Genomic DNA, 144,179 nt, shown 5'->3' with positions numbered 1-144,179 from the left:
GGGAAGGAGTTGAAACGGGGAGAAGATTGTGAAATATTATAATGGAGATGGTTGAAAATATTCCTCTTAAACCTAGGTGGGAGACACACTCATGAGGAAGCTATTATCTCATCATTAAGATCTCCTAAGACTACGTATACCCTGCCAGTTTCTGTGTTATTTATATTACCCATTACTTCAGGGCTTTTATAGGGGCTATTTATAGGGGGTTTCTGATTCTGGAAGAAAATATAAATTGACAGGGGAACGTCGTCACCATATATTTAATTTTAAAAGGAGATTATAAAAAGCCATAAAGATAATAATCTCATTTACTTGGGGAAAAAATCTGCATTTTCTATAATCTGGCTACCTAAAGATGCATGTGCCAAGAAAATATAATGGAAGGATACATACCAAGGTTCTAACAGTGAGTATCTCTGTATGTTAAGCCTGAATTTTTATTTCTTTTTCTTTTACTTACCTGTATCTATAATCTCTAATTTTCTACAATGACTATATTGTGCTTTTACAATCAGAAATAAATTGTAAACATGATTGTGGAGTTCGTAGGCCAGCTGAAGATATGGGTAGATTATAAACAATGGTCATGGAGTCTTGATGTTGGAAATGACATTTAGGTTATCAGGCCAACCTCTGTAATATCTTTGCCAACTGGTTTTCAACTTGTACACCTCTGATGGCAGACAGCCTTCTGAATCAGCACATACCATATGCCTGCTTACGACTTCCACACAATGGAGGTTTTACCCTTTGGAGTCATGAATTCTGAATTTTTGCAATAGCCTCCTACTCAGGCTACTTTCTACTCTTGCCTTGTTATAATCTATCTATTCTCCACAAAGTGATCCTCCAAAAACCTTAGTTTTATCATGTCATTCTTCTGTTCAAATTTCGCTTTCCATCTCCTTTAGAGAAAAGTCAAGGACTTTCCATGTCTTAAAAGTTCCTATGTCCTTGAATCTATCTCCTACATGAAAACCGGCTCCCTTGATAACTGCTTATGTTTTTGAGACCCATCACCTTCCTGGGCATTTCACTTTGGACATTATTCTCCTTTTAATTTTCTTTTGCCATGTTTGTCTTTTGAACTGAATGCAGTATTCCTAGGATTACTGGGCATTCCATAGCAGAGCATGATGTTTCCTTCCTTGTTCTGGATACTTTATTCAATTCAGCCGAAGTTTGAAGTATTCTGTTTAGATGACTTATCAAGAGTACAAAGAAAGATCATGTTCTAGTTTCTGATTTCTACATTGTTTATGGTTATGGGAATTTTCCAGTTCTGACACATGCACACACACACACACACACACACACCTATATATAGTTTCAGTCTACTGTAAGGGGAAAAGAAGGGGAGAAAGAAGGCATAAAGAGGATTTGATACTAGGGAGTGAAACTTAGGAAAAAAATTCAAGGCTCTCTTGGTGTTAGGAGAAGTATCATCAAGACATATGTGTTCTGAATTTTTAAAAGCTGCAATCTATTTATAATTTAATGAGATTAAATTAGATTTAATTAAATTAAATTGTCTTCTGTAGAACGAACACAATGGTAGGCACTGCTGGTGAAGATGGAAACAGAAGACATAGGAGGAACTGCAAGATATGGATTTCTTTCTCATAGGACAGACTATCTAGTTAGGGGTAGCATCCATGCCTGAAATAGAGAAAATAAAGCAGCCTGAGAGCAGACACAATATACCATAAAATAAATGATAGACCCAGCAGGAAGAGGATGGTAAATTAAGGGCTGATGAGAATGTACTGGTGTTCATGTTCTACTCAGTAAATATTTTTTGAATACCTACTATCTGTAAATGACTGTGCCGAGTTCTATGGAAATGTACAAAAAGAATACAACATTGACCTTACCCTCTATGTCCACTAGAATGTGAGCTTAAGCAGTTATAGGAGTTAGTAAAGACTGGGCAGATGAATGAAAATGTTAAATTTTTAAAAATGACATATAAAATTACGTATTCGGTGTGATCTCAACTATGTAAAAAGTTCCCAAAGGATTAGAAGAAAGTATACAAAAATGTTGAAAAACGTTAATCATGTCAGGGTGGAATTATGTGATTTCCCCCACCCCTACCTCCCACCCTCTGCCCTGCCTAGGCCCAATTTCTTTATCCTTTTACGTGCTTCCCAATTTTCTATCATAAAATGCAACATTATGTTTTATGATCATTAAAAAAATAAATTCCACCCTTTTACTGACCTTCTTGTCTTGCAGGATAATAAAGACTCAGTCCCTGATCCTGAGATCATTTCTTAGCCTTTATTCTTATTGTCCTGACTTCCTTTTTAACACATACTTGACTTCTGTGGATTTGTACTTTTCTAGTTCTTTCACATCTTGCATTTCTCTCTCTGCCTCCCTAGCCTCCCAGTTTGCATTTCTAAAGCTCTATCCTTTGCCCCTACTCCTGTCTGGGACTATTCAGTGCACAGGCTGAGGGATCTCAGGGGTATCACCTGGGACCTCATGACTTGAATTCTAAGGAGTGCTCATCTCTAACACACCAGGGTGCTCCTCTATAACACACATGTGCTCTGGCCCTCCCACATTAGATTGTTTTCAAAGACAATGTAAGATAGTGGGGTAAAGAGATAGGACTGGGCCCTATCTGAGCCTCTGTTTCCTCATTTGTAAAATTGCACCTAGGGTTATTACGAAGCTTCAAAGAGTTAAAATATGTAAAGTGCCCAGCATGGTGCCCACATGCAACAGCTGTTCCAGGAATGTTCTTTCCCTTCTTTCCCCCTTCCTCCACTTCTACCATCTGCCTGAATACAAGAATGACAATCTTCAGGGCATATTGTCTGCAGTTCTTATTATATACATCTATTAAAGATCCAGTTAATCTATTTTGGTTGCCATCAAAGCAAAGGATTGCCATCAAAATGTCTATTTATGCAAACAGAATGGAGTACTTTATTGATCCACCAATTAGTAGTGTTCTACTATTTTGGTCTAGTCTCAGCTTTTGGGAGTTTCTTCTTCAGTTAGCAGAATGTCAGTGAATAAACAAATAAAATAAATGTATTGTGTGGGATTAAAACAGTAGCAAAAGAGATTATTGAAATTACTTAGTCTCATTTTTATGGTTTTCCTAATGCTTGTTTTAGTTGTTTTTCTACCACTTATGAAGTTTGAGGACAGTAGAGTCCTAGGAATCTGCCCCAACAACCTATACTTGAGTACTGAAAATAATTATGATTTATCTTGTCAGAGGATATTTTTCTCTTCCCATCCAAATGTCCCTTAGCATTAAAGTGAGAGGCAGTGTGGCATAATGGGGAGTGTTTTGAACTTGGAATCAAACTAGCTGGATTTGCATTCAGGTTCCAAAGAGTGGGAAATAATTCCTACTTTACAGAGCTAGTGTGACAATTAAATGAATTAGCATCCATGAAATAAGTTTTTAGAAAATGCTAGGAATGTAAATCATTATTATTTCTTATGCTGATACACAAATCATCAAGAAATGTCTGTCTCTAGCCTTCTTGATGTAGCTAAATATTTATTTTTTTTGTCCACTATGCTTGCCTTTTAAGCAATAGCAGCAAAAGAAAAAGAAATAATTACCTTTTAAAAATCAGTAGCCAAAGAGCCTCAGTTACTATATCTTTTGTCACTTAGCAAGTTCATGGCTTAGAGTGGATGCTCAATAAATGTTTATTGAATGAGTAGTGAATAAAAGAGATTTATTCCATTCCTGTGATAGGAATAAAGTCATGGTGACTTTTTAACACAGAGACAGCCACATTTTACTCACTGACCATTCTTGAAAAGGAACCATAAAGCTGTGGTCAACTAGGCTTGGAGTTCTGTGAACACTGTGTACAATATACGCTATTAGGTTTCAGGTTGCCTTTCAACTAGTAGTTTCAACTAAACTGCATTTTTAAAATTAATGAACTCTAATATTTGTTGAGTACTTTGTAGTTAATGAAACATTTTCATTTCGATATCTCCGTTAACATTATAGCATTGTACTAATTCTTCATTATAGACGAGGAAATAAAATTTGAAGACGGTAAGTGACTTGTTTGAGGTAGCAAGGAAGGTAAGAAGCAGAATGTGGCTATGAACACAGGTCCTTTGGGTCCAAGCCCAGGGCACCATGACCTAAGCCTCCTTCTGCTAGGGCTGCTGTTAATGTGGTACGTGAGTGTTTTGCCTCTGAGTTTCCCCAGGGCCTAGGATGAGACACCGGGAGGCAATTTGGTTTTGGAGGTGCGGAGGGGGAAGCTGGCTGTTCTACAATTGCTTGCTGAGCCATCTGCTCTCTCTTCCTCTTCAGAAATGATGCATTTGTTACTGTGGGCTGCTTTTGCCGAATACTTGGATTATGTCATTTTCCCTGTATGTCACATGTGGGGCATTTGGTGACATGCAACTCAGCCTACATTAGTTTCCCTATGTAATGTGATAGGTATACGCACATTTGCTTTCATTTCAATGTCTGAACAGTTGTAATGCCATTTAGACAAGAGTCACATGTCTGCACAACAATAGGAGCCTTCACATTTCCAACTTCCCTTTTTATATAGTGCTAATAGCAATTGTAGAAAAAAATCACACACACACACACACACACACACACACACAGCAAAAACAAACCAAAGGGACCTATTGATTAGATGGGACACTGGTCAACCATGTCACTTAGTTTTGTATCAGTAGCAACAATTGTGTGTATATTGGTGGGGGGGTGATTGTCTGTTATTTTACAACTTAGTATCCAAACTTATTCATATTAGTAATTATTATTAACAATGATCCTGGAACAATTTATAAGTGAACCGGTGGCTGAAAGGCTTCTATGTGGGTAGGAGAATTAATTTTTATTACTGTAGTAACATCGGTAAGACAATTGATTATTAGGAACCAAGAGACTTGGGTTAGCATTGCTGCTTATCTGCTTTATGATCTTGGGGAAATAATTTTACCTCTTTAGGCCTTCATTGTCCCATCTATAAAATGATGAATGCCGAAAATTTTTGGAAGTTCTAACTCTGTGGATCTATGAGCATGTGATTTTGTGATATGTAGAAATTAGAGACGACATGCATGTGATGCCTTTTCAGGGAAAGGGGAAAAGGCTCCAAACATTCTGTTTTTCTCTCTGTGAGTAGAGGGAAAGATTCTAGGAGGGTTGTCAGGCTGTGAAGATCTCTCCAAGTGTAGATGGAGTGTGGAGTTTATTGTTTAGATATAAAGCCTGTATGAGGCAACATTTTGGCAACAAAAGACTGGAAAAATCCCATTTCTGAGAATGTGTTTATCCCTCTATGGTTTATTAGGATATTCAGAATCTCTGAGAACTTGATGGGTGGTAGCTTATCTCAGACTGGATTTATGAATTGATTATTTCTTCTTCAAATAGATGAATACTTACTGTGTGGCAACTATTATGCTTGATCCTGAGGACTCAAGGGTAAATTTCATTCATTACCTGACCTCAAGGGAGAAACTGTGTGGAGAGCAGTATATGGGAACTCTTTGTTCTTTCTGCTCCACTTTTCTATAAATCTAAAACTGATCTTTAAAAAAGTCTATTTTAAAAATAATGGGACTTATCAAAAGAATGTAGGTACCAGCTTGAAGGGGCTCCTATTCTGGGACAATATGAATACCAAAATAATGATTTTGATTGGTTATAATCCCTTGAATAAAATAGAAATCCGTGAGCCCACACTGATTAAATAAATAAATGAATAAAAAATGAACAGGTGGAGATTGAAAAGCTTTCCCTTATATGCCAAGTAATAAATGTAGAAAGAATTATGTAATTAAAAGATCACCATTTGGCAATTATCAAAAAGAAGGGAAATGGAAACTCTTGTGCACTATTGGGTGGAATTTACTCTTGTCAGCTATCTGGAAAGCAATATAACCATATTTAATGTACATACATCCTATGGTTTATGGTCCAGCATCCCATTCCAGGAGATAAATTCCTACGAAGGTACAAAGGGTTGCTGTATATGTATGTAACAGGAAATTGAAGGTATATTTGACTTTCTTCCTACAGAGAATGGATAAATGAGATATACTGGATGGATATTATAAAATATTACATGATAAAAAATCAAAATTTAATATACACAGCATAGATAAAGATTTTACACACACACACACACACACACACACACACACACACACACACACAATGGATAATGTTGAATGAGAAACTACCAAACTGTTTACCCAGGTGGTTATACAATTTCACATTCGGATCAACAGGATATATGAGAATTCTAGTTCCTCCACATCCTTACAAATACTGATGTGGTCAGTTTATTTAATATTAGCCATTCTACTAGATAATAAGTGGTATCATTGTGGTTTTGATCAACATTTTTATAATGACTAATGTTGAGCATCCTTTTATGTGCTTATTTTCCCTTGGTATATCTGTTTTAATTTTTCAAATCTTTTGCCCACTCTTAAATTGAGTTCTTTATTTTCTTATTCTTGAATCTTGAGTCTTTCTAAAAATTTTATTTATTTGAGAGAGAGCACGAGCAGGAGAGAGGGACAGAAGGAGAGGGAGTCTTAAGCAGACTCTGTTCTGAGCAAAGAACTGACATGGGGCTTAATCTCAAAACCCTGAGATTACGACTTTAGCCAAAAACCATTAGACAGGTGCTTAACTAACTGCACCACCCAGGTACCCCTTGAATTTTGAGTTTTTAAATATATTCTAGGTTCAAGTCCTTTCTCACATATTGTATTTGTATAGATATTTGCATTTCTATATCTTATATATATTTGTATTTATGTGATTATATTTCTGTAGACTTGTATTTATGCTCTAAATACAAGTACTTCGCAAGGATATTTTTCTAGTCTGTGATTTGTCTTTTCATTCTCTTAACAATGTTTCTTAAAGAAGTTTTGAAGTTTGATGAAGTCCAAGTTAGCATTTTTCCCTTTTGTTTTCCTATATAAGAAATGTTTGTCTATCCTAAGGTCACAGAGATTTTCTCATCTTTTCTAAGTTTTATAGATTTAGGTTTCACACTTATGTTTATGATCCATTTTCAATTAATGTTTGAATACAGTGCAAAATATAGATCGAAGATCATCTTAAAAATATTTCATTGTTATAGCATGATTGGTTGAAAAGTGATCCTTTCCCCAGTGAATTGCCTTTGAATCTAATTTGTTAAAAATTAGTTGCCTAGATATGTATGGGTGTCCATTTCTGGACCCTCTTCTATTCCACTGGCCTAGTTCTCTATCATTTCACCAATAATACACTGTTATGATTGCTGTAGCTTTATAATGAGTCTTTAAATCAGGCAACATTAATCCTCAAACTTTGTTCTTTTTCAAACTTATTTTGGCTGTTCTAGGTTCTTTGCATTTTTATAGGAATTTTAGAATTGAGTTGTCAATATCTAGAAAAAAAGCATAGTAGAATTTTTATTGGGATTTCATGAAACCTATAGATCAGTGTAGGAAGAGCTGACCCCTTACCAATATTTAGTCTTATAACCTATGAATAAGGTATACTTCTCCATTTATTTCAGTTTCTCTTCATTTTTCTCAGCAATGTTTTGTATTAAGTTTTGCTCATATTTTTTCAGATTTACCCCTAAGTAAGAAATTCTTTATTTTGATATAGTAAAATCCAGCAATATATGCATACATATTTTTACATTATGGTTTGTGCATAATAAAATTTTTCATGTTCCTAGGTCACAAAGATATTCTCATATTTTATTCTGTTAGCTTTGTGGTTTTGCCTTATACAGAAAGGTCTTTAATCCATTCTGAGTTCACCTTCATAAATGATGTCAGGTAGGGGGGTCCAACTTTATCTCTATCCATATAATGAGCCAATCTTTCCAATACCATCTAGATAAGTTATTTTCTCCTTATTTTAAAATATTTCTTTATCATATACCAAGTATCCATACATATGTAGGCTTATTTCTGAGTTCTCCATTTAGTCTCATTGACCTATTTTAACTTCACCAGTACCAAACTGTTTTAATTACAGTAGCTTTTTTAGTATGTAATATCTGGTTAGAGGAAATCACTCCCTCCTTTCTCTTCTTTTTCAAAGTTTTACAAGCTATTTGGGGACTTTTATAACTTCATATAAAGTTAGGGTGGTTTGCTTAAATGTTTTAAAAAAACTGAAATTTTTTTTTTGTGATTTCACGGACTTCAGAGATGAAATAGGAAGAATTGATGAGGTTAATCATCTCTCTGTGAACCTGGCATAGCACTCCATTTGCTTAAATCTTTGATGTCTCTTATTTGGGGTTTTCCTTTGTTCTTTGCCTTAAGTGCTTTGCCAATAATATTTCAAGGCTTCACTAATAGACTCTGTTTGTGTTGATCATTCCTCTAGCACTCAGGCAGTTAGTTTACAACTCTGCCTTAGCCTTCATCTCCTGCTTGCACAGGCATGTTCATTGCTGTGTATGTGGAGGTGGCTTTCTGGATTACAGGAATATGTTGGAGCTTTTAAAAATCCCATATAGATCAGATTTTGAAAAAATGTTTTTAAGATCAGCTTCTTTTTGGCCCCAACTCTTATCAATTCTATAGGCAGCCACATGTTAAAAAGGTTGCTGCTGATTGTTTTAGACAAATATCTCAGAGAAAAGGCTCTTCTCATTGAGCAAGCTTAGAATCAGGTTGTATAAAGATAAACTCTGCAAGTGGGGGTTACTAGGGAAACTGCCAGACAAGTTTAATAGCAACAATTCTCTGGAGCTAGGGCTTCCAGGCAGCTCCAAACTTGTCAGCCTCCTCTAGTAGCTGCAATGTTGTTGGTTTTCATAGCTATCATGATTTCGAGGCTGTTTTCAAGACTACCATGGAAATGAGAAAAGAGGATGTGAGTAGGGTAAGATACCACAAAGCTCAGTTTATAATAAGATACAGTCATTTTTCTTGAATAACTCATCCTTAGATTGTTGCAAGTCTTTTAGTTAATCTCCAGAGTTCTGAAAAAATTGATTCCTCCCCCACCCCCATTTATTCCCCAGTTTTCTTGTTGCTTTGATGGAGGAAGAGATTTTTGGAGGTTCTTAATTTATCAATTCTGGAAGTCAGTCTCTGCTAGATGCTTTTAGAAAAATCCATTGAAATACTCATGATTGTTTTTTAAGTTATTTAGTGTTTTGAGTTACAGTGATAGATTTCTTTTGCATTCCTAGGGAAAAATCCTTATAATCATGATATACAATTTTTAAATGTAATTTTGAATTCAGTTAATATTTCACTTAGAATTTCTGCATCTATATTTGTAGAGGTACCAGGCCAACAATTTTATTTGTTTCTTTTAATTTTATCCAGTGTTAAAATTTTGATTATATTAGTCTCAGACACTGAGTTAGACTGTCATTTTTGGAAAAACTCATATAAGATGAGATGATCTGTTTTTTAAGTTTGGCAAAATGCACCTATAAAATCAGGGTGCCTGAGTAGCTCAGTCAGTTGAGCATCTGACTCTTGATCTCAGCTTGGATCTTTTTTTTTTTTTTTTTTTGTATTTATTTATTTATTTAGTATATTTTTTTTTTATTGGAGTTCGATTTGCCAACATACAGTATAACACCCAGTTCTCATCCCGTCAAGTGCTGCCCTCAATGCCTGTTACCCAGTCACCTCATCCCCCCCTCCAACCTCCCCTTCCACTACCCCTTGTTCATTTCCCAGTGTTAGGAGTCTCTTATGTTCTGTCACCCTCACTGATATTTCCCACTCATTTTCCCTCCTTTCTCCTTTAATCCCTTTCACTATTTTTTATATTCCCCATATGAGTGAAACCATATAATGTTTGTCCTTCTTCGATTGACTTACTTCACTCAGCATAATAGCCTCCAGTTCCATCCACGTTGAAGCAAATGGTGGGTATTTGTCGCTTCTAATGGCTGAGTAATATTCCATTGTATACATAGACCACATCTTCTTTATCCATTCATCTTTTGATGGACACCGAGGCTCCTTCCACAGTTTGGCTATTGTGGACATTGCTGCTAGAAACATCGGGGTGCAGGTGTCCCGGCATTTCACTGCATCTGTATCTTTGGGGTAAATCCCCAGCAGTGCAGTTGCTGGGTCATAGGGCAGTTCAATTTTTAACTCTTTGAGGAACCTCCACACAGTTTTCCAGAGTGGCTGCACCAGTTCACATTCCCACCAACAGTGCAGGAGGGTTCCCCTTTCTCCACATCATCTCCAACATTTGTTGTTTCCTGTCTTGTTAATTTTCCCCATTCTCACTGGTGTGAGGTGGTATCTCATTATGGTTTTGATTTGTATTTCCCTGATGGCAAGTGATGAGCATTTTCTCATGTCCTTGTTGGCCATGTCTATGTCTTCTTTAGTGAGATTTCTGTTCATGTCTTTTGCCCATTTCATGATTGGGTTGTCTGTTTCTTTGCTGTTGAGTTTCATAAGTTCTTTATTGATCTTGGATACTAGGCCTTTATCTGACAGGTCATTTGCAATTATCTTTTCCCATTCTGTAGATTGCCTTTTAGTTTTGTTGACTATTTCGTTTGCTGTGCAGAAGCTTTTTTATCTTGATTAAGTCCTAATAGTTCATTTTTGCTTTTGTTTCCCTTGCCTTTATAGATATATCTTTCAAGATGTTGCTGTGGCCAAGTTAAAAAATGTTGTTGCCTGTGTTCTCCTCTAGGATTTTGATGGATTCTTGTCTCACAGTTAGATCTTTCATCCATTTTGAGTTTATCTTTGTGTATGGTATAAGAGAATGGTCTAGTTTCATTCTTCTGCACGTGGCTCTCCAATTTTCCCAGCACCATTTATTGAAGAGACTGTCCTTTTTCCAGTGGATAGTTTTTCCTGCTTTGTCAAATATTAGTTGACCATAATAGAGTTGAGGGCCCATTTCTGGGTTCTCTGTTCTGTTCCATTGATCTATTTGTCTGTTTCTGTGCCAGTACCACACTGGTTTGATGATCACAGCTTTGTAGTACAGCTTGAAATCAGGCATTGTGATGCCCCAGGCTCTGGTTTTCTTTTTCAATATTCCTCTGGCTATTCAGGGTCTTTTCTGATTCCACACAAATCTTATGATTATTTGTTCCAACTCTCTGAAGAAAGTCCATGGTATTTTGATAGGGATTGCATTGAATGTGTAAATTGCCCTGGGTAGCATAGACATTTTCACAATATTAATTCTGCCAATGCATGAGCATGGACTATTTTTCCATCTCTTTGTGTCTTCCTCAATTTCTTTCAGAAGTGTTCTGTAGTTTTTAGGGTATAGATCCTTTACCCACCTCTTTGGTTAGGTTTATTCCTAGGTATCTTATGCTTTTGAGTGCAATTGTAAATGGATTGATTCCTTAATTTCTCTTTCTTCAGTCTCATTGTTAGTGTATAGAAATGCCACTGATTTCTGGGCATTGATTTTGTATCCTGCCATATTGCAGAATTGCTGTATGAGTTCTAGCAATCTTGGGAGTCTTTTGGGTTTTCTATGTACAGTATCGTGTCATCTGCAAAGAGGGAGAGTTTGACTTCTTCTTTGCCAATTTGAATGCCTTTTATTTCTTTTTGTTTGATTGCTGAGGCTAGGACTTCCAGTACTATGTTGAATAGCAGTGGTGAGAGTGGACATCCCTGTTGTGTTCCTGATCTTAGGGGAAAGGCTCCCAGTGTTTCCCCATTGAGAATGATATTAGCTCTGGGCTTTTCGTAAATGGCTTTCAAGATGCTCACCTTTGATCTTAATCTCACAATCATGAGTTCAAGCCCCATACTGGGGTCCAAACTGGGCGTGAAACCTACTTTAAAAAATGCACCTATAAAATCAACTGGGCCAGGAATATTTGGAAGGGTATGTTAATTTCCTAAGTGAATGGTTGTGGTGAGATTTAAGTTTATTTCTTATTCTTTTGTCATGCTTTCCACTTTTTCTTTTTGTATTGCTCTCTGACTCTTTCATGGAAACCTAGTTTTTGCATCTGAGCAAAATATCACACAAAAATTTCTAATGAGGACTTCTGCTTCTTGCAGAAGATTATTTTTGGAGCTTTTTTTCTTTTAATTTTTAGGATTATGGACTTATCTCTTTCTGCATTCTTTTTTATAGACCTCATGTTGTCTGTTGTATGATATTTACTCATTTTCAAATGAGAAAGTTATCAGAGGTTTTTACAAAAGAGAAATTGCACAGCTTCTACTTCTGTTTTCTATGCCAAATCCCCACTTAGATCTATAGTTGTTTGCATGTAATTTTGAGCACAATTCTAGGTATTTGTCTGGTATTCATGTGGTATGGTTCTGCCCACTAGTGTGCTATCTTCTGTTTTCTCTTTCTGGTTTGTTGGTGCTTTTGAAACAATGGAATAAAAGACAAGCTACAGTCTACCACATGAACTGTAGTGTGTCAGGGCTCTTTCTTACACCTGCCTACTGTTCTTGGGAGAATTTCCATTCCAGTACAATCACTGTTAGCTTTGCTTTTTTAGTGAAACATCATTTCCCCCTTTTAACAATCTTTTCCTAGAAGTACCCTCTTTGAATGAATGTAGAAAGTAGAGAGAAGGTTGAAAGAAAAGTCATAAAAAAGGAATACCATAATATCAGAGGAATAGATGCTCAACAATTTGATTGGCCCAGATCCTAGTTTTCTGAGCCAGGGAAGAGATTGTGAATGAGAGACAAGTGCCTTCATGTTTTATTTCATGTTGTTTGGACTTTTTATTTATTATTATTGGTGTTGTGAAGCAGAAGGAAGCCACCGGTTGTCTTTCTCAATCCAGCTCCATAGGTCTTGTAGATACTGAAAATTCCTCTGGCAAGCAGCTTGCTGCATGTCTCAGTTTTCAGACTTGTTTTTCATTTTGGACTTCTCCTCTCTTGGTAATTTTACTGGGCTGCTGGAAGTAACTGCATCAGGGATTGCTGATTTGCTTCCATTTTAAAAAGGAATTCCACTGCAAATGAATTTAAAAATAATTTTTCAAGTTATATTAGGAATGGTTGAGGTTCACTTTCAGGTTGCTTTAATTTACAGACTAACCTTTGGAGGATTTTCTTTCTTCTTTTTTTTTTTTTTTTAAGAGATTTATTTATTTATTTTAGAGAGAAAGTGAGACCAATCAGGAGGAAGGGGGCAGAAGATGAGAGAGGGAGCAAATCCTGAAGCAGACTCCCACTGAGCGCAGAGCCTCAAGTTGGGCTTGATCCCAGGACCCTGAGATTATAACCTGAGCTGAAATCAACAATTGGCCAGTTAACCCACCAAGCCACCCAGGTGCCCCAGGTTTCCACTCTAATAATATTTTTTTTCTTTCTAGAATTTTAATTCACAATTTGACATAAATTGTTCTTTAAAAAAACTATTTTACATTTTTGTTGTTGATATGAATAAATTGAAATGAATATGAATATGTTGTTGATATGAATAAATTGTTTTTATTTTCATTTCTGACTACTTTTGATGATATGGAAATGATATAGAGAAATACTGTAGGTGTGTGCATTTATTTTATCGCTGAGTACTTTGCTGAACTCCTTTAAAAGCTTTGATAATTTTACGGTTGATTAAAAATTTTTGTATACAATAATATTGTTGGAAATTAGCATTTTCTTGTTTGTCTATAAAATCTCAGATTATTTCTTTTTAAGTGTCATTGCAATTGTAAGAAACTGAAATGCAGTGTTAATTAGTAAACAGTGACAATGGCATTTAAGTTTAGGTTCTGATGTTAGTGAGAACACCTCTAATGTTTTCCCTTAGTTACACAGAATGCTAGCTTATGGTTTTAAGTAGGTACTCCTTTGCATTGAATATCTTTCCACATCATAAGGATTTAATAACAACACTTTGTGAAGTCAAAGGGAAATATCTTTCTATTTCTATATTTTGTGTTTAAAACTTATAAATAAGTTCTAATGTTTTTTTGAAAACCCTTTGGGGATATATTTAAATCTGGTCCTTATTATTTATGCTATTAATGTGATCTATTGTTTTGGTAATTTTTCTTATTTCTTATGTGGAGTATTCCTTAAATTCCTGTGACAATCCCACTTGCTCATTGTGTGTTTTTTAGTGAATAGCTGAATTCTGTTGCTAACGTTTTGTTTACCATTTTTACTTGTATATTAATAAATGAAATTGGCCTGTAGCTTTTTTTATTATCTTTATCAGGTTGTAGAGCCAGGATCATAGTTTACTTATAGTTTTATCATTTTTGCTATGTTCAAAAATGGTTTATAACACATTGATGCTATTCCCTGATCATTTTAGATAATTTATCTATAAAGCCATATAATCCCTCTGCTTTCTTTGATCTTATCTCCCGTTTGTTTTTCAGTTTTTGTTTGTCATATTTTATAAAAAGAAATTATTCATTACATGAAATTCATTTTCATACAACTGTGTATTCACTCATTTTATTTTGTGTTTTGATTATGTATTCTTTCTCACTTCTATTTAATTTATTTGCATTTTACTTTTGATTAAATTTTTGCTGTTGATCTATCTGTTTTTAGCAAGTCAGATCATGATTTTATTTTTCAATTACACTTCTGTTCAATTTTCCAATATGCTTGTTTAATTTTATTTTTCCATTTTCTTGTTTTTGTTTGGGTTGCCTTTTTATCCTTTAAAATATTCAGCTGATTTTCTTTAATTTTTTAAAACTGAGATGAATAACATCTTGACTTTTTTTTTTTTTTCTAAGAGTTACTTTGGCTGCATTCAGTAGATGTGTTGAGTTTTCAAGGACATCATTTTCCGTATTATCTGCTGTTATATTCTTAATTATCATTCTGTAAGTGCATTGTGTTTATAGGATTTCTTTTACATATTCAGAGGTCTTGTTCATACTCTTGTTATTAATTTCATAATGGCAATTTTTGTGGCTTGTTCTGTATACAACTTTATCAGAGTACCTAAAGTTTGTATTACTTGGGGGATGGTGAGCTCTGTACAAAAACTCTGGAGAGGAATGATGGATGAAGAGCATATTTAGGTCTCTCCTTTAGTGTATTAAGGTCAAGGTTATCATAACATTATTAAAGCTAATGTATGAAGAACAGAATTGCCAGCGTATCTCTGTGGGTTACACATATGATAAAGAAACTGGTGAACAGCTATATTATGCTATCAGAACTTTTTATATAAAGCTCATTTTCTTAATTATTTATTTGTCTATACCATTTCATCATTTACAGAATCATTTTCATAGATACTTTTCCTTTGATCCCTGGAAGAACTCTATGAGAAACAGACAGGTTGGCATGTGCTGTTAATCCACTTTACACAAGAGGAGATTAAGGCTCATGGAAGTCAATACTTAACTCAAGTCCCCAGCTTAATTAGTGGAGTATCAGGAAGTAGAACCCAAGCCCCTCGCCTCCTAGTCCTATGCTTACTGCACAATGTCACGGTCCTCCAGGTCCTAAACTTAAGCACAGCAGTGTGGATTCTTTTCTAGTAGTTGGCTACAAATGATATATAATTTTAATAACATATGCTTATTTCCAGAGAAAGGATTTTACTCCCATTCTATGCCAGTGTTATTTTAATGTGTGATATTACATAGCAGGCTGCATACTCTTACATGAAAAAATTTTAGGAAAAAATGTTTGCATGTATCTATTTTTGCAGATCCATTCTAATTTAAGGAGTCATGATGATTGAAAACTGTATTTCAGAACAAATTAGAATAAAAATTTCTGTTACATCTTGACTTTTACCTCCTTTGAAGCCAATGTAATTCTAATGGAATCTGGGAAACATTTTAAATTTCTACCCTGAATTTCATGAATGAAGTCACAGGACAGGTGTGTGTTGGAATGGTATACTTTCCTGCCTGACTCACTGTATCAAAGAACTGAGCATTGGTTTCAATGCTTCTTATGCCTGAGACATAGTTTAACAAATAAACCTATTTGTCCCTCTACTTAGTACTTCAAAGTTTATAAAACTGATTCCAAGAGACTCCCATGAGAAAGATGGGTCAAGGATTCATAGTCCTATTTTATTTTATTTTTTAAAAAATATTTATTTATTTATTTATTTATTTATTTATTTATTTATTTATTTATTTATGAGAGAGAGGGAGAGAGAGTAGACATGGCGAGCAGGAGGGAGAGGGAGAAGCAGGGCTCTCTACAGAGCACGGAGCCTCACTTGGGTCTTGATCCCAGGACCCCAGGATTATGACCTGGGCCAGTGCTTAACTGACTGAACCAACCAGGCGCCCCTATAGTCTTATTTTATAAGTGAGGAAATAGACTAAGGGGTGTGATGACTCCTCCCTAGATTCACAATGGATGGAGTCTTAGCTTAAATCCATTACTTTGGCTTACTGTTTAGGACTCTTTTTACCACTCATTCTGCCTTCCATGTGGTCAGCAGGGAGATCCCTAGAGAACCAGAAAGCTAAAAATTTAAATTGTTTCAGACTGCAGTAGCAAAGTCATTGAGCATTTTGTTAAGACTGAAAAATAAGAAGGAAGCAGATTTTTAAAAAAGATTTATTTTTATTTATTTGAAAGAGAGGGCCAGGGGAGGGGAGGGTCAGTGGGAGAGGGAAAGAGAATCCTCAAGCAGACTCTCCACTGAGCACAGAGCCCAACGTGGGGCTCCATTACAGGACCCTGAGATCATGACCTGAGCTGAAACTAAGAGTCAGCTGCTTAATGGACTGAGCCACTTAGGCACTCCCAGAAGGAATCAGTTTTTTATAAGAAGTTATGAAATGTAAGATGTTATGCAGATCAATGTAGGAACTTAAAAAAAATTAAAACAAAATGAAACATATGCCTGTCCAACTTCATTGACATTATTTTCATAGTGACTAGTCTGTTTTGTCTTGTGTGTCCATGTTTTAGGTATCTATAGCATTACATCAACTAAAATGCTCACATGCATAAATACATGAGCACACACATGAAACAGAGGCACATGTATATATACTCATACGCATATGCTCCTATGTATTGAAACATTTTCCATTGAGTTTCCCCAGCAGCCCAAGAGAATTAGAGCTACTTCTAGGACAGAATCAGATGCTTTCTCCCAGGTCATGTTCATAGGCAATACAAAAACAGAGATTGCCTTCCAGAGTTTTATTTTACTTTATTTATTTATTTTTATTTATTTTTTAAAGATTTTTTTTTTTTTTATTCATAGAGAGAGAGAGAGAGAGGCAGAGACACAGGCAGAGGGAGAAGCAGACTCCATGCTGGGAGCCCAATGCGGGACTCGATCCCAGGACTCCAGGATCACGCCCTGGGCTAAAGGCAGGCGCCAAACTGCTAAGCCACCCAGGGATCCCTGCCTTCAAGAGTTTTAGAAAAAAATCTGGCCAGTTCCCTGGATGGGCAAATAAATCAGGGCATACTCCACTTTGTTTGCATAAAGGTGAGGCAATTTGAGGGCATAACTCTCATTTCTGAATGTAGTCTCAGTGCTACAAATTTATCTCTTTTCTTCTTAACCTTATTGTGATCCCTCGCCATCCAACAGGGTGCTTTTTGAAAGTGTAGTCTTGGTTAACACTCTACTTCAGACTAAGAAATAATAGGCAGGAAGCCCTCTATTCTTCAAGTCTTAGTTGCATCAGTAGAGGAAGGCTGGGTCAGGGATTTGCAATTGCTTTTGTTATCACTGTTTTGTTCTTCTTCAGGTCTTTTTGCCCACGACATCATTGACATGGCAATTGTGACAACTGCTCAGCTGTCCACTCAAGCAGTTGATATGATCATTGTCTTGAAGGTCAGTGATGATTCCCTAACCACCAGATCCAATGCCTTATTGTTGATCATCTTTCCAGAAATCTCTGCTTCTCCAGAGGAAGCCAACAGTCACCAGAGGGAGGAAACATGGATTTGGGAATGAGGGGAAGTAAGAAGAGCCTTAAACATTTTAAGGCAAAAATCAGGGAAACCAGACCATGTCTCAAGGTGGAGAAAGAAGATTGTGACAGGGACTCTATTTTAAATTAGACACCCCCATAATAGGAATGTGAGTCCCAAAACATTGGGTTCAGGGATGGGGTGGTTTAAACTTTCTATCTCATGCCAGGACTGATCTAAGACTAGAGCTTTGCTGTCCAAAAAACAAAATATAATGTAGGCCTCAGATGTGAGCTACACATATAGTTTTCAGTAATTTTCTAGTAGCCACATTTTTAAAAAGTATACAGAAATAAGTGAAGTGAATTTCAATCATGTATTTTATTTAACCCATATATATTTAATATTATTGTTTTAACATGTGATCAGTAAAATATTATTAATCAGATTTTTACATTCTTTTTCTCATACTAAGTCTGTGAAATTTGGGTTTATTTTACATTTATAGCACATCTCAATTTGGGCTAGCCACATTTAAGTGCTCCATAGCTGCATGTGGCTAGTGGCTACCCTATTGGACAGTGCAGGTCTAGAGCGCAAGGGCAAGACTCAAGTTTGTGGGAAGGAATCCAGTGGCCTTTGCTAGGGGAGGAATGACTCGGACTTCTGGGGACTGGCCGCCTGCTAGTTGCCTGATTAATCTCATAAAAGGCAGATCTTAGCATGTCCTTTGATATGCTCAACAACATTTACTATCAAATAACAAAAACAACAGGCCTGTTGCAGTATCCAGATTTCTCAGTGTGACATGGAGGTCCTTCTTCGTGTCTACTCGGCCTCTTCTGATGGTGTTTTCTCCTTCCCACTCTCCCTTCATCTGCGATTGTGCCATCTCTGTTTTTCAAATGCACCAGAAGTCCTCTTTTGTAACATGTCTAGTTAACTAGTTTATTGAGAAAAGTCACTGAAAGAAGGACATTATAAAAAAGTATAAACCGAGGGGCGCCTGGTAGCTCCATGGGTTAAGCATGTGGCTCTTGATCTTGGCCCTGATCTTGATCTCAGGGTGGTGAGATTGGCCCCCTGTCAGACTCCAAGCTGAGAATGAAGCCTGCTTGGGATTCTTTCTCTCCCTTTCCCTCTGCCCTCCCCTCCCCCACTACACACTCTCTCTCTAAAAAAAAAAAAGTATAAAACTTACATAAATCTTAAACATTTTTATATTTAGAAGATACATTGTACATTCATATGAGGAAGGGATATGACATTTCTTTTCTTTCTTTCTTTTTTTTTTTTTTTTTGAGAGAGCGAGCGAGCTAGGTGTGGAGCCAATGGAGCCAAACTGGGGCTCAGTCTTACAACCCTAAGATCATGACCTGAGCTGAAATCAAAAGTCAGACACTTAACCCACTGAGCCACCCCAATGCCTCAAGATAGGGCATTTCTTTAAGTGTGAGTCATTTGACTGAAGTTCTTTATAATATTTCTTGTATAAACTAACTCATAATGCATAGTATAGTAAACCTAGTTAAGGACAATCTGGTTATGGACCTTTTTTAAATTTTTACTCTTTTCTCCATAATCTTTGTGGTTCTCTTGGTCATATCTAAATTGTTAGCAAAAGTTTTTAGCATCTTACCTATAAGGGGTCCTTCCAAAACATTCAACTTAATTTGCATGGAATCAACAACTCTCTTTTCACATCATATTGGTTTATGTACTATTTAATTAAATTATATGTTACAATGATAAATACATCTGGCCTAAATAGGTTTGGCAAGAAATACAGCTGGCTCTTGGTAGGCATACAACTCATCTGGCGGAAGTAGGTGTGAACAGATGTTTCAGGATAGCCTACTGCCCTGAGCATTCAGCGGGTGTTACAATAGAGATTATAGAAGGAAGGGAGGATGCTGGTTAATCAAGTGAACTGGTTCACAGATTCTAGGGATTATATTGTCAATTTTTGTTGGTCTGCCTTGTTCTTGCCCTGCATCTCCTCCTAGAATCCCTTTGTTTTCATCTCTAAACTCTTGCTGTAGAAAATCTTTGGTAGGCAGGGTACTGGCCCTCAAAATATATGCATAATCTAATCTCTGGAACCGGTAAATATGACAAATGGGATTTTGCAGATGTGGTTAAGTCAACAATCTTGAGATGGGGAGATTATCCTAGATTATCTGGGTGGACCTAATGTAATAACGGGGGTCCTCTAAAACTGAGAACCTTTTGTGATTATGGTCAGAAGGGATATTTCTTCTATGGAAGAAAGGCAGGAAGAGCTGAAACATTGTGGCCTCGAAGCATGAATGAAGGCCCCAGAGCCAAGGAATGTTTGTGGTCTCTAGCAATGAAAAAGCAAGGGAATGGATTTGCCCCTACAGCCTCCAGAAAGGAATGTAGTCCTGCTGATACTCTGATTTTAGCCAAGGGAGACCTATGTTGGACCTCTAATTTACAGAACGGTAAGATAATAAATTTGTGTTGTATTAAAGCCACTAAGTTAGTGGTAGTTTATTAGTAGAAATAGAAAGCTAACTCTCTCTCTCTCTGTCTCTCATGAATAAATAAATAAAATCTTAAAAAAAAAAAAAAGAAATAGAAAGCTGATACAATCTATTCAGTTGTCCAAACTCATCACAAAATCCTCTGTGAAGATTTTCTTGATACCTGTGATTTGGTATGAACTTTTCCTCTTTTAGATTTTATATCCTTTTGATGATACTGACTTTAATTTTCCTCATATTGTAGTCATCATTACCAACTATAGGCTTTTGATCAGCAGGGATGGTACTTAATTTTGTACCTTATATTTGGATAGTCTCTAGGTTTTGTCCTTGAGTTCATACAAACCTGTGCTCTGCAATAGTGTAGCCACATGTGGCTATCTAAATGTAAATTAATTAAAGTGAAATAAACTTTAAAATTCAGTTTTTTAGTTTCATTAGCCACATTTCAGAAGTTCTATAGCCACAGAGTTAATGGCTATTGTATTGAGCAGCACTGATATAAAACATTCCCATTACATCAGAAAGTTTTATTGAATAGTGCTGTTCTAGACTGTTAGTTTTGGTATACGTGAACAATAATTTCTTGACTCTTATAGAGATGTTATGACTAAGATGTATTTGAGGGCAATTGTTATGCTCTGACCTTTCTTTTGAGAAGGAGGCTTTTGAAATACACATTTCATCTGTATCAATCAGGGTTCTGGTAGGAAAGCCATGACCATTGCTTCAAAGGAAGAGTCTTCAAGGACAGCAAGGTGTGGATAAGAATTTAGAGAACTAACAAAAAATGTTGAGGCAGCCAGAGTTTAACACAGTGGGAAGCTCTTACCATTATGAGCTGATGGGTTATTGGAGTCATCAGGACAATTACCTGAAAGAGCTGCAGTCCTGAAGACAGGCAGTCTCTAACAGAAATGTGATCAAAGCAGATAGAAGCAGGGAAGGGATTCTTCAACCTTTATCCTCTTCTGACTGCCAGTCTACAGCTGAACGCAACCTGGAGCCAACCAGGAAGAAGACTGGGAGAGACAGTCTGTGGGGTGAGTCTCCTGTGCACAGAGCAGAGAGAAAGGCAGAGAGCGAGTTGGGGGCAGAGACAAATAGAAAATAATTAGCACCATGGTTAAGGGCATTACACCACATTCCTCAATTTAGAGATAATTATTTTAGGGGTAAGTGATTAAAAAAAGTTTCCTTCTCTAGATGGATAGCTACATTTCAGCATACAAATAAGAATAATGCTCTTTTGCCATGACGTTCTAGAAGTTTGGAGTAAACTCTGTAGTCTGTGTGAGGTCATTTGGCTTACCTATCTGAGCTTCTCTTTCCCTGGCCTATACCTCTTTTTTTTTTTTTTTAACTTTGTCTTCTTTTATTTTTAACTTATATTTTCCCAATTTGACTGCAAGCATCTCTTTGTGTTTACATTGTGAAATGAGGCAAGAATAAAGCAAATAGATAAATGCTCTTTTTAAAAAAACCCTTAGAATCTCCTAGCATTGTGTCTTGCCCACAGTTGGCTTGTTTAGTTAAGTGCAGACAAATTCAACCAGGCAGGTAAATAATTTATATGGTAATTTCTATTTCTACCCATAGCTAATACGGATTATTCTGTTCAATATCTATTTCTTCTACCTAAAATGTCTAGATAACGTCTAAATTACTACATCCTCAGGGGGCATAATAAAGGGAACTTAAAACCGAAACTCTGATAATGCAAGTGAAGTTTTAACTGTATGAGTCACAAACTCAAAAAAAAGAGTTCTTCCATCATGTCCTGACTGTTTTGGTGAGAGCTGGGGACTTTTATGAGTAAATTTTACAGAACTAGGCAAGATGAAATAATACCTGCCTAAAATGAATACATGGCTGGAGATTAACTGTCATAATTTTGCTTCTCTTCACATTCATTCTTTTCCCCCACAATGAACTGTTCTGCTAAAGTCCCAGATTCTTAGATACAAAGATGAGAAAGGAAAGTTGAAGAGAATTCAGGCCTGTAGAAATCCTCATTGGTTTCTGTGTTCAAATTTTTAGCATCCCATGCCTCGAAAATATTTTGCTATTTTAAAAACTGACCATAGGACATTCTAGGAATAAAATAGATATCCACTCACTATCTCCCATCTCTTCATCCCAATTTTTCTACAGGTTCATTAAATTGTGCTTTCATAGTTTTTCAATGTCCAGAAACAATGAAAATTATCAAATTAAGAAACGTAACAAAAATTATCAAAATCTCCCTTTAGTCATATTTCTTTTTGGCAACATGTTCTCAGTTCCCTTTTCCCATCTTTCTAATTGGTCATATATTATAAATAGGTTAGCATTTTGGATATTTACGTTTTATTCCATCTGGCCATAATTCTTTTTCTTTTTAATTGGGGGCAAATTATATTTGATATATTTCATGGAAGGCACATTCTATAATAACACAGGTATGTCTTTTGGGAGCTCATTGATAGAGTGTCAGGAATTAAAATTCAGACTTGTGAGATAGAATATAACAACTATAATCTAGACTTAAGATAAATAAATATTTTTTAAAGTTTATAAAAATACTTCTCTTTGGAGGAAAGCAGGGTTATATTTTCTAAAATCAACTAAATTAATAAAATACTTTTCTAGATTGCAAAGTTACTTTTGTTCACAAATATGAAATATTTTATGCATAACCTCATTTATAATACTATTTGATACATTTCATGTAATATTTCTTTATTAATAATCTCAAATGAAATGATTAAATTAACTTTTACTCGTTTTCACTTTTGCTCTAAATGGAATTTCCAGCTATTAAATTCTAAGGAAGAGAGTATTTATAGGAAGCCTTTAAAAACTGAGGACAGAGAAAAATCATCAACATTATACTACTACATGTTAAGTCCTCAAGTTTACTGGGAAATAATGGCCTCTACTCTATCAAGCAGAAAGAGAAAACCTTCATCTTCAGGAATACAGATTGTAAATAGAAGGAGGAAAATGTGTTTGAAGCTCATTGACCTCTGTCCAATTAGTGTTGTTATTTTTTCTGAGCTCACATTAGTGGTGACATCTACTTCAAATGCTATCCTCTATTATCTTCACAGACTTATATAGACTAAAGTTTCTCCCCCCAGATTGTGATGATTTCCAATGAATTACTAGCAGAAGACACTGGATTTGGTTTCCTATGTAGAACTATGTGAAATCACTGATATTTGACTATTTCTTTTGACTTTATAAAAGTGGTTCAGGCTACTATTACAGAATATATTTTATAAAGACTAGGACAGAATAGCTGTTTTTGTTTTGTGTTTTGTTTTTGTAGGAGACTTACCTATCAAGAGGGATTTTAACTAAATATTGGAGAGGAGAGTAAAAATGCTAAATATAAGAGCAACATGGATTGCAGTAGGTAGGACCTCAAAGAAGCCAGTGGGAAATAGTGCTCAGAAATTCTCAGGGGAAAATAACAGGTCAGGTAGCATTTCTATACCAATGCACATAAAATGTATTATTGATATAGTAACCATGAAAGATAATACACTGCAATTCTAATAAGGGCTCTGTCCCTCCAGATTGATGCCACATTTGTAGGGTCTGAGAGAGCTGTTAGAAGTTGAGGCTAGTTAAACAGTCTTTAGCACCAATGGAGATATCCTTCCTGGTTGATCTTGGTGCATTAACCAAGACTTATATGATCAACCAATCTGTATTTCTCCTTCTGACACATAAGTGTATTTTGAAATACTTGATCAGATATAATATTAAGAGGGATATAAAACTTTATATCTGTGGTCTTCTGTGTGAGAAAAGCAGATGAGATTTGTTCTGTCTTGTTCTTTTAAAGATTTTTTTAAATTTATTTATTCAAGAGAATGAGAGAGAGAGAAAGAGAGGCAGAGACACAGGCAGAGAGAGAAGCAGGCTCTATGCAGGGAGCCTGATGTGGGACTCGATCCCAGGTCTCCAGGATCACACCCTAGGCTGAAGGCGGCACTAAACTGCTGAGAACAGGCTGCCCTGTTCTGTCTTGTTCTTGGTGAACTTATGCATGCCCTTGTTCTACTCCATTCCAAGTATGATTGTCATCTTCTTCTTTTTAAAAGATGTTATTTATTTATTTCAGAGAGGAGGAAGGAGCAGATGAAGAGGGAGAGAGAATCTCAAGTAGACTCTGTGCTGAGTGCAGAGCCTGATGCAGGGCTCCATCTCATGACCCTGAGATCATGACCTGAGCTGAAACCAAGAGCCAGATGCTTAATGGACTGAGCTACCCAAGTGCCGCCCCCCTCCCCCCCACCGATTGCCATCTTCTAATGCCTTCCTGGCTGTTAAGGAATTAAGTCTCAGCCCTTATATTTGACCACTTTATTCTCTCCCAAGACCACTGAGGCTGACTTTTGTGCTTTTGGGGTTTGCAAAATCAAAAAACTTTCCAAAATAATTACATAAGCTGAGAAGATGAAGTACTTTTAATCAAAAGGGCACTTGCTACAGACTTAAAGAATCTATATAAGGTAAACCAGCAATGTCAGTAGATGCTCAGGGCCTCTTGAGAACTCCATCTTCCTTTCCTATTGTACCAGAAGAGCAAGACTGGCATCCAGCATGCAGTCAAGAGAAGGACACCAGGGAAGGCTCTGTGCTTTGTTGATGAAGTGTTTGTGGATCTATACTCCTTGGAGCTAGAAAAGCCAGCAAATTTATGTGAGTCAGTTTTAGAGTTTCTTCACAACTGGAGGGTTGTCATTTCAAGTGGCTTGAAATACAATGGCTCTTCTAATTATTCAAAATGAGGAGAAGGGAGTAAATGCAGCTCTAGGCTGGCCTCAGACAGGGAAAGTGGACACTACCTACCCATGCCAACATAACATTCATTGAAGTCATAATTTGGTGCAAAGTAAGAGTTAAGATTCCTTAAAAGGTTTAAGAAATCAAGACATCCTTTTTCTTTATTATTTTTTTCCTGATACTTCTTCTCTACCCGATTACATTTTTGGATTGAGATCTATGTTTTTCCTGGTTACATGAACTCATTTATTAGGGAAAAGAGTAGGGAAGACACATATGCATTCAAAATGCCAAATTGCTGTGTGCATGTGTGTATGTGTGTGTGTGATAGGTATGTATGTACTAGTATTTTATTTATTTTTTTAAGATTTTATTTATTTATTTATTTATTTATTTATTTATTTATTTATTTATTTATGAGAGACACAGAGAGAGACAGAGAGAGAAGCAGGCTCCATGCAGGGAACCTGATGTGGGACTTGATTCTGGGACTCCAGAATCACACCCTGGGCTGAAGGGAGGCGCTCAACCGCTGAGCCACCCAGGCATCCCCAAGTACTATCATTTTAAACATGCCTTCTGAACTCCTATGGAATTCATACTGGTTGCTGATGATCACACCTTTATTTTCTAGTACTTTCAAACAAAAATACACGTTGTCATCCTTTGTAGGAGCTGGTTACTTTTACTGTTTTTCTTCCCTATTTTCATTTTATCCAGTTCATATAATGAAAAGGCCTTATTTTCTGTTTCCATTTCCTTACAGAAAGGCAAATGCCAATGTTTATAAACTTATATGGTCTTGTATAGCCTTGTTGAATACCTTTCTCCCAACAAGATACCTGTTGCCCTGACTATCCTTCATTAGAGAAGTTGAATTAGTGCTTTGCTGCCCTGCTGCCATGGGGGAAATGTAATTTGAACCACCCTTATTTAGCTGCGTTGAGTTCAATGGGGATCACCAGTATTTCCCAGATAGGATTGTTTTGTCAGAAATGGTGTGTTGGCTGAATGAAAATGCAACTCTGTTTTCAAAGCAGCCAAGGTTAGTTTTCTGAAAGTGATTTACTTTTAAAAGAATCCTTGGTTCATATTTCCTAATAAGTTATGCTGTGTTTTAAAATATTTGCCATCAAATTTACCCAAGTTCAAGACAATTTTTTATTTTTAATCCTATCTGCAAATAAATGTGTTTTCCCCCCTTTTGTATGTACAGAGTTGCATGAGGTGGAGAAAATACCCGTATCTTGACAAAAAGAAGCCCCTTCTACAAATAGAAGACACACAAAAGAGACATTTTAACCAACCAAACGAAAAATGCCATTGCACAACTGTGATTCTCCCAGGGAAACTTGTATTTGTTAGGTGCACTCTTTTAAAAAAATGACATTAAGGGAGGTTCACACATCTCTAGTAGTTCAAGTGGGGCTTAGCTCTTGGCATGATTAGCAAAATGGGTTTTCCAACACATTTATTTTGGGGACTTTTTTTCACCCATGAGTCTTTAATCTGATTGCCAGACCCTTCCCTAATTTCATTGTTCTGTGTTTTTTTTTTTTCTCTTTCGAAGATGCTCTTGTGTAAAATTTACGGGCACATTACTCAGCCTGGCAAGAGTGGGGGAAAATGACCATTTCCTGACATTCACTTTTTAAGGAGATTTGCTTGCTACCCTGTTTGACTGTGCTGGCATTCTCCCTATATGTTGTTACGTGGTGTGACATCTAAGAAACACTTCATTCTAAAAGATATTTTATCCAAACACCTTCTTGGTGTCGCTGTGTAAATAAAACTTTAGGGTCTATGCCATGATGCAGTTTTGATATAAGAACAAATCTGTGGGTGCCTGGGTGGCTCAGGGGTTAAGCGTCTGCCTTCGGCTCAGGGTATGATCTTAGGATCCTGGGGTCAAGTCCCGCATCCCACTCCCAGAGGGAGCCTGCTTCTCTCTCTATGTCTCTGCCTCTCTTTCTGTGTCTCTTATGAGTAAATAAATAAAATCTTTTAAAAAAAAAAAGTGAATCTGTTATTCTCGTCCTCCTTTATAATAAACCCTTTTTATTCCTCCCTGGTAGTGACTTCCTCTTCTGAGACTAAAATGAAAGCTTTAATGTATCTTCCTTCTGAATCCAGGTTCACTTGGCTGAATATAAACAAAAGAAGATTCATGGGTTCACACAGACCCTGTGCTGTGTGTGGCTAAAACCAGCTTTCTCTCCCTAGCGTAGATCCTTGAATATATCACCGGTTAGTGGCTCCACCTTTCCCTTAAAGTCCGTCAGCCAATCTAGTCTGGTGTCTTGTCTTTTGACTTAAGGGATTGGCCATTTCTAATCTTCTCCACATCCACGTGTCCACCTCCTTATCTTTCCATACCCAACTAGTTGCTATTTCATCACAAAGCCTCTCATGAGCCCCCTTGTCCCCCAAATGAAGGTAATCTCTTCCTTCTCAAATTCTTTTTTTTTTTTTTAAAGATTTTATTTATTTATTCATGAGAGACACCGAGAGAGAGAGGCAGAGACACAGGCAGAGGGAGAAGCAGGCTCCATGCAGGGAGCCCAACGTGGGACTCGATCTTGGGACTCCAGGATCAGGCTCTGGGCCCAAGGCAGGTGCTAAACAGCGAACCACCCAGATGTCCCTTCCTTCTCAAATTCTTGAGCACTTTGTCTATGCTTCTCTCTTATGCCTCTGAGCATTTTCTCTTTGTTCCTGGAGTTATTTTACTGCATGGTTTCCATATTAGAAGATAAGATATTCAAACAGGAACCATGTCTGATTTTTTTTGTATCTGCTTTGGTCTCTGGCAGCACAGATCTGACATATAGGAAGTGCTCAGAAATACTGAATGCTGATGAAGAAATGAATAAAAGGAGCAAGTTAGATCTTCCTTGGAGCATAGTATTAGGCTTGATTAATCATCAAGAGATGGATTAAGGGATGCCTGGGTGGCTCAGCAGTTTAGCCCCTGCCTTTGGCTCAGATCGTCACCCTGGAGACCCGGGATCGAGTCCCATGTTGGGTTCCCTGCATGGAGCCTGCCTGCTTCTCCCTCTGTCTGTGTCTCTGCCTCTCTCTCTGTGTGTCTCTCATGAATAAATAAATAAAATCTTTAAAAAAAAGATGGACTAAGATCAGCTATCTTTATTGAAGTCTTGTGAAGCAGGAATGAGCTTAAACCATGGGGGAGGGATCCTGGCTCAACCAAATTTAAGGTGTGGCAGCCCATCAGGCAAGATCCAGAATCCTTTACCAGAGAGGCTTGGAATTTCCTTCCTTAAAGTTTTCAGGGTAAGCTTTTGAGCTATATATGTGGGTAGGTCGGAAAGGAGTGGGGGATTTAGAAGAACTCTCTTCTGGATATATTGTTGTTTCTAGGAAACCAGTCCAAAGCAAGAATTTCCACAAATCAAAAATCATGGCCCAAGAGGTCCTAGAGGGCTTCCAAGAATGAATGGGAAGCTTGATTCTACTTTGGAGAGACAGCATGTGTACTCTCTTAAACATTTAATAAAATGAATAATAAAAATTATTGATGACAGCAGAATAGCAGCCTGGTTTTAGTATAATGCTTTTAGCCCCAACCCCTGAAATTTCTCAGAACATGCCTTGAAAAACCACCTATCCAAGAAAATATACTTTGCTGGGAGGATGGTCAGCTTTGGATTAGCTATGTAAAATCTCTTTCCATCATCGGTTATTTAATTCCAGGAGTCTCTACCATAGTCACATCTCCCATTAGGCACATTGATTTTTTTTTCTCAAATCTCTCATGTTGCTAGAATTGTTATTTTCCCCAAGAAACCCAAATCATGGTCTTCTTTGCGTCCTCCTCGCACCTGTCTCCCAATCAAACATTTATAGGTCCAGGTCCTCTTCTTTACCACTTTCCTTGAGAATAGAAACTGGCTTTGACTTATCTTTGTATTCTGAAAGTCACTAAGGCTATGCATGGCACAGAGAAAGTCTTGGACTTTGGCTTCGTGAGAATATGGACTATGTCTCATTCAGTTTTGTGATCCCAGTACTCAGTGTTGAGCTCTGATAAACATGTTGAATTATGAATGAATGAAAAATAATACATTTCCAGGAAGGAAGGTATAGTCCATCCTGCTCCCAGTTCCTTTTCTTTTTTTAATTGTAGTTGTGTAACACACAACGTTACATTAGTTTCAGATGTACAACATAGCGATTCAATAACTCTATACCTTATGCTCTGCTCACCACAAGCGTAGCTGCCCTTTGTCACTATACAACACTATTACAATAGCATTGATTCTATTCTTATGCGCTCCTTCTGTCCCTGTGATTTATTCTAAAACTTGCTTCCAGTTCCCTTTCAAAAAGAGACAGTATGGAGTCAAATGGATGGTTAAAATGTTGACTCTTCTATGGTATGGTTAGACCTTGGGCTTATCACTATTCCCTGGATTTCAGTTTTTTGCTTTCATAAGAAGGGGAAGTTAAGTCTTAGATCTAATTGTGTGTGTGTGTATGTAAGACAGGAGGTAAGAGCGGGGAGAGAGAGAGGGAGAGAAAGACAGAAAGATAGACACACAGAGAATTTCCTTGAGGAAAGAGAAATAATCTTTCTCACAATTAGTCTTCGTTTATATAAATTACCACAGGGTGATACCAAGGCCAAGAAAAGTTGAAGTTTAGAGTTCAAAGGGGTCCTTTTATCTCCTGAAGCTTGAAGAAGGATTGATTTATGTTTGCAGCCTTGACTTGGCTCTACAATCTTGGGATCTAAGAATGATAAATCACATCAGCAACTAAACTCATCCTTTATAGTTTACAAAGTACCTTTGTTTGCCAGCTTTTCTTTCTTTCTCCTTTCTTTCTTTCTTTCTTTCTTTCTTTCTTTCTTTCTTTCTTTCTTTCTTTTCTTTTCTTTTCTTTTCTTTTCTTTCTTTCTTTCTTTCTTTCTTTCTTTCTTTCTTTCTTTCTTTCTTTCTTTCTTTCTTTCTTTCTTTCTTCTTTCTTTCCTCTCTCTCTCTCTCTCTCCTACTGATATTTTCCAAGTACTTTCAAGTCTTTAATCTTCATGGAACCTTGTAAATACTATACAAGGTAGCTTGGGTAGATAAGGTTATAGTTTCTTTTTTCTTTTTCTTTTTGTTTTTTTTTTTTTGTTTTTTAGGGTTTTTTTAGGTTTTTTTTTTTTAGGTTATAGTTTCTAATTGCATTTTGGCTTTAGAATTATATAGTCTTTTAATTAAAAAATATTTTTATGCAGACATATAACCAGCCTTGGTTTAGAATATTAGTTTGCCTCTTACTAGCTGAATGACCTTCAGCAGGTCACTTGATCTCTCTGAAACTTGGTCCCTCATCTGGGTTAAGAGCAGTGGTTACTACACAGGTTTGTTGTGAGCATTAAATAAGATAATGCTTAGAGAGCACATGTTTCACCTGAATCAGTAAATGCTAAAATAAAATAACTACTATTATTTGATGATTTCTTGACAAGGGGCAATTCTTTCCTAAAGTCTTTTAGGTTGCAGGCAACCTTAGCATCATTGTTTTTTGATAATACTGGAAGTAAAAGCTCTCAGTTCTATGAATTTGGGTTTGATGTTGGTGTTGGGTTTGGAGGTTTTAACTCAGGATCCTTGACTACCATTCTTCTTGGAAATTTTTTTGTTCTTGTTTTACATTTTTTCTTGGAGTTGCTATTGAGCAGAAACTTGGAGCCAACCCACTTTATTTATTTATTTATTTTGAGCCAACCCACTTTAAAGAGTGGGATCTCTCATGCCATTTCCAAGATTCATGCAGGCTTTGTCTTTGGTCATTTTTATATCACTGTCTGTACCCTGGGCCACTTCTGAAACAGGAAGAAGTTCAGAAAGTTCCTTTTGCTTTTCTGTTTTTCATAAATCATGATCTCCTCGGTGACATGGTATTTCTTGGCTGGCAGAGATCCTGATACTTGTCCAAGTACAGGCTTGGCCCATTTACCTATGTATGATTCCTAAAGAGCACTGGTTAAAAAGCTTTAAAAAATGCTATTAGAGTTATGTAGAGCAAAGACAGAAGCAGCAAAAGGTTTGTTGCTACTGAGTCATCATTGGCTTTGTCATTATTGCCCTTGCTACTCAGAATGTGGCCATAAGAGCAGCAGCACCAACAGCACCTGGGAGCTTGTAAGAAATGCAGAGTCTCCTCCTGACAACAGACCTACTGAATCAGAACGATCAGATTCTACATTTTAACAAGTTTCTCGGGTAAATCTATGCCCAGTACAGTTTGGAAAAATACTGCTCTAAAAGACGTGTCCTCAGTCCAACCCAGTGACAAGCCATGCCCAAAAGATACAATGGCAGACTGGCTGTGCGTCCTCACCAGATTAATTCCCATACTGACTATTATTAACTCACTTGGTTCTTGAGCTTGTTTCATTTTATTCTGTTTTGACACCTGTTCCCTGCACTATCTTTCCATTTATACCATTTTGGCAACTCACTGAAATTTAACTTTGGGGATGCTTGACTCCTCTGCTTTGCTTACCACTTCACAATAAGCAGGGTTTTCCTGCATATTGCTGGTCCTGAACCCCCCCCCCCCATGTCTATCTGTTTTCAGGCGAAGCTCTCATTAGGCAGTCCCTCACTACTTCCCATGCGCAAGCTATAGTCAACAGGACCTTTCAAAAGGTATGATCAAGAATTGTGTGTGTATGTGTGTGTGTGCAGTGCATATGTGGCCAGATATACTGAGCCACAAAGGAAAAGTATAGATATTAGTGAGATGATTTATGAATATGGTGATAACTATTTTAAGAGATGGTAGCTCTTCTGTGCTGACTAGACCTTCTTCTTAAATGTGGGCGCTATACTTGCCATACGTAATTTTTATTAAATAAGACTTGTATGACTGATGCCCTTAGAATGAATTTTTAAATATTCGATTCTGTTTTTCTTAAAACAAATCAAGGCACTGGGGAAAGATATGATTTTTAAAGATTTTATGTTTTTGGTGAGAGAGGAGCTTTTGAATTTCTTCTACATTGAAATTTTTTTGTGTGCACAGCAAAATACCAGAAGGAAATAAATTCAGTACAAAGGAATGAGGAGCATAATGACCTTGGATGTTTTCATCATATTTTTTGAAATATTCTTCCTCCCTTTTGTAAGGTTTCATTGTGAAATAACACCCTTGTCAAAATGTCTAAGCACTCCCATAATAGGTGATGGAGAAATGGTGACAGAAAGAAAACAGGGGCTTCTAGCTCACGAATATAGCATCCAGACAAAGCTTTCCACTCTTACCTGCTTCATAAGACTAAATTCTTTAGAACCACAGTCTTGATGAAAGTAAAAATGACTGTCAATAATGTCCACTTTCTCTGAGAGAGACTTCCAACTTTAATGTTATTAAAAATGAGGTTTCACCTATTTTTAACTTTCTCTTTGGTTACCACGGTTGTTGTTTAGACATTAGCAGGAAAAAAACTAGTAACACCTATTTTATGTTAACATATGCTAATGAGCTAAGAAATATTTTTCTTCCCTCTAGTTTGGAAATCTTGATATATGTGGGGGAAAAAAACTTGCATTAATGATGGTTCATATGTCTGTCATTTAATTAGAACTAGGGGATATCTCATGATCTGGTACTCCCAACAAGACTTACTGCTTTCTTGTCCTTTTCTCCCAGTGCAAGGATGCATGATTATATTAGGATTAAATAAGATAATGACAGAAAAATACTTGCAAACTGCACATTACCATGTACTATTATTCTGTCCTATAAAATTAAATGTATAATCTGATGAAGAAATTGAAACAAATGCCCTATTAGCTGATGATGACTTAATATATAGAGTGTCTAGGTAAAAGTTGCTTTGTGACTGACATTTGCAATGTATTATGCTAAAGAAGTGAGTAATGTGGAGTTTTTTTGCACCAAGGCACTGTATTTAGGGTTGCTTTTGTCAGAGTGACTTGTCTTCTCACCCCTAAAATCAAAACTTGGCCAGTTACTTGGGCTCCACCACAGCAGTAGAGTATCCTGGCATGGTACAATCCAGTGGCACTGCCTGAAATCACATGGTTTATCAGAGGACTTTCTTTGTCTTGATGAGAGGGGCTGCATTTTCCTATGAGCCAGATCTTCAGTATACTGCTTTGAAGAAGCCATTTCAAACTTTTGTTTAAAAATCTTAATACATTCGACTTCTAAAATTTTCTAGTACATAAAAGTAAGTTACAGTGTATTAGCTGTGCTGTCCAGTATAGCAACCTCTAGCCACAGATGGCTATTGAGGATTTGAAGTATGGACAGTATGAATTGAGACATGCATTTAGTGAAAAATGCACACTGGATTTCAAAAGCTTAGTAAAGAGGGGGGAGGGGAGAGAATGCAATAGTGAAATATTTCATTAACAGTTTTTTGTTGATTAATGTTGAAATACTTTGGATATATCTATTTCCTTAGTCCACTCAGGCTGTTATAATAAAATATGACAAACTGAGTAATTTATAAACAGCAAACATTTATTTATCACAGTTCTGGAGGTTTGGAAGTCCAAGATCAAAGTACCAGCAGATCTGATGTCTGGTGAGGGCCCATTTCCTGGTTTATAGATGATAGTCTCTTCACTGTAATCTCACATAGCAGAAGGGTCAAGGGAGCTCTTGGTGTCTGTTTTATAAAGGGACTAATCCCATTCATGACGGGCTCTGCCTTTGTACCTAAGTACCTCCCAAATGCTCCCTTTCAAATACCAACACAATGAGGATTAGGCTTTGATATGTGAATTTTTGAGGAGGCATGTTTAGTCCATAGAATTGGGTTAGATGAAAAATGTTATTAAAGTTCATTTTGTTTCTTTTTTTTTTCTTTACTTCTAAAAATATGGCTACTAGAAAACTTTTAAATTATATATATATCAAAGAAGCAGAGAGGATAAAAGTTGTGAGGAAGTGAAGGAATCTATTGGTCAGGGTCACCTTGCAGTTCTGACTTGGGCCAGTAGGGTTAGACCACGGTATGATTCTTTTCCATGCCGTAAGAGGATATAAGTCGTAACAACCATGGCCCTTGAAAAGGACGTAAGTTGTTGTTCCTTCCATAAATGTAGAGTTGAAAATCCCTTCAGCCAGAGAAGACACAGGCAACAAATGGAAGGAACCTAGAAGGGTTTGTGATGCTAAGTTGCTCTGAAAGCTTTAAACATACCCAACTCAGCAGTAAATCTTAGGAGATTCGGTCTCTCAGTAAGAGACTCAGAGTGAGCTTGTGGACTTACACAGGAGTGAGTGCTTGCGTGAGTTTCCTTTGCTTGCCTTCTCCCTGAGCTCACTAGGACAGCCTCTTTCTTTTCTCACACTCAGAGCTTTTCACTTTTTGTTCTGCAGTTTCCAGACTCCACATTTCCTCCACTTTTAGAGATGTGTACATTTTCCTCCCTCCCTTCTTATATTCTCTGTGTTTTTCAGGATTAGTGACTACTTCTGCAGTCATACCTGTGTCTTCTTTTAGTCCCTTAGCATATTTACCTCAGCTGGACAACACGAATACTGCCTCTCAAGAGAAACTTTTCTTGACTACCTCTACTGCCACCCCGATCTAAAGTGAGTCCTCAATATAATCTCATCCAAACTTTTCCTTTTATCATAGCTTTTATTATAACTTGTAATGATACATTTTGTGATTAATTGTGATGTCACCTTTCCCACTGCATTGTAACAGTAAGATGAGATCTGGCTTTCTGGTTCTATATGGTGGTCCCAGTGCCTGGTACATATGAGGCACCAAATAAATATTTGTTGAATGGATGGATGGATGGATGGATAGATGGATGGATGGATAGATGGATGGATGGATGGATGAGTGGATGGGTGAATAGATGGACAGATGGATGGGTGGACTTATCACAAGAAACTCTCTTAATGTCATTTTTCTCATCATGACACTAATTCCATTTTGGCAATCTTTTTTCTTCTCTTTTTGGGGATCCTTTTGTGAAAAAAGAAAGGCATGGCACAGGCTGAGTGATTTTGCCATTGTCAGTTAGTTGACATCCATGGACCCTCTGTGTCTTCTTCTCTGCCTTCATCTTATAAGGACAGTTGTGAATACATTTAGAGCCCATCTGGATAAACCAAGATGATCTCACCATTTTAAGATCTTTAACTTAATCATACCAGCAAAGTCCCTTTTGATGTATAAGGTAACATTTCATAGGTTCCAGGGATTAGGACCTAGCTTATCTTTGGGGACCATTATTCAACCTACCACAATGAGAAAAACAAAAGACTAAATTTTAACTTTATATGATAAAAGTTTATATAGGCAAGAGATTAATTATACAACATGGGTAAATAAACCAGAATAAGTGGTGTATGTATTTCAGAGTATGGTGGTTTTCTGTGGTTTATGGGTAATTTTTACTTCTTTTTTTTTTTTTTAATTTTTTTTTTAATTTATTTATGATAGGCACACAGTGAGAGAGAGAGAGAGGCAGAGACACAGGCAGAGGGAGAAGCAGGCTCCATGCACCGGGAGCCCGATGTGGGATTCGATCCCGGGTCTCCAGGATCGCGCCCTGGGCCAAAGGCAGGCGCCAAACTGCTGCGCCACCCAGGGATCCCTAATTTTTACTTCTTAATTTTTGTTTATCTGTATTTAAAATTTTTAAAATGCATATGTATTTGATTTATGAAAAGAAAAATGCAAATAATATTTAATTAATTTTTTAAGACTTTATTTTTATTATTTGAGAGAGAGAAGAGATAGAATGAGCAGGAGGTGGAGAGGGAAAGCAGGCTCCCTGTTGAGCCAGGAGCCTGACATGGGGCTCCATCCCAGAACCCTGGGATCATGATCTGAGCTGAAGGCAGATGCTTAACTGACTGAGCCACCCAGGCACCCCAATGATATTTACTTTTCAAAATGGAGTCAGAATCAAAAAATTAATCTCTCCTTAATTAAAATACGATCTGGCACTCAGAATAAATTTGTGTTGGGGAGGAGAGAAAGGGTATTTATGGGGTACATCTTGATTTTAAATATAATTATATTGCTTATCAGAAACAGTTGGTTTCTTCTGTCTTTAACTAGAGGAACACTTTGGAGGAGAGAATTATCTCTAGTCATTTTTACTTTTATTTTTTCATATTTCTAAGAGGATAATTTCAAAATCAGCAAATATGATTTTTTTCTTTCCAGTATCCATAACTCTTTTTCCTTTTTCTTTATTTATTGAATTGGCAAGGAATTCTAAAATAATTTTGAATGTTAGTGGTAAAACCAGGAAGACTTACTCTTCTATTTAATGAGATGTTTCTATTATTTCCTCATAATACCTGAAGCTGTATATATTAGTGAGATAAATGTTATTTGTGTTAAGAATGAATTTTTAAAAATTTATGAATAATCTTTTATCAAGAATAGATATGAAATTTTCTTAAGACATTTTACCGTCTATGAAGTTGACATTATGGTTTTCTTATTACTTTTCTTTCTTGACCTATTGATAGAATAAATTACCTTAGTAGATTTAGGTTAAATCTTACTTGAATAAGAATTATTGTTCTTTTAATATGATAATGTATTTGGTTTGTAAATAAGGTATTTAGAATTTGTATCTCTGTTCATAAATAATTGTGTTTCATAGGCTTTTTGGGTGTATGATTACTTTATTAAGGTTTATTTATTTTATTTTCAAACCTTGAAATAAAGAGAATTAATCTGTTTTTTAAAGGTCTGAAAGAATTTGTCCATCACAGCATATGTGCCCATCATTTTTAGGAAGGGTAATTTTTGGATAATATTTTTTATTTATGTCATGATTTTCTATCTATTCGAATCTTTTATATCTCCTTGGATCAATTCAAATAATTTCTCTTTCCTTAAAATTGTTCCATTTCTTTCACATTTTCAATCTTGTAGTATCAAGAGAAAATTTTTCATTGCAAATGTCTCTCTCCCATTTCTCCCATTTCAGAGGGGTAGGACTGCTTCATCCCTTTTAGGCTCCTTTGTACTTATCTGATCTTGGAGTGAGTAAAATCCCTGCCACTTTTAGCCACTGCTCTTAATTTGGCCCATTGCATTTTTTAGTGAAAACTTGCTGGCCCCTATAGGGTGCTTCTATTCTCAGATCCATCTGCATATGCTACTATTTTTTCTTGCACAGATGCCATTGATAAGCAGGTCTTGATTTTTATTGATATGTCCCACCCACTTGTATTTAGGGAATCATAAAGACACCTATCACCTAGTTTTGTTGTAAATGTTGTCTATAGACTTTGGTTTTGCAGTCTAGTTACTCTGTTTTTATGTGGATATTTAGGAATATCCAAAAATGATCCTGCCACTGTCGTCTCCATCTTCCTTCTCTTAATTATATATTAGAAGTATGGGGAATATAAAACATAGTGCAAGGGACCATAAAGGAAGGAGGGGAAACTGAATGGGGAAAAATTAGAGAGAAAAGACAAATCATGAGAGACTCTTAACTCTGAGAAACAAACCAAGGGTTGCTGGAGGGGAGGAGGGTGGGGGTTGAGGTAATTAGGTGACAGGCATTAAGGAGGGCATGTGATGTGATGAGTGCTGGGTGTTATACACAACTAATGAATTATTGAAAACTACATCTGAACTAATGATGTACTATATGTTGGCAAATTGAATTTAAATAAAAAAAATTATATGTTAGAAGCTTTTTTGTGTAATTGCTGTGTTTGAAAGACCAGCTTTCAGGTTTATTTACCAGTTCTAAGTACTGGCTATTTACCTTTGTTATGCTTTGATGTTTATTCATTTCTTTTTTTATTTTTATAAGTTGTACTACTGTTCTTCTTCTAGATTTTAAGTAAGAGTAGTTCATTTTTTTCCCATCTTTCCTGTTACATATTAAATATTTGAAGCTATGCTTTCTTTTTTTGGAAATTATTTGGGAATTTCATATACATTTCTATTTATAGGTTTCTCATCTTTATCTGCAATTATGATTCATATTTCTTCTTTATTTTTTTATTTTATTTTTTAAAAATATTTTATTTATTTATTCATGAGAGACACACAGAGAGAGGCATAGGCAGAGGAAGAAGCAGAATCCATGCAAGGAGCCCCATGCAGAACTTGATCCCGGGACTGCAGGATCACACCCTGAGCCGAAGGCAGATGCTTAACTGCTGAGCCACCCAGGCATCCCCATATTTCTTCTTTAACAATTACTTAATGAAGTGATTTTTAACCTTCTAAGGGGTTGGGCTTTTCTTTAAACTTTTGTTATTAATTTAGAATTTTGATAAATTAAATTTAAAGGTACAGCTTGTGAGACTTTGGCTTTAGAACTTTGAAAATTTCCCTCTATACTAATATATCATAAATTATTGTAAATGGTCTATAGGTCTTAGAAAATAAAGTGTATTTTCTGTTTGTACAATATTGTATAATTTATAAAATTGTATATTAAATCAATTTTAATAGATTAATCAGTATCTTTATTTCCTTGCTTACTTTTTTTTTAAAGATTTTATTTATTTATTCATGAGAGACACAGAGAGAGAGAGAGAGAGAGAGAGAGAGAGGCAGAGACACAAGCAGAGGGAGAAGCAGGCTCCATGCAGGGAGCCCGACATGGGACGCAATCCCGGGTCTCCAGGATCAGGCCCCGGGCTGAAGGCAGTGCCAAACCGCCAAGCCACCCGGGCTGCCCTCCTTGCTTACTCTTTATTTCTTTTATCTGTCAAAAACAGATGTTTTAACATTTCTGAATATAATCATATTTCTGTCATTTTTCTCTGTATTTCTAATTTTTGCTTTAAATGTGTCAGTGCAATATGATCTGACATGTACATGTACATGTTTATGACAATTATATTTTCATGATAAGTTAAACCCTTTACCAATATAAAACTATGGTCTTTCTTGCATTTGCCTGATAGTCTATGTTATCTAATATTAATATTGTAGTCATGCTTTATGTTTTATGCATTTACATAATATTCCTTGCATTTTTGGTTGATTTATTTTAAGATATATTTGGTAAATAGCAAATACTAGGTTTTGACCCAATCTAAGAATCTTTGAATAGGGGTTATAACCCATTTACATGTTTTTGTTAAAACAGATATATTTTACATATATTTTTTGTCATTTTGTTTCATTTTGTTTCTACTTTCTTTTTACATTTTAGAGGGTCACTATATATGGTATATAGGTTTTTTTTTTTAACTTCTCCATTATTTTGGGAAGTATATATATTATTTGAAATTCTACAAATAATTACTTTCAATTTCTTCTGGCTTCTTTGTTTTCGAGTAAATCTACAGATATGAAAGAAGAACTCAGGACCTTTTATAAGGTACTGCAATTTCATTAGCATTGTTGCCAAATGCTTTATTTAAGGCATGAATATGTCTTAAAGTCCCTAACAACCCTGTGCAAGAGGTACTTTTTGCCAATTTCACAGATGAAATAACTGAGGCTCAGAAAAGTTAGATGATTTGTTTCTGTTGAACAGAAACAAGGGGTTCTGAAAGTGAACCCCTCCAACTCTGGTTGGCTTCAGAACCCTTGATCTTTGGGCTGTTAGGATGGTGACACTGAGACTTGAGTCTTGAGAGATTTCTGGTTTTGGAAGATACCACCTCCTAGTTTGCTGTATTAGTTATGGTATAGGAGGAATTTTCTGTTCTCCTGGGAGGGGTGTGTGTATGTGTGTGTGGAGGAGGGATGGTAACAAGATTCTTCCTACTTCCCTGGTGTCTGAGTCTCACTGAATTTATTACAAGGAATCTAAGTTGTTGCCACTTTTAGAAAACTAGGACTTTCCCATCATGGTGAGAACTGGAAGGAGAGCTTCATTCCTGTCTCTGCCACTTTTTAGATGACTGACGTTGGTTTTCAGTCCTTGCCTCTTGGGAATAATTTTATTTGTCTCATACTCAGATGTATTCTTGACTATTGTTCCCCTCACAAGCCAAATATGTGGAAGGATATTTCTTCGAGAGCCTTTACTGTGACTTCTCCTGGGGAGTGGGTGGGGGAAGGCCATTTGTATTATGCACCATTGTTCTCTACCTCTAGTTGGAAGGGAAACAGGACCACAACAGAAACCTTCTTTTCTGGCTACACAGTGAGCTGGCTGACTTCTGTGGACCTCCCCCCGCCTCCCGCCCCCAGAAATTTCCCTGCATGTTGCCACAGAAAACTGCCTGTCATACAGTTCCTCCTCTAGATGACAAACTGATTTTAACCCTCCCTGGCAACTCCCCTTTCTTTGCTGTTATTTCTGTTAACCTGATGGTTTGCTAGTAAGTAATTCTAATGAGTTGAACAGGGAGCTCGTGACCCTTTGGTGAACATGACCTTGAGTGCGAGCATTACACCAGTCTCTCTTTTTCTACTACAGATCAATACCATTACAATGGGCTGATAGGCAGGTGTGCTTCTCTTAGAAGAATATAGGCATCCTACTCCCTCAGTTCCTCCTCAGAAAGACCTTCTGGAACTGACCTTTGAGTTCAGATCAGATCTGAAGAATGAACTGAGGCAAAATGGCTGGGGTTTGGGGTGGGCAGCACAGAGAGGCAGATGGGAACAGGGAAGGGTGTATTGGATCAGGGTAACTCCTGTGCCTCAGGATCATAGGAATTCAAGAGGAGTATGAGACCCTCTTGACAGTGGGTAGGGCTCCACCTAGGTATTTACTTCAACTCATGCTCTTGTGTATTTGTATATCCCGAGAAAATTATGACTGGTGTGAAATTTTATCTTTATAATTTTTGAAATGATAAGGCCCTCTTTTTGAAGGGATCCTTCCTTCATTGATTCATTCACTCATTTATTCATTCATCAAAAACCTTCGTGAAGTGCCTGTCTTGTATTCTGCAGAGTCAGGCTTAGCCCTGGTGGGAGGCTGGGCTCCCCTCTGTTTCCCGCTCCATGCTTGTGTGTTTGGCTCACCAGCTTAGACTCTTGAGTCCAGAGGTGTCATAGCAGAGGGAGGGCAAAGTCTCAGGGGCAGGTCTGGCTTCCAGTTCAAGGGCATGAGACTTCACTGGGTAATAATTTGCTCCACAGATATGTCTTTACTCCCATAGCAGGGGAGGCTTATTGATTAGAAGCAAGAATTTTCCATTCCTCTTACCAATGATTTTGTGATGAAAAGAGTCACTAGATCAGTCCCAAAGGAATAGTCTCCCAGGTTGGTTATGCCTTGGCATAGTGAGGGTGGATTTCCATTGCCAGCCCTGGAGGAGGGTGAGTCTGAAGGGCTGCTACTTTAGAGGGTATACTCTCAGTCTAGCTGGGAGAACCAGTAGATGCCAAGTGCAATGAGGTGTCACAGGTGCTATGACAGAAGGCTGTGGAAAGTGAATGGGAGCACAAAGAAAGGAGGGTCAGTTCTGTCTGGGGTGGCTGGAAAGGGAAGAACTCTTAAGCTCAACAAATTTTAACACCAATCTGAAATGGCACTACAGTGCCTCTCCAGGCACCACACTTGGCTGTGATGACACAGCCAGACTTCAGGCCTGTAGCCAAGGCCTGATAGGGGTTGACAGATTCATAAACAACTGTACTACACAGAGGGTTCCATGTCATGAGAAAACTGTGCAAACTGCTGGAGGGATGGTGCCATCCATGCAGGTCAGGGCAGTAGAGGGCGGGTGGCAGCCAGATGATAAGCAGGGCTGAGCTGGCTTGCAACAACACTCAGGCTGAGCCCTTCCCCTCAGCCTCTAGTTACTGGGTGGAAGCACGGTTCTTTCTGGGGACTGGGTCTACCCATCAACTTCAGCCCTCCCTCAAATCCACACTTCCACTGACAGCTGGGAAGAGGCTGTGGATTTTGCACAGTCACTCCGAGCTCACGAGCAGCAGCCTGCTCAGGTCCCCTGTCTGTGCTTTTTCTGGCTCTCTCCTGGTGAAATATGCTGTTTGTTAAAAGAGTGTCCAGAACTTCAGGATCTGGCCTTGGGCAAAGTACTTAACTGCTCCAGGCCTCCGCTCCCTTGTTGTTAAGGAGAGAAAGATTGGTACTACTTCATGGGTCTTAAATGAGATAAGAAACATAAAAGGCTTAGCTTGGAGGCTGGCATACTCCTCATACTCCTCAAACAGAAGACATTAATGAGTGGGGATAATCGCCTGAGGGAGCATATTAAAAAATGCAGGTCCCCAGGCCCACTCTTAACGACACTAATGGTTAGTGATGATCAGGGTCACCCCGTGTCCCAGGAAGGCATGACTCTAAGTTCTTTTCACGAGTTACCTCATTTCCTCTCCACAGCAACCCTACCAGGTAGGTCGAGGTTCTATGATGATGTTCATTATTACATGCCAGGAAGCTGAGGCCAAAAGAGAGGAGGCCAAGTGCCAGAGTTCACATCATAAGTGTGTAGAATCAGGATTTGAAACCAGTTAGTCTGACTTCAGGGCCTGGGTGCTGACGGCTGGGCTCCATGCTACATACAAGGGCTGTATGCTTCTGGGGCTGGGGACTCTACATTTGTCACCACACCCTATTTGATTAGGAAACATCATACAGTGTGTAGATCATGCTTTGAGAAACACTCTGAAGGCTGTTATTTCTATCTTTGTGCCTCTGCCTCAAGTGTCCCCCCAGGCTCATGGAGCTGGCTTCCTGTGACGCACCTCTGCTGTTGCCTCTCTTGGGATAAGCAGTTGCCCCCACAAATGCTTGACAACAATTCATATAAAGGCTTCTGGGAGTGTGAGTTGAGAACTCTGCCCATGGCCAGAGCCTACAGATGTCTTTTCTATCTATATATTTTTTTCTGTTTGCACTCCTTTATATGCTCTCACCTTCAAGGTTCCCAGCTTATCACTTCTAGTCTTGCTATTTCCCTTTGGAGTAGGGTCCTTCCTGTTTACCTAGCCTATTTGCTTGGTATGACTGAGGGAGGAAAACAGGAGGGAGGGGGCAAGGATACCTAAGGCTCCTGTTGAAATTCTTCCTATTGTGAAGATTGTCACTGAAATGTTAGTTGTGGATTCATTTTCCTCGGAACACTTGGGACATTCCCTTACCTTTGAACACTGAGATTCCCATTTCTTTTGGGGCTTGGTATATGTATATGGCCCTGGGAGAGAATGGAAGAGGACTTCAGGTCCTGCCAAGTCAAGTCCCTTAGGAAATTGAATTTAGATACAACAGTTGAGAAAGATTGATACAACCTCTCTGTCTAATCACATTTCCTTCTCATTTAAAATCTATTAAAATCTATTGATCTCGGGGTCTTGAGTTCAAGCCCCACGTTGGCTGTTGAGCTTACTTTAAAAAAGACAAAATCTACTGATGGCTTCTGGTTACCTTGGTGCCTTGGGGCAGAGTCCAAAAGTCCTTACAGGGGCTCCAGAGTCTCACATAAATCAGCCCTACCTACTTCTCCAGTGTGTATTTGTTCATTCTCTGCTTATTCAAAGTCCTCTTGTCACACTGACTTTCTGGTCAGTTGTTGGATGTGCATGGCCTCGAGTACTGTTTCTTCAGCTTTATGATCCTCCCCCCATGACTAGCCTTCCTTTACTTTAGGTTTGAGTGCAAGTGTCATTTTCTTAACCCTCCTGTCATGGCAGCCCATATTTTGGCCACTTAGGGCTTATGACATGGTCACTGGGAGAATTATTTGTTCCACTTCTGACTTCCCCATTCGAAAACTTCCATTTGCCTCAGAATTCTGTGTTCCTAGTGTTTAGCATGGTGCCACCACACACACAGGTGTTCAAAGAGTATTTGCCAAATGAATGAATCACAAGGAAATCAGGGGGCCTGAAGCCTCTTCAGAGAGGTCTCATAAAGACCAAGGAAACAGCTTGGGAGGCATGTGGTTTTGGGGTGCTGCTCGGGGGCTTGCTTCCAGGGATCTTCCATGAGTTCCTCTAAAATTGCCGAGCAAAACCATAGCAGCCAGGGTAGGGGAAAACCTGGGAGCTAGGAAGCCAGGCCCTTTCCAAGAATATGTTTTTGTAAGTTGGTTTCAGAACAACAAAAGTTATCCCAAGAAAGAGAAACTTGTTTCTCAGTAGAAGCACTAGGTACTTCTTAGACAACAATGGTCAGAAGGGGAAGGAAAATCAGAGATGTCAAATTTCCACAGATAGTGAGCCTGAAAGTCAGAGAAGGAAAGCAGTTTACACCAGGGCATACAGCTACCTATGGACCACAACCAGATCTCCTGGCTTCCAGAGCAATTCTTATTTCATTACAATGTACTGCACTTTGAGTTGGGGCCACTGTTGGCGGTGAAAAGAAATCATTAGAAAATGAATGTTTCCTGAAATATCACCTGCAATTTATTGCACTCAGAATTTCACACTGATAAATAACCTCTCTCTCATTAACATGCAGGCTCCCTACAATTAGCACTCTCATTTGCACTATGTAAACAGCTTCTAACTGTGCCTTTTACCTCTTTGTTCAAACAAAGATTTCTGTTAGCAAAGAAACAAGAAGGAAATTAGTAGCAGGTGAGAGCTTATTTTTAATTATATTGAGATTGACTGTTGTTCTCCAAATCTTCTCTAATTCCCCCAAGATATTTATTTGCAGACCGGAGTTTTCAATCTATTAAAACAGCAGCCATTTCTGATCCTTATTTACTAAATGAAAACACAAATGGCAGCAGTGGATTTCTGGCTTGGTGCCAAGGTAGGCAGTGTAGGGGGATGGTGCTGCATCAAGCTTAGATCTGAGAAGCCTAGCAATCAAAGTGAAGTAGTAAATACAGAAGATGTTGAAGAACACCAGTTTTGGCATGAGATGGGCTGAGAGTCTCAAAGCCAAGCCTTTCTCGGTGATAACTCCCAGCTTCTACCACCTGAAGTCAGGCTGGGGTTCTTTAGCCAGAGGATTTTAGTTTGTTTCCAGGAATAAGAAATTTTATGTCTGCCAACAATGGAGAAAGGGATTGGCTTAGAGCATCTTATCGTCAGAACTTTTCAAAGATTATCTATTGCAACCTTTCTCCAAAGGCAAGAATCCCTTTTGAAACATCTAAAATTGACGTTGTAGGAGCTCCTCATTTTATTTGTTAATGTACTACATCCTGAAATTCGCTTTCCCCTGAATCAACATCTTGTCTCCGGTAACTTTCCTTTGGGAAATCCACTTTCCACAAATCCACTCTGGGGAGTCCGTACTGAAGAAACTCCTTCCTCTTTTTCATGACAATGAAATGTCACTTATGTCACTTTATACATCTGAAGACAGGGCCATGTCCCCTGAGTCTGTCCCAGTCTCCATGTGCTGAGTTCCTTTAACTCTTTTTAATGGAACATGGTTCCTCAGCTCCTTATACTCTGGTTGGTTTCCTTTGGACACTCAATAGATGGTGAAAGCCTCCAACTGTGTGCTGTTAGAGGATGGACACAATGCTCTGAGCTTTATCTGAATCTAGTGCAAACGTAAAGCTAAACACCCTGATACTCAAAGGCCATCCTCCCAGCTAAGGACCCTGCTCTGCCCACTGTGCTCTTAAGTTTCCATCTGTTTGAGGAGCACACTAGGATCCTCTAGATTTCTTTTTAAAACCTACAACCTTTTCCTAGGAACAAGAGTGCCCTCTTAGATGAAGGGCCAGTTATCACATCTGAGTATATTTTATTTAGCATTTCTGAGCTATTTCCATTAGTTGTTAAATAATTTGCATTGTACAAAACATTTCATTTTATACAGAACTTTCATAAGAACCCCAAGACAGGAAAAGTCAAGGTAGTCACCTCCATTTCACAGATGAGGGAACCAGAGGTAATGGCACACGGGATGCCACACAAAGTTGGGATTTGAAACTCAGTTCTCAGACTTGACTCATACCTTGTTTTCCCTACTCCACAGCTGGCTCTCCTTAGCAGATAATTGGGTTGAGAGGGAGTAACTGAGCTTCTGAGGCAACTGAACAAGGCCTGAATACCTCCAATCTGCCAAGTAGAGCAGTCCTTCTGGGCCCTTTGTCCTCTGTCATTTGTCCCAAGAGGCAGGTTGATGGGAGCCCTGTCATTGGTATAAAGCTGTAAAATCCAAGATTCACCCACATTTATAAGCTGAATAGAGAATATGACTTTCTGAAATCTGAGGTAAAGCTTGAATTAGAATTATTTTCATTGCAATAATTTGTAATTTATGCTCTGACTACTTCTAGGTGCCTGAATTCAAAGTTACATTTTAAAAGGATACTAAAAAGAACCCAATAATACAAAGGGAAACAGTTGTGCCTAGAAATCTAAGCCAGGAAGAGTTGCTATCACCTTTCAGTTTCCTGGTACCCAAGGCAAAAACAGAATCATAATGGGTTACCTAGCTCTTCTTTTCTTGTAAAAGGAAGCAAACAGAGAAGTGACACCTACACCAACTGGAATCTCTCACTTTCATTGTTATATAAACAATTCTGAACAGCATAATGATCCATCACTTCCATCATCATTTACAAACTGTTGGAGTTTCCATTCAGGAGGTCTGGGGTGTGCTTTGAGAATCCACACTTTGAAACTGCTCGAGATGCTTCTGGTGATCAAGCAAATTAGGAAAGGAATACCTGAAGATGCTTGTCAGAAATGCAGATTTCTGGCTCTGCCCCAGATCCTTACCTCTCTCTTTGGGCTTTTGATCATAGTGTAGTTTGTTAGCTAATAACTGGGGCTCTCTCATGAGGTCAGGAAGGCAGGCGGTTCTCTGTAGGGGTAAAGAAGTGGCGGCAATGGTGTTTTCTTCCAGTAGCTAAGGATTTGGACGCGTAATCTCACCAAGACAGAGGATCAGTCCTCCTTTTCATGAACCAGTCAGGATTACCGACAAGCATGGCCCAGACTTCTCATTTAGGTAGCAGTTCTGGTTCTGATCTGTTGCTCAAGGCATTTGCAGCCCAAGGGTTTGACACCACAAGGCCAAAGAGAAGCACTTTGATCCAGGAAGATTTTGGAGGAGGGTCTTGTCAATCATCTGGCTGTCAACAGAAGAAGCTTAACATGGCTCCTATGGAGTGTTTGATTCTGCACAAAACTGCTGTTATATGGTCCCTCTGTACGATTCAACATACCACTGCAGAACTTGATAAATTCACCTGTTAGAGTTATTTAATATTGTGCATCTGAATGCTGAAGAGTGTCTGCACATTAGAATTAATGTCAGTCTTGGACATGATAAATATGATTCTAGTGACTCCTTGAAGTTTCACTAGGGTACCGTTTTATTGTCTGCTGTCTCGAAGGCTTAAATCTTTTTTTCTGCCTTCAGTTCATAGGATAAAAACATGTGAAATCACTGGGATTTATATAGGCAGATTTGGCAGCTCTTTCATTTTTTTTTACTTGGACTGTCAGATATAAATCAATGTTACAGCACTCTTTCCAAGAATGTGTTAGAATGTGCATGTGTTTGGGGAGCAGACATGGTATTTCTATTATAATTTTGTTTGTTAGGTGTGATCTGAATTGTTTGGTTCTGTTTTATAACATTCACAATTTGTGGTTATTTAATTGGTTTTCCTCTGTTATCCCTACCCAGTGACTGTTTTTTTTTGTTTGTTTGTTTGTTTTTTGCCACTATGCCTTTATTCTCACCGAGAATGCCCACCCCCCTCCTGCCCATCCTTTAAGACTTAACTCTGGCACCACTTTCTTGATAAAGTCTTTTCTGATATCTCTACTCCATGTTGATCTTTCTTTAAACTTCTTCAAAATTTGTTGCCAACACCATATACTTAACATTTTATTGGACCTTTTCTAGTTATTAAGCACCAGTACCATTCCATCTAGCATTTTATTTTAAACTTTTCTTTTTTTTTTTATTTTAAACTTTTCTATTGGCCAACAGTTTCACATGGGTATTCTATTTTCCCAATTAGATTTTTTAGCGCATCATTGACAGAGCCCAGATTTTATAAATCTTTTTTTTTTTTTTTTTTTTTTTACTCCCTCCCAAGAGTGTGTGCCAATGGCTAGGCATATGTAGATAGGCCTTTTTCAGGCTGCTGTAACAAATACACCCATAGACTAGGTAACTTCAACAGGAGACTTTTTTTCTCACAGTTTTAGAGGCTGGAATTCTAAGACCAAGGTATTGGTCAATTTGGTTCCTCCTGAGGGCTTGCTTCTGGTTTGTAGATGGCTATCTTTTTGTTGTATCCTCACATGTTGGAGAGCAGAGAAAAGAAGCAAGTTTTTTTCTTGTCTCTTCTTATGAGGGCACTAATTCATCATGAGTACACCTACCTCATGGACCTAATTACCTCCCAAAGGCCTCCTCTCCTAATACCATCACATTGGGGGTTAGAATTTTAATATGTGAATTTTGGGAGAACACAAACATTCAGCCCATAGCAAGATGTTTAGGACATGATGATTGTTTTACTCTCTTGCCACTACAGTTTGTAAAGAATACTATTGGCAAAATCAACTGAAGGAACAGCAAAGATCATTTGATTAGAAACTCCATGAAGTCAAAAACCATGTGTACTGTATGTATCACTACTTCTCCAGGGTACATCTTCAACTACTTGAACAGATACTGAATTAATTTGTTGAATGACTTCTTTTGTCTAAACCTAATTTCATCTGAATATGTCTCACAAGTCTTTTTTTTTTTTTTTTAAGATTTATTTATTTTGGAGACCAAGCACAAGTGGAGATAAGGGCAGAGGGAAAGAGAAGGAGAGAAGCAGACCCCCTGCTGAGCATGGAGCCAAATGTGGGGCTTGATCTTAGGACCCCAAGATCATGACCTGAGCAAAAACCAAGAGTTGGACACTTAACAGACTGAGCTACACAGGCGCCCCATGTCTCACATGAATCTTTTGTGTCAAAATGGAAAGTAAGGTATTTATCTTTGGCAAGATAGAAGTTTCTGGAGTTTGAAACGAACTGGGCCTATTCTTTTCTTGCCATTTCTTTTTTTTCCCAGACATTTTATTTTTAAGTGATCTCTGTACCCAACTTGGGGCTCAAAATCACAACCCTGAGATCAAGAGTCACATGCTCTACCAACTGAGCCAGCCAGCTGCCTCTTCTTCCTACTTTCTAAGCTCATCCCTCCCTGTAACATCCCAAAATGAATAAAACAGGCAAAGGCAAATCTCTGATTCTATGGCATTATGGAGGGTGTATCTTCTTCATTGAAGAAACCCCAAATAAAGTCATTTTGTGTTTATACATCTCTAATTATTTGGACTTTTCTGCAACCCAAAGAATTCTATATACTTTTATATCCTCACAATATCTCGCATTTAATGTGAAAAACTGCAATCTACCTAAGTTTCATTTACCAGACAAGGTAAAATCAAAACCCTGTTAAAGATGTCCTAAACATGGAAAAAGGATTCTAAAGCAATGAGAACAAAGAAAAGTCATTATGTAAACATCTTGCCCTTCATCTTTGAGAGGGAAACAGCAGGAGCAAATAGACTTTAAAACCTACTTTGGAGTTTTCACATTGACCTGCGGATTGATTGCAAGGAAATATGGAAATATCCCTTCATCCACCACTTAGGCACCCAGGCTCCCATTTCTTCAGTGTACATTTTTCATCCAGTCCCAAGCAGTTAAAGAAAGCTGCCAAGGTCGGGTGGCCCTTTGCTGTTTATTTGGCTCATTCTCCTTTCTAACAAAGAGGATTTGGCTGGGTCAGCTTGCCAAGACTCCCTCAGTAAGGAGTACCTCCTGGTTAGTTAGTCTTTATGGGTCCTGCTCATGTAAAATCCTCAGCATGGGCACCAGTCCAATCCACTATAATGAGGATAGCAGTGTTGGTTTCACTTCTATAGTAATAATTTTGGGAGGGGAATAGCAAGAGAAAGTCAGAAAATTGGTTAGGGTAGTTTCCCTTGAAGAAGAAGTTTGGCAGATGCTTGAAGCGTCATGAATTGTCCTTCCATACATCCAAGTCCAAGACCCACTGGACGTTTGGGGGCAAAAGTGATAGAGCTGGGGATGGCAGATGGTAGGAAGAGTGATGACCAATATATAGGGAGGAGGCCTGCAAGACTTTAGGCAGAGCTTCTTGAAATAGGCCTAGGAGTTATTCAGGGAAGGAGTGAGTTTCAGATAAGACCCCTAGAATGGAGGTGCTACTCTTCTCTTTATTGGTAAGCAAGCCCATTCTACTTTTCCCATTCATTTAGGGGATATTTATATATAATTTCATTCCAGGACAAGGGATCAGTGTTCACTAATTAGAATGTTATAATTCTCTCTGTTGATGTGTCACTAACTTGTCTTTGTGAGGACTTAAAGCGATTGACAGTAATGACCAGGGTGAATAAGAGGTCAAAACTATGACATATGAGATAATGTTAAAAAGTCTTCTTTGTCTTCAGACATCTGAAGGCCACCGTACAAAGGCGGAGTTAGATAGATTCCTTCATACTTAAGAAGGCATGATGGGAACCATTGGGTAAAAGATGCAGGAGGGCAGATTTGGGTTCAATAAATGGAACTAACAATTGAATCTGTTCAAAGATGGTCTTACTACCTTAGGGAACAGCGAGTTCTCCATTCCTAGAAATATTTGAGCAAAGTCTAGGGGCTATTCACTAGGAATGTTGGGGAAAAAGCTCTCTTTCAAAAGTTATAATATGAAGATTGAAATGTTTAACTTTGGTTTCAAGGCAAAAGCTTAAGAAATAATGGTGGTAAGAGCAGGTGTAGATCTCTCTCCTTTGGGGGACTCAGTTTCCTTCCTTGCAAATTGAGAAGGCTGGGCCACATACCCTTGGAAATCAGGTGGGCTCTGACACTTTGTACTAATGGTTATAATCCAGGTAATTTACCAGTCCAGTTTTGAGGTCACATTGCTAAGGGCACATCCAGGTGGTTTTGTGTTGGCTTCTTCAAGTACCTTAATTCTTATCCTTAGGGAGAAGACGGGGGGAAAGTTTAACCTTGGTTCCTATGACTTCCTATACCATGTATCAAAGGCCTTAGAGATTTTCTTGGCTGCCTGCCAATTTTTCTGGTCCTTTCACATCCTAACCTTGTCCGTGTGCATCAGGGGCCTCAATGAAGCCCCATGAGACATCGTTACCCAGCAGGAAGGAGCTCAAGGCTTCCCTGAATCTGTTGAGGACTGGTTCTGTTCTAATAGTGCTGGGATTTCTACTCTGATCATTTGACATGTTCTTAAATTGGAATTTATGGGAACTTCTTTCCTGAGTCCTAGGATCAAGAAGTAGAAATGAATCCAAGAGAAGGTCTACTTTCTTATCTTAAAATCTCAGTGCTGGCTGATAACTAGGGCACACCTATGCTTATTAAACTTCCTTTTTAAAGGTCCTTAAAAAAAATCAACCATAGAAATGCAGGATGGGGGACACATACATTCCTTATTCACTCATTTATATCAATATTGGAGTGCTGACCATGTGCCAGCCATTGAGATAAGCACTGTATTAGTTTGCTATGGCTGCCGTAACAAAATACAACAGACTTAATGACTTAATAGCAGAATTTTTTTTCTCACAGTTTTAGAAGTACAAGATCAAGGTGCCAGCAAGGTTGGTTTCTTCTGCGCCCTATGTCCTTGGCTTGTGGATAGTCATCTTCTTGCTGTGTCCTCACGTGGTTGCCCTTCCATCTGTGTATTGTCTGTGTCTTAATCTCTTCTTATAACAACCCCAATCATGTTGGATCAGGACCCACTCATATGACCTCATTTTACCTTAATGACTTCTTTAAAGGCCCTATCTCCAAATAAATTCACATTCTGTGGTACTTGGGCATGAGTACTTGAACATGAATTTTGGGAGGACATAATTCAACCCATAACAAACACATGATTGTGATTTAGTGGCAGATATAATAATAATGAAAATTAGATTTGAACTGACAGGGAGGTCAATATGATTTAACTGGCTGCCTAACATTATGGCGGTCTCAAGCTGTGTGATAGGAAATGTGACACACTGTAGCTTCTCTCTCTTTTTTAAAAGATTTTATTTATTCATTCACAAGAAACAGAGACAGAGAGAGAGAGAGAAAGAGAGAGAGAGAGGGAGGGAGGGAGGGAGGAACAGACACAGGCAGAGGGAGAAGCAGGCTTCATGCAGGGAGCCCAATGTGGGACTTGATCCCGGGGCTCCAGGATCACACCCTGGGCTGAAGGCGGTGCCAAACCGCTGAGCCATCCAGGCTGCCCCTGTAGCTTCTCTTAATCAATTTGCATTTAGTTGACTTATTGGGTTGATATGTTCTCTTGATTACTTCTGCAAGTTATGCCAACCATTCATTGCCTATAGCGTGCTGAATGCACGTAGCCAATGGGCTGTTCTTTAAGTGTGTTCAGGCACTTGTGCCCCCTTCAGGTGGGTCCATATTCAACAAGGATCACTTGTGTTTATTCGAGTATATGGAAATACCAGTCATACTTATTGTAATTATAGAATCTAATTACATATTATGTAAATCAATGAAATATGAGTGCAAAAGAGAGTCATTTCTATGAGAACTTTGAACGTTTTAGAAACACTTATGCCACTAAACACATAAGCCACTAAAAGAATTGGTGTCCATGTTCAATGTGGTTCAAGTCCTGGCTCTGTCCCTTTCTAGCTGGTAATTTGGGGTACTGCACTTTACCCCTACCGAATAGTAAAATGATGACTGAGAACAAGGACTCAGTCAACTGTAAAAGGCTAGAAGGATTCTGTACTCAGACTGCTTCACAATTGTCTTTATGTTCTTAGCTTAGCTTAGTCCCCAAACTGTAAGCTACATGAGGACATTGAATAGGTCCATTTTTCTCACCATACCTAATGAATAGCACAATGCCTGGAATATTGCAGGTGCTCCATAAATATTTGCTTAATGAAGGACATCTACATTTTGGTGCATTTCCTTGTAGTGTTTTTTTCCTGTGTGTAATATACATGTATATGTTACGTTTTTTGGAATACATTATATGTAGTTTTTGTTCTCTGCTTTTCCCCCCACTTAACCTGATTACATCTGAAACATCTTCTCATGTTATTAGAAATACTTAAGAAAAAATCTTTGTGTTTTGAAATGACATCTGGTGCTCTGATAATTGTGTACAACATACTACCTATCTCACCTCGAAGGTTCTACAACATGGTGGGTGTGGCTAAGGGGATGCTGTGTTTGTGAATGGCATCCCTCACCCATGTTGTTGCAGAAAAGAGGTCACAATTGCTGCTTTATTGGATGGAATGACTTAAAAAGAGCAGATTGTATTATTCAATCCTGAAGGTTTCTTAAGAGGGTTTTTGCTACAGACCAAGAGACTAAATAATTATTTCCTGAAATGACTCTTTCACTTAGCTTTGAAGGATTTACAAGCACCAGAAAATCAACATGTCGAAACCTTTCTTATCCCGCCATGTTACTCAGATCATTCGAGAGTACCACCATCCTCTCAGCCATTCAAACTGCAAACTTTGGGTTCTTCTTTGACTTGTCCCCTTCTTCCACCTTGGGTAAGTCCTGGCAAAGCCATTTCTGAAAGCTTTCTTGAATATTCCCTCCTATGTTCTTTGTTAATCATGATCTGTCCTCTCTCAGACCTTCATCACTATGACTTGTACAGAATCCTCCTAACGGGGCTCCTTACTTTCTGCCTCACCCACTTCTGATTCATTGTTTACATTCTAGTGAGCTTTCTTTCCTCCTCAATGAGATGTAATCATATTGAGTTTTTAATTTTCTGCTCAAAACTTTTGAGGGTTTCCCTTGCCCATAGAATAGAGTTCTTACTTTTTGCTGTGATATTCAGGGCATTTTACTTCAACCTCTATTTCCAGTGTCTTTTATGGTATAAAATACTTTAAATGAAAAAAAATTTTAAAGAGCATTGTCTTTATTACAGAAAGGTAGGCATGGGCCAAATCCTGGCTCTACCTCTTTCTAGGTGGTGACATAGGGCATCTTACTTTCCTCCAACGGAGCAGTGACATGATGGTTGAAACAAGAACTCAGCAGCCCCTTCACCTGGCTTCACCTCTTAGTGGTAGTAAGACCTTGGGTAATTGACTTAAACACTGGAACTTAGGTTCCTAATTTCTGAAATGGGCTTTGCACCTGTATGGTTGAATCATTGTGAGGATTAAATGAATTAATACACGTGTAGTTCTTAGAACAGGACCCAATATGTCCTAAAGGCTAGATAGCTGTTTGCTATTATCATATGAGACATGGTTTTCACATCTGTAAAATAGGGATAGCACTACCCACTTATCACACAGGAGTATTTTGTAATTAAATAAAATGATATAGGATCACCTATGTGAAAGTACCTATAACAACCTCTGATACAGATTAGATATTCATTTTTTTCCATTATCCAGATCACAACTTAGAATCCAGTTCTGCCTCATGAGAGTTTCCATAGCCCTTTTTAGTAGTGTTAATATAGAACCAATCACTCTATGAATATATAATTTTATATATTTTTTTCTCTCTCTCATATATATATGTATATATGCATATGTATGTATATTCTACATTGTTAGCTTCTTCTTAAGGGAAGTGGCCATGTATCATTAATTTCCATATTACTAACTCATGACTCAATCTCTTGCATGGATGGGTGAGACAGTATGGGTAATGATATGAATGCATCCCCTTGATTCAGACAAATGTAGATCCAAATCTTCTTGACTCTTGCTAGCTGTATATAAGATCTTGGATAGGTTACTGACCCTCTCTGTTAATACCACCCTCCATATAGGGCTAGTTGAGGAGTGGATGAAGTAATCAAACATAGAGCACAGTGACTTGATCATCACAGGCACTCAGTAATTGTCTGATAATAATTTGTAGACATTTGTTAATTATTATTGTAGGGATGCAAAGGTATCTATACTTTAATTCTTTAAAAAGTTTTTTGGTTCTTTCATTTTTTTTAGATTATAATACAGAAAGATGTGATCTAGGAATTTGCCATTTAAGTTTCAGTTACTGGCCTTTACTTCCTCCAGAAAGTTGGGACAAGAGGTAAGGACAGAAATGGGAAACTCAGTAGTGAGGAGTAGGGTGAAGAGAACCTTCCCTATTTTCATCAATAATAAAAATAGGTCACCCATGTGATAAAGGAACAACCTTTTCTATCATTTCTTTGCTGAAATTGAAGAAACGAAATGAGCACTGACGGAGATGGGTGACGTCATGTTGTCATCTGCCATCCCTGAAATACCACTTCCTCTTCGTGAGGGCATGAGGACCCAACACAGAAATGGAACTTGGTTGTTCACTGAGAGGGCGTCACCTCTTCAGATGCTCACTATAGATGGAAGGGTGTCATTGCCAAACACCTGGCTACCTGTTCTTAGGGGGGAAAAGAAACACAATGTGAGGAAATATGGAAGACACCAGCATAAGTGTTCTTACTTTTCAGACAAACAATCTAAAAGGCCTGATACATTATGCACTCCCCATCACCGCCACCCACACCCACTTCAATTCAATTCTACAAAAATAAGTTTTGTGTGCCACATTTATGCTAGGCGTCCTTCTAGATGCTGTGGGAAGTCACGGTGAGTTAAATGCAAAGATTTCTTGATATAGTAATGCCCTCAAGATAGTTTATGATCTAGTGAGGAGACAGACGTATTCTAAAATTATCAATACTTTGTAAAATAATACATAATAAACTAGCGAAGAGTAAGCAGAGAGCCATGGGACATTTTTAAGGAAGGAATTACCCAGATGAAGGGAATTAACATTTGTTAAGTAGCTGCCATGTGGCACATACTGTGCTAGAAATTTTACATATATTATTTCTTCAACAGAAAAATCAAATCAGGTCAGTCAGTATTATGAACTCTTTTATGAATGGTTAAGTTGAATCTCAGAGAATTTAAGTAACTTGCCTATATCATATAGTTAATGCATATCCAAGGTTGTTTGATGCCACTCTTGGCAGTTCTTGTTCTGCTAGAGATAACAGGAGGTAGCTTTTGATTGGGGCTTGAAAAATGATTTGGGAAATGGGGAAAATGGAGGCAGGATAGAGAGAACATGAAGAGAAGACTTTCACTCTGAGGAAAGGATGGCAAGTCACAAGAGACCTTAATAGCCATGTTGAAACCCCACCTGTCCCATCCATAGCATTCATTCCATCAAAAAACTCGTGTATACTTCCTATGAGGCAGAGCCTGTATTAGTTATGAGGAGATACAGGTATATAAGACAAAAATCCATGACCTCACTCATATATCATGTGTTAAATTATACTCTGTGAAATGTGCAGACGCTATGTAGTATAGTCAATGCCTGATGTGGCACTGGTGGGTTATGAATCATGGTTATTTTATGTATAAGAGAACAGTGGAAACTGAGAATACGTATCATGAAAAGGCACTGGATTAGAATTCGGAGGATCTGAATTCTAGTGTCGACTCTACCACTTCCTGATTTTGTAGCTTTGGACAAATCACATCTATTCTCTGGGTCTGACTTTCTTCATGGAAGGAGTAAAAGTTTAGTTTACATGATTTTGAATATCTTCCTTCCAGGGACGGCTGGATGGCTCAGCGGTTAAGCTCTGCTTTCAGCTCAAGGTGTGATCCTGGAGTTCAGGGATTGAGTCCCACATCGGGATCCCCACGGGAGCCTGCTTCTCCCTCTGCCTGTGTCTCTGCCTCTCTCTCTCTCTGTGTCTCTCATGAATAAATGAACAAAATCTTAAAAAAAAAAAAAAAAGAATATCTTCCTTCCACCCCAAAGTGTACCCTGAGGAACTTTGCTAAATTTACTTTGTTCTAGTAGGTGCTTTCTCATTTTTTAAGCTTTCTCCTCCCCATCTTCCCGAAGGCAGCTGATACTCCATTTTAGGAACATTTATTGCAACCTCTCAACCTACTTCAGTGTGAGGGAGCAAAGAGCCAAACACAAGCTCTGTCTCTGAGAGAGAAGGTGCAGTTGAACACAGGCTCAAGGCAGTAACCTCTTGGAAGTCAGCTGACTGTGGCTGGGGAACCCCAGACTGGAAGGTTTCTAAGGTCTCAGCTCTGACCATCTGTGTCTCCATGGGTGGAAGTGACACCTTGGGCCTGTATTATTCACCCCACCACCAAATGTGTTTACAAAACATGGCTGGTAGATTCTGGATAATTGACCATTCCTGGGTAAAACAGAAAAGCTACTGTGTCCTTGTGCTTCAGCCCAGGAGAGGAGGAAAGGTAGAAAACAGGTTCATCTGAGGCTAAATTTAAGCATTTGGATTATTTATTATCACTGAATCCATAATACTTTCCTTCGATGTTTATGATAAATGTCAGCATATTCGTGAACTGTTAACTACACGAACTTCAAATAATCTCTTCTCAGAGAAGAGAAGGCTGTTGGAAGGCTGGTTTCCGAGAAACTGTGCATTTACAGAGTATTCAAAAGCTTTGTGTTCCAATCCTACCTCTGATATTAACTCTGTATCATCTTATTTTTTAAAAGATTTTATTTATTTGAAAGAGAGAGATCAAGCACAAGCAGGGGGAGCAGCAGAGGGAGAGGGAGAAGCAGGCTCCCCACTGAGCAGGGAGCCCCATATGGGGCTGGATCCCAGGACCCTGTGCTGAAGTCAGATGCTTAACCAACTGAGCCACCCAGGCACCCCAACTCAGTGTCATCTTAGATAAGCCTCTTTGTACTTGACTTTTGTCATTGGCAAAATGAAGAAATTGGGTTTCATTCATTAGCTTTGATTACTTTTTCCTTACCATTGACTCCACATTTTAGAACATTCTCACTCTCAAAAATTTATATAAATAATAATTGAATCTGTTTTTCCTACTGCTATCATTTATCATGGGTACATATAGCTTTTAGTTAGGGCTTCTGGTCACAATGAAGTACTCAGCATGACCATGCTAAGAGGATGTCATTCCAAATGTTAGAGAAGAAACTTGACCTTTGACCTCACCTGGGGAGCCTTACCACAGGAAAACTTGTGATTTCTGGAAAGATATTGAAAGGTTTAAAAGAGCTGAGGGAACCACTTTGCCAAAAATATAAACAGACCTGAAGTTAGATCCGTATTTTACCATTCCATAACTATGTGACTTTGGAAAAATTACTTAACCTCTCTGAATCACATTATTCTCATTTATAAAGATGATCATAGAATTATAACTACCCCACCCACCTCACAAGTTTCTTTTTTAGGAGTTAAATAATACACTTGGAAATTTGTTCAAAACTGCAAAACTTGATACAAATATAAGTTGTTCTTCCGAGTATTATAAATATTCCAATTCCATATATTCTTAGAGTGTTTGATTGCAACTGACAGTTTTTCAGACTTAGATTCCATCATCCATCCTATTAGATGTATGAGACGATTTGTCTCATCTTTGTCATCTGTTTCTTTCCCTTATTCACAAAGTGGTTCTATTTGGAAAAAAATTGTGGTAAAATACACATAACATAAAATGTATCATTTTAACCGTTTTAAAGTACACAATTCAGAAGTATTTAGTATACTCACAATATTGTGCAACCATGACCACTGTGTAGTTCCAGAACATTGTCATCACCCTGAAAGAAAATCCCATATCCATTAAGCAATTGCTCCCTGGTCTGCCCTCCCTTTTCCCCTGAACCTCAGGAAACCACTAAAAAATTGGGTTCTGTCTGTAAAGATTTGCCTACTTCAGACATTTCATGTAAATGGAATCACACAATATGTGTCTGGCTTCGTTCACTTAGTGTAAGGTTTCCCAGCTTCATCCATGTAGCAAGTATTAGGGCTTCCTTTCTTTTTATGGCTAAGTAAGATTCCACTGTATGGATTTGCCACACAAAGTAGTTTTTAGTCTTTGGGTTATTGGCTTCTTTGAGACTGACTATACACACACAAGTACTCTCCTTCTCACACAACTGCCCATTAATGTATCCCAGATTAAAAACTCTTGCTCAAGTAAGAGATCATTCTCTGAATCATTTCATTCATTCATTCATTCATTCATTCATTCATTCTAACCATTTATTCATACTTACTGATTGAGTATAAGGTACTTTTTCTATACTCTAGGGGAAATAAAAGTGATTTTTAAAAAGCAGATAAGAATTTCCTTCACCCATGGAGCTTACACTTTCAAGCAGTGGGCAACATAGAGTGAACAAATAAATCACATAGTTTATAAGAGGGTCATAAGTGCTACAGGGAGATATAAAACCAGAGAAGGAGGTAGGAAGCAGAGGAGGGAGCACTGAAATTTTAAATAGGGTAGTCAGGGGAAACTTCACAGAGAAGGTGACCTTTGGATGAGTGTGTGATGAAATAGCCATGGGTTCAGTCTTATCTGTAGGACGACCTGTTTACTGTGCAAAGATGCCTAAACAACATTCCTTTTCCCTGTAACAGGGGTAATTCCATCTTTAAATTGTCAAATAATGGGGTGCCTGGGTGGCTGAGCTTCTGCCTTTGGCTCAGGTCATGATCCTGGAGTCCTGGGATTGAGTCCCACATCCGGCTCCCCAAGGGGTGTCTGCTTCTCCCTTTGCCTATGTGTCTGCCTCTCTTTCTCTCTCTCTCTCTCTTTTTTCTCTCTGTCTCTCATGAATAAATAAATAAAACCTTTAAAAAAATAGTCAAATAAGAATTCATGTGGATGTGGGTTTCCACAAGTTTGCCTTCCAAAAAGTCTAAAGTTCACTATGTTTCAATTTAGGGCATAGGCTTGGGAGTCAGACTCTATCTTTGCCACAAAAAAATCTGCTACCTTTCCAGAAAGTCTGTTAGTTCTTATTATGGCTTTTTCATTTGTAAAATGGTAATAATGATCCTCTATATCTTATCCTTTCCACAACATCCCTATTCAATAAAATGAAGTATCTAAAACACCCATCATCCTTCATGGAGTATAGGTTTTCATCAATAAATGGATAATTTTATGTGTTTACAGAACACTTGCTGATTGCTATCGTCTCCTGAAGTAAACCACTTTTGCATGTTGTTTAACCACGGAGGAAAAAGGAAGTGTTCTGGTGCCTGTGTTGTTTCAGTCAGGAAAAGAAGGAAGTAAGATGGTGTATTATGGGGCTTGAAGAGAGCAAGCCCAACTATTTCAGCCCCACAGATACACACTGTTGATGTCTCAGCCCTTTGTCTCTACTTTTTAGGAATCATTCTGAATTTTTCTGAGATTTGAGTTCTTTGTGTCTTGCTTTGGCCTCAAAGGCAGAATTTCCCTTACGTGGCTCCCTCCTTCAATTCCTCCAGGTCTTTTGGAGAATCCCTCCCTGAACTTGCTTTTCACCTCCTCTTCCCCAACCCAATCACTCACCACCACTTACTCCACTTTATTTTTCTTCACATCACTCCACACAATTAAAAAAAAAATCCCCATTGCATAGAATAGTGTTCAGCACTAGCAGACACTCAGGAAAATATTTGTTGAGTAGGCAAATGTATTGAAGAACTTGGAAACCATGGGTTTTGTACTTTCTACCCATTTGATATTGAGTGTGACTAGATGACTAACTTTGACCAATGAACTATGTGAGCATAAGTGACAACATATCAGTTTCATGTGGAAGCTTTGAAAAACCAGGGCATGCTTTGTTGCCTTCTCTTTTCCTTTGTCAGGCAACTAGCAATGTTAGAGAGAGTGTCTGCATTGTCATCCTGGATCCCAGAATGATTACAATCAATGGAGCATCTCCTGACTTCTTGTGATAAACATGTACTATAAGCAAGAAACAAACCTTTGTTGTTTTCAGCCACAGAGCTTCGTGAGTTGTTTGTTACTGCAGCATTACCCAGACTATCCTGACTGATCAAAGTGCCAACCTTATAATTTAGTCTTGTTATTCTCTCTTCCCAAGAAAGAGATCTGGGCATCATTGATTTTCAAAAGAAAGTTCTGTGATTAGCAAAAAAATGGATATGGCATGATAATATCATGTGGGTCACATCTGACTTCTTCAAAGGAGTCTACCAGAGACCCTTGGTCAGCTCCTGTTTCACATGCACTTGAGGCATTGGAGAATGAGATTAAGTCTCAGATGTCATCTCCTTCAGGGAGTGGAGGTCTCTCTACATGAGACAGCTCTCACCTAGCTCCAGACCCTATGCCATTTGTTCTTCTTTCTGTTGTGCTGACCAAGTCTGTGCTACCTCGGATTAATTTACCTCTTTTATGTCAATGGGATAGACAATTTTCTTAATACTCAATTTCAGATTAATTGTTTGAGGTTTATTATAATGAGGAAAATAAAACCCCAAAGATTTGACACCAAAGCATTTTGGTTTGAGTATCTATTTACTAGGTCTGTGATTGTGGTTAAATTGCTTAGCTTTCCTGAGTCAAGACTCCTACTTATAAAAGTGGGAGGACAATGTGAGTCCATGATCTTCCCAACCAAAATTCTTGAGGCAAGATGTATTTTTGGAATTCTGAATTTTTTACTTTTTAATTTTTTAACGTTTTCTTAAGATTTATTTATTTATTTTATAGGATGTGGGGAGAGGGAAAGGCTGTGAGCAGCAGAAGGGGCAGAGGGAAAGAATCTCACCACTGAGTGTGGAGCCTGAATCAGGGCTCAATCTCACAACCCTGAGATCACAACATGAGGCCAAATCAAGAGTTGAACACTTAACCAACTGAGCCATCCAGGTGCCCCTGGAATTCTAAATTTTTTAGATTTTAGAAAGGTTATATGTCATTTATGATACGTAGATTAAAAAAAAAAAAAAAAAGCCTAACAGCACCTAGGAGGTCCTCCAAAAGCAAATGTCTTAGTATTTCTGTGGCAAAATGTATAAATATTTACATAAGTAGGGTAAAAACTATGAAAAGGCTCACTTCAACACAAGTCAGGCTTTTTATCACATACGTTTCCCCCCAAGCTTTTGGTTTTAGAGTTTAAAAAAATTATGGATAATGTATTGTGGACCTATTTCTAAAGTAGTTATAAAGAATAACAAATAACGTGTATGTAAAGGACATTGTGTACAGTGTCACCATGAAAATGAGAATTGTATTATCACCACACAGAATTGGTAGTTCATTTAACAACATTCAACATAGCATTCAATAATAACAGTAATTATTCAACGAGCATCTACTATGTGTTTGTTATTGTTCTAGGTGCTGGTGCTTATGTTATGAATGGACCAAGGATCCATTTCTTCCACTCAGCCTCTTGCCCAGAGGACGCATATGTTTCTACGCAGTATTTTCCCAAGTGTGTGTACACACAGAGTCAGTCTCTTGCTTGTTCCTTAAGCTTTTTAAGATACTTCATTATTTGAGGCTTTAAAAAATACTTCAGATAAATTAAATTTTCTACTTTTCAGAACAAGTTAGTCCTAGAAGGTCTTCCGGTGAGTCACATTCTGAGCAGAGAAATCTGGCATTGAGATATAATTAACATTCTGGGTTGCCCCCAGTTTCTATGGAGATGAGTCTAGCCCCTCGGGGGAGGAGTGATGGATGTGTAATCTCCAAGATAAGTAACTGACAGGTAAGAAATTTTCCTTTCTCAAATGCATTAATTATTCACATTCATTATTCATCAAACACTGTGAGTTTCCATTTAGAAATTGGACCAAATAGAGAAAGTCTCCCCTGTCCAGCCCTCATAATCAAATTCTTCCAGGGATTGCTAAGCATTTGAGTAAGTCTGCTGTTTGGTCCAGTTTAATGGCAAGTGTTTGTCTGATGTTGCTGGGAGATGGAATGAAGATTAAACACCTTGTTGACTCCAGTAGCATAGACTTTTGGGGGGAGGGGTTCAACTTTCTCAACTTCTGGTATTTTCTTATCATCATATCTTTCTTCTAGAATATGGGCTTGGTAAGAACTTAGACCTTACCTGTCTTGTTCACTATCATAGTCCCAACCCCCAGAATAGGAAATAGATACTTGATAAGTGTTTATTTTTTTTTTATTTTTTATTTTTAAAGTTTTTTTTTTTTAATTTTTATTTATTTATGATAGTCACAGAGAGAGAGAGAGACGCAGAGACACAGGCAGAGGGAGAAGCAGGCTCCATGCACCGGGAGCCCGATGTGGGATTCGATCCCGGGTCTCCAGGATCGCGCCCTGGGCCAAAGGCAGGCGCCAAACCGCTGCGCCACCCAGGGATCCCTTGATAAGTGTTTATTAAATAAGAAAATGAATGGAAGAGGTTTGAGTCTGGGCACAGCAGACCCCTCTGAGTAAACGCACATATGTGCTGTAAAATGGCGATCCAGCCCTAGATCTTTGAGAGATTGCTGTCTACAGCCTCCTCTCCCCTGCAATGATAATGTATAATGGGACACAGAGAGAATGCAGCCGGGGCAAGACCCTTATTGCCCATTCCAGGATAGACACTCTTAGGCACATCTTTAGATCCTTTCTTATTGTGAACATTGCTTTTTAATGGACTCATGTGAACCTAGACCTGTCCTTTACCTGAAGTGTATCCAGAACTGTGATCAGTCAAAAAATATGGATTGCTTCAACAGGCCAGGCTGTGAAACACCAGAGTGCCTAGTCCCAGGATCCAGCATTGGCTCAAGGTTTGCAAAAAAACAAACAAACAAACAAACTCTCTAAAGGCTGATCTGTCCAATGACCAATTTCCCAAAAACATGTTTTCTAAGATCAATTATAAAGTAGATAGTCTTTGGTGTTCAGTGGGAACAATGGTGAACAATGGTGTTCAAAAGCTCTTGACTTTTTTTAGCAGTGTCTTTTTGTTCCATATTACTGTTAATTTCGTCAGAGCTGTTTCTCTATGGCAGGTCAAGGTCTCTTGCTTTGTAGATTTTCTTTTCATTAGCTCTATGACTTCTGGGCAGGAGGCTTTTTTTCACGTATTCAAATTAGGCATTGTGCATGTCTTAAATGTTAAAGATAGTGTAAAAGAGAAGGTGTCTGCTGTCCAATACATTCTAAATCCACTAAATACTTGTTGAATGATTCAAACGAGTGAATATATTGTTTGGTTTTGAGCATTAGAGAAGCTTCAGGATCTGAATTATTAAACATACAAGCAACTGATGTTCAGTTCCCCTGAACTGAAAGGGTGACGTGACTGAGAAGAAACAGTTTCAGGAAAGCCAAAACTAATTGTTCTTCTCAATAGCACATTCATTCATTCATTCATTCAACACATATTGAGTCCCTTTTTTGGTGCTGGGCCTTATTTCTGGGACTTGGCATAAAAGAAAAACAAGATGAGGTTCCTATTTTGGAGACTAGTCTGCTATTTTGAAGTTTCCTGGTAAGATGTAAAGCCCATTCTGTTGAATTCACTTAAACTTGTTTTGTTTTGTTTTCTCCTTTCAATGTGTGGTCATTCTTTTAGCCTGGTCCCCCTTCCACTCTGACAGGTATAGCTTCAAGTGTCTTAAACATACTGGAGGTGATCTTCATGGCCGATCTCTTCTTGTACAAATGCCAGTTCTCATCTTACAAATGCTGACAGCACTGTCAGAGACTGCAGTTTCATCCACTCAGCCTCTTCCTGCACTCTCTTGCCCCAGCAGCCCTGTCCCTTCAGAGGCCACAGGAATCCAAAGACCAGTGTTCAAGTCCTGCTCTTCCTATGGAAGCTTGGACTCTGTATCTGTTAAGTGGGCTAACGAAGACTAACCCACAGTGTTATTGCAAGTATAATGGAGCTAAGAGTACCTTGTAAGCAATAAAACCCTAATGTGAGAGATTGTAATAGATTAGAGCAAGTCAGGTTCTAATGCACAAATAAAGAAAGCACCTTAGAACACAGAAGATATATATATATATATATATATAAAGAACACAGAAGAGAGACAATTAGGGAGATCAGCAAGGTTTTGCAAAGCAGGTATGGCAAACTTGGCCTTGAGATTAGGGGATCTCTAGGTGAAGCAGAACATTCCAGAAAGAAAAAAGAAAGAAACAGCTAGACAAAGTCTCAGAGGTACCAAGAAGTCCTATACATTAGGCAAAAAATGAACAAGAGTGCTAGTAGATCAGGGAGGAAGTCATAGGTGTTGATACAACACCTGGTACAAGCCAGTTCCTGAAGAGCTCTGTATGTCAAATGAAATAGTTTGAGCTTTTTAAATTAAATTAAATTTTTTATTTTATTTTATTTTATTTTATTTTATTTTATTTTAACTTAATTTTATTTTATTTTATTAAGTTAGAGTTTTTTTTAGAGAGCCACTGAAAAGTTTCTCTTTTTTAAATATGATTTTATTTATTTATTTGAGAGAGAGAGTGAGCCTGTGCAAACAGGGAGAAGGGCAGAGGTGGAGGAAAAGGGACAAGCAGACTTTTTTTTGAAGGCTGTGTTTATTTATTTATTTGGGTAGGGGAGAGAGAGAGAGAGCAAGAGAGAGAGCCTGCGCAAGCTGTGGAGAGGGACAGAGATGGGGGAGAGGGAGATTGTGTGTGAGCAGGGGGCTCAGGGATTGGTCTCACCACTCCAAGATCATGACCTGAGCTGAAAGCAAGATTTGGATGCTTAACTGATTGAGCCACCCAAGTGCCCTGAAAAGTTTCTTTCTACAATTAATTTCTTGGGTGAGCCAATATGTGCCAAGGACTGTTGTAAGCACTTGTGATTTATCAGAAGAAAAATAAAAAGAACATCCATGATCCCAAACTTAAGAAATAGTTTAAGAAATGACAGAGCCCCTAATACACCCTCTGTGTTCTCCTCCTCAGTGGAATCCTAATTCCCCAAGAGTAACTCAAACTCTAAATTTTGTGTTTCTCATTCCCTTGTTTTTCATTATAGTTTTACTCCTATGTGAGGCTCCATGGATACTTGTTGGATAGAGGAATGAAAACACATGCCCCTGTGCAGGAGGTCTCTGGTGCCCCTTTCTTACAGCTGTTTCTCCCATTTCTGCCGCCATCCATGATCATTCCACATTCTTGACATGTCCGTCACTCTCAGGTTTCTTGATTCGCATGCTGGTGTGTGTCTTTATCAAACAGTTGTGTTTGTTATCAAAACAACTTGATACAGATTACTCTCAGAATCCCATTCAGCATAGCAATGATTTTTAATTTTTCCTTCTTCCTTCCATCTTTCTCCATGTTAAGTGAAATTGTTATAATCATAGACATTTTGTGTTTTGTGGCTTGAGCTTTTTGCTTTGTGCTATTCTGTAATTTCTGTATTTCTAGGTAATGTTTGCATTAATTATTTTTATGAGTCCCCAATATTCTATCAAGCCAATATATTATAATTTTCTTTATCATAATTAAATTGCTGGATATTCAGGTTGCACCCAATTTTAAACTGTTATAAGTAACATTGCTATAAAACATTACCTTTTCACTTATATGATTTTTTTTCCTGTTTTGAATTATTTCCTTAGGATATATTTTCATGAATGAGATTTCTTGGTCAAAGGCATGATTAATTTTGTGGTTGTTACCTGAGGAGCTTGCTTTACATGCAAAAAAATTGTTTATTTTTCTGATTATAAAAGTAATTCATGTTCATTATAGAACACCTGGAAGACACAGAAATGTGTAAAGAGAAAACCCAAACTCTTTCCTAATCTTACACAAAGATAACTATTATGAATATTACATTTAAAAAAATCTATCACTAACATTTTGGTATATTTCCTTTAACTTTCATAAATTGTCATATATGATTTTGTATCCTGCTTTTTAAACTTGATGATCAGCTCTTCCTATGTCACAGAATCATTTTCAAGGAAGTGATATTTTTAATAGCCACATAATGTTGTGTTGTGTGGATGGCTAGCAATCCCATCTTACTGGACTTTTTACTGGAACAAATAATGCTATCAATAAACATCCTGATATAGGATAAGAATTCTGATTATTTCCTTAGGACAAATGTATGGAGGTAAAGCGTCTTGTCTGCATTGGACAAGCATTGCCAGTTTTTGATCCATGCAGGAATCATGAGCCTTGATGTGTAATATTCCTTTGCCACTCTATCCATTTTGTGTTGCTGTGTGATAACAAATTATCACAAAGTTAGAGAATGTGTTCAGAGATGGCTTAGACTAGTAGAGTGCTGTCTAATAGAACTTTCTATGATGAGGAAATGATCTATATCTATGCCATTCAGTAGCCAAATGTGGCTGTTGAGCCCTTTAAATGTGGCTGGTGCAACTGAGGAACTGAATTTTTAATTTAATTTTAACCAAGTTAATTGTAAATAGTCACACATGGCCAGAGACTGTCATTGGGATAACGCAGATCTAGAGTGACTAGAAGAAGGGATCTTTTGGGGAAAGAATTTTTTTTTTTAAGATTCTATTTATTTATTCATGAGAGACACAGAGGGAGACAGAGGCAGAGACACAGGCAGAGGGAGAAGCAGTCTCCATGCAGGAAGCCTGACATGGGACTCGATCCCAGGTCTTCAGGATCACTCTCTGGATTGAAGGCGGCGCTAAACCGCTGAGCCACCTGGGCTGCCCTGGGGAAAGGATTTTTGAAGATGGCATTGGAAGATTTATTGTGGCAACATAATATAATAGAGGGCCTTGAAAACCATGCACTGCATAATGGGGAGTCCCTACAGAGCTTTGAGCTGGAGAATCACATGATCATAAGTATGTTGGAGGTAAGAAACTATTCTGATTGCCTTTGGGAGGATGGGAAGGATGGGAGGAAGTTGAAAGCCAGTTGACATCAGGGCTGACACACAAGTACTATTAAGTTCTAAGTTCTATGCATTTTCTAGTCAGTATTAACATTTTTGGGTGACTTTGTTTATGTCCATGCTCTGGGCATTTGTATGTAGATATCTCAGGATATGTGGATAGGCTTTCCTATTGAATTCTTAGCACCATTGGATACTTTCTATATCTTCTGTATAAAACTGTAGTAGGATCTGGTTTAGAATTTTTCTAGAGTTTTTATTCTTTTTCCTTCCAATTTTGACTTAAAGCAAGTGATTGTAAAGCTGGGAGGGCACAGACCACATTATTCGTTGTTGTATTTCCAGCTTCTTGAAGAATACTTGGCATGGTTTAACTGTTCAATAAGTATTGTGTAAGATAATGTCTTCTTAGGTTGATGAAGAATCTTGTGGTTCTGATTGGATTTCCCCGTACCTTTCCAACAGCCCATTGTCAACCACAGTTCTGAACAGACTTTCACACCCCTCTCATGTAGCCAAATGTTCACCTCTACAGTTAGTTATCTTTCAGGGTCAGACCTTTAAACTGGAAGAAGTGGCCCACTAGTCTCTCAGTTTTTAATTTTTTTTTTTTTTTTTTTTTTTTTTTTATGATAGGCACACAGTGAGAGAGAGAGAGAGGCAGAGACACAGGCAGAGGGAGAAGCAGGCTCCATGCATCGGGAGCCTGATATGGGATTCGATCCCGGGTCTCCAGGATCGCGCCCTGGGCCAAAGGCAGGCGCCAAACCGCTGCGCCACCCAGGGATCCCAGTCTCTCAGTTTTTAATCCAGTACTTCAGTGACAAGAGAGTTGTCCATAACCTTTTGGATGATTTATGGATCTATAAACACGTGTAGTAGTTGGTGCAATTGGGAAGCTTGGTCATCTCTGCGATATCTTATGACCATGTACTTCTCATACCCTGTCCATCCAGGCTACCTCCTCCCCTCAATAGAGACAAGTCAACCTTGGTAATGGAACACTTCCCCCACGCAGCTATCACTGATTTCTTTGTACTGCTAGTACTTAAAAATCCTTATTTTGGGAGGTCATTGCCCACTCACTTTGGCACTATTTCATATTATCAGTTTATTATTTCCTATGTATATATCTTGTTCTTTCATATATATATATATATATATATATATATATATATATATATCTTGTTCTTTCTCCTCATTGTAGTATAAGTTCCTTAAACACAGATGTAAAACTAAACAAAGACCACCCAAATGTGCAGAAGCAAAGGCTATTTATTCAGATTTTGTTATACAAAGGTAATCAGCCACCATCACTTGGGTTGGGCAGAGATTCAAAGGCAGGCAGTGGAGTAGGAAAGCCTTATAGTGGGAAAAAGGGAATGATTTAAGTGTACTCTGACTGGAGGCCCCTGGCATAGAGGAGCCAGAGGCAGGCTAACTAGGAGCAGAGCATTATATGTGAGTGGTTAGGAGAGCATGTTTGACTTTCTTTGAACAAAAAAATGGCAAAGCTGTCAGTTATTAACCAGTTTCCACCATTTGGGGCTGATTGCCATAGGAGTCATTGTTTGGCTTCCTTGACTGTCTGTTGTAGTGGGTTGGCACTCTGGGCTGAAGGCTACAGACTGTGGGTCAGAGTCCTGTTTTTATATATGATCTGGCCATTGTCCATTTGTATATTCAGTCTCTCACAGAGACTATATCTTATGCTTCTATTACACCTGGCCTTTCCCCATGCTCTTCTGGTTCTCTAGTGTTTACCACATGCCCAGACATAAAACAGGTGTATGGTGAACATTTGGTTGAATGATGTGGCTGCATAACAGGTAAAAATGAACACTAAGCTGTGAGTTGACTTGGGCAAGTCATTCAGTTCTTTTCCAGTGTATTCCATTCCATTCACATTTACAGTATCCATGTGACATGTCAGGGCCTAAAGAACATGCTGATAGCACAAAGAAGGGTGATACAAAGTCCCTGCACTCAAGCAGTCCTTAACAGATCCCTCTTTAAACTTTAGGTTTTTATCTATAAAATAGTAACAATAATTGCATCAAGCTGTTGGGAGGGTACGATCAGATGAAGTACATAAAAGCATGCAGCACATTGTAAAGAGTTATAAACCGTAAGGAAGTTTTGCTATTTTCAATGTTTCACAATTGTTTTTCTGAAAAGACAAAGTAGCTCCAAAAGATGATACACCTTGATAAACTTTTCCTCCATATTTTCAAAAGTATAATTTATGATATAATCACACCATGGACAGAGAACCTCTGCATTTCTTTTTCTATATTTTTACTGTGGGATCTGTGTATAATTATACCTCTGTCTTTTCAGGGGGTGATACAGTTTCAAAAGCCTGTTTAGAGGATTTCTAGTTGCCAAGCTGTCCTGTGAACTGGCCAATACGATTCCTTGAATCATCGCCCAGTGCGGACCCAATTTATATTTGGAATTTCATGCCATCTTGAAGGAACATCATCCAGTGCCAGGGTCTTCTTTGAGCTAATTGGGCTTTGGCAGTGATGTCATTCCATGGTGGGCGTTTGTCGAGACTATGGCAGTGATAACGCAAGTCTCATTTTCGGCAGCGTGTGCCCATGTGTGCAAAAGGCTGCTCCCCTCCCTCACAGGCAATCACTCCTCCTGCTGCAGTTCCACTTCTGGTCCCTTTCTGAAGACGAGAGATCAGTAGGCTATTTATACCTCATGGCTGGAAACATTCCTCTCCTTCTATTCCACGTGCAACTATTTCTCCTGTTATTAATATGGTTTAAAATATAATTAGGGAGAGCAGTCGTCAAACTTATCAAACTTTTGATAAGCAGGAAACAGTAATAGAATCATAGAGGCAGGTATCTCCTGGGGTTAAAATGATAGGTGTTAGGATGAAGCAGATCTGTGTGGAATGGCCGCCCAGCCACTTTTAGCCAAGCGTAGTGGACAAGGTTGTTAACCTATACCAGCCTCTTCCCTCACCAGTAAATTGAGGGTAATGATTTTTGTCTCATAAGGTTGTAAATTAAATGTAACTCAGATTTGTGGGTATTCTCCTATGTCCGCTATGTCCTCTGACTTTACTGACCTCAGATTTTCTTTCTATCCTGTGAAGTAATCTTCATGACCCAAGAGCATTGGAGAATAGGAAAAATTTTCTGGTGATTTTCCAGAGGAGATGGGGAAGGTTTCATTACATGTCTCACAGTGGGTTTTCACAATTTCTGGGATCCCTCCAGAACACTGTCCTCAGCCTCTGCTCTATTGTTTCTGAACAATTCAGTTCTGCCCCAAACTTGCACACCATTGCAGTCATGACAGTCCCACAGGCATCTTGCTGCTCAGTAGTTCAAAAGCCCTGCCATTAAGTGAACATCCAACTGTCCATCAGAAGGAACTTTAGCACTTATCCCTTGTTATGTTGGTATGTTCTTTGGGGTCTCATCTTTCACTCACATGGATGGTCTATCAAAATATTGCTTGCAGTCATGTTCAGGTTTTCCCCCCGAGAGTGTGTCCTAAAACAACTTCTCCCATCTTGCTGCATTAATTTTATATTACATAATATATACAAACACTTAGCACTGTGAGTACATAATAGTACTCACAGACACCATAGTACTCAACAAACAGAAGTGCATTTTTAGGCAAAGTGAAAGCAATATACTGAGATACAGAGCTTTGATATATCTGGATATATCTGGAACAATTGTTATACTTAAAAATTTATATCTCGTACTTGTCCCTTAATTATTTACATTCTATCAGAAAAGGTATCAGCAATTCTATAGAAATTCCCAAGGCATCAAAGGCATCAAGGATGGGTCGCTGCGGACTTAAACTTGCATCTGGAGACCTGGCCACATGCCTGCACAGACAGCTCAGTAAGCCATCATCATCTTTTCCTCCTGTACAGAGAGGTTAAATGACTTTCCCAAGTTTACATCAGCCTCTAAATTGCAAAGGCTACAATGTGATTTTGCTAAAGAAAGTAAATATTTTCTGCCATTTTGTCTTCTCCAACTGGGAAGTTGTATTAACCCCAACACACAATGTCCCATGGTCTCTCAGTGTTCCTCAGTGAGTAGTCATTGATGTTCCTAGCTGGTTTAGTCTCTTCTTTCTGGGTCTTAGTAAGTCTGTTTAGATTTCCTTCTACCACTGTGTAGGTTTGTCAACTGTTCTGCCGCCCTGGTCATTTTTTAACATTTAACTACAGAGAATGTACTCTGGGCCAGACACTCAGCCAAAGGCTGAGAAAACAGAGGGAAAGAAAAAAAGTTCTTGGGTGAACTCAGCTATGTCACAGGGAGTAGTAAGCTAGACAACACTTGATGAGCTAGTGTTCAAGGCAGGGCAGGATGGGAGACATTCATTTTGCTTAGGAAGTAGGGAGCCACAGAAGGTTTCAAGAGCCCTGATGTTTGATGTGGGCTTTAAGAAACAAGAAGAGATTTTTCTAGGTCATGAAAAACAGATGATGACAATCATTACAGACCTCTTTGGGTGTGGCGGCCAAAATCAAAGTGAAAACTTCAAAGGGGAAAGGAAACTCAAGGGGACAGAATTAAGACCTTTTATTACATCATCTCTTCTCGTGTGGAGACCCCGTTCAAGTACTGAAGGGCTTTGTATTTTCCTTTAATAAGGAGGGCCATTCCCTTATAAATGAAAGTTCTTTTCCCCTTAGGGAGGTTAAATGATTTGTCCAAGTTTTTATATCTTACAGGTAACAAACAGAATCTAAACCCAATGCCTACTACAAGGTCTTAACCCTTAGTTTGTGGTCAACAGCCAATATTTATTGCATGAACAATGAATGAATGAATGAGCGAATGAGTAAACCCAGGACTCCTGACTCCCATATAGTATGATTTCTGCTACTTGGCATTTTTTGTTGTTGTTTGGTCACACACTAGCTAATGATTATTACCATCCCTATATCCCCTCAAGGGATATACCTTGAGATCTTTCTGGCTCCTCAAATTCATGAAAGCATCTGATTTCACATAGATTTTTTTTTTTAAAAAAAGACTTTATCTGAGAGAGAGAGAGAGCAGAAGTGGGGGTGGGTGAGGGGCAGTGGGAGAAGCAGGACTCCCCACTGAGCAGGGAGCCCAATGTGGGGCTCTGTCCCAGGACCCTGGGATCATTAGTTGAGCCAAATGCAGATGCTGAACTGATGGAGCCACCCGGGTACCCAAGATTTTTCTATTTTGATATGAACATTTACATAGGGGAAGGAGTCTACCAAACAGTTTTAAAAATTGCTTTCCACTCTTTCTGACCCCTGGTCTCACTACCTTTCAATCTCTCTTGCCCATCATCATCAGGAGCTTAGCCTAAGTTTACCTTGAACCATACCCTTCATATACTTTCTTTATGGCCTATCTGTGGTTTCTCCAGCTCAGGGTTAGAGCCTTCAATCTGCCTTCTTATCCTTTCCTTTCACTTCATTTATTCTTGCATTTATTCAACAAACATTTATTGAGCACTTCTTAAGAATCAGACTTTGTGCAGTGTACTGAAGATCCAGGGGTAAAGAGGAAAGACACATAGTCTCACCCATGGGGCTCACTCTCTGGTGGAAGAAACAGTAGAAAATGAAAGTTGTATTATGTAATGGTTTATATTATGTCATGGTAGTTTTGCTAAGTGCCACAAAAGGGAAGTATAAGATGGTGAGGTTGTTTAGCAGGGGAATCTAATTTGTTTAAGGAGGGTTAGGAGCAACTTCCCTGAAGTACTGCCTTTAGGGGGAGTAGGAAATAGCTCAACAAAGAGAAGGGGATGGAGGGGGCATTCCTGGCAGAAGGCACAGCATGGGTAAAGGCCCTGAGGTGGGCAGAACTTGGTTTTCCCAGAGAGATTTAGCAAGGTTCATGGGGCTGTCATGATTTGGCTCAACAGCAGCTTCACAATGGCTTCCTACTGCACTGGGAGCAAAATCCAGTCCTTGTCTCATAGATAAGATCACACAAAATCTAGAGCCCTACTACAGCTCAGTTCTCATTTCTTCCCCCTTCTCCCTCCCACAGTTCCTCAAAAATGGCAAACATAGTGCATTTTCTAGGCACCTGCATTTTTTTCTCCCTTCTACCTATACCATCCTCATACCAGGTGTCTTCATAGCTCACTCCCTCATTTCATTTGGGTTTGCACTCAAATGTTACTGAACAGGACTTCTCTGCTCACTCTTCCTATGGCGGGGTATAGCTCAGGGGTAAAGTATTTGACTGCACTCTTCCTATGACAGTGACCCTCCCTTGTTCTCTATCCCATTACTCTGCATGTTGTTCATTATCATACCTACCACCACTGGGCATATCATTTTTCTTTGTTAAAGAACTGTGTCTCTCCACTAGCTTGTAAGGGTCATGATTAAAGCCACTTTGACTGCTGTATCCTCAGCATCTAGAACAGTGCCTGACTCATAGGTGGCGCTCAACAAATATGTCTAACAGCTGAACAGAAAGGGTGATACAGGACCAGACTGGAGAGAAAGCCAAGAGCCAGACCCCATGACATGTACCACATATTATCATGCCTGTGGGACTTGCTCATGTTCTTCCCTCTGCCTGTGAAGCTCTTCCTCACCCCCTTCCACTGTCATCTCCTCCAGTGGAAGTCCCATTGACATAGCCATTGCTTGAACTTCCACATAGCATTTAATTTGTCTTTGCATTCTAGTGGGTGGAATATATGTTTAACTCCAGTCCTCAGAAAGACAGCTGCCATTGGATAAGACCATATTGGATTCATGTCTGTCCCAATCCATCACAGAGTTTGATCCAGAGTAGGCATTCACATAAGTCTTAATTGGATGACAAGAGGGCAATAATCCAAGAGAGCTAATAATCCAGGTCAGGAATAATAATGAGGTTAGGGAGCTGGGTCAAAGTCATGGCTCAATTTGAAGGAACATACAGTTAAGAATCTGAACTCAGAGACTTGTTGCCTGGGTTTTGAATCTAGCTCTGCCAATTACTACGGATTTACTTAAACCCAAAAGCCTTAGTTTTTCTATCTGTAAAATGAGCATGGTAAGAGTATCTCTCTCACAAAATCATTACAAAATTTACATCAAACACTATGGAATATCAGAACAGTTCAAGGAACTTAGTGAAAACTATATATATCTGTTGATTTGATACATAAATAAAAAGCCTAGGATACTGTCAATAGGCAAGAAACCTCAAAGTCCAGGGGAGGTCTAAACTTGATGGAAGGGCAGCATCTGGAGATTCATGTGGGAACCCTGGCAGGACAGTTGCAGGCAAGGAGATCTTGAGAGCCAAAGCCCAACCCAAGCCCGTCCTCTAGTCTGTTGTTATACAGAAGGGGAGACTGGGTCCAGGAAGCACCTTCCTCAAGCTCCCACTGTGGCAAAGGAAAGCTGACAACTCAAGCGGCCCCCAGTCTAATGCTCCCCCTACTATTTCCCCACAATTTATCAGTGGGAGCCAATAATGTTTCCCAGATGGTGGTTTATTATTATTTTCTTGTTGATTTCCCTCCTTGTTTCTCAGAGCAGTAGAGGAAGCTTACAGGAGGTACTAGAAGGCAAACTATCAATTAAAAACAAAATTAGGACTAGGAAATGTATACATTAAAATGGGAGGTCAGAATGACAGTGAGGTAGGAGAGATGCTGGTGACAAACAGATTTTAAGGGTCTATGCAGTTGTTATTTTCATGTGCACATTAAGTCCTGCTTCCTAATTGCCAAAGTGAAAAGAGGTACAGGGACAGTTATACAGAAGAGAAGATCAAAGTGCTTTCTTAGTTCTTAGCCCTAAGAGAAGTTCCTTATTTTGTGCCAGGCTCCACAGGATGACATTGGAAGCAAACTTTTTCTTCTGTTGATCACCATTCTCTTGTCCTGGAGCTGCCTCGGCTGACGGGTTGTCCAGATTTCTTCCCTAAGGAGGTTATAAATTCTGAATTTTCTTGCAAAATCTTAGATCCTCATTCTGACTCTGCTGTGATTACGGGGTTCCCCTGATCAGCCAAGAAGTACATTTGTGATTCAACCTCTTAGAATTTCATGATTCTTAAAAACCTTAAAGGTCATCAAGTCTAACATCCCCATTCCACTCACCTTCTGATGTTTGAATCTTCTCTGCAACAACTCCATCAAGTGGCCATCCAGATTTTTCTTGAATGCCCCCAGTGACAAGGAGCTCACTACCTTAGAAGGTACTTTATTTCACGTGTCCATGAAGTTTTTTATTCTATGGAGTTGACATCTGCATCTTGGCCATACTTACTGAAAGCTACATTTCATCGCTGAGGAAAGAAATCAAGTCAAATGGCCAGCAGGAAGAAGCTCTGGGAATCCTGAGCTTCCTTAGAAGTAGACTTTTGTTCAAATAAAGTGTTAAAATTAAAGCAGTATATATCTGAGTGGGGCCAATTGGCATTAACTCATCACAGCATATGGTGTGCTTCCTTTTATATGCATGTTTAGCAGCTAGTGGGTACCAAGCCTCACACAGCTCTCAATTGCTAGCACTAATGAAGGATCTGTTTGCTTTGGGGGATAAAGATGGTATCACTGATTCACAGTTGTTTTTCCAGGAGTGATGAACAGATTTCATTTCCTCATCCCCACTCTCTTGCTTGGTCCTCTATCGTCCCCACTACCACTACCCTTCTTCAGACCTCATTGTCTCTTGCCAGGACTGTTCACTTGCCTCTGACTGGCCTCCCTAAATTGGTTCTGGCCCTCTCCGGTCTAAGATCACACCACCCGAGGATCTTCATCAAGCAGATTTGCCACATCACTTCCAGCTTGAAATCCTTCAGTGGTTCCTGTTAGCTCCCTCGTGAAAGCCAAGTTTCTTAGCATGGAAGGTAGGCCAGGCAGGGTAGGGGGTCGCCTGAGGCCATGGAATAGGACAAAGTTAACTGTCCCTCTTTTGGGGACAGTAACGCCCCCAAAGTAGTATGAGGCCTTCTGGAATAAGAACTTACATTTGTAGAACTTTACAGCATTCACTCTATTCACTGACAAAAATTAGTTTTATCTCCAGTGAGCAGAAGAAGAAATAGAGAATCTCTCAATGCTGTCAGTAGTAGTGTGGCTACTACTGATTATAACAGTAATATTGAATATTTTTATAGCTTATGTGTCAGGTTCTGCCTCTAAGCACTTATTTCATTTCATCCTCCCAATGAGATGATGGACTGGCACGGCCCTGCGAGTGAGCACCTCTTTACATTTTGTGCCCTGATGCCTCCTTCACCTCACCTTCATCCCAACCCTGGGCAGAACCCCAAAAAGGCTTCAGGGGCAGCTGCTGGCGGGTGAGATGGGGGGAGGGAATCTCAGATGGGAAGGTGGGTCTGAGCAGAGGTTCAGCCTCACTGCTGGTGGTCACATAAGATGGCCCAGCCCAGTTTTGCAGTCAGGGTCAGAGACCCAGGAGGTCATCCTCACAGTAGGTAACATGGTGGAGAGGAAGATTCAGGGCTGAGACCAAGATTCCAGCTGTGTGTGCCACTATGGGGTGCCACAAGCACTGTTTCATTTCTGGACCTCAGTTTCCTCCTCTGTGCAGACAGTGTTAACTGCCCCCTGTCTCCTTCCCAGGTGGCCATCAGCATGTCTGATGAGCGATAAAGTGAAGCACCAACACGGCATGGACAGGGAAAGGGTATCCAAGTGGGTCAAGCTTCTCCCCACCACTGACTCACCGAGAGTGCGGCACTCAACTTCCCCTTTCTGGGGCAAGACTTCATATCTCATTAAGGTGGTTGAAAGGACTCAGCCTGACAAAGGCAGCTGTGCTTCATGTCCATAGGAGAACTGGCTGCCATCCCACCCATGGGCAGCAGCACACAGCCGGGAGCGGTGTGGCCCTCAGATCCAAGCCCCGGCTCTGCCCTCTTGGCGAAATGCTTCTTCCAGCTGGGTCACAGTGAAATGTCTCCTTCCATATAAACCCGGGGCCGTGCCTCTGCCTGCCTATCCCATCACCCACACTTCCTCTACAGCTTAAAACATGCCACTTCCTCAAGACTCGGAGGCCCACCTTAGGAAGTGTGAGATCCATGTTGATAACTAGCTAGGAGGCTAATTGAAAATATTTTGGGGTTTGCACGTTAGCTCTGTCAAATCAAGTAAAAAATCATTCTTATCTCCCATAACCAGCAGTTATGCAAGTCTGCCAATGGCATTAATTAAAGCACGTTCTTACTTCTCAGAGCATTTATCGTAAATGAGGAACAGGCACATTCAAGGGCCTATTTTATTCTCTCCAGGAGCCAGAGCCCCATCTGAATTAATGCCGTATGGCAAGAGTCTATCCTGGAGGGCAGTGGGAATTCGATTCCTCGTGGGCAGATATTTGAGTTCTGTATTTATGCAGCACTCTATGTTTCCCAGGTGTCAGCTTAGATGGGATATGCCGGCCCCCAAGTGAACCTTCACACGTCCTACATCAACACTTGAGATTTCAAGCTTTACCTCGACCCCATGTGGTGGGCCGAGTGGATGGTGTCTACAGAACAATTTTGCATCCACTACCCTTTTCTGATCTTCACAACAGCTCTATGATGTTGGTTATTGTCCTTGTGTTGCAGATGAAAAAACTTAAACTTGCTTGCTATAAAATAAGGTTGAACAAAATTTTTGCAAAGGGTCAAATAGCAAATATTTTAGGCCTTGTGGGCTGTAAGGTCTCCGTCACATCTCTCAATTCTATTGTTGTGGCATAAAAGCAGAGATAGATGCTGAAAAAAAGCAAAACATGGCTGTGTTCCAATAAAACTTTATTTACAAGAAGAGATGGTGGGCCATACTTTTCTGATCTCTGCTGTAAAGCACTCAGGATGCTGGGGCTCGGGGGGAGGATGGCTTTGGTAAATAGGAAACCTTAATGAGGGTATTTGTTATAAACTCAATAAATATTATTGAGCATCTACCGTATGTCCAGCACAGTAAGGGATACATAGATGAATCATAGGTAAATCAAGGAGCTCATGATATGGTGGGGGAAATATCTATTTGAACTCACATCACTATCATGTATGTCCCAGAGTGCTTGGGGCCATTAAAGAAGGCAGATGGGACTCAGAATTCACAGCATCAGAAATATCAAGGGGCTTTCTGATAACATGATAACATGTTCAGGGAAACACGTTAGCTGAGCTTTGAGGAACAACTTTTGAATGCAACCCCGAAGCCTTGTTTATGGAGCTGGGGAGAGGCATACTTGTTGGAAGATCACTGCGACCATACTTCCCCTCCTCATTCTGCTCCTCCAACCACTAGAGACAAGCCATGTTCAAAGCAAGTGCCCATGTGACAGCCCTTGTGGGACAGGTGTGGTGGTGAAGGGCGCCTTCAGGCCTTCAGGATGCTGCTCAAGGCCAATGGGAAGAACAGATCCAAATTAGGCCATGCAAGAGGCAGCTGGAGTAGGAGACAGGTACTTATGGGCAACAGAGAAAGAGAAGTTGGGGTAAGAAGATATCCCATGGCACTGAGTCACGGGGAGGGATGATAGCTGGGTGGAAGCCTAGGGTGCAAGTCATAATTCTGTGGCTGTATCCCTGACTCCAGGCCCTGCACCAGGAGGAGTTCCCCATGCTAATTACAAGCAGAATGGCCTCCCTTTGGGCCAGTGCCTGGGGTGCTTCGGGATCACAAGGCCCATTCATTGCCATTACTTGTTCATCTTCACAACAAATCCTACGAGAATGAGTAATACCACTCCCATTTTACAGGTTGAGAAGCTGAGGCTCAGAATAATGCACTGCTCTGTCCATGCATTTGAAGCTAGATCAGTGTGACCTCAAAGCCAGTACTTTTCTCATAGTTCTCTTCTGCTCCATAGTACGTGTGCCAGGTGGTAGAGACGGAAGAGTAAGAGAAAGAGAAAACACAGGTCAGAATCCCAATCAGGAAAAGCCTTGAGAGTGGACATAAGGGTCAAAAAAGTACTTTCTCAGGAGACAAATTCCTACCCAACTGGAAGCGCTGGGCTCCCATGGAACATGCTTCATTCTCGCCCAGTCTGCTAGAGGCACGGAGAGTGGCCACAGGCTGTCTCCTTCAACTCTCTGAGCACATCCCTACCCCTACCCCTGTGGCTGCCAGCTGGTGGGCTTGGGAATGCTTCCGGGCTCTGCCCCCTCTGCTTCCAGCCCTTACTCAGCCTGGTCCCTCTGGCTTCTAGCTCTTTCCAGCCAGCAGCTTTGGATTAATTATTTCTTTGGGCAGGTTTTCAGGGTGCAACTGTCAAAGTATCCACAACCAGTCCTCAGTGTTTACTCCCAAGGACCGCATGCCCAGGCCTCACATTTGTGTCAAGCCCCCGGTGTCTATTTTTAGCCTCATCTTGAATCAGGGTTATACACACAGTCTCAGTGAGGCACTGCCAAGCCTCGGAGAAGACTGTCATCGTGCAACTGAGAATTCTCTCTCTTTATGAGACTAGAGCCCTGATGGTATAGTTAATTCGTTGATAATTTCATTGACAACCATTGTCTTTGGAGAGCACACCAACATACATTGCATTGTTCACGTGATCAAAAAGCCGTACTTTTTTTTTTTTAAAGCAAATATTTCAGAGATAACTGCAATTTATTTGGCCCTGTTGTTGCATTTCTTTCTTTTTATTTAAGGTACTGAAAACCTGGAACGTGGAAATGCCCTGGAATTCTATCGATCCCCGAGTGTCCCTGGTGCCCCCCACCCCCCAGGAGCCCAGTTTTCTGGGAAGCAGAATCAGATGGAGAAATTGTGCTTCTTGCCTTCTGTCCAGATCTTGGTTAGCAGCACAGCTCCCAGCTCAGTCTCCAGTCAGAGCTTCTGCCCACAGCGCCGCTGCCTTCATCTGCTCTTCTTCATCTCTCTTGGACTGTTATTGAAACATTCTGTCACCAGTTTCTTCCCGTGCACTCCATTTTCCACACTGCTCTTACAGTGAAAGCTCTATAAAAAGCACATCTGATCACGCCCTCCCCGGCTGCAAACCCTCTTCCTTACCTCAGTTCCTCTCCCAGCTTGGTTGGGGTGGGGGTCTCTGGTGCCATCATTGCCCGACATGACTTGTCTTGCATGGCAATGCCCGCGGAGGACAGTACCCTTTGGCCCCAGAGAAGAGAGGCACCCAAGGCTACTCTCTTGGGGCGGGGGGGTTGAAGGGAGAGCCCTTCCCCCCACCTTACCCCTGAAGCTTCACCAGACCCATCAGCCAGACAGTGTGGTCATGGTATGAGGCTCTTTCCCAGATCCAGCAAGGGACTTCCAGCATCGAGGCACAAGATGCAGATACTTAGTCACTTTTGCCCACACAAGAAAAGGCCCAAGGTCCTCCGAAAGATGTCTGACTTTCTGCCAATGGGTTCCTCTCTCTCTTGAGTTCTCTTTCCCCATGTGGTTTTCTCTTCAATTCTCAAGTGTAGTGACCTCCCTGCAGACCTTTGCCCAAGGGGCAGTTCTCCCCCTTTGATTTTGCAAAGTGAGTGACGCCCTCAGGTTTCAGTGGGTCCCAGAGTAAGAGGTGAGGGTGGTGAGGGTGGCTTTCATCCCCCGGGTGGCTGAGTCCCTTCATATTAGTACAGTAGCATATCTCGGCCTTAGCCCTTTTAGAAACCTAGGTATCCTTACTATTGTGTCTGGTTTCGACTAAAAAGCCTGGCTTTCCTTGAAGAGAAGCCAGGCTTAGCTGTAAGTGGCTGCTTTCTTTACCACTCGTGAAGGGTAGCATGGCTTGGATCCATAGCTGATAGAAAGCGGAAATGGAGGGGCTGCTGGTTTCCTGCCACAGTGAACAGCTGGCTATCTGTATTAGCTTCTGAGGGCTGCTGTGACAAGTTACCACACACTAGGTGGCTTAGAACACCAGAGACATGATCTCATACAGTTTGGGAAGCCAGAAATCACTGAAATCAAGGCTGACCGGGCCATCCCTCTGAGGGCTCTAGGAGAGGATCCTTCCGTGCCTCATCCAGCTTCTTATGGCTCCACGTGTTCCTTGGGCATGGCACTATCCCTCTGATCTCTCCCTGCTGCTTCATATGGCCTTCTCCTCACTGAGGCAATCCGTTCTCTCCTATCTCATATCTCCCTCTGTCTTTTTCCCTCGTAAGGTTACCCATCATAATAATTATTCAGGATAATCCAGGAAGAACTCATCTTGAGATCCTTAACTTAATTCCATCAGCAGAGATCCCTTTTCTAAATAAGAATCATATTCATGGATTCCAAATGTTAGGACACACACATATCATTTGGGGAGCCACCAGTCAAGTCCTTTGTGCCTTTACATTGGTTCTTATCCCTCTACCCTTGATCCTTGATGGTGCATCACCATCTTTCCACCTGCTTACCATTATCATTTTCCTCACTTTGCAAACTCGTTTTATCCTTAAAGTATGAGCTCCAACATCACCTTGTACCTAAAACCTTCCTTGACCCCCAGCAGGCACAGTCTCGTGTTCTGTCCTCTGGAACTCTGGGACATGTTGCTCACTTGCCTGGAAGGTGACTGCCAGCCTCAGTCTGGGAAATGAATCCTCTCAGACAGGCAAGTGCACAGTGCCAGGCAGGAGAGAGCCAGACTGGGAAGGAGGGGACAGAGGGCAGCCAAGGAGCTTACTCTGCAGCTATTCTCACCCCCATTTCGAACACCAGCCAGCAGCTGCTTCTCAGAGAGGTCAAATGCACCAGAGAAGGAGGAGGCAGTTGAAGCTATAGAGATCATGGGAAAATCCTACCCTCTCTGAATCTCTCCTCTTTTTCATATAAGCTCACATATTGCTGATATGGAAACAACTCAAGAGTCCATCAGAGGGTGACTGGATAAAGAAAATGTGAGTTACACACACACACACACACACACACACACACGTCTTTTATTCAGACATAGAAAAGAAGGAAATCCTTCCATTTGGGATAACAAGGATAAGCCTGAAGGACATGATGCTAAGAAAAAAACCCAGGCACAGAGAGACAATGTGTGGTGTCATTTCCATGTAGACTCTAAAAGAAGTTGAACTCACAGAAACAGAACAAAATGGCAGTAGGCCAGGGGCTAGGGTTTGAGGGAAAGAGAGACAGTGGTCAATACTGGTTTGCAACCTTAGGAGTTCCCCAGATGAAATTTGAAACTGGCCCCAGTACACAGAGGACAGGGAGGTCGCTGGAGAAATAGGCATGCTATTCTAGTTTGGTAGGTGGCAGTTTTATTAAGCAAGGGAACTTACACACGAGGCTTGTGTTGGATGGCTACAAGACGAGTAGATCTCCACGCCAGCCCACTAGAATCTGAAAAGTTTACATAGAGGCCTTAACAAGGTTCAGTCAGAAACACTGTCCAGATGGTCTCAGCAACACATTGCTCTCTCAAGGCTGTGACCTTGGAAATGGTCAGTGTGTGGGAACTGTGGGCAGAATGTACATTCCAAGGATGGGGAGAGGTAAAGAGCCTCCAATTACCCATGTCCGTTACCAGTGGTCATATCCTCTCAATGACTTCCTTCAACAGTCAAAGGGTACAAACTTCCAGTTATAAGATGACCAAGATCTGCAGATTAAAAAAAAAAATTTTTTTTTATTTTAGAGAGAGAACAGGGGGAGGAGCAGGGGGCAGGGAGAAGGACAAGCAGACTCCGTGTTGAGCACTGAGCCCTGAGTGGGGCTGGATCTCATGACCCCAAGATCACAACTTTGAGATCATGACCTGAGCTGAAATCAAGAGTCACACACTTAACCGACTGAGCCACTCACGCACCGCCCATGAAGATCTGGGGATTTGACATACAGCATGGTGACCGTGATTGATAGCACTGTATTGTATACTTGCAATTTGCTATGGGAGTAAGTCTCAAGTGTTCTTTCCACACACAAAAAGAGTGGCAACAAAGTGAGGTGGTGGCTATGTTAAGTAGCTTGACCCTGGTAATCATTTCACAGCATATACATTTATCATACCATCACACTATACTCCTTAAACATATACAGTTTTTATTTGCCAATTATATCTCAATAAAGTGAAGGGAAAGAAGAGGTTCCTTTAAGAGGAATAAGGTCTTTCCCTTCCCACCAAAGATAAGACAGGAGAGATAATCATCCCCTCTGTGCATAGTTTCCATCTGTGCCTTCTCTACTTAGCTGTGAGGGAGGTAGAGAGCAGAAGGGCTTTTGAAAGACAGCTGTGGCCAAGGGACAGACCACAGACACCAGAGACATCCAGAATGATGACCAGTCCTGTTCACCCTCAGCTCTCAGGGCCTATAGGAAAGAAGCAACTTGCTGCTGAAGAGTGGTTGGTGAATTAGGCAACACCAGTTTCAAGACTGAGCTCTGTCCCGACTGCCCATGACCTTCCCTTCTCCGGGCATCACGTCCCTCCCTTGGAAAATGAGACAGTGGATTAGGTGAGCTGTGAGTGCTCAGTGGTTCTAGGAGCAGCTCTCATCAAGGACCACTTTGTTCTCTGGAGATTGACTGGAACATTTCTGCAAGGCTGTCTCAGTGCGTGAATCTAGAAGACCACAATACAGGAAATCTCCACTGCCCACACATTTTTGAGAATCCCTGGAGAGTTAACAAACACTTGATGGATACAAGGGCAGTTCCAGGCTCTGAAAGGCACTAAGGACAAAGAGACTCTTCTGGCTCTCAAAGGACTTATGAACTAATGTAGGGGCACATATCCTTACAAGTTACCATAATATTGGTCAGACAGTGATGCATCCTATGATAGAGCAAGGTAAGGGAAATCCAGGAAGACTTCAGGGAGGAGATGACATTGTAGTGGTGTTTAAGTGTGAGGAGGAACTAGGCAAGCAGCAAAGGCGAAAGGGAAGGAAGGGCATCCAGGTGGAGTGATTAGTCTTGATAGAATTCTGGCATTTTAGAGTCAATGGGCTGATGGGCTTACGTATAAATGATGCTAAGAAAGGAGCCCCGAGAGATAGGTTGGAGTCTGAATCAATTATAATGCATTTCATTGCCTCTAATCAAAATCAGTTCAAACTTGCTTAAACATTAAAAGCAATTTGTTTGTTTAGGGAACTGGAGATTACAGGAGTAGGACAGATTTCAGAATTGGCTTATTTCAGTGGCCCAAGAATGTTCTTAAAGTCTGTCTTCTCTCATCTTTCTCCTTGCTTCTGCAGGATCAGCTTCATTTTAGGCTGGTACCACTCTAGCCAAAAGACGGTTGTCAACTAACTCCTCCCAGGGTTATGTTCTTCCTTGGGGATAAGCCTTCGGTCCAAGAATAGAGAGAGAAGATTATTTCTGGGAGCTCTCTTGGAAGATTAAGGTAGTTTCTTTTATAGAAGCCTCAAGCAAATGTCTACTTTCATTTTACCAAACCTGCATCGGGTGGGTCATATATTCATTCCTGAATTTATATCCGTGACTGGAAGAAGGGGCTATGCTCATTGCCATAGGCCAATCACAAGCATGATCCATAGGTTGAGACTAGAGGCAGCTTCCTCCAAATCCAGGGCACTACAAGGTTAATAACAGTCAGGGTAGTCCAAAAGAAGGGGGAATAGATGCTGGAAGGTGCCATAGACACAGTAGATTCCACAGACTCTTCTGCCGTTAGGGGATCTACATGTGGCTAATGATCTGCCAACAGGAGGCTGAAATGAACAATGGGAGTATTGACTGTGTGGACAGTTTGGCTCTTGTGACAAGCATGGTGCTGGGGACATCTGCTTCTTCTGGGGTAACTGTGGTGGAGCTACTAGGTCCGTTCATACTAGAACGGTCCTACAGAACAATGGGGAGTTTCTCCGGACAACGTGGCTCCTGCATTTGTTATATCTGATTATGATGGGATCCAAGTCTGGTTTTGGGCCTTCCTGGAGATTCTGTGAGATACTTATTATCCTCTCATAAATCCCCTTTCTGTTCACATAAAGTGAATTCCATTCGCAACTAAGAACTCTGACAATTACTGACTTCCTCTATGGAGTTAGATTTCAGGAAGTTACTTTTATGGAAAGGAATGTAGCCTTTATCCTTTTATGTATAGGACAAGAACCATTGATGAGTTTCAAATGGGAAAGTGGTATTGATAGGACAAGATCTTATTCCCCTTTCCGAGCCACCATTCCAGTGAAACTGTTCCTCTTAAGGTCACCAGTGACTTCCATTTTGCCAAATCCATGGATCATTTCTCTCTGTGTCTCTTTCTCTCTCTTTTTTAAAGTACACCATTTAACAAAATCTGACACAGCTAATTGCTCCCTTTTTCTTGATCATTTTCTTCTGGCTTATTATGTGACACTTTCCTTGTTTTCCTCCCACCACACTGGCCACTCTCTCTTACAATAGTAAGATCACTTTTCCACCACTGAACGAACCTCTGGACATTGGAGTGCCCCAGAGCTCTTCTTTTCCCTCTTTATCTCCTCCCTAGGAATTCCATGGCTTGAAATAACAGGGATATATGCCAGGGACCCTTAAATGTATACAGTTAGCCTACACTTTCTAAGTGTGGATTTGACTTGATATTTCACTTGAATGTCTAGTGGGTACTTAACATGTAACCTATTCAAAGAAAAATACTTGTTTTTCTCCCAGCTCAGTTGTCTTCCTTGCTCCCATTCAAAATGGCACCACCATCCTCTCAGTTGCTGGAGCCCTAAGGCCAGAATCATCCTCATCAAAGGATGATTCCCCATGTCAAATCCATTGGAAAATACTGTGAGCACTACCTCTAAAATGTGTCTTGAACCCACCCATCTATTCTCTTCTCCCTCGGGCACCCCGGTGTCTACTTCATTTCTCCTGCCTCAGCTCCAACCACTTTTCCCTTCTTTCATACTACCTGCTAGCCTCCTGGGCTTTCTTCATGCTCTTCAGAGAGTCACAGTCATTCCTATCTTCTGGATCTCTTCTTTCCTTTGTCTGGAATGCTCTTCTCTCAGGTCTTGGTGCAATCTGCTCTCTCTTGCCTCTAAGGATGTGTCTCTCCACCTAAGTATCCCCCTGCCCGTGCCACTTCCTATCCCAAGACCTCTTCCTATGACTAAGCAGTTATGTGAGGTTAATCCTGTTCATTTGCCCTAAGTCATGTTGTCACCTCTGTCTGGACAAACACAAGTACTTGCCTGCCTTGATTACTTAACATTCCTAGAAAAGTGCCTGACACTTAATTGCAGCTGAGTATGTATTTGTGGGATAAATGGGCATTTGATTTAGAAAAATCACTCTGATGACAGTTTGAAAAATAGCCTTGAAGGGAAGAAATTTATGCTTTAGAGGGGCACCTGAGTGGTTCAGTGGGTTAAGCATCTGCCTTTGGCTCAGGTCATGATCCCAGAATCCCAGGATTGAGCCCCACATCAAGCTCCTGCTCAGTGGAGAGTCTGCTTCTCCCTCTCCCTCTGCCCCTCCCTCTGCTCCTACTCTCTCTCTCTCTCTCTCTCTCAAATACATAAATGAGATCTTTATAAAAAAAAAAAGAAAGAAAGAAAGAAAGAAAGAAAGAAAGAAAGAAAGAAAGAAAGAAAGAAAGAAAGAAAGAAAGAAAGAAAGAAAGAAAGAAAGAATTCCATGCCTTAGAAAGTCCTCTCTGGCTGCAATGTGCAGTATGTATTGGACTTGGAAACCTCATAGTCTCTTGGATCAACAAACCTTATAGGATGTTAGGCGAGGTGAATTCAATATGATTAAGCTCAGAAATGACTTGGGAGATTTCTTCATTGGTTTCAACAGGTGGGCTTCTTTTTCTGTGCCGTTGCCTTTAAGTTGAGTAGTTAAAGTGTGGCCAAAATAGCTTTCTGTATTTGGGTTGCTGACACCACAAGTGTGTGAAAGTGGAATTAGATACTTTTCCCGTGGCAGCTCCTGACCCACAAATCATGGACAATCGTTGCGGGGACAGAGCCATTCTCTGAGAGCGTCGTCTGGCAGCGGAGAAGCGAGGGGAATGAGCCTGCAGTGGGGTGTGCTTCGCTCCGAGAGTCAGAGGTCCTTTTGGCTGGCCTAGTGGTGGATCATGTGGGGACAATTCTTTTCTTTCCATCTCTTCATTACCGCACAAAAGAGCACACAGATCTTCACAGAAAAGGGGTTAGCCAGGCTCCGTAACTCTAGGATTCTTCTTTTTCTCTTTACCCCAGAGCCTGAGTTCTCTTGCATTCTTTTCAAAGCACAGTGGAAACAGAAAGGATGCTTAGAAAAGCGGATAAAAAGAAGACAGAATAGAAATCTCCTAAACCTGCCAAATTCTTTCCCTGAATCCCATGTCATGCACAATTTATATTCCGTAAAAAAATTTTTTTGCAAGACAAATAAAAAGCCATCCCAATGGCAATTAGCCCCTTTCCTTATTATTTTTAAAATAGACTTTATGGAGTGATTTACATTCTTAGGGCCCCTCTTCCATTGTGCAGACTGAGAAATTGTAAACCTCGTAATTGGGAGAGCTGGGAGATGTGAAAGAGTGGGAAAACCAGACTCAAGCTGCTGGCAGAGACCCCGCAGATCCACATGGAAGCTGAGTTTTGCCAGTCTGCACGGACAGTCCCTTCTAAAAGGCATATGATGTTCTACTTGGCAGCACCACATAGTAGAAAAGTGTGGAATTAGAAGATGGGAAGTCTGGACTGCCGTCCTCACTACTTGGGTGACCTTGGACTAGCTCTTGAGGATTTCTGAGGCCTGGCTTCCCTGGGATGCCGTGGAAGCCATGCTACGTCCTAGCCTGTGTGCAGGAAGGTTCTGAGAATTTAATGGATCTGTGAGAGCGCTCAGGAAATGGGGAAGACCTTGTGTCTCTTAGTCATTATTTTCAAGTTTGTCAACTCAAAGTCATAATCTAGAACAGATAAATCTATTCACAGTGAATGTTCATTCATTAGACAGGCTGATTGATGATGAGTTGGGATTCTGGATTCAGACCAGAAGACAGGAATAAACCCACTCTTGATATTTTAGAGCCTCTCCAACTTAATATGACTGAGTTTGTGCATTTAGTATAGAGCTTGAGTATTAGATAGGTCTAAACATGGCTCTTAAGGTTCAGTGAGGGGCAGCCCGGGTGGCTCAGCAGTTTAGCGCTGCCTTCAGCCCAGTGTGTGATCCAGGAGACCCGGGATCGAGTCCCACATCGGGCTCCTTGCATACAGCCTGCTTCTCCCTCTGCCTGTGTCTCTGCCTCTCTCTCTCTCTGTGTCTCTCATGAATAAATAAATAAAATCTTTAAAAAGAAAAAAAGGTTCAGTGAGAAGAGATGGTTTTATCCATTCAGCATTTGCTCAGTAAATATTTTGGGTGCAAGTAAAGTGTTTGTAACAGTGCTCGGCACATATCAAGTGTTTGATAAACTGCCACTGTTATTACTGTCATTATCCTGGGCTAAGCTCTGGGGCTACCGATAGGCAAAGCCAGTGTCTCTGCCCTCAAGGAACCCTTGAATCTAGCAGGTAGTAGGGGAGACAGATTTGTGAGCTGAAAACTACAAGAAGATGAAGCCAGTGGGGGCAAAGACAGACTTGAGTCAGCCTGCCTGTATTTGAATTCTGCTCCATTATTTATTAGGGGTGTGAACTTGGGCAAGTTGACTTAACCTTATTTCCCTTGTCTGTAAAATGGGAGAATAATAGCATTGATGTTAATAGATCACTGGGTGAGTGAAATTACATAATTATTCATTCATTTACTCATCAAAGGTTTATTGAGTGTCATAGTTGGCAGTGATGACCCCTCTGTCCACCACAGGTTTCCGTGGCCTGATCCCCAGAACCCATGAGTGTGTTAGGTTACTTGACAAAGGGGAGTTAAGGTTGTAGATGGAATTAAGGTTACTAATCAGCTGACCTTAAAATAGGAAGACTAACCTGGATTAATGGCATGGGCCCTGGGTAGTCACAAAAATCCTCAGAAGAAGAAGGTGGCAGGAGAGGATATTTGAAGATGTTTCACTGTTGGCTTTGCAGATGGAAAAACAGGACCATGAACCACAGAAAACTGGAAAAGGGAAGGAAATGTATTTTTCCCCTAGAGCCTTCGGAAGGAATACAGCCCAGCCTACTCCTTAATTTTAGCTTAGTGAGATCCATTTTAAACTTCTGACCTCCAGAGCTGCACAGTAATAAATTTGTGCTGTTTAAGCCACTCAATTTATGGTAATTTATTACAACAGCCATAGGAAACTGATACAAATGTCTACTATGTGCCACCAGACTCTGTTCTAGATGCAGGAGCTAAGCAGGCACACATACAACCACATGCTTGTGCGCTCATACATCCCCTGGTCTTCTGGAACTTAACTTCTAGGACAATAGACAAATAGACAAATTAATAAGTGTCAGAGCCTGATAAATGCTATGAAGAAAAACTAAAGCAGGGTAAGGGAGCTGGAGAACAAAGGGGATGTTGTTTGCATAAGAGTGGTCAGAAGGCCTTTGCAGTGAGATGGCATTTGAGCAGAAACATGGATGAGAGAAGGACTTGACCCACATGGATATTTATGGGGAAGAGCAACCTGGAGCAAGAACTCCTTTCTGAGAGTCATTCCTATGAGGGATGCAGCTATGAGATTTCAGCACCTGGGAGATGAACACTTCAATCTGGAAGGGGGATCTAATTAATGCATCACAGCACCCACCACAGGGGCTGTTATAATAGTCTGTTCCAGAGGTGACAATAATTTGTATGAGGATGCTTGCAAGGGAGAAGGCAAGAAATAATAATTTTAAATTAGAGCTCATAGATTTGCAAATGGATTTGCTAGAATGGAAAGAGAGACGTCAAGGCTGACTCTAAGCGGTGGAATGGGGTTGCCACTTGCTGAAATGGGGAAGACTGGCTAAGGGGCAAGTTTTGGGGAGAATAGTCAGAGTTTAGTTTTAGACACATTAAATTCGAGATATATGAGCATCTCTAAGTAGGGAAATGTTGAGTTCAGAGGAGACATCGGGGCTGCAGATCTAACTTGGGGAGAAATCCATGGAACTGAACTTCATCACTTTACGGGGTGGAGGTAGGCAAGGTAGAGATCCACGATTGAGTCCTGGGGCACTCCATCAATGAAAGATTGGAAAGATGAGAGAAAGGTCCTGCAAAAGCACAGGGCCCTGGCATGTGGTAAGTGCCCAGGGGAGGGTAGCTGGCTGCTATGGACTGAATTGTGTTCCCCTAAAATTCATTTGTTAAAGTACTAACCCACAATGTGACTATATTTGGAGATTCAGTTTTTAGGAAGGAATTAAAGTTAAATAAGGTAATAAAGGTGGGGCCCTGGTCTAATAGGATCGGTGACCTTATAAGAAGAACAGAGCACTTTCTCTCTCTCTCTCTCTCTCTCTGTCCCTCCTTCAGCTGTATGAGGACTTAGGATACATAAGCAAGCTAGGAAGAGGATTCTCACCAGGAATGAATCAGCTGACACTTTGAGCTTGGATTTCCAGCCTTCAGAACTGTGGGAAGATGCATTTCCTGTGTTTAAGCCCCCCAAGCTGTGAGACTGTGTTAGGGCTGCCCAAGCAGGCTAAGACACTTGACAAAAGGCAGGGATGGTTTAGGCCAGAAAGAATTAAGAAAGCCGGGAGGACATGATATGTCCCCAACTTTCTAACTGACTCATGTTCATCTGTGTCCTTCTCTGGGCCTGTTTCCTCCTTTGCAAATTAGGGGCTCCATTCAGTTCTCTCACTCTATAAGCTATGTTTTAGAAATGGAATTGTTAGGGCAGCCTGGGTGGCTCAGTGGTTTAGTGCTGCTTTTAGTCCAGGGCATGATCCCGGAGACCTGGGATCGAGTCCCGCGTCGGGCTCCCTGCCGGGAGCCTGCTTCTCCCTCTGCCTCTCTCTCTCTGTGTCTCTCATGAATAAATAAATAAAATCTTAAAAAAAAAAATAAAAACAGAATTGTTAGAAAACATTGTCATTACATTCATGTGGATAAAAAAAGATATTAATTTTATTTTTTATTGTGGTAAAGCTATACATAACATAAAATTAACCATTTTAACCACTGCCACTCTCCAGGACTTCTTCATCTTTCCAACTGAAACTCTGTTCCCATTAAATAATCACTTCCCTCCTCTCCTCCCAGCCCCTGACTCCACCACTCCACTTCCTGTGAATTCTACGACTCTAGGTAACACAGATAAGGGAATCCTATGGTATTTGTGCTTCCATGTCTGGCTCCTGCCACTTAGCATAATGTCTTCCTCTGTGTTGTAGCATGGGTCAGGATTTCATTCCTTTTTAAGGCTAAATAATATTAGTCATGTGGATTTGAAATCACAAGACCTACATCCAAATTCTAATTCTTCTCCTTATGAGCTCATGTGACCTTGAGTGTGCCCTCAGCTTTCTCATTTCCTCATCCTTAAATAGTGAAAATAGTACCTACCTCATGGACATGTTGGGTGGAGAATTTGATATAATGGATGTGAAACCTCTTTAAAAAGATTATGATGCTATGGCTATTTTTAGCTATAAAGAGGCCACTAGGTTGGCTGCCAGGGGTTGAGTCTTCTCTCTTGGCCACCCTCATGACATCTTTCCAAGCAATTCTTTGGCCCAGCTGCAGAGCTGATCCAATTCACTTATCATGGCCGTCAAATAAATGGACTTGGTTGTTTTCCTGTCAGCCTCTCTATGTGTCCCATCAGCACAGCCGAAGATAAGGAGCCTCTGTCTCTGACCCAGACGATTTGGACCTGGGTGCCGCCATTGTGTGCCAGGGAAAGTATAAGCCCGAGGGCTAGAGAAAACCGTCTTCCCTTTGGCTTTTTTTGCCACATTCTAAAGCAACATCCGGCTCCCTGTTTCTGGGCCTGGCTCCGGGAAGTCAATCCACCAGATCATGGGAGGTGAATTAGGGCAGCATGGCCTGGGAGTCTGGGGCATGAGGGCCGGACTGGGTCTCTTGTGGATGTACTCTGACTAGGGGTGATGCACTTCCCCAGTCTAGGCTGGTCACCCTCCTCTGTGTGCTGAGAGGTAGGACTTGACAGCCTCCGAGGTCAAGCTTGGTTCTGGCCTTCTGTGAATCATGAATCATTTAAGAATGCAATCTCACTCTCTGTCGAAGACTCTCCATCTTTCCTTCACCCTCACTCTTTGTGCACTCCACTTGTCCCCAGGAGCTGCTCATTTCAATTTCAGCTTTAAACTTCAACCCTACCCCAAGCACTGAGCCTATTATTTCCCTCCTTCCTCTTCATTTTGAGTCGCTTCTGGTCCTGTTTTCTGCCATCTAGAGGAGCTAGCTTTAGAAACCCCTGGTTTCCTAATGCATGCTGGAAGATTAATGACAGATTATGGCTTCAATTCTCATTCCACTTGCATTTTGGGAGAAGAGCGATACTCCAACTTCAGAAAAATGGCCCTCTCACAGTAGAGTCTAGACTTAGGCTGAGGAGATAGGCTCAAAAAGTAGACAGGGGGCTGCGTTATAAAGGCTTCCAAAGAGAAGGTAAGAGGTTTGGGCTCTATCCAATGGCTGCAGGGCGCCACCGAGGGTTGGTAAGCTGTATCTGAGCTGTATCTTCCAGGATCATTCAGGCAGCTTTTTGAAGACTGAGGTGGAAGGAAGCAGAGGCAGGCAGGAGAGTGAATCCAGCATCGCGGTGAGAGAGACAAGGAGAGTGGCAGCAGAAATGGAAGGCAAGAGCCTGACCTGAGAGGTTAGAGAACAGACTGGACTTGGCATGGTGGATGTGGAGATGAGATAGGGAGGAGTTGAGAATGACACTGAAAAGTGAAAGGCTGATGCAGTTTTGTCTGTAGTAGATAGGAAAACAGCTGCCCTGCCATCTTCCTCCAGCCCACCATGCTGTAGCCACAGCCATATCTGCTCCTGCCTCAGGGCTTTTGCCCTGGTGGGTCTCTGTGCCCAGTTTTACCTTAAACATTGCCTCTTTCAAGAAGTTTCCTTGATTGCCCAGTCTAAAGCTGTCTCCTGCCCTCTCATCTCCCATCTTGGGTCTTTATTCCCCTTGCTCTTTATCTCCAGCTGATGTGAGTTCATTCATCCATGCACTTCCTTCCACTATAATTTAAGTCCAACTTGTGTAGGGGTCCTAACTGTCTCACGCATGAGTGTATCTCTGGTACCTAGAAATAGGGCTTGGCTCAGAGCGGGTGCCTAGTAATTATAAGAGTTTAATGAACTGGAAGGGGAAGGAGGAAAGCAGGATGTAAGGAAGAAAGGAAGGAAAGAAGGAAGGCAGGATGGAAGGAAAGAAGAAAGGCAGGAAGGCAGGATTGAAGGAAGGAAGGATGGAAGGAAGGAAAGGAGAAGGAAGGAAAGGAGGAAGGCAGGCAGGCAGGCCAGACAGGAAGGAAAGAAAGGAGGGAGAGAGGAAGGAAGGAAGGAAGGAAGGAAGGAAGGAAGGAAGGAAGGAAGGAAGGACAGACAGGAGGGAGGAGGAGAAAGACTCGAGTTCTTCCCGGAGATGTCTGCAATACAATCCCCGTCCTCCAGGCCTCTCCGGATGAGACTTGCTGCTCCTCCCTCGCAGGACTGGCTGTGCGGGTGGAAGGCTGCTGCTGGGCCCAGGGCCCGGGCTCCCGTGGCTTCCGCGGCCGCTCGCAGTGCTTCCTCAGGAGGTGTGCGGGCGAGAGCCTGGAGCCCAGAAAGCCCGGGGCCTCGAGGAGGGGAGGCCGGCAGCCAGCAGCTCCAGGGGCCCAGCGCCCCCCATCTGCCAGCTGCCTGCGCCTCGTCCCAGGCCTGAAGAGCCCACAGAGCTGCAGAAGCAGGACATTGTTGGCAACCACTAAGTTTCTTTACCCACTTTGGGCTTTGGGTTTAAGGAACTGGTGGGCATCCAGATGGAGATGCAACGGCAGGAATTGGATATATGAATATACGTCAATATGTGTATACATGTGCACACATCTCCATGTATGTGTGCATGTGTGTATATGTTTATACCTACATGTGTGAGTGCATATGCACATGTGTTTACATTTCTGCAGAAATTGGTTTGATGACCTGTGGAGTGTGTATATATATAAGCTTTTAACGTAAGAAAAGAAGTTCTTTTGTTTCTTGATTGGCCTGTAAAGAAAACTGTAATAGTGGTGTGCTTTCATATGCCTATTCTGAAAATTTTTCGAATGGATGAACGGGGACAGGTATAACCAGGTAAAGGAAGGGTTTCCTACTGGGTGTGGTCTGAGACCCTGCCTGCCTGAAGCCTCTGCCCTCTGCAATCTACTCCCTGGTGCCATTCTTCTGCCCTCCTGTCACTCCTTCGGCCAAGGGTTAAGACAGTGGCTGCAGAAGCAGCAACTGCAGGTGGCCCTAGCATCAGTAAACAGGCATCTGGTGCTTTATGCCTTAGAAAGCAGTTTTCCCATCATCCTTTCACTTAATCCTCATAGTAACTCGGTGGCACAGGTTCTGGTATTTTTTTTTTTTTTTCAAAATAGAGAAACAGAGGATCAAACTGAGTCACAGGATGCACAGGTAACTGAGTGAGGAGGGATCCAGCAGACTGTCAGTGCTCCTGGGTCAGCAGGCTTTCTCTACCACCACCCTCAGTCCCAGGTAACATTCTATGGGCTTCTTGGAAGCTATTTACATAACAAAGAGAACAACCTTGTTCTTGAAAGCCATTCATTGTCTGTCACAGGAGACAGGGAGATACCATCTTTGGGCAAGGTCTTCACCCATCTCGTAATTTAAGTAAAACTTTCATGCTAATTTCCTCTCCCTTCTAGTGTTAGTCCTGGCTCCTGGGAAAGGAAAGGAAGTGCTTTCACACTTTATAGACAACCTTGGCTTCAATCACATCATTTGCTCCATTTTTTTTCTCTTACAAAATATGAAAAAGCAGAAGTAAGGGTTTCTCTGTTTCTCTTTAAAGGAAGAAGATAATAGTTGTTTTGCACATTTTAATTTAGCATATTTAAAAGGATTGAGAGTTGATGTTTTTTAATTGCAGGATTTATTTTGGATAAAAATTAATGTGGGATGAGCTAAGAATACTTTTTTCTTTCTTTCTTTTTTTCTTTTCGAGTATTGAGAGACAAGGGGAAGGCTCTGGAGATCTGTTTGCAAAATTCCAGCGACCTTCCTGGTCTCCCTGAGACCAGCCACACACGGTCTGAGATTCCACCCCCTGGCATCTGATTGGGGGTGGGCGGGGGTGTCTTCTAGCCAGGCCTCTTAGCTTTACAGTTTTCTATCACAGAAGAAAGGCCACACCTGACTCTCCTCTCCCCAGTTAGTGTCCCTCTCATTCCTTGACTAAGGCAAGCTGCTTCTCCCTACTGCCTTCTCCACCCCTCTCCACTGTGCACTTGGGTCCCTGCTTCACGCTGACCCACTCCCCACCCACTCCCCTTGCTTATTGAGATCCGGATTGCTTCATGGGGACTTGCCCAGTGGAAGCTACTCATTCTTCCACTTTCCACATACCATGGAGCCAGGAAAAGAGTTGACATTTTCTTGGATCTCCACTTATGTTTACCAACATTACACTGTCACCCAAGTTTTAAAAATTGCAGTGTATTTTGAATTTTATTCTATTTGGCTATATAATCCATTATCTTTTCTATATCACTGTCATCTTCTAGCCTTCCAAGCACGGTAGTTCATTTATTGAAGACTTTGGCACCTGATTCATGACTCATCTTTCCATCTCAACTCCTGCTATCCTCATCCTAAGACATTTCAGTGACAAGAATTGGACCATCCCACATCCTAGTCTTATACTTCTGGAACTCCTTCTTTCTGGAGACCATTACCTTGCCTCAATTTCAGTCACATACTCAAGGATCATCTCCTAGAAGAGTTTCCTTTTTGAATTCTTCAAGTCCTTTCTAGCAGCCTCATGACTTTGCTTCCTCTAGGCTCTTGGAGCCTTATTTTTCTCTCCATCTATTGGCCTTCTCCCAACTTCTACTTCTACTTCTACTTTTTTCCCCTCCTTTTTAGACTATGATTGATTACCCTTTCCTTCTCAGTAACTCTCTGAATACTTACCACTCTCCTTGAATTCCACATACAACCCTGCACCCTATGCCCTACATTCCTAGTGGAATGTCGTATCACCTACAGCACTGAGAAAATTGATTCTTCCAGTATCAATCCATCTCTCTCAACTTACAGCAGCTTCCTATTCATTGCCTCCTTTCCCCTCTGCCTCAGAGGATATGTATCCTTGATGTCATTTCTCTCCCTGCACCTTGTTCTATCAGTCATCAACTCTCTACAAGACCTTTTTCCTTCTATGAAATCCTTTCCCTTAGGATATAAAAATGGTCATTTTTTTTTTCCAATCCAAACAAACGGATAGTAATTGCCTGTACTCCATGTTTACCTCTATCTCAGTAGGATCTTATCCAACTCTCTCAAAAGAGTTGCCTACACTCACTACCTCTAATTTCCCACCCCCCTTCCACTCTCCACCCCGCTTCAGTCTGGCTTCTTGTCTGTCATTCCACTGAAACACCTGTTCACTAAAATTAACAGTAACTTCCTAATTGCTAAATCCAATAGGTGTTTTTCCAGTCCTTATCCTACTGAGCTACTTTCCAGTATTTAATATTGTTAATCATCCTTTTCCTTCTGGAGACTGGATTTCCTTGCATCTGGGATATGCAGCCTTCTGATTTTCCTGGTAGCTGAAAATTCTATCCTTGGTTCTTTTTTTTTTTTTTTTTTTTTAAGATTTTTTTTTTTATTAATGATAGTCACAGAGAGAGAGAGAGAGAGAGGCAGAGACACAGGCAGAGGGAGAAGCAGGCTCCATGCACCGGGAGCCCGACATGGGATTCGATCCCGGGTCTCCAGGATCGCGCCCTGGGCCAAAGGCAGGCGCCAAACCGCTGCGCCACCCAGGGATCCCTATCCTTGGTTCTTCATGGCTCCTCTTCCTCTTACATATTGGAAGTTTCTGTAGTTGTCTACTGTCTCACACTCTCCCTAAATGAGCTCTTTTCCCCTTATGACTTCTATTTTTAATACCTGTAGGTCACTAACTCCAAAGTACATTTTTTCATTCATACCTCTTCTGAGTCAGGAATTTAACTATCTTCCAGATATTTCTAGGTGACCCATCCTGCATACATAGTGTGCCCCCGAACCAGTGTCTCCTCCAAAATTCTACAATTTACTCATCCTTCCCTAGGTACCAGGTTAAAACTTGGAAGTTACCTTAATGTCTCTTTCTCCTTTGCCAGCCACATCATATCAATGGGCATATCCTGCCCAATTAAAGCTTCCCCTTTCTCTTTGTCCTGGATTGGTGCAACGGCCTTCATGCATGGCTTTCTGCTTCCATTTCTGTTCACTTCTGGTCAATCCTCATGCCATAGTCAGCACAATCTGATGAAATAGAAATCTGATCAGACAAGCCCATGCTTAAAGCATTTAAATAGGCAGTATGTCCAGGAGAATGTCCAGGCTCTTCTCATACAAGGGCTTCCTTGACCTAACATCTGCAGACCTCTTCAGCCTCATTGATCAGCCCTCCCTGTCTAATCCTTTCTGTTTCAGTAACAATTAACTGCACAGAGTCCATACCTGACACCACCCCAACCTGGCAGGTCTTGGTGCCTTTGCTTGGGTTCTTCCTTTGCCTGGAATTCCTCATCATTTCCTACCTCTCTTTGCCTGGCTCAACCCTACTCATTCTTTAAGACTCAGCTTACCAGTCCTTCCTAAGCCCCTTGGCTAATGTATGAGCTTTTCCTCAGAGCTTCCACAACACCTTGTGCATACTTCCATAAAGTTGCTTTATACCATTTTCCATGTATATCCTTCCGGTACATTGTAAGTTTCTTGAGGTCCCATTCAATGTTCCATCCTCTTGCCCAGTCCAGTGCCAAGTATCTAGAAGGTGTTTGGAAAAAGCTTTGGATGTGGAATTAAGAGCCATTCATTTCCATCCATCTTCCTTATGATATAGATAATCACTTTCCTCATCTGAGTCATGCTTCCTTATCTAAAATTATTCCATTTACCTTTCAAGGAAAATCTGAGGATCAAATGAAATGACATAAATATTCCTTATAAACTGCAGAGTACTATGAAAATGTTTTATCATATAGGATATGCAGAAACACATAGAGAAAAAAATCTATCATAACATTATGGATCCTATACGTAAGCCTTCATATTCATTCAAAAATCTGGATAAACATTTTTATATCAGTGTGGTAGTCTGCAAAGTATAGTAAGGGATTATTTCTTTGTTTTAAAAACCTAGTCAATGTGCCCAGGGGCTCTAGAACTGAGCTTGTGAAAATAATCAGCTGATATTACTTAATAGCTGTGACAAGAGCACTAATCCAGTTTTTTTTTTTTTAAGATTTTATTTATTTATTCATGAGAGACACAGAGAGAGAGAGGCAGAGACACAGGCAGAGGGAGAAGCAGGCTCCATGCAGGGAGCCTGACGTGGGACTTGATCCCGGGTCTCCAGGATCACACCCTGGGCTGAAGGTGGTGCTAAACCACTGGGCCACCAGGGCTGCCCACTAATCAGTTTCATCGTTAGAAGCTCACCAATCTACAGACAATCCTAAGGGATTTATGGCAGTACATCTTCTTTCCTCTGTGCCTGCAGACTGCCCCTTCTACCTAGCTCTTCCAACTGGGACATTTTATACACTTTTTAGTTCTGTGTGAAAATCAGGCCATGGAGAAGGGATGATTCAGATGAGATTTCACAAACCAAACATTTTCCTTAAGTGAACACGTGCCACTTATTCAGTTCTTTCTCTATTGCTTGGCAAGAGGGGAGGAAAAACAGTTCCACTCTGAAAAAGACAACTCCCAGTTTAGATAAATGGAATTAGAAATAAATGAACAAGCAATAAATGAGAGTGGCCTGCTTTAACAAGTCAGATCTTTATTGAAAATTGGAGCTAGAAAACTTAGTTCCAGGTTGTACAACAAAGCAGTCTAAGGAATTAAAAGCATCGGGCAAGAGGAACATGCACATTTCTTCGTCATAGGAAATAGGGACAGTGCAAGCATTCCCCAAATAGGAGAAGTTTTATGGGGGATGGGCAGAGGCCCACACCTGGATTGTGGTGATGGAGACCTGGTTCTGCCGCCTACTGATTAGATGACTTTTGGCATGTTATTTCATCTGTTTGGACCCATTTCTTCATATATCACATGGAGATCAATCATAAGACATACCTCATAAAGTGGTAGAGAGAGAGAGAGAGAGAGAGAAAACCTGGCCTATAATCACTAAATAGTGGATATTATTTTAATTAAAGTTAAATTTATTTGAAGTGAAAATGCAGGGAAATTAAAAAAAAAATGATTGGAAAGACACATCTGGATCAGAATATGCAGCTCTTGAATTCCAGGTTACAAAGTTTAGATTTTGTTTAGACAAGAGGGAGCCTCTGAAGGTTTTTGAGTGGCAGTGTGACACAATGACAGATGTGCTTTTTGAAGTTGATCTGGAATGCTGTGTGGAGGGAGCTTGAAGGGAATTATCAAGAGGCAGAAGAACCTGCTGGGAAGCTATCATTTGGTCCAGTGAAACCTGATAAAGTCTGACCTAGGGCAGTGGTAATGGGGTGAAAGAAGAGGGAGGTTATTGGGATAGAACTGGCAAGAGGTTGTTAAAGACAGTTTCCGTGTGTTCCTACCTTTGTGGCTGGGAGGATGGTAGTGCTCATTATTTCTTCAAAGAAGAGCCAACAGTCATTTGGGTATAGTAACTCTCTGAACATCCTGTCTGTGATCAAATTTTGGAAAACTTCACTTGACTATTGGTTCTTATTTCAAAAGAATTTATGTCTGATTTTTTTTTCTTTTTTTAGAAGAATGCAATCAGTAGGAAGGTAGGATTCACTGACAAAAACATTCTCTGCAGCAAACCTGGCTGGAATGCATCTCTTCCATGAAGTGACTCCTTAGGGCTTCCCAGCCCACTGCAGTGCCACCCAGCTTAGCCACATTCATTTGCTGCCAGGAAGATGTTTGAATCCAGGCAAGATCCTGTGCCAACCCCTCTGGCTCTTCTTCCTAGAGTGTCTGTGTTCTACTCCCCACCCATACTGGCTGAAAACATGAGCAAATCTGATTGGAGTACAACCATGTTGAACAGTCTGTTTCTTCATTCTCCTTATCAGAGAACTCAGCCTGGCTGTAGAGATCAGCCTCCCCGGGGAAAGCCATGCTGAGACCCAGTATCACATCCACCTTATCTGTGTTGTACTATTCTGTCCTTCTTTAAACTCTCCATCTGTTGTCCTGATACCGAGGTGAGGCTTAATGGTCTGTAATCCCCAAGCTCCCAGTGATGCCTCTGAAAAAGATTGGGCCCCACATTAACAACCTCCCAATTTTTGGCAACAGTGTCTTTCATAACCTCATTTCTCCATTGGCCATTTCAACTTCTCATCTATCCAAACTCCATACAAGGGAGTGAGGGTCCCACTGTCCTTGCTAGTCATAGCCTGCTCCCAAAGATATATTTTTTTGAAAGAGGCTTTAGTGTATTAATCAATTTATTGTAAAATATGTATTTATAGTGTGCATATTATTGAACTAGGCAGTGTTGGAGGCCTCTTCAAGATGAAAGAGACATATAGCTTTTATTTCCAAATGAGGTTGGGATCTAGTGGGGAGATTGACATGTACACAGATGAGACAGGTGAGGCTGTGTAGGGGTGGATTTGAGGAGGAGGAAGAGGGTGGAAAGCAAAGTAGGAGTTAAATCTGCGACTTTTCAGCTATAAGACTTAAATTTTATGTTGAAGATAGGGTACTTACAAACCCTTTCTCTGCAGAATGACTGATGTAGACTCTGAGAAGTCTCTGAGGACAGGTCGAAGGCCCATTTCAGTACCATCTCTGAGGCTTATGAAGTGTAAAGAGTGTCCTCTTGAGCCGGAAGAGTGGCCCAGAGGTCTGGCTGATGGCGCCATTTTGCTTATGTGAAAACAGCAAATACATGAAAAACTAGCCAAAATACCATCTTCAATTATGTATATAAAGGAGATCAAGACAGTATGCTGTGTAATTAATTATGGTTTTGATTTAAGTCTAGAACTCAAGTAAGGCTTCTGCTAATTAAATAATTATTTGTACTTTGATTGTTTTCAGACTAAGGATCTCATTAATACAGCCTCTAATGGAAGACACATTTTATGTAACATTCCATATGTGCAGAAATCATGTGAATGTATTGCATATATATACTTTACACTTTCCTATTTGATCATCATACCAGCCCTGAAAATAGCACATGTCTCAGTTCAAAGAGTTGTAGGACTTGCTTCAGTTGCTCCCTAACTAGAGGGTAATTTTCTGGAAGTCAGGGACCATCTTGCATCTCCAAGGGCCAGAAAAGAACTGAACAGAAGAGTTGGAGATAGAGCTATGGTAAAACCTTACAAGCTTTCCTCAGTTCTGTGCTTTTATTAAGAACAGAATAGCAACCAATGTGGAGTAAACTGGATCATCTGGGGCCACATCCACAGGAACATCTCTGATGCTGGAGACATTGCTAGAACTGTAAGGTGCTGAGGGCAGGTTTTAGCAAGATCAGAAATTCAGAAATTGTTGGGTTCACACAAAAGGACAAAGAATCAAGTCCACAGATCCAGGTCTAGGGAGGGATAAAGTCAGAGTCAATGGATTCATAGCCATGAAAACACAGATGTGTGTCTTCTTTCAAAGGATGTCTTCAGCCTCAACCTCTTTTATCTTTAGGTTTCTATGGCCCTCTCATTGTTCTGATGGGCAGAGATTCAGGGACCTTCTGGGAGTTTCAAGCAGTTAACATCTCCAAGACCTCCAAAGCAGAGACACATCTTTGTCATTGTCCATGTCCCCAGTTAAGCCAGGGCTGGGCCCTTTAGTGGGACCTTAGGTTCAGTAATGGGAACGATATCCACAGCAATCTAGTATATTGCATTCCCAAGGTGACAGTGTAGATTATAACAGAAACATCCCCTTGGGAAGCGTTTTTCTTCTCCAAGTCAGGGCCAGGAAATGTGGCCACCTATTAATTAAATTTAAGGATTCCAATGTAACACTTAGGGGGACACTGGTTTTTAAACCATAGAATGAGACAAAGCATGGCAGTGGTACATGAAGCCTGTGATGATCTTGGCTTATTGACAGTGTTCAATATTATTTTGGTGTGGGATCCAGGAGAACATAAATTCTGTCTCAGCTCAGCCTCTTCTTTTCTTGACATATTTACAAAGATATACATTAACACAGAACAAAGGCAAAGAAAGGCAAAAATCACATTTTATTGTTCCCTGGGACTGAGACCCAATCCAGCACAGAGAACTTTGGCAGGCTGGCCTGGAGTTACGTAAAACTCAAGAGCTTTAGCCAAGGGTCAATTTAACATGCTTGTTAACACAAGGGCAAAAATACACAAAGAAAAAGAGACTCATCTAGGTGCCAAGCTGGCTTAAACTCCCCAGGCAGTAGTCTCAGGACTATTGCTGTTAAATTTATCAGGTTTTTTTTTTTTTATTTTTTATTTTTATGTTTAATGCCTTTTGTGTCCTGAGTAAAAAAATGTTTGCTGTCTTCAAGGCCTCAAAGATTTTCTCTTATATTCTCCTCAAGGAGTTTTATAGTTACAGTTTTCCATTTTGTTTTATGATCTATTTTAGGTTAGTTTTTGTGTATGATGTGAGGTAAGGATATGTTTTCCCATATAGAGACCCAGTGATTCCTGATTGAAGACTGCCCTTTCACCATTAAATTACTTTGTCACCTTTGTTGAAGGTGATATATGTGTGATCTCTCTAATCTGTTCTATTAATCCAATTGTCTATCCTGACACCAGTACCACACTGCCTTGATTACTATAGCTTTGTAAGTCTTGAAGTCCAGTAGGGTAAGTCCTCCAAGTCTCTACTTCTTTTTCAAAACTGATTTTGGATATTTTCAATCATTTGCAATTCCATATACATTTTAGAATCAGTGTGTCAATTTCCACCAAAAAGAATGCTGGGGTTTTGATAGGAATTTATAAATAAATTTAGAGAAAACAGATAACATCACAATATTGAGACTTGCAATTCATGAACATATATATATATATATATATATATATCTTTCAATTTGTTTAGTTATTCTCAATTTATCACAGTGATATTTTGTAGTTTTCAGTGTATAGTCTTGTGTATATGTGTGAAGTATATTCCTAAATGCTTTATGTTTCATGTCACTGTAGTTGTTTGATTTCATTTTCCAATTTTTCACTGATAGTCTATAAAAATATAATTGATTTTATATAATTACCTTGTAACCTGTGACTTTGCTAAATTTACCTATTCTAATTTTTTGTAGATTTGCTGCATACATAAATGTGTTTTATCTTACATGACTTTTTAAACATTTTACATGACTTTTAAAAGCAGTGATACTGCCTGCTTGAAACAGTGGCCCAATTCTTGTCTTGGGAACTGACCAATACAATTGCTATTTCCTCATCTTTGGGGAAGTCATGGAAGATACTGTCTATGGATGAAGGCATATTGATTATACAGTAAATCAGTAACCAGCAGTCACTGGAAGTCTTAATAGATTCGCCTGATTGAGGAGAATAGGAATGAGGTTGATGAATGCCTCTTGGTATTCCTTCTTAAGAAAGAAGTAGATGGGGTGAGAGAATAAAGGTCAGAGAAAATCAAGGGGTGAAGGATTTCAAGGGACCGTGGGTTGGCCAGTCCTCCAATCAGGAAAGGACTGACTTCTTGGAGCAGGTGTCTGGGCTGTGGTGAGTCTGCTAAGATATCCCACTCTTAATGAATCATTTGTGTGGGCAAATGTTATCAATATCTCCAGGGATTCTAATATGCTAAACAGGACACAGAGGAACTTTATGGGTACGGGCATGGCTTTCTTCTTTGCTTTGTCAGGTTGTTATTTGGTAGATGACTTGGAAGAAATAAGGTTATCTGGGAAGTTAATGACTACCTAAGATGCATGTCTGAGAATGGAATCTGGGTTTGGATAGCAAGGTTTTAGAAACTGAAATTACGGGCCCTTACTTAAGACACTAAGTTAAGTGTCTGGAATTTAAGACACTGGAATTTTGAGAAAAACAAGGGCTTTGGAGTTAGGCAACCCAGGGTTCAGATCTCAGTTCTGAGGGATGTTCTCCATTTTCCTCCAGACACACTTTCTACCATTCTTCACCTTGTCCTGTGTGCTGGGGACTGGGCTGAGATTTGCTTTCCTGCCCCCTATTGGGTTTAGTCAATGGGAGGTACTGGCAGGTAATCAGAGGTAAGAAGTGAGGTCAGGATATTTATTTGCCCAGTTGTCTTTTGTTGGGTTGCAGTTTGGCCATGACTGCTCCTGACAGTTGGCCCTTTCTTACAGCTTCTCTCCAGGTTCCAGCAACCGCTAGCTTTTCCTGCCCCTTCATGCCCAAGGATAGGAAAAGTTTTCTGCTATTTCTATTAATGGGTTACTTTATCACCCCTTGCAGGTTTTCTATGAGTCTGCATACCTTACCATGTTCCCTTCATTAAGTTCTCTTCAATTGTCTCTTTCGAGGATGTCAGGACCCTGTTAGATCAGCCCATCCACTTAATAGCTTTGGAACTTTGAGCAAGTTATTTCGGTACCTGAGTCTCCATTTTTTTTCATCTATAAAGTGGAAATAAAAATATCCCTTGAAAAGATAAGAGATAATAGATGTGAATAGCTCACAGTAGCTACCCAATAAGTGGCACTTATCATCATCATTAGTAGTAACTATTATCACATGAGGACTGGCAAGATCATGGTGTCCTCAGTGACTACTCAGAAAAAAATTGTAGGGCTGGTTACTAGTTACCCAGAAGCATAAGACTAGGGGTGGGGGCAAGGAGAATCTCAGGTAATGAAAGGTGAAAACCAGACAAAGGGTTGGAAAGGCTTACTAGTACTATGTAATAGAATAACTTTGATATTTTAATGTAAGAAGGGAGATACAGCTTTAGGAGTCTCAAGACTTGATGGAGGGTCCTTATACCTAAAAATGGTAATGGAGGTATTTACCTTCTTAGAAAGAAGCATGTAGAGTTACCCTATGACCCAACAACTGCACTACTGAGTATTTACCCCAAAGATACAAATATAGTGAAGCAAAGGGACACCTGCACCCCAATGTTCATAGCAGTAATGTCCAGAATAGCCAAACTATGGAAGGAGCGAAGATGTACTTCAACAGGTGAATAAATAAAGAAGATGTGGTCTATATACACAATGAAATATTACTTAGCCATCAGAAAGGAAGAATATCTATCATTTACACTGATATGTATGGAACTGGAGGGTATTATGCTGAGTGAAATAAGTCAATAGGAGAAAGACAATTATCATATGATCTCACTCATATATGGAATATAAAAAATAGTGAAAGGGACCATAGGGAAGGAAGGGAAACTGAATGGGGAAAAGTCAGAGAGGAAGAGAAACCATGAGGGACTCTTAACTCTGGGAAACAAACAGGGTTGCTGAAGGGGAATTGGGGGGGTGGGATAGGGTAACTGGGTGATGGGCACTGAGGAAGGTGCTTGATGGGATGAGCACTGGGTATTATACGCAACTGATGAATTACTGAAAACTATATCTGAAACTAATGATGTACTATATGTTGGCAAACTGAATTTAAATTTAAAAAAAAGAAAGCAGCAAATATAGTAGTTGCTACATGTCACAAGCAAATCCTTGAGTGGAGATTCAATGAGCCATGAGTCAAACCTTGAGAAAGGCAAAAATATAAAAGAAAAGAAGTTGTTTTTGACATGAGTGCATCCTGAAGATCATCCAGCTGGATGGAAAAAATGAATCCCTGACTCAGATTGCAGATCTGGTAAGGAAACAAGATGTCTTCATGTTGCATCTTGATTGTCCCCAGCTTGCTCCTACACCATCACTTAATACCCACTGCTCCTCTGGCTGGCCCTTTCCTTTCTCCAGGTCTCAGTCTCTTAGGGGAGCTCACAACCAATTTGGGTAGAAAGGTCTTTAGTTCACTCATTGTTCCCTTCTTTCCAGGGCACACGTGTCTGTCTGGATGGAGGAGTCAGAGGGGGTTCAAGCAAAAGCTCCCCATCGTGGTATTTGCAACCTCTCTCTCCATAGACTCTCAGGCTTTGGCACTGAATCTAACTAGTCATGCAAAATCCCTCGTGTTTGGATGTAGTTTATGTCCAAGGGGTTCTGCACATCCTCTTGCAATTTACTTTCTGTTGAACACCTCTACCTTATCATTTACTTTCCCATGCCACATGCATCTGTTTGAGTTTTTTTCCCCAGGAGGCTTCTCCACATCTCCCAAATTCAAAGGATAAAGCTGGAAACCAGAATGTGTCAGACGTAAGCAAATTTCAGATTCTGACCAGCTTCTAATAAATCCTTACTTGACACTGAATTTTTTTTCTCCCAGCAGGTAGATAAGGTGATGAGATCGTCTCCTGTACTTAATTATGATAGAAAGGAGAGGAAGACTGAGAGAGAGAGAGAGAGAGAGAGAGAGCAAGCTTCTGTTAGCCAGGAGGAGAAAAAGAAACCCAGAGATAAGATTCAGCGAGTTTGAAATACTAAAGTGGTAAATGTCTCAGCAGGGCTGGGAAGGTTCCCATGTGGACATTCTGTCCATGAAATTGCCTACAATCCTGATGACAAAGAAACTGAGGTGGTCTCTAAATAGAAGGAATCCTTTGGCTTCTCAGGGAGCTCCATGTGAGCTCGGCTCTTCCAAGGACATTACCGGAAACCAAAGAATGAATATAAAGGATGGTGGAAAAAAAAAAAAAAAAAAAAGGATGGTGAAGATTTGTACAAATGACGTCAGAAAAGCAAAAGCTCAGGATAAATTCTGACTTGTGAACAATGCCCAGGACATCATAAAGGACACAGAATGCTATTTGGAGCAAGTCGAAGAGTGAACAAGGCAAAAGCAAATGTCTTGGGTAAATGCTTTCAAAGCCATTCCAAAACTCTTGGCCTTCTTTTGCTCTGCCCAGGAGAATGACCTTATGAATGGAAAGAGTAGAACAATCAGGGACATAAAAAAGATCACCGAAGTCCAAACTGGTGAAGACACTGAGTGAGCACAAAGCTTCCAGCCTCCTGCCCAGGAACATTGTATTCTAGGGAACTGCGAGACCTTGCAAATGAGATTACTGGGCCACTTCTGGTTATCTCAGAGGAGCTGTGAAAAATGGGGGATGTGTCAGAAGACTGGAATCAGCTAAGAATAGTCATGATTTTCTAAAAGGGGAAAAAGTGGGTTATGTAGAAGAGATTGTAAACTTAAACGTTTTACGGAGACCAGAAAATGACTAAAGAGTCAAGTAGGGCGGATGGAGACCTTAGTGAGCTGGAAAAGGCAGGCTCTTTCTTAAAGGGCCAGCTGTTACTGAGCTCCAGCTGGTTGTAGCCATGCCCCTAATTGCTGGAACTTCAACATTTTTAAGTTAAATTTTTAAATGTTCAAATGGGGACAACAATTTGAACATTTTAAAAAGTATTGTACAGGCTGAATTAAACAGATTTGTAGATGTATAGGGCCAACAGGCCACTCAGTGTTCGACTTCTGCCCATAGATTTGCCATCTTGTAGCTCAGAAGCTAGGACAGTCTATTATGTGATCACCTGGTAAGCATTTTAAAGGATTGATGATCCTCAGGAGCTACATGGGTTCACTGAGGACCAATATGCCACACTCTAGCCTCTCTCAAAATTTTCAATTCTGTGTAGATTTGAGTGGTGTGATTTCAGCAAGGCTCTGCCAAGGATAGCCATGTTCTCCTTGGGGACCAGACGGAGAAGTTCAAATGGAATAGGAGTACTTCTAGGTGGATTCTTAGCTGAATTGAAAAATGATGCTCTGAACTGAAAAATGATGCTCCGAGTTGATGGATTAATAAATCAATACTGATCAATAGGAAAATCTCCATTCTCTTGTCTCTGACCAACTACACTTTTAGAGTCCAGAAATAAACAAAAATTAGCTGGTGGCTTAATTCCTGCAGGGTGCAGTGAGAATATCAACTTGATTTTGGCTCTGCATTTTGTAGTCAAGGGATCAGGAAACTGACCCAGTTTGTATAACTAAAGTTTTCTTGGAACATAGCCACACCCATTTTCTACACATTGTCTCTGGCTGCTTTTGATTGATAGGGACAGAGTTGAGTAATTGCCACAGAGACTGTATGGCCTATTTGAAAATACTAAAATTCTAAAATACTCCTTTCCCTTCTAAAATACTCCCTGTCCCTTCAGTAAATGAGTTTGCCAACTTTCTGATGCAGCTAAACATCATGCTGGTAATCTTAGTGATCTTATTAGACTGTTGACTAATATTGGATTTGTCAGTAATGGTCAATAAAAGCCCAAAGTCTGTATCATATGAACTGCTATCAAGCTATGTCTTGAATCCTAGATTGAAACGATTGATTTAATCATTTAATCGATTTAATCATAAAGAGCACAGCTTTAAATTTATTCCTGATAAAAATCAGCTTATTGTTTTATAATTTTTTTGTCCAGTGTCTTGATAATGCCTTTGGCTTTATGTCCAATGTAGCCCACTTTTGAGATAGGCTGGAATGGGCCCTCATGGTGAGGTTGGATTCAGAAGCCATGTCCATCATTGAGATGGACAAAGGCAGAGCAAGAGGTCAAAGGGTGAGTGAATGCAGAAGCAGGACTAGAAGTGAGCTCAACATGAGAGCAAAACAAGAGAGTTCTGGATTTTATCTGTTAATGAGGAAAGGGTGTCTCTTCCTGGATGCCTATTACTGGAGTAATTAGATTTAGATGAGTTCAAGAGGGTGGGCCCCATGATGGGATTAATATCTTTATGAGAAGAGGAAGAGACCAGAGTTCACTCTCTTTGCCTTGTGAGGACACAGCAAGTAGGTGGTCATCTGCAAGCCCGGAAGAGGGATCTTATCAGGAAGCTAATCTTGCTGGCCACTTGATCTTGGACTTCCAGCCTCCAGAAGTGTGAGAAATAACTATCTGTTGCTTAAGCCACACAGTCTGTGGTATTTTGTTATAGCAGCCTGAGCCGACTAAGACAGATGTCATCAATTTTGCCCCTTAAACATTTTTTTTTTTTTTTTTGGCTAAAGACACATAAAATGTGCCACTTAACCATTTTTTTAAAAGTGTATATAGTTCAGCAGCATTAAGTTCACTTACATTGTTTTGCAACAGCTCTCCAGATCTTTTCATCTTTCAAAACTGTAATTCTATACCCACTAAGCAATTTTACTGTTTAAAACAAGTTATCAAAGCAGCAAAAGAGAAACATTACCAGATATTTAAGAAACTGTACTTCAAAAGCAAAATCATAAAGAAAAGTAGATGCAATCTGGTATGTTTTCATTGCCTGCTAATTAGTATCCTCTTTTCCACTTACGTCTTTGAAAAGAAAGAAAAAAAAGTAATTCCTTCTCCTGTTTACCTACTTGGGCATTGAGAGATTCAGGGGCTGGGACTCAGGTTTTTGGCTCTTGGTAGAAGAATCTTCTTGGTAGTGTTCTTCACAGCTTTGACTGGCATGTGGAAGAAACCTTGTAGGACACCATGCCTCCCCTCTGGTGGCATGTCCCAAAGGCTTATTGTTAAAGAACCAAATGCTATTTCTGCTTTGCTTCTTGCTACTGAAGAAATTCCCAATGGTTTTAGAATTACTTCTCCCCAGAGGTTTTCTTTTCATACTTCTTCCATGTAGCTTGACCAAAGCCCAAAGAGATAATTACCAAATGCATTCTACTTTTTTTTTTTTTTTTTTGGTATGAAACATGGTAATTTTCTTTGCTCTGATGAGAGGGGCTTTCCATTGCTTAAAAATGACCTGCCACTCTCCAGTTTATTTATTAAACAATTTCTCCCTATATGCAACTATCCTATACATTTTAGGTTTTTTTTTTTAAGTACAGATTGATAATTTGCAAGTACCAGGAGTCATTCAACTTCATACAATGCAACTTTAAAGGAATGGAAATATCTTCATATTTTCTGAAAGTATGTGGTTGTTGTAAAATAATTCAAAGGTTAGAATAAAAATGAAAGCCCTCTTATAGTCACACCTGAAGAGATCACCCTTTACATCTTCGAAAAAACAACAAAATTGAAACAAAATTCAACAAAAGCTTAAACGTATCAATTCAAAAGAAGCTGTCTTAATCATATCCACGAGCTTCCACGGTGTGTGACGTGGATGTTGAAGTTATATGATTAAGGGCCTGGATCTCAAAGTCACAGAGACCTGGACTTGGCCGCACTCACCCACCACCTCCTAGCTGTGTACCCTGGAGCAACTTATTTTGTTTCTCTAAATCTCCAATTTCTCAAAAAAAAAAAAAAAAAAAATCTCCAATTTCTCATCTTCAGTGTGGGAATAATAATCATCCTTAAAGTAGGGATAGCTGCTCCCAGGCTTGTGAGATGATATGACATAGAACATCTGAAGCACCTGGCATTAGCGCCTGGGATATAGTAGATGCTCAGTAATGGTAGTATCATAATTACAACTATTAGGGTTTAAAAATTTTTTAATGTGCTAAAATACACATAAAATTTTAACAGCTTAACAATTTTTAAGTGTACAGTTCAGTGGTATTAAGAACATTCACATTGTTGAGTAACCATCCCCACCATCCATTATATTATTAATATTAATTATTAATATGGCCCTAATGCCCTGTCCTGGAGGGGAAAAACACATGAATTTACCTTTCTCCTGTGTCGGGCTTGGTCAGAATAGAATCCTTCCTGATCTCTCATAATCTTTTCAAATCTGGTCATATGTTTGTGGCTAGATTTCGAAAACCCCCTCATATGAAGCATTCAAGGCATCGGGCTGATTCTAGTGTTATCTGGTGTTCATAGCTGTAGAGGTGGGAGCTAAACAGACCTGCACAGCTACTCTAGGGTAAAATTAATTCCCAAACGCCCTTGCTGACACTTTGCAGTGTCTTCCTCAGCAGACGTTTCTGACGGCTGCCGGCCTAGACTGTGCTAATGGAGGTTTATAAAGGCCTTCACAATTCCTATGGTAACCCGGGAGAAAGGCTGTTGCCATGGGGACTAGTCAAGCCCATGTAAACCTTCCATCTCTATCAGACAGATGAGAACGATATGAGAATGAATCTTTTACTAGTTCACCTTCTGAAATTGCTAACAATTATCTCTGTTTTTGGAAAAGGATTCATCATTTCTTGCAGGTGGAGACTCATTCACATTTTCAGCTTTCAATAAGTATTATTTCAGAGCTTTGCCTGATGATCTTGGTGTCAACCAAAGTCACCCAGAGAATGAAATCGTTGGTGATGGAACCATTTCCAAATTTCTCCAGTGTTACCAGCCGCACTGGTCTAAATAACATTTATCAAAAACATGTAAACTTCATATTGTTTTAAGAAAGTAATATGTTTCTTTGAAATGCATTAATCCTAAGCGTATATGCATATCAATGTACCTTTAAATGGGTTTACAGTTAACTCTAGGAGAATCTGAGCTCCGTGAAGACAGGGTCCGTGGTTTTTTGTTTTTTTTTTTTTTTGTTTTTTTTACCTCTGTATGCCCCGCCTCTAGCTAGCCACGATATTAGGGATTCAGTAAATGCATCAGTGAATCAGCACACACCCTTACATTGATGATGGCAGAGATGGCAGGTATTGGTGTTCAGGTGTGTAAGGAGGAACTACCTCTAAAACATTTATTCATTTATTAAAAGACAATTTATTGATGCCTGCTGGCTTCATTCATTCAGTGATGGCACAGTTCCTGCTTCTCATTGACGGAGCTAGTCTTTAGGTATATAAATCTGAACAGGACAAGGTCCGCGTCTTCCTGGAGCTCTTGTTCTGTAGGGAGAGATAGACATATACCTCTGCCAGAGTCAAATATGATTGGCATTAGAGTAGATATATAACCATCAAGACCATATTTAATTCTGACTGGGGCTCAGGAAGAAAGAAGATGAAATTTGAGCAGGACCTTGACAGATGAGTAGGAGTTCCACAGGCAGAGGAGACAGGTGAAGGGGGGTTTTGTGCGGGAGAGAAGATGAAACATGTAAGGCAGCAGGAGGAGCGTATGTCAGAGAACATGGTGCATGAGGGCATGAGCATGGGTGACTATTCTCAGGTGGCTGAAATATAGGTTTTCTGAAGGCTGAAGCAGGAGACAGACTGGTGGCCAGATTACTATGTGGGGTAGAGAGAAGGAGAGGGTCCGCAGGATGCTTCTGGGATGTGAAGGCAGGACCAGCCCCAAGAGCTACAGCGTGAGGAGGCCCACCATTCAAAGGGCCAGGCAATGAGGCAGGACCACACCTGCCTGTAGGACAGCCAACGGGCATGGCAGCGTCAGGGAAGGTGGCCAGAGCTGCTGTGCCGAGCCAGATCTCTTTTAGAGGGTATTGTGAGTGATTCTGTTTATTCTAAACATGGGAATATTTGAGTCATCTTTTTGTGACTGATACCTAACTTAATTCCACTGTGGTCAAAAAACATACCTCAAATGATTTCAATTCTTTGAAATTTGTTAAGGCTCATGTTATGGTCTAGCATATGTCAATTTTAGGAACTATTCCTTGTGCACTTAAAAAGAGCATGCCTTGGGCAGCCCCGGTGGCTTAGGGGTTTAGCGCTGCCTTCAGCCCAGGGTGTGATCCTGGAGACCCTGGATCGAGTCGCACGTCGGGCTCCCTGCATGGAGCCTGCCTCTCCCTCTGCCTGTGTCTTTGCCTCTCTCTGTGTGTGTCTCTCATGAATAAATAAAATCTTTAAAAAAAGAAAAAAAAAAAAAAAGAACATGCCTTGCATCTTTACCTGCGGTGTTCTATAAATGTCAATTAGGTTAAATTCATTAATTGCATTATTTAAGTCTTCTTTGTTATTGCTGATTTTTTCCCTCCTTATTCCACTTGCTATTATGAGAAGTATGTTAATGTTTAACGATGTGCTTTTCACTATTTCGCTTTATCTATGATGAACACAAATTTAGAGATTGTGTTATCTTCCTAGTGAATTGAACCTTTTATCACTATCAAAAGATTCTCTCTTTCTAGTGATGGTTTTTATCTTAAAATTTATTTTGACATTTATGGGGCTATATCAACTTTCTTTTGGTTAGTGTTTGTACATATATCTTTTCTATCCTTTTACTTTCAATCTTTTCCTGTCCCTATATTTAAGACTCATAAGCACTTCTGACTAGGTCTTTTATTTTGTTTGTATTCAGCTTGACAATCTTTGCCTTTTAACGGGAGTATCTCATATTTATATTTATGTAAGTGATATATTCATATGTATTTTAATATACCTATAATTTAACTTTTTTCTACTTGTTCCACCTGTTTTATGTTTGCTTTATTGCTTCTTTCTTCTCTTCTTTTGGGTTAATAAAGTTCTTTTATTGTTACTATTCCATTTCCCCTCTCCATTTATAATTACATATTTCTTTTTTCTATGTCTTTAATGGCTAGCCTCACGATTAGAACATGCAAACTGGGCTTATTACAATCTAATATAAATTAGTACTTTTATCACTTCATTAACAGTGCTAGGGCCTTAAAATGTAAATTCTACTTAACCCCACTCCCCGTATTTTGTGTTATTCTATACATCTTTTAGACCACACAATATAGCATCATTGTTATACTTACTATTCATGTACATTTACCCACATTTTTTACTTTTCCATTGTTCTTCACTCTTTTTTGTATTTCAGTGTTTTGGAGGAACTATTTTCCTTCTGTCAGCGGACCTTCCTTTCCTTATCTTTCAGGGCAGGCTTATTTGGGATTAATTCTCTTAGGGTCTTTTTGACCTAAAAATCTTTTCCCTTTGTCTTCACTTTTTAGAAACAAAACAAAACAAAACAAAACAAAACACAAATATTCACAACCCTGTGAATTTACCTCTCTCACATTTACCTCTCTTTCTATTGATATATACTTTTTATTGAGCCATTTGAAAGTGAGTTGTAGATAAGATGCCTCAATACTCTTTAATATTTCAGTGTGTATTTCCTAACAAACAAAACTCTCCTACATACCTGCAAAACAAACATCAATATATATATACCCCATTAGAAATGTTTTAATTGTCCTAATAGTGCCTTTTACAGATCCGGGATACAATCCAGGGTCATGTGTTGCATTTAGTCATTGTGCCACTTTAGTCTGGATGAGTTCTTTGCTTTTTCCTTACCTTCCACAACATGGATATTCTTGAAGAGTTTAATCCTGTAACTTTGTAGAACATCTCTCCACTTGGTTTGAAACTTGGGTTTCCTAAAGATTGGATTCAGTTTATGTATGCTTATCAGGTAAACCCTTTCTAGTGAATCAGATCAGGTGGTACATAATGTTCATTTGTCCCATTACTGTTAAGTTTTGTCATTCGGTAAAAATGGTATCTTGCTAGGCTATCCACTCTAAGATCAATTAACTATTTTGTACTTAGCAATAAATAAATATTTTGTATTTGCTAATCAGTAATTTTGGGGATGATACATTGGGATGTAAATATCCTGTTCCCGATCAAACTTTCACCCACTAATTTTAGCATTCATTGATGACTTTGCCCGAATCAATTATTCTTGTGATGGCTACCAAATGTTAGTATTTATTCTATATTTATTGGTTGCTATTCTATTTTAAGGTTGCTTTTCTTTCTATCCCATTTTTAAAATTCACTTATTTGTGTCAGTATGGGTTTATAGAACTATAATTTTATTTAATGACTTATAATCTATGACTGTCATTACTTATTTTGATGCTCAGACTTTCCCTGATTTGGGCAAGTATGAGAGTATGGGGGTGTTTGGGAGACCAGAGACAGGTGGAAGGAGGGAGTCGTTTCAAGCTGACCTTATGTAATTTTGACATGTTCTGAAAATTTGCTACTTTTGTACTTTTTAGAACCACAAGGTGTTTCTGGCTCGTGTTATACTTTCATTGTCCCAACCCTGGAATCCTCCATCTTTCTAATGGGTTCTGGTTCCTTTTAAAGGAGAAAGGTATTTTATAAACCAAGGTCCGTGTTACAAGGTATGATCATTGCTATAGGTGTATCATGGATCCTAGGCCCTCTGTGTAGAAAGAGCTAGGAAATATTACCCACGTACACACTCCACATACCCATGTAAATTATATCTGCCTATATTAAAAAACCATGAGTTCACACTGACACCTCCCATTTCAGCCTAACACCCTTTCCACGTTTGAAACTCCTTTGGCGACAAGAAATCTGGGTCCCATTATCCTCAATATATTCGCTTAGTTATTTAAGCCCCCTGTATGTAACCATCAATAGCCCATATGGTGTCTTTGTGTGAAATAGAGAAAGATGTCTCTTCTGAGTAAATCCCACGCTGTCCTAGGAAGCACAGCTTTCTGAGTCAGAGGCTGGATTTCAGGCCCCACTAACCCCTCAGCCGGTTGCCCTTATGCAGGGAACGACATTCATAACCTACAGCAGCCCTATCAATTTCAGTCTGTTCTCCCAACAATGATTCCATTACTCTTCTTTTAGTATTAATTAAAAGGTGTGTGTGACACGGACAGAAATGGCACAAGTGAAAAGCAATTTGGCTCCAATAAGCCATTTCATGTTATTTTTGCCTTACTAAAGTCTTGTGTGTCTTCTTCAAAGTTAATCTTATTCTTAGGAATAGAGAAAGCTCAAGGAAAATTTGGATGTGTTACTCTGCTCTGCTAAGCCCTGGTGTTACTGCAGCTGGCACATGGCATTCCTTTGGGCTCAGAAAATTTAGAAAAAAAATTAAGTTAAAGAAAAAGCTCTGAAGGATAAAAGACATAATAACAGGGTTGGGAAGATATGACATACAGGGGGAAAGAGAGAAAGAGCTAAGGGTACCTGTCTGAGAACATATAGAACATATATATGTTCAACATATAGTTGAAAGGGCTCTGACTGGCCTATAAAGAACTTTAAGGAGGGACACTGCGCTGGCTCAGTTAGTCGAGCATGTGACTCTTAATCTCGGGGTCATGAGTTTAAGCTCCATGTTGGGTGTGGAACCTATTTTTAAAAAAAATAATAAATTTAAGAATTCTAAGGAGATTTTGTAATTCCTCAATTTCCTCCTTTTCTAATTTTCTGATAAGCGCTCAAATAGAGAGGAAGAGATTTTTAATGTCCACCTTTAATGCCATTGCCCTCATGAAAGCTTCCCCAATGTCTACTACTACATTTCTTTCTTTTTTTTTTTTTTAAGATTTTATTTATTTATTTGACACAGAGAGGGCACAAGCAGGGTGAGCAGAGGCAGAGGGAGATGGAAAGGGAGAAGCAGGCCCCTCATTGAGTGGGGAGCCCAATGTGGGGCTCAATCCCAAAACCCTGGGATTGTAACCCAAACCGAAGGCAGACACTCAACCGTCTGAGCCACCCAGGTGCCCCTACTACTGCATTTCTAAAGCCCCAGCACCAAAGCATAGTAGAAATTTGGGAGTGAGGTTACACAAACTTGAGCCAGAGTAGAGGCGAATTAAAGAGTCATCTAGGGTTAGAGAGGGCACGGTGACAACAACAGTAATAGCTCATGCTTACCGGGCACTTACTATGTGCCAAGCACTGTTCTACATGCTTCCCACGTGCTCGCTCATTTTAGCTCCCACCTGCAGGATGAGGAAGGCATTATGACTGCGGTACAGGCAAAGCGATGGGCTCTGAGAACTTGAGTGACTTACCCACAGTCAGATGGTGGTTGAGCAGTCACACTGTCATTGTACAAGGAGGAGGCCAACTGGAGTAGCCGGACCCTGGGGCCTCAGTCAGTGTGCTGTGCTGCCTCTGCCGATGAGAAGGGCAACTGGGGCCTCCCAGTAGTAACCTTTCCCCTGGAAACAAAGTTGGCTTTCAGAGACTGGACCAGAGCATGGGTATGTGTGTTTGGGGGACCAGAGGCAGGTAATAGCTGGGTGTTTTCCAGGGCTAGAGATACATGGCACCTGTGAAAAGAAGAATCTCTAAATATCTGCTCAATATTTTAGTAGATTCAAGAGAAAACTGATTTTCTAGTAAGAAAAATGGTGTGCCTCTTCCTTTATGTTAAAAATAAAAGATTACATTTATGTAATATATTAACACTTTACTTAGAATTATTGAGGAATTTTGATTTTTCAGAATCAGATAGCTTTGGGGGATATGTATATTAAAAGGTTTAAAATTTAAATAATAAAATGAATCTCTATTCCCAATGAGCAGCCCTACACTATGTACTATTTGGTTTTAGAATATGAGCTGGCTAGTCTCAGAGTTGGTGGTATATCCAGGATTTGCACTGTACACTTTGCATATGCAAAGAACTAAAATACTCACCTTGCATTGCTTCATGCCAGCTAAGAATATTTTTAAAATTTCTATTCCAATGTGCTATGTCAGTTTCAGCAGGTCCAATTTATATTTTGGTAGTTGTCTAAAGATGCTGTGTGGAAATCTGAGTTAGCAACACCATATTCCTATTTATTCCAATAATGTCTTCTCATCCCTTATAGATTGGTACCCAAGCAGTTAGAGCTAGAGCAGGGTGTAGCAGGTTGTAAAGAGTCTCAACATTAATCTCTTTCTTGCAGACTCATGAAAGTTTGAATTCTTTCCTTAGAAGTGATAAGTAGGGTGGGCAACCTTAGTGGCTATGGTGAGCAGTGAAGTGAAACACTTGGTGGGAGTTTGACATTGTTGACGTGTTGGTTTTCTCCTACTCACTGGCATGTGAGTCTATGTCTGTGTGTGGCTGCTCCAGAACCAGAAGAAAGTGCCCCAGGGAAATTTCTACACCTAGTTCAGTTTATGAGGTGCAGTGATCACATGATGAACCGAAACAGCTGAAATAAAGAGATGAGCTAGATAGCTCCACCTTCATGGAGATTGCAATCTGTGGGGTAAATATGTGGGTATCACAGGCAAAAGTAGGGGAGGGGATGACTTCCCAAAGAGTTGTTCTAGGAAGAGTGCCCTGTATTTCAATTACAAGTGCCCATTAATTCTTCTTGATCTTCATTCAGCCATCATCTACATCATCCCCATCATCCCCATTCCCATCACCAATACCATCATTAAAAGAGTTGGCCATTTTTGAAACTTCTAATTTGCCAGCTTCTGTTTAAATTTCTATCTGTGATTTCTTTCTTTGATTTTTTAGTACCTGGGAATTTATCTTTGAGGCCAGATATGTGTTTTTAAAATGTCTATTTATATAGTACCCAACACATATGTGTTGAAAGTGAAGAGGAAACAGCTAATTCCAGTCCAGTCTGCCATGTTGCTGGCAATCTCCCACAGAAATTCATTTATCCATTCAACAAATAGTGATTGCCCGCTATGTGGCCGATACTGTTGTAGGTATTAGGGATAAAATAAACAAAAATCCTGGCTTTCATGAAGCTTACATTCATTCCTATGGAAATATATTCAGGACTTACCAGGTGCTTTATCTAGGCTTTAGGTATAGTAACTCATAGAATTGTCATAATCACCCTGTGAGGGAGGTGCCATTATTTTCCCCATTTTATAGATGAAGAAACTGAGGCATATGGAGGTTAGGTCACTTCCCCAGTGTCACTCTGGTAGTGAGCAGAGTAGCAAGGATGCAAACCCTGGCAGCACAGGTGCCCTGTCCATGGTATAACCACTATGCAATGTGGCCTTTCTGTATGTGAATCTATGCCTGGAACATGGTGGGCTCTTGATAGTTATTTGTTGAATGATTAAGTGAAATGAATGAATAAATGATCACACCGTACTGTATCATCTGCTGTTTGTCTATCCTTTAGAAGATTTTGAGCTCCTGGGGGATAGAACGATATCTTCTTGGACTTGATGGTGCCATGGACAGGGCCCACAAGGAGTACTGCTCAGGAAAATGTTGAATGCTGAATGAATGAACTTCCAGGTGGTTTCTAGAATGACAGTGCTTCTCCACTTTAGTGTGCAGAAGAGCCACCTGGGAATCTGGGAAAATGGCAACTGCAGGATGGTACCCTCAGGCCCCACCATGGTCTGTGCTCCTCTCTCTGGCCTCAGAGTCTCAAGGTCATTGTCTTGGGTTTGATGTTCCACAGGGTGTCATAAAGAGCTACATTCTGCTATATAACATTGCTAAGCAAGGCACCTGCAGGCTTGTCTGAACACATCCCAATTCCTGTTGTAAATGATGATTTGAAGAGCAGCACTGATTTTTGGAAGTCTTATTATAGACATTTACATGAAAGCACTTAACAAACAGAAGTTAAGAAAGTAGAAGGCCATTATATAATAATATGAGCACTGAGTAAAGAATCCTTCCTCTTAACTGGTCCTGAGTGTACTCATCTGCTAAATGAGAAGACTAGAGATGCCCTCTGAAGATCCTTCTGGAACACTAGTGACAATATCTATCGCTTATTGCATGCCTACTGTGTGCAAGCAATATTTGCAACTTTACCTCTATTGTGTCTGGTAGCTAATTCTCAGAACAATATGGCAATAGAGTCATTATGCTGCCAGGGAGATGTGTTATTTCTAATATATATGGATAGCTTGCTGTGTACCAGGCATCAGGTTGGGCACTGAAGACTTTGCCATAAGTTGTCCAACGTCTCAAAATTTGGAAGCAGTCAGAGGGAACCCTCAGGTATCTAAAACTGATGTCTGAGCTCTTTCTTCTTCCTCTCACACATTTCTTCTAAGAGTCTATATCTAAAAAGTATATGTGAGGTCACTGGCATTTTTCCTGAATTCCTCTACCAGTAATTCCCCTGGTTGTACATTAGAATCATTTAATATTCTACTTCAAACTAATTAGATAACTATTTCTAGGGAGAGGGAGGAATCAATGTTTTGATTTAAGAATTGCCTAAGTTATTTAAATATGTTGCCAGAATCAAACACCAAATCATGTAGATTCTAATTTTAAAAAATTATTTCTAATCATGGCAAAATCCATATAACATAAAATTTACCATCTTAACTATTTCTGAAGTATGTTGTTCGGTAGCGTTAAGCACATTCACACTGTTGTGCAGCCAATCCCTAGAGCTCTCTTCATCTTCCCAGTAGAAGCTCTGAAACCATTAAACAATAACTCCTTGTTTTCCCCCTCTCCACAGACCTCAGAACCACCTTCTACCATTCTGTTTTCTGGCTCTATGAATTTGCTTATTCTATGTACCTGATATAACTGGAATCTTACAGGATTTGTCTTTTTAACTTAGCATAATGTCTTCAGGGTTCATCCATGTCATAGTATCTGTAAGAATTTATTTCCTTTTTGAGACTTATTAAGGCACCATTGTGTGTATATTTCATGTTTTGTTTATCCATTCATTCATTGGTGGACGCTTCCCACTTTTGGCTACCGTGACTAATACTACTATGAACATAGGTGTATGAATATCTGCCCAAAACCCTGCTTTCCATTATGTGGAGTACATACCCAGAAATGAAACTGCTAGATCCTGTTATAATTCTATTTTTAATTTTTTGGGGAACTGCCATGCTGTTTTCCACAGCAGCTGCACCATTTTATATTCCCACCAGTGCACAGGGGTTCCAACTTCCCCCCATCCTCACCAACACTTGTTGTTTTCTGGTTTTTGACAGTAACCATCCTAATGAGTATGACATTGTAGATTATAAATTTCAAATCCAATTATATTTGTGTGTATGAGTAAATTTTATCACATAGTTTTAGTTATTTGTCTGTGAATCTTTAAATGATTTCACTTTAATTTCGCATCATTTTTCTTTCTTCATTGAGAGAATCTCTCCAGATTCAGTATTGATCACTTTTCTCAGAATTATGGGGAGAGGATGGGTGTTGAGGAGATATTGGATAGCATCTCTGCTTTCAAGTTGCTTATGGTTTCTGGCTGGGAGTTTGCTTACAACTATGCTTACAGCCTTGCTGGATTTGTGTCCTGGTTCAGGTCACACATGCTCCTGTCTGGTGACTTACTAATTTGCTCAAGGCTTTGAAAGATGAGATTGCCAAATACACTGTAGCCAAGTGAGAAAAAATTCCATGTAGAAAGAATAAGTGAACTGTGGATCTGGGAATGGACACAATGTTTTGGAAAAGAAGACTGGTTTGATTTGAACTAAAGTTCATGTTGGAAAAAGGTGGGAAAGGCTGTCATATCAGATGAAGCCAGATTTGAGAGGATCTTGAAAGGTTCAGAATTGTTGGGGAAGAAGAGGTTGAAGGGCAGTTTGTGGCTGGCCGTCAGCAGTGTCTGCACTGGTGGGGTGGAAAGGAGAGATGTTCATCCAGGTGGGCAATCACCTAGACAGGAGCATCCTCCAGGACACTACACTGGAAAGGTGAGCCTAAAATTTATCTTTAAAGGAGAAACTGGGGCAGCCCGGGTGGCGCAGCGGTTTAGCGCTGCCTTCAGCCCAGGGTGTGATCCTGGAGACCCAGGATCGAATCCCACGTCAGGCTCCTTGCATGGAGCCTGCTTCTCCCTCTGCCTGTGTCTTTGCCTCTCTCTCTGTGTGTGTCTCTTATGAATAAATAAGTAAAATCTTTTTTTAAAAAATAAAGGTGAAACTATAATCTTTGGAGACAGATTGAGCATGAAGACTTTGGGAGGGAGAAGAATCGTCTTTCAAAACTAGGCAATATTTTGGGGGGTAAAGCAGTTACCTCTTCAAAGGAGACTGTGGTCATGGGGGAAAGCAAAGCCCCAGTATTGGTATTTGTTAGGCTCATGTTTGATTGCAAGGGACAGATAAACCCCAAATAACAATGACTTAAGCCAGATAGAAGTTTATATTTCTGTTACTAAAATAAAGTTCAGATATGAGCAGACCAAAATTCAGGTAACTGGCCAGGGTTCCCATGGGCACATCAGCTTCAGTGGTGCCCAGACCCAACTCCTCTTCCTGCCTTCCTTTGCCATGCCCTCCTTTCTTCATTGGCAATCCAGGCTTTATCTTTTTTTCAATTTCCCACCACCAGTCAGGAATAAATGCCATTGTACATCAGTCATGCGTCTTTGACCTGCCCCTCACTCCAACCCTCCTGCTCCAGCCCCACCCTCGGTTCTCTCTTTTGTACTCTTACCACAACTTCCTCAAATAGTCTCCCAGTCTCTTGTCTTAATCCACCCTTCTCATGGCTCCCAAGTTAGCTTCTAGAGAGCACATCACTCCTCACTCACAGCCCTCTGATGATGTTTCCTATAGCTTCTGGAGTAGTTAGAACTCTTGAGCTTGACATTCAATGCTCTCAGTCAATTAACTAAAATCTTACCATCTAAAACAATTGCTTGATTTCATTTTAACATCTCCATTTTAATAGTGTCTAATTTTCATAACCCTTTAAGGGAGAAGACTCTTAGTAAATTTCTCCTCAAGAGAATTAATGACTAGGAAAAGCCACATTAGTTGAAATGTTTTCACCTTCAAGGCCAAACAACAAGCTTACCGTCTACTACCATTTCAAATGTAGCTCAGTTTTGTCTTATTAAATCAAGACTCAAGGATCCATGAGTTTTTGGATTCTCTGCTGGACCCACAAGCCAGAGTCCGAAGTCTGCTCTGAGAAGGGTTGACTTGACACCCAGAAACAGGCCTGGTGGAAGTGATTATGGTGACAAAGAGATCTGACTTTTCCCCTTTGTCCATACGAGGGGGTAAAGGGTGGGAGCAATGGGAAGGGTGTTGTGTATCTTTGGGAGCATCCCTCTGGACCTGACTTAAGATGGATATAGATTTGAATCTCAACTCCAAAGCTTGCTTTCATGTGGCATTGGCATTTTGCTTGATCTCTCTTGCCCCAGTGGCCCCACCCATGAAATGGAGGCTAATCACAGGATTCCCTACCCATCCTGGGGGTTCTTATCAAGATCAAAGATGCTGGATTTGAAATACTTTCTAATTCTATATAGGCTGTGGGAATTTTAATATCTCCTGTATATTTGTTTTCTGGAGCTGCTGTAACAAAGTACCACAAACTAGATGGCTTAAAACAACAGCAATTTATTGTCTCACACTTCTAGAGGCTAGAAATCCAAGATCAAGATGTCAGCAGACCCAGATTCTCTCCCAAGGCTTAAAGAGGAGTCTTTTCTTGCCTTTTCCTAGTTTCTGGTGTTTGCTGGCAACTCTTGTGTTCCTTGGCTCATAGATGCATCACTCTGGTCTCTGCTTGCTTGGTGATAGGTGTCCTCTCTGCATGTCTTCGTCCCGGCTTTCTCTTCTTACAAGGACACCAGTCATTGGATCAGGGCCCTCCTCAATCCAGTAGCATCTCATCTTAACTAATCACATCTACAGAGATCCAATTTCCAAATAAGGCCACATTCTGAGATTACAGGTGGACAAGAGTTTTGGGGAGACATTATTTAACAGAATCTACCACCTTACTAAGACTGTCTTAAGAAGGAATTCAGATCCCACAGGCTAAAAGCTTAGCCTATACTGCTAGAGAAAGTGCAGTCGCAGCATTTGCTCTTCTTGCTTCACAACCCCCATTTCCCTGCCTCTACCTCAGCTCCACACACTTTAGCTTTGAGCTCTTCTCTCCCCGGGCATGCAATGATCATGTAATAGTGAACCTAAACTTCTATAGGGGAAAAATGTATTTATTTTTTCAGGGGGAGAATAAGAGGAGATGTTGATAAGGTCTCTCATTAAAATAATGAGTGAAAATTAGAGAATTATTATGGGTCAGGTTGGCCTGTGCAAAAATATTTTTGGGCCTCTAACGACGGTACATGCAACTAAGGTCATATTTAACAGACACTTGATCTGGGACCTTCTTGTCTCAGTATTGTGTGTGGTAAAGGTGGGGAATGGTTTCCATAGGGGTTGAAGGAGCCATTTAGGCATGTGGAAATTGACTCAAGAAGACATAGAAGGGATGCAGCACAAGACAGTTGGGTGGAAAGGACATCAGTCCTGGCTCTGCCTCTGTCTCTGTGTGTGATTTGGGGTATGTCCCTTCCCCTGCCTGAGAGCTTGGAGGCCCGAGAGGAGCTTGGAGAGGAGGAAGGGAGCCATAAAAGAGCCCTTCTCTAGGGCTTAAGGCAAGTCACCCGCCTCTCATACAACTTATAAAAATTGGACATTCACAGTAAGATGTTACATGAGATATAAACCTCTCTCACCTATTTTTCATGTGTGATCATCAGAACAACTCTGCAAGTTAGGTGAAGTAGATATTTGTGTTCCTATTTTGCAGATGGGAAAACTGAGATTTGTACAGGATAGCAGAAGGTCATGTGGCTCTGATAACCCTACACTCTCCGTGTCTCTGTGCCGTCATGCTGGCCAGCCTAGTGTCAGAGCCAGATCCAGACATGGTCTCCAGGAGTCTTTGCCATCTCTCTTATTCCCACAGCCTAGATTCCACATTCATCAGGAATAAGCTGCTGGGTTTCCACTGCACCTGTGTAGACTCCATTCCATTTCATAGGATTTTAGGCCACACTCTTTGCAGTTAGAAAACGTGAGTGAGTAAATAGGTATATTCTCTCTTTTTTCTTTTTCTTCACCGTTAATTCCCTTTAAAAAAAAAAAAAAAAGGAAAGGATAGGAGAACTTTAAGTATTTTGAAAGAGACAGTTAATCAATACGCATTATTCTCCAAACATTCTAGGAAATTCAAGGAAATTATAAAGTGCCTTCTAAAGGCCTCTTCAGATATCTGTATGCCTGCCCTTCAGAAGGAAAGTTTCCTCTTGGCACATAAAGAAGTCAAATTAGGCCCAGAAGAGACGATCCTTGTTGGAGCGTGAATGTCAAAGACACAATCTTCAACAAAATAGCTTTCTCTCTCAGCATGCTCTGGAGAGAATAACTTTGGTTATTGGTAGTTCCTGTGCAGAGCACAGTGAGAGAGTCTGGGGGATCATAAGAACTGACACTTGTATGAGATCTGAATGTCTTGCTGAGGATTTTCACTTATTTCATCTTTGGTAATGACAGTTCACTTCAGGATGCGCTGGGATTTGCCAGCTACACAAGGGACAGCACCCAGCCTCTCACAAGACAGGAGACAAATGCCTTTATCAAAGCTTAGTGATGCCTGCCTGAAGGTGTCTTCCTTAGACGTGTAGACAAACATGGGCCCATCTCCTCTGCCAACCTCAGAGGACCTGGTAGGCCTCAAGGGTCAGGATGGTGTCTTCAGTCCCAGGACAGGGCCCTTGAAAGACATCTTTCTGGTGACCAGAGAGTTCAAGAGAATTAGAAGAAAGAGGCAGTCCCTAGGAACTGAAACCCAAAGAGTTTCACAATCATTAAACAAGTTAAAGTTCACCTTTTCTGTGGGTGAGTCCCATGATCCCAACTCAGGCTGGCCTAGTGGGCCAGAGTCTTCCTTTGGGAGACCCATTCAGGGCCTGAGAAGAGGCTGCCCCTTTCCTAGCCTCCTGGGGGCCGGAGGCAGCAGCCACTAGAGCTCCCTGGAATGGTCCTTGTGATCCAGGTTCAATGTCTCTGCTGATCAGCTCTAGAGATACCCCTTCACACTGCAGGAAGTAACTCAGAAGTTCAGGTCACCTATCTCTGGGGGACTCCACAGGGACATTCTATTCAGTGACAATGTGGTGGGGAGGTATTGTTGTTTAGAGGATGGCTCTATAGAAGAGAAAACACTTTTCCATTACCTCCTTAGGTTCTGTGGCTGGACCTGAGAATCAGACTGACATGAGCCAGATCACTAGGAGAAAAGCATAGACATTTTATTTAATATTTTTACATGTACACAGGAGCCACCAATAGGTCCTAAGAAAAATGAAGACCCTAAGAAATGCTTCAGACCTTTTTTAAGGAAGAATGATCAATGTGTAGAAAAATGACAAGACAGAGGAAAAGGGGTTTATGCTTCTAGGGTATTAAGCTATGGGATAGTGACTAGGTGATATGTAGGGGGACTGTGGGAAGAATGCAGATCATTTTAGTAGGTTGGTTTGTATGATCCATTTTGGTGTCAGCTGCCCTGGTGGTCAGAATGTTGTCTTCCTGGGGCAAGGAGGTCACCTTTCCCATGGGAAATTTTATAACCTGTTTCTGGGTGGAAGGAGGAAGTCAGAGGAAGTCAGAGAGCCCCTCCCACATCTACTATTTCCCAAGTGCCTTCAGCTCCAAATAACCAATATGCCAAAATAATCTGTTTTGGTGGTGTGTTCTGAACCCTTTCGGTTCACGTCTCAGTGTTTGTTTTCCGTCCATGTAATGCTGGACAAGTTACTGAACCCCTGTGAGCTTCAGTTTAATCACCTGTGAAATAGGGATAAGATCTCATTTCTTTTTTTTTTTTTTTAAGATTTTATTTATTTATTCATGAGAGACACACAGAGAGGCAGACACAGGCAGAAGGAGAAGCAGGCTCCATGCAGGGAGCCCGATGTGGGACTCGATCCCAGAACTCCAGAATCACTCCCTGAGCCAAAGGTGGATGCTCAACCACTAAGCCACCCAGGCGTCCCTAAGATCTCATTTCTTAAATAATATGAATGACACAACGCATGCACATTGTTTAACACAAGGCCTAGCATGGAGTAGCCCTCAATAAATGATAGATGGAGGAGGCTTTCAATACATTATAGATTAAAAATACACCAACAAAATGAGAGACAGAAGTCGAAGTTTCTCCTTGGTCTGGTCATTACTTAGGGCAAGGCCCGCCTTCTTGGGCTTATGCCAATTAAGGAAATCATACTCAATTAAGGAACTCCTTGGTGAAATCAAATCCAAGAGAGCAGGGCTTGGGGAATGTACCTCTGAGTTCAGGGCCCCTTTGTCATCCCAGAGAGGTTCTTTTCAGGCTCCATCTGTGCTGCAGGCCCAGGCACCTCAATCCTGGCCATGTCCAAGGCGGCTGGGAACTTTGAACACTATAGGCACCTGATGGGCCCAAGGATGCGTCACACAGCCTCTTAAAGCATCTACAATGTACCAGTGTAATCTAATGCTGCAGATATGGTGATAAATGAAAAAGACCAGTGTGTGCCCTTGTATTGTATTACTGGGCTTATGTTTCAGCGAGGAGATAGAAAATAAACGAGAATATCATATCATATAATATAATATAAAATATGATGTAAATCAGTGCTAAGAAGAAAAATAAGCAGTGGAGGAGACCCGGAAAGGCCTCTGTAAAGAAGCAATATTTGTGCAGAATCTTGGATAAAGTGAAAAAATGTAGCTTGTAAATATCTGGGGTGAAAATGATCCAAGCAAGGGGAATGACAAGCACAAATTTCTCCAGGCCAGAGTGTAAGTAGTGGGTTGGAGCACTAGAGTGACTGGAGTCAAGTGGGGAGCTGGAAGGGAATGAAGTTGAAGCTCAGATGGCACGGTGTGGGTCATGGTAGAGATGTTGACCTTGATTTTGAATGAGACAGAACACTACCGGAGGTCTTTGTGATTGGCCTAACATATCTTTAAAGGGCCACGCTGGTTGCTATAGCAAGAACAGATGATAAAAGGGTAAGGGTAGCAAAAGCAGGAAGAATGAAGACTCTTTGACAGTATTCCAGACATGAAATGTTTGGGGTAGGAGTGGGGTGACAGTGGTGGAGGAGGTAAGGTGTGGTGGTGTGCATGATACCCTTTAAAGGCAAATTGACAGTACTGGGGGCTGGATTGGATATTGATAGAGAACAGATGGAATAGAAGAGCCAAAGTTGACCCTAACTCTTTTGATCTGAGCTATGGGGTGAACGGAGTTGCTATTTACTGAAATGAGAGGAAGTGGTGCGGAACTGGCCGAGGAGGTCAAGGGTCAAGCTTGAGATAGCGGTCAGGCATCTGGATCAGTTGCTGTGTGGCCTTTTGCATGTAAGAGTGCTTGGAAGACCCGTAGAAGGCCTGCTTTCCCAAGTCAGGGACGCAGCAACGCTCTCAGGTCTGAGGTCACGGACCCCAAGCCTCAGGGGTGAGGGTGGGGGTGCCCACAGAAGGCGCTCTGAATGACAGAGGCTGGGGCCGCTAAAAGTTAGGCTGAATTAGTGATGAATAATATTTGAGCACAGAGAGACGTTCATCCCTGTATTTGGATCTGAATTTTTGTGTAAATAGAAAAGGGAAACTTGGATTCATACACTGTTTTACAATTTAATAAGCACTGTCAAATCTGCCATATTTATCCTGTGAAGTAGGAATGATTCTCTTCCTTTTGGAGACGGCGAAGGGAAGTTCAGAGCAGTTCAGGGACTTGCCCAAGGTCGTATAATGAGCAGGTGAGGGAATCCGCAAATCCAGGTTTTCTGAACGAAAATCATTTTCATTTTATGGTGCGCTTCCCCATTTTCTCATGGCTATTTTAGTCACATATTAATTCTGCTAGTATCTAAAAAATCAAAGCAATAGTACCTAAGATCGGTATTAAAAATGTCCTCCTTGTATCTTATTGACTGCAAATGACCCCACGTGCTTGGGGTACGCCTCCCAACCCCCTAAGCATTCCTCCCCCATCCAACTGGGGCTTTTCTGGCAGTTTCGCTTCCTTGGCAACCAAATGGCTAATGAGCTTCACCCGAACTCCTGTCTCTCTTAACAAATTCCTTTTTATCAATGGCTCATTTGCATTGAAAGAGGTTTTCACGCCAAGCAATATTTTTGGGAACATTTTACAACTCCAGTGCTAAAGTTCTGAGAGAAGCTGCTTCAAAAAAGCCGCTACCCCTTCCCTACATTGGATCATTTCAAAACACATTTAGAAGAGAAGAGTTTTTCAGTGAGTATCCCAGGCATTCATGCAAAGTATCGCTTGGTCCTGATTGAGACCACAGCTGGGTCTACATGGTGTGAAACATCTGGATGGAAAATACAAATGAAATGCATTGGGATGTGAGTAATGGGTCAAAAGCCAGCTTTGATGTCCTCAGACAACGTAAGTGGTTGCCCTTGGGTCACCCAAATCCCTCTTTGGGTCTCATCTCAATCATGCCTGTATATGAGGGTGTAGGCAGGACACTGGGCTTGAAAAAAAGAAAATTGGGGTGCCATTCTGTACTTTGTCACTTCCTGGAGTGTGACCTCATCTAGCCTCAGCTTCCACATCTGTGAAATGGACGTGCTTATATCTGCACAGTTTCCAAAGACATTTCTAAAGAATAAATAAAGCAAATTTTGAAGTAGGCAGGGGTCATGTTGTATTTATTTTTGCATCTCCACTGCCAAAACCAGGCACGTAGTGCACGTAGGAGGAACTGGATACCTGTTTTTGAATGATTTATGAATGACTATAATATAGGCAGTTCTATAGCTCTAGCACCTATTATTCGTATGGCTCTATTCACATTTGCCAGTTCCCTCTGGTACTTGAGTAAATTTACCATTCCTAGAAATGAGGGCACGTAACCCAGAAAAAATATTTACTGAAAGCATAAAATGTACTGTACTAGGTGTAAATAATTTTTCCCCCCAGTTAGTCCAAGTGGTGAATAACCCCAGCTTTTGTTCTATTTGGAGCACCTGTTTGTAATCCAGGTCATAAATATTTTCATGACTATTGCTTAGTAGTCAATGAGTTTCTTTGTTGGCACAGAATTTAAGATATTTCCCTAATAAGGACACCCAGTGTTAAAGCAATGAATTTCTATAGCTATGCAGTTCAGAGAGTTACCTAGGAGATGAAAAGCTAATCTGTCTGGAATTTCTGCCCTTGAGACCAGAGATACTATAAATTTGCTCGGGAGGAAAATAATCATGGTAAGCATCTTAATTTCTTCCATCTCGTTTCCAAGCAGATGTCGCTGTGTTTTAGCCTGGAATTCATCATCTCTCTGATACATCAACATTGACATATTACATCTTCATCTCCTATTATAGAAAATGGAAATGAAACCAGAATGCGAGCATGTTGAATGAATTGGACTCCCCAGAGATTTGGGGGAGAAGAAAACCTCCCACTCGCCTTTGACTTTTGGATTTCTTGTTTCCTTCATGTTTGGATTGCACTTTGAGAAGTCCATCTGGAAGTTCACTTTTTCATATTTTGCAAATGCAAGTAGAGCTTATTATCAAAAGATGAACCCCCAAAGGAAGAGAAACAGTGAGTGGGGGCGGGAGGAGGGATGTAAGAGAATCACCTCAAGAATCCAGTGCTGGGATTTAAGGTTAAACTCCAGAGATGAAACTCCATTTATTTCTCGACTTGACTTTGCCAGTCTGCTGTTTGGGGTGAATGCATGGATATGTTTAGTTGCTCGCCTCTATCTATTAAGCTCTCCGGTTAGAGGATGAGTTTGGGTAGGTGTCAACACCTGCAAATGTCACCAGGCCTGTAATACCCTTGCAGCACTGAGTTATCAAAGTAGCACGGCACAGTCTGCCTGACACCTGTCACCCCACGGTGGGCACCAGGACGCTTTTTTCCTTTTTCTGGCTTCAAGAAAACATTCTTAGGATTTCAGGATCCTATTATATGTTGAGTGAATTGCGTTCTTCTTGAATTCCTTACAAAGTCACTCTGGTCCTTGGAGATTAGAAGTTTAAACTTTGAAGGCCATACCTCATCGAGTTGTCTTCGCTTTGGTTCCCCAGCCGTTTCTGTCGCATTCAGACTTAATCCTCTTCAGATAGATCAAGCCAACCATCAGTCAAGGTGGTCTTTATTTCCTTCCACATGCTACAGGGATTTTCTCATATATTCCCTGGCACCCTGACCACAGACTCAGCTGCTGTCTAAAGTTGATGTAAATAATGTTTATAACTTGGCCCAAACTTGTTGGCCATTTGCGGGAAGAATCCATCTTATGCTAAGAGTAGCAAAGGCTGCTGCCATTGTGGTCATAACAGGATAGCCGGGTAGAGCATTAGCACCCTAGCATCGATCTCTTTGCAAATTTATGGGCCAGGAAAGATAAAGAGCAGTTTGCTTCTATGGATCTGGGTAACGGTGTCAGCATCAGGCAGTGGGGCCCCTGCAGATAACTTTGGATGTAGTGTTGGGTGTTGGGGTCTAAGTTAGAGTTAGCTATGCTACTCTCCAGCTATGTGGCCTTGGATAAGTAATTTAATCTCCTTGGGCCCATGTTCTCATCTGAAAGATGGGAAAACTATCATCTTCCCTGCATGTATCACTGGATGATCTGGGTAAGGAATAGAAGAGTGTCTTGAAAACAATGAAATGCCATTAAAGTGAGAGCTACCACCACTGTCTCCTATGTCACATTGTAGGTTGTCTGACAAACATTTATTACAAGCTTTATGACAAGTCCTTAAAATACATCAAGAACTTTCTGCCTGCTTCTCTGAGCCTCAGGTTTCTCACTGTAAAATGAAGTAACCTTTAGCTCATATATTCAGTGAGATAATGGGCATGAGTGGGCCTATAAGGTGCAGGATCCTAGTATTACTTCTCTCTCAGCACTAGCCTGAGCTCTAGTAGAGTAGCTGGACATTATGTATTTTTGAATCCATGTTTGCCATATATACCTTCCTGGAAGCTTTCTGGTGATAGAGTCAATGACCTTGGTGCTCCACTGCTGAGGGCACCAGAGAACTCAGCAAACACTGAAGCAGGGAGAATGCCTGCCTGCCTCCTTGCCCCTAGCAGTGTACTGTCCCTCTGCCTCCCAGTCCTGTCATGGCCGGGAGGTCCTGTGCATTCCGTTTCAGTAGGAACACTTGAGACAGAACATAGTCAGAGGAGAGAGACCCGAGTAGGGAAGGGAGTTGAAAAAAAGACACATGAGGAGCATTCAAGGGGACTGGGATATTGAATGTGGAGAACAAAAGGCATAGGGCTCCATGACACAACCATCTTAAATTATCTGAAGGAATTGGTGTATTTCAAACTTTTCAGTGGCAACCTATAGTAAAAAATACATTCTGTATCACAACCTAGTACACATTTTACATAAATCCAAAAAATTTGATCCAAAAACTTTGGATTTACATAAATCCAAAAACTCTGAAACAAAACTTTGAAAAATAAAACTTGTCTCTCTCACATGCCATGAACTATTCTATCATTCTATTCTATTCTATTCTATTCTATTCTATTCTATTCTATTCTATTCTATTCCATTCCATTCTCCTATCCTACCCTAACTTCATTGAACATAACGCTGAATGTAATTCCAAAATTGATTTTATGACCCATTAATGAAAAACATTGACGTGGAAGGCATATACAATCCCAGAGGATGGAATTAGGACTTTGAGGGTAAAATTAAAGTATATTTCAGCTCAAGACAAGAAAGAAATTACTGATTATTAAGCCCACTCATATATAGAATGGGCCTCTCAAGGTAGTGAGACCCCCTACGCTTGGAGATCTTCAAGATCAGACCCAATTTGTATGCTGTGTCTGTGGATGAGGGAGTCCAAGAATCTACAATTCACACTGAGCTGAAAAACAAAATCTAGAATGTAAAGAGAAGATCTGGATTTAAAACAACTAAAATAAAGAGGCAAGGAGGATAGGTGGAAGACTTTGGGAGACTGTTTTTCTTTTTTTTTTTTTTTTTTGGGGGGGGGGAGACTGTTTTTCTTTAGCTTCTGTCCAGTTAAACAGAAAGCATTCTCTAACTTATGTATCTGTTCCCTACTGAGTGATCTCTCTTCCTTAGAAATATTTTTCTTATTGTTCAACGTAGCAAATTTTAAAGCTATTGCTGCCAAGCTGCAAGTTCCTTTTTCAAATTTTATGGTCCCTTTAAGCCTTCATCACAGCTTAGGTAGTTGCCTTGTGAATGACTTCAGGGTCTGTGTGTCTCTGTACCCTGGACTTAGCGACGTCAGATGTAGAGTCAGTATCAATAATTTCCTATTACACAAGTAAATAAATGAGTGCACTAATGAATGAAGACTCTACTAACATTAAAAAGAAGCATCTTTGAGTCACAGGTGCATATCCTGATGGGAAAGAAGTGTGCTTTAGGAACCAGTGAGAATGGCAATGGTTGTTGAAGTGTTGACCAGCAAGCAGATGATATTAAAGCATTCTGGACGTTTTTAGATACAAGGGCTCCTTTGAGAATCTCATGAGAGTAATGGCTTCTATCCTCAGAAAAGCAAACATAAGCAGGTTTATACAAAATTATGCATACAGTTTTAGGGGTGCAGTTACCTACCCTCTGGGCTAAGATTGGGCTTAACAACTGAATCTAATTCAAATGCAAATTTTTGTATTTGCTTAAACTAGTAGGATTATGGAGTGTTTGGAAGGATGTTGATGTGAAAGTATCCTTACTATGTACCAGATACTGTTCAGTATTTTATTTATATTAGTTCATTTACTTTTCATAATAATCATGTGGGGTAGGTACTGTTGCTATCTCCATTATACACACACACACCACCTCCACCATTTATCCAGTGAGAAAGGAAGAGGATCAGTGGGACACTGAGAGGGAGTAACCTGAGTTAAGGTAGGAGGAGAGCCAAAAAAGAATGTTGTGAAAAGCCAAGGGTGGGGGATTTCAAGAAGCACCATGAGGCCAACAGTAATATGCCACAAAGGGAGAAAGTATGATGAAGTCTGAAATAAGCCATGGACTTGACTATCAGGAGTTCATTGGTGATGTTAGCAAGACCAGTTTCTGTGAAATGATGAAGTGGAAATCATTGTTGTGAGTCATAGAGTAAATGGGAGGTAAGCAATTGAGAATTGAAATATGTACCAGTGGCTCCCAAATGCTGGACCATGGACTCAGATACATCAGAGTCATCTATGAGGCATTAGGGATTAGGAATTCCTGCCCTCCATGCCACATTTTCTGATTCAGTAAGTCCAGGGGGTTCCAAGGATCCATATTTCTAAGAAGCCAGGTTTGAGAACCATTGGAATGTGAGGTCCATGAGAATAGAGATCTTGCCTCTCTTGTTCACCACTGTATCTGGAGGAGCTGGAGCAGCTTCTGCCCAGAGCAGTTTCTCAGTAACTATGTAGGAAAGCCATTCCCTGGACCAGATCGTTGATATCAACTACTTTCTATAGAGTAGTATTAATAGTAAAGCATTAACCATGTAAATCAGCAAGGATTTATAATAGGCCAATGACCTGAAATACAGTCCATCAGAAATTGGAAGGATAAAATGATAAATGAAGTTAAAAGTGATTCCTTCAGTTTCATTGCTTCAATACTGGTAAGTATGACCAGAAAAACCCACCCTGATTGATATGGGGTAGTGATTAGTAAATCAGAACTGATTTATTGGAATTGTTAATTTGAACAGAAAAGGTTGTGTGTTTTTTTTTTTTTTTTTTTGGAAAGGTTGTTTCTATATCTGATAACGACACTTAGTGGAAGATAGCATGCTGCTATAGAAAGGTCATTTGGCATCTAGTGGAGTTGAAAGAATCTCATTCCTGGCTTGTGCAATGATTGCATCTATGAAGTTCTAGATCCCCATGTATTCTATACATCTTGCAAGACAAGTTAATTCTAGGAAGGGGGGGTGGGTAGGCGGGAATCCATTTTCCACCAACCATTGTTGGAAACCAAATAAATAATGTACCTCCAACAATACATAGTAACATGCTTTCCAGTGAACACATACGCTAATGTGATTAACAAGATACAACTTAAACACAAAATGCTAGCAGATATCTAAGAACTTCCAGAGGTTTTAAATTTGATTGAACCATATGAAATTGCCATTTTTGTGAGTCCAAATCATCAAATATAGGGCTATTTCATATAGTTCAATCTAATATTTTTTCAATAAAACACATGATACAAAAATTATGATCTTGATTTTGTGGGAGAAGTAAGCAAAGATTTTGGGATGATAAAGAAGTCCTATGTCAGCCACCCTCCAAAATGGCTTTCGCAATCCTCATCACACGGTGTTCACGTCTTTGTGTAATCCTCTCCCTTGAGCATGAGCCGGACTTAGTGACACATTTCTAATGAATAGAAGATTGCAGAAGTGGCAATGTATCTCCCTTAAAATTAGGTTATAAAAACACTTTGGCTTCCATCTTGGGTGTACTTTCTCTGTCTCCCTCTTGGATCTCTCAGTCTGAAGGATGCCAGCTGTCACATAATGAAGACACTCAGACAGCCGATGGAAAGACCTCCATGGGGAGGAGTAGAGGCCTCACGCCAACAGCCAGTGAGGAACTGCCATCACCAACCACAGGCAAGAGCCTGCGAGAGGATTCTGGCCCCAGTCTTGAGATGGCTGCAGCCCTGGCTGACAGCTTGACTGTAACTTGGTTAGGGACTCTGGCTCAGAGCTAAGTCGCCCCCGTATTCCTGACCTGAAACTGTTTGAGAACATAAATGTTTGTTGTTATAAGCTACTAAATTTGTAGGGTGGTTTATTCCCCAGCAATGGGTAACTAATATAGGTCCTCGTTTTCAAAATGTTGGGAACCAATAAGTCAAACAGTTTTGAGTTCAAGCACACTTTCACATATATTCTATACATCTTGCAAGACAAGTTTTAATTCCATTTCATTACTGAGGAATTTCGGCAATATATATTGGTGGAGAAAATATGATATTTGGAACCAGAAGGTGCCAGTTACTAGTTGTGTAACCTTGCAAATCGCTTAGTTTCTCTGAGCTTCTATTTCTTCTTCAATAAAATGCAGAAGAGCACGACGTCTGTCCTGTCTTACAGTATACTGTAAGGCTTTGAGGGTGAAAACAGCTGATCAATCCCAAAGTACTATTGAAATACTAGCTTTCATCGATGATACCATTACTCATCTTTCAACAATGATGATTTGACCAAAGTCACAAATCCAGTTGGTTGCAGGACAGGAATTCACACCAAAGTCTCCTAATGCTAAGACCAGGGCTTACGTAACTTGGGATAAGTCACCTTTACTACTATATCAGCCTCAGTTTCCCCATTGTAAAAGGAATAGATGGGACCAGGTGATGCAGGGACTTTTTAAGCTTTAAATAGGCACTGATCAGAACCCAAGGAAAGGATTCTTGTCGAGGTGACTGAGTTTTCAGAAAGGCAGGGAGAAGTGTGTATCTGACAACCATGGGATTTGAGAGTCGGGCCAGGCTGAGAGCCTATGCCAGGGTGGGGATGGGGTGCTTTGTGATGTGCTCAGTGTAGGTGGCAGCTGTGGTGCCATGCAGAGGCCGCTGATGCCGCTGCCAGCCCCCATGAGCCCCTGCAATAACATCCTATCATTTGTCACTTCAAACCACATGCACTTTGGATTTGTGCTGGTGCCAGGAGAATTCATAATGAATTCAGTTTCCCATTCATGCAGGAAAGAAAGTAAGGCTTGGGGGAAAAAAATCCGAAAACATTGCCTTAGAGTTTCTGTAGAAGATGACGAACATCACATTTTGAATGGGGCTAACAGAGAAATGATTTGAGTTACCGTGTTTGTTGAGAATAGTACAAGCCTGGTAATAGCGTTGTCAACAAGTGTTTGTACAGCGCCCAACAGTTTATAATGCGCCTTTACGTATATTTTCTCATTTAAAGCTAATTATCCTCATTTTCAGCTGAGAAACTAAACTTCAAGGGGTCAAGTGATCTATGGCTTGAACTTTGGTCATCACTTTCCAAATTGTGTGCTCTTCCTACTAGACTACTTGGGCTCCTATTGTAGTAAGGTTCTTGCTTCTTTGTTGCTATTAGCTGGTCTTGTCCTCCCAGAGTATAGAACTCCTCAAAAGCAGACTAAAAAGAAAGATAGGACTATGGTTACACATCATGACAGAGAAGATTTATAATCAGAGATGCCCAAAGGACTATTTGCAGAATGTGGCAGGCAGATTGAGCTCTGTCTGTATAGCACTAAACATCTTGAATGTGGAAAACTGGCACTTGACCCTGCAAATACATGGCCTTGTGGTGGTTAGAATCAAGGGCCCCTTTGTAAGGGCCAGAGGAGCTGGGCTTGCTCTTTCTCTGTTAAAGTGATTATGACCATGGTAGCCCCTGGCCTTGAGTAGGGGCAGTGTCGAGCCCGCTGAGGAAGGAGAAGTCTGGGAATAAGTTCTGGCAGGAAAGAATTGGCCCAGGGCTGGGATCATTGCGAAGGTGGCTAGCCGCAGACACTGCTTGGGGGTTTGGAGACGATAGATGTGGTCAGAATCCCAGTTGCACTGTTGGGGCTGGAAGACTCCTGAGGTGGGGGTGACCTCATTTTCTCTTCCCAGGTCAACCTCTCCTTTCCCTCCTCTGGCTTCTCAAGCACCTCTGAGCTTGCTGTTCCTAAACTACACTAAGGCCAAAGTGATCCCATCGCTCCTCAAGAATTGTCAGTGGCTCCTCAGGATATTATTATCCTCGGGATAAAACTTAAAAGACTGTCAGCACTTTAGGACCTGGGCCCTCCATTCCTTATCTCTTGCTGACTCAAACCCCATTGCTCTTTACATTTCCTTACCTTGAATCTGCTGCCTCATCCTGAGGAATGTTCTTCAGCATCTGTTCTGCTTCCTTTAAAAAAATAAAAAGGCTAAACAGCCTTAGGCAGGTCACTTCACCTTCTTGGTGTCTTGTTTTCACAACTAAAAATCAGTGACAATACTGTTGCCTGTTCCTTGTACTTATTTGTTGACCATGAGATCTTTTGCTAGATAAGGCTTTAGAAAAGGTCTTGGCAAACTATGACCCTTGGCAAGGGGTTGTTAAAAATATAACATTATATATTATAATATACAATTATATATTATATAATATGTAAATACTCATATATAAATCTATAATACATAAAATAATATATTTTGTGTCATATATCATTATATGTTATAGTATATATATAAATTATATGAAATTTTATTATATATGTATGTATAAATGTAAGTATATTATTTATGTTATTTATATATAGTTATCTATTATGTGTTATACTATAATATGTTATTATACATATATTTTGCATATATAACATATGTAAATATAACATGTTTATATACAAATATAAAATTAAATTGAGTATCTAGAAAGAAAGTTTTACTGGACCACAGTCATGCTCATTCCTTTACTGTCATTGTCTGTGCTACTTTCATGCTATCATAGCAGGATTGCGTAGTTGTAACAGAGACCACATGACTTGTAAGTCTAAAATATTTACCATATCGCTTTTTTCGGAAGAAGTTAGGTAGCCCTGCTTTTACAGGGTTGAGTGCTCATATAACTTGTGGGGTAAGCGGATAAGTGGTGTTATTCTTTTTATAGGTGAGAAAAGAGGGGCCTTGAGAGGAAAAGTGTATCAGTTATTGTCACATAGTTTAAAAAAAAAAATCAGAGTTTGTACTAGAACCCAGACTTCTAACTGCAGATGACTTTCTCTTAATCCATGATTATAAATCCCTACCCAAGTTTGTAGACATTGGTAGACACAGGTAGGATCAAGTGGTGTCAGGGAGATTAGCAAATGGGTTATAAAGCCAAAGCCAGGGAAAACAAGTTAGAAATGCAAGAACACAAACATAGGGAAGCTGGACCACCAGGGCAGAAATTCTGGTGCTGTCCGAATATTCAAGAGGCAACATGATTAGTGAAAAACATAAGGGAAACCTTCCAATCTCACCAGTGATTAAAGAAGGATAATTTTTTAAACAAGATTATACATTATATATTCTAAATTAGCTAAAATGTTAGATAATTGTGATACCTAACACAGGTGATGTTATGTTGAAACCAGAACACTTAAGTATTGCTCATAGCGATGTAACCTAACTTTAATAAGACACTAAGCATTAAGAACCTCTGCAATGCTCTTATTCTTTGATTTAATGATTCCAATTCTGAAAATCCTTGCTTGAAAAATAATTCTGAATCCCGAAAAAAGGCATTCGTTGCAGAGTTGTTTAGCATCAGTTTGGAAGTAACTAAATGTTAAAAAATAGAGAGCTGGTTAAATAAATTGTGGTCTATCAACCTGATTGAATATTATACAGCCACTAGACCACTAGAAACCAGACAACAGGATGGAAACAAATATTTATAATGTGAACCAAAACAAAACCAAAAAAAGTACAGAATAAAAACTAACTTTTCTATGGTTTTGCTATGCAAAAGTCATGTCTATAACTGGAACAAGGAGAAATGAAGCCCAGTGATTGATTAAGGAGATGGCACTCCAAATCCATTGCTGTCACAGTATCACCTGGATAGGAAAACACTGGAGATTTTATCTCCTGGAGACCAGGTCTGAGTCTGTTCAGTTGCCATATTGGCTTATTCTGTGGCCCTATACTCCTCCTGTACCTCAGGCCAGGAAAGGATCCAGAGCTGGAAGCCAGGTGGAGCCCACAGATATGGCTAGGGCTGAGGAGGCATTCCTGCCCAGGTGAGACAAGGAAGGGAAGGCAGTGCAAGGAGGTGGGCAGGTCTCTGGTGGTAGATACTCATGGAGACCCCTCAGCTACTGTGCTGCTTGGGTTGCCTCAGAAAGACGCTGGGCTCAGAATAAAAACTCAGTCTCTCAAAGCCTCCCCCTGAGTACAGAGGGCTTGTTCTGGTGTGGCAGTATGGGGGCAGGAGGCCCAGCCCAGCACTCAGCTATGGAGGACTGGCTGACCCTCCACTGGGTGCCAAGAAGACAGACAGCTGTCAGACTCAGCCTTGTCCCCGTGGAGTCACAGAGGAAGACAACTATAATACATTCTGAAATTGCCCAAAGAAGGAGAGCCCCCCAGCACGGTTTGAACCCCTCAGTCGGAGACTCTCCAGTTGGCTTAACTAATGGTCATTTCTGCACTGATGGAACGCTAGTGTTAATCCTATGTTCACATTTAGCTTCTCATCATTTATGAATTTTAATTGTGGTCTTGTAGAGCATTGTCAATGGAAATGATTTTGCACCTTTCCAGGGTAGAGACTCTTTTCTCATTCGATTTCTTAAACTAGATTGTGTTTTCCCTTCATGAAAATCCTCTCTGAACACAGGGTAACCTTCCGATTCAAACTTTCCTGGCTTCAGTAATAATTTACCTTTCTACTTCCTGAGTCAGTCGCTGGTCCCACCTTCCCTACTACTTTTTCCTCTTAAGCCCCCCTCTGAATTCCCCCAGTGAGATGGTAAGCAGGGTCTCTGCCCTCCAGCAGCTATCAGGACGGAGAAGGAGACAAGATGTGTTAGCCAAGAATTCTGCACTTCAGGGGAAGCAGAGAGCATGAGACCTGGAAGACAGGTAGGATTTGGGCAAGAACATGAGGGGCTTATTTGGGGAACAGTGAGCAGTTCAGTTTGAAAGGAATCCAAGAGTTATATTTATCTTATTTCCATTTTCTGGAGATATGGAGCATGGTATGAGAAATAAGATTTATCTTGGAAGATGTTCTAGGAGAAAAGTAAGTCATCTAGGGGGACTATGCAGGGTTTCCCTCCTTGGACCTGTAAATTGCACAGTGTGAAAGACTTGAGACTTGGTTAACAAGTTACTAGGAAATATTAATCCCAGAAAAGGCAGCAATAAAACCAAATATTCTTTAGTTTTTTAAAAAGATTTTATTTATTTATTCATGATAGACACACACACAGAGATAGATAGAGAGAGAGAGAGAGAGAGAGAGAGGCAGAGACACAGGCAGAGGGAGAAGCAGGCTCCATGCTGGGAGCCCGACGTGAGACTCGATCCCAGGTCTCCAGGATCGGGCCCTGGGCCAAAGGCAGGCACTAAACCACTGAGCCACCCAGGGATCCCAAAACCAAATATTCTTTAAATGAACTCCCTCCATTCCTTTAATATAATAACCATCATAATGATCTTATGTATGGAGTGCCTTTGTGAGGCATTATTGTCTCTATTTCATAGAGGAGAAACCTGAGGCTCACAGAAGTTAGGAGGCTTGCCCAGGATGGCACAGCTAGTAAAGGTTGGTGGCAGGACTCAAACCCAGGCCCAGCATCCCTCAAGGCTATGTCCTTCTAGCACCATCTTGTCACCTCCAGACATGTGTGAAATGGCAAGGTGGTGAGGATGGCTTGGATTAACCACTCACTGGTGCTTTCCTCCAGGGACTGAAGGGGAATAAGACTTGCCATGAGGGCATTTTAAGAAATTATCTGTAGAGGGACGCTTGCGTGGCTCAACAGCTGAGCGTCTGCCTTTGGCTTAGGGTCTGATCCCAGGTTCCTGGGATTGAGTCCTGCATCAGGCTCCCTGCGGGGAGCCTTCTTCTCCCTCTGTCTCTGCCTACGTCTCTGCCTCTCTCTGTGTGTCTCTCATGAATAAATAAATAAAATCTTGAAAAAAAATTCTCTATGGAGCAGAGCCCCAGCAAGCTAAGAGCTTCTGCTGCAGAGGATAAAGACCCAACTGTACCTTCTGGGACACTGATACCAGGGTCACTGGACCACACCTTCCTGGAGAGGGTCATCAAGAAAAGAGACAAGAACATTAGATCTATGGTTGGAAGAATAGTATAGCTGCTAATAGCTGCTCAGATGAAAGCAAGAATGTTGCTGGGAGAATAACATCAATTTACTTCTGAACCATTCTTTGTGGTTTGTGGAGATCTTTCCCTTTTATCATTTCATAATCATCTTGCTCCAACACCTGTTAGTTGGGGTGAGAACCTCTCTTTTACAAAGCAGCAAATGGAGGCTCAGAGGTGCTATGTGATTTTCCTTAGGTCACACAGCTTGTTGGCAGTGCCATTTTGCATTCCAGTTTTCTTTTCTTTTTTTTTAAAGATTTTATTTAGTTACTCATGAAAGACACAGGGAGAGAGAAAGACATAGGCAGAGGGAGAAGCAGGCCCCATGCAGGGAGCCCGATGCGGGACTCGATCCTGGGTCTCTTTCTTTGGGCCGAAGGCAGGCGCCAAACCGCCGAGCCACCCGGGCTGCCCCACATTCCAGTTTTCTAAAGCCATCCTTCCCACCCCATACCCCTTTCCATTGTATTATTGAAGGGGGTTGGTGACCAATGGGAGAAATCAAGATGATGCTTTTCAAGAGATGCTGAGGGAAGTGAAAAGATTGAGATGAAACAAGCAAACAAAATCCTTAAGGCTGAACACCAGACACAGAAATGTAACAGCAGAGCCAAAGGAAATCTCTGTGAGTTCAGGCTGTCAGAGTGAGCCCAGGTATGTCAACTGAATCTAAAGCCCACAGAAGAAACCAGGAGGAGGGTGAGAGATACATGGAGGAATGAATGGAGGACACATCTAGAAGATGACGTAGCATGTCTACTTTGGATGGGACCCACTTTGGGAGAACTAAAACAGGAAATGGAAGGGTTTTACAGAGCGGGGCAGTAATAGGAAAGGCTACCCAGAGAACATGGACTCTCGCTCACTTGTGAGGAAATCAAGTTCAGCCAAAATTTTGAAAGATGGAAACCATTTCCAAAATATTTGTGAAGCTCAACCATGTCATGAAGATCATATAAAAACAGAAAGTAAGGACATTTTCTTAGATGAGCATGAGAGCATCAAAATGGGATGCAGTTTTATTATAGTCATTCAGACTGACTTTTATTTTTTTAAGGCTACTATCAGGAATGAAGAAATAGAGTTTGGGGTCACTTGTACCAGATGACCATCTTCATAATGCTGTGGGAAGCATTTACTCCCACAGCCCCCTCGAGCCCCATTCTGCTCTTTGGCTGGACGGTTGAGGCTGCTGACCACATTGCCAGGTTTGGCTATTTCCGGAGATCAACCAGGCGTTGGTCTGTTGGCTGTGCTTTTGGTTGGATTCCATAAGCTGCAATGAGTAATATTCATGAATCCTATTCTAAAGATGCTAATTATTCTTTAACAGTACTATTGTTGGATATCACAGCCCTTTTTATAGAAGTAGCCAAGTAACAGTTGCAATCAGCCCCCTAAGCCCCCTAACCTCGAAGAGGATGTTTTAAAAGTAAGTTTGCTTCTTATACGTCCATGAGAAGTTTAGCAATTTCAGTATCATAGAGCATTGCTTGATTTATCTTCAGATTTGTTTTTTTAAGGTATCTCAAAATAAATTTCTGACAATTAGAGAATCTAGTCATTTAAAGAACTCTAATTCATGACAATGTTTGGGAAGGGGGTGGTATCTTGATACATATATATTTTTTAATTCAGCTTAATGTCTTTTACTGAGGGCCAACTTTTACTCAATGGGAGTTCTGTGTACTGTGGACTTTACCAGATAAATGGGTGATATTCTTTATTTTTGAAGTGTCCTATCTGAGGTTGAGCTTACTATGAACTGTGGGTATCAAGAAACCTGGGAAGGGGTAGGGACAGATTATAGTGAACATGTGGTACAGTTTCCAGTCCTAGATGGGGAGGCCAAAATGAAACCATCAGTGAGCCCATCCCAGAAGATAAAAGATCTAGGAAGCTAGAAGTCAGTGTGGGAGTTGTAGTTACTGGGTAAATCCAGCCTCAAAGCTGGGAGGGACTGACAAGGGGACAAGGAATAGGAGAAAGAGCAAGAAAGTACTTTGTGTGAATGGGTAGTTGGGCAGGGCTCTGAGGTTTCCTGGCCTCCTTTGAAGGACTCCCACCCGCAGGAGTCTTGGACTGTGATGGTTTGGACTCAAAGGTTGGTGGTTACATGTGGCCAGGAGCTGAGATCTATCTGCATACAGAAAGCCTTAGAATGCAATTACGTCATGTTTAGAGGTCTATGGAAAGGGGCCTTAAGAATAAGTTTAATAACATCCACTCTGTTAATCTCATACGGTGGCCTTTTGGTTCTATTTTATGGAATTCATAATCCTGAGAGTTGGTTAATCCAAAGGAAACAATTAGAGGACAAAATACTTCGCAGGTGATATCAGTGTGCTGTGG

The 144,179-nt window shown here is 40.3% G+C and overlaps 5 long non-coding RNA genes across 7 annotated transcripts; 3 read left to right on the top strand and 2 right to left on the bottom strand.

Moving 5' to 3' along the window:
* Positions 1-17,171: 17,171 nt before the first annotated feature.
* Positions 17,172-35,563, top strand: LOC144321763 (uncharacterized). 2 transcript variants are annotated; one of them, XR_013387289.1, is made up of 3 exons: positions 17,172-17,395; positions 17,661-17,749; positions 34,609-35,563. It is a non-coding gene; the product is annotated as an uncharacterized LOC144321763 (long non-coding RNA). The 2 variants fall into 2 exon arrangements; XR_013387290.1 differs by lacking the exon at positions 34,609-35,563 and adding an exon at positions 24,451-27,178.
* Positions 35,564-62,372: 26,809 nt separating this feature from the next.
* LOC144321762 (uncharacterized) lies at positions 62,373-78,400 on the top strand. Its single transcript, XR_013387288.1, has 3 exons — positions 62,373-62,511; positions 76,305-76,478; positions 77,218-78,400. It is a non-coding gene; the product is annotated as an uncharacterized LOC144321762 (long non-coding RNA).
* A 4,397-nt stretch (positions 78,401-82,797) lies between these two features.
* LOC144322533 (uncharacterized) lies at positions 82,798-111,567 on the bottom strand. The gene is made up of 5 exons (XR_013388162.1): positions 111,259-111,567; positions 97,726-97,896; positions 89,445-89,574; positions 87,238-87,745; positions 82,798-83,161 (listed from the first exon to the last, which is right to left on the bottom strand). It is a non-coding gene; the product is annotated as an uncharacterized LOC144322533 (long non-coding RNA).
* A 47-nt stretch (positions 111,568-111,614) lies between these two features.
* LOC144321761 (uncharacterized) lies at positions 111,615-131,652 on the top strand. Of its 2 annotated transcripts, none has more exons than XR_013387286.1 (2): positions 111,615-111,749; positions 130,247-131,652. It is a non-coding gene; the product is annotated as an uncharacterized LOC144321761 (long non-coding RNA). The 2 variants fall into 2 exon arrangements; XR_013387287.1 differs by lacking the exon at positions 111,615-111,749 and adding an exon at positions 119,661-120,174.
* On the bottom strand, positions 112,125-119,557 carry LOC144321760 (uncharacterized). The gene is made up of 3 exons (XR_013387285.1): positions 119,306-119,557; positions 117,251-117,400; positions 112,125-112,391 (listed from the first exon to the last, which is right to left on the bottom strand). It is a non-coding gene; the product is annotated as an uncharacterized LOC144321760 (long non-coding RNA).
* Positions 131,653-144,179: the final 12,527 nt, after the last annotated feature.

Source organism: Canis aureus, chromosome 10, assembly GCF_053574225.1.
Source record: "Canis aureus isolate CA01 chromosome 10, VMU_Caureus_v.1.0, whole genome shotgun sequence".
In the NCBI taxonomy this organism is placed as follows: Eukaryota; Metazoa; Chordata; class Mammalia; order Carnivora; family Canidae; genus Canis; species Canis aureus.
Note: the sequence above shows the minus strand (reverse complement) of the source record. Positions and strands in the feature narration are given on the sequence as shown.